Here is a 144179-nt window from a genome sequence, read left to right as displayed (position 1 = left end):
GGTCAGGGCAAGGCTAGAGTAACACTGCTGTCTGGTCAGGCCAGGTCAGGTCTAGAGTAACACTGCTGTCTGGCCAGGTCAGGTCAAGGCTAGAGTAACACTGCTGTCTGGTCAGGTCAGGTCTAGAGTAACACTGCTGTCTGGCCAGGTCAGGCCAGGGCTGGAGTAACACGGCTGTCTGACCAGGTCAGGGCTGGAGTAACACTGCTGTCTGGCCAGGTCAGGTCAAGGCTAGAGTAACACTGCTGTCTGGCCAGGTCAGGTCTAGAGTAACACTGCTGTCTGGCCAGGTCAGGTCAGGGCTGGAGTAACACTGCTCTCTGGCCAGGTCAGGTCAGGGCTGGAGTAACACTGCTGTCTGGCCAGGTCAGGCCAGGGCTGGAGTAACACGGCTGTCTGACCAGGCCAGGGCTGGAGTAACACGGCTGTCTGACCAGGTCAGGGCTGGAGTAACACTGCTGTCTGGCCAGGTCAGGGCTGGAGTAACACTGCTGTCTGGCCAGGTCAGGTCAGCGCTGGAGGAACACTGCTGATTGGCCAGGCCAAGTCAGGGCTGGAGTAACACTGTTGTCTGGCCAGGTCAGGGCTGGAGTAACACTGCTGTCTGGCCAGGTCAGGTCAAGGCTCGAGTAACACTGATGTCTGGTCAGGCCAGGTCAGGTCAGGTCTAGAGTAACACTGCTGTCTGGTCAGGCTAGGTCAGGTCAGGGCTGGAGTAACACTGCTGTCTGGCCAGGTCAGGTCAGGGCTGGAGTAACACTGCTGTCTGGCCAGGTCAGGTCAAGGCTAGAGTAACATTGCTTTCTGGTCAGGTCAGGTCTAGAGTAACACTGTTGTCTGGCCAGGTCAGGGCAAGGCTAGAGTAACACTGCTGTCTGGTCAGGCCAGGTCAGGTCAGGTCTAGAGTAACACTGCTGTCTGGCCAGGTCAGGTCAAGGCTAGAGTAACACTGCTGTCTGGTCAGGTCAGGTCTAGAGTAACACTGCTGTCTGGCCAGGTCAGGTCAAGGCTAGAGTAACACTGCTGTCTGGTCAGGCCAGGTCAGGGCTGGAGTAACACTGCTGTCTGGCCAGGTCAGGGCTGGAGTAACACTGCTGTCTGGCCAGGTCAGGTCAGCGCTGGAGTAACACTGCTGATTGGCCAGGCCAAGTCAGGGCTGGAGTAACACTGCTGTCTGGCCAGGTCAGGGCTGGAGTAACACTGTTGTCTGGCCAGGTCAGGTCAAGGCTGGAGTAACACTGCTGTCTGGTCAGGCCAGGTCAGGTCTAGAGTAACACTGCTGTCTGGTCAGGCTAGGTCAGGTCAGGGCTGGAGTAACACTGCTGTCTGGCCAGGTCAGGGCTGGAGTAACACTGCTGTCTGGCCAGGTCAGGTCAGGGCTGGAGTAACACTGCTGTCTGGCCAGGTCAGGCCAGGGCTGGAGTAACAGGGCTCTCTGGCCAGGTCAGGGTTGGAGTAACACTGCTGTCTGGCCAGGTCAGGGCTGGAGTAACACTGCTGTCTGGCCAGGTCAGGTCAGGGCTGGAGTAACACTGCTGTCTGGCCAGGTAAGGTCAGGGCTGGAGTAACACTGCTGTCTGGCCAGGTCAGGTCAAGGCTAGAGTAACACTGCTGTCTGGCCAGGTCAGGTCAGGGCTGGAGTAACACTGCTGTCTGGCCAGGTCAGGGCTGGAGTAACACTGCTGTCTGGCCAGGGCTGGAGTAACACTGCTGTCTGGCCAGGTCAGGACTCGAGTAACACTGCTGTCTGGCCAGGTCAGGGCTAGAGTAACACTGCTGTCTGGCCAGGTCAGGGCTGGAGTAACATTGCTGTCTGGCCAGGTCAGGGCTGGAGTAATACTGCTGTCTGGCCAGGTCAGGGCTGAAGTAACACTGCTGTCTGGCCAGGTCAGGGCTGGAGTAACACTGCTGTCTGGCCAGGTCAGGGCTGGAGTAAAACTGCTGTCTAGCCAGGTCAGGGCTGGAGTAACACTGCGGTCTGGCCAGGTCAGGTCAAGGCTAGAGTAACACTGCTGTCTGGCCAGGTCGGGTCAGGGCTGGAGTAACACTGCTGTCTGGCCAGGTCAGGTCAGGGCTGGAGTAACACTGCTGTCTGGCCAGGTCAGGTCAGGGCTGGAGTAACACTGCTGTCTGGCCAGGTCAGGCCAGGGCTGGAGTAATACGGCTGTCTGGCCAGGTCAGGTCAGGGCTGGAGTAACACTGCTGTCTGGCCAGGTCAGGGCTGGAGTAACACTGCTGTCTGGCCAGGTCAGGTCAGGGCTGGAGTAACACTGCTGTCTGGCCAGGTCAGGGCTGGAGTAACACTGCTGTCTGGCCAGGTCAGGCCAGGGCTGGAGTAACATGGCTGTCTGGCCAGGTCAGGTCAGGGCTGGAGTAACACTGCTGTCTGGCCAGGTCAGGGCTGGAGTAACACTGCTGTCTGGCCAGGTCAGGGCTGGAGTAACACTGCTGTCTGGCCAGGTCAGGGCTGGAGTAACACTGCTATCTGGCCAGGTCAGGTCAGCGCTGGAGTAACACTGCTGATTGGCCAGCCAAGTCAGGGCTGGAGTAACACTGCTGTCTGGCCAGGTCAGGGCTGGAGTAACACTGCTGTCTGGCCAGGTCAGGGCTGGAGTAACACTGCTGTCTTGCCAGGTCAGGTCAGTGCTGGAGTAACACTGCTGATTGGCCAGGCCAAGTCAGGGCTGGAGTAACACTGCTGTCTGGCCAGGTCAGGGCTGGAGTAACACTGCTGTCTGGCCAGGTCAGGGCTGGAGTAACACTGCTGTCTGGCCAGGTCAGGTCAAGGCTAGAGTAACACTGCTGTCTGGCCAGGTCAGGGCTGGAGTAACACTGCTATCTGGCCAGGTCAGGTCAGCGCTGGAGTAACACTGCTGATTGGCCAGCCAAGTCAGGGCTGGAGTAACACTGCTGTCTGGCCAGGTCAGGGCTGGAGTAACACTGCTGTCTGGCCAGGTCAGGGCTGGAGTAACACTGCTGTCTTGCCAGGTCAGGTCAGTGCTGGAGTAACACTGCTGATTGGCCAGGCCAAGTCAGGGCTGGAGTAACACTGCTGTCTGGCCAGGTCAGGGCTGGAGTAACACTGCTGTCTGGCCAGGTCAGGGCTGGAGTAACACTGCTGTCTGGCCAGGTCAGGTCAAGGCTAGAGTAACACTGCTGTCTGGTCAGGTCAGGTCTAGAGTAACACTGCTGTCTGGCCAGGTCAGGTCAAGGCTAGAGTAACACTGCTTTCTGGTCAGGTCAGGTCTAGAGTAACACTGTTGTCTGGCCAGGTCAGGGCAAGGCTAGAGTAACACTGCTGTCTGGTCAGGCCAGGTCAGGTCAGGTCTAGAGTAACACTGCTGTCTGGCCAGGTCAGGTCAAGGCTAGAGTAACACTGCTGTCTGGTCAGGTCAGGTCTAGAGTAACACTGCTGTCTGGCCAGGTCAGGTCAAGGCTAGAGTAACACTGCTGTCTGGCCAGGTCAGGTCTAGAGTAACACTGCTGTCTGGCCAGGTCAGGTCAAGGCTGGAGTAACACTGCTGTCTGGCCAGGTTAGGCCAGGGCTGGAGTAACATGGCTGTCTGGCCAGGTCAGGTCAGGGCTGGAGTAACACTGCTGTCTGGCCAGGTCAGGGCTGGAGTAACACTGCTGTCTGGCCAGGTCAGGTCAAGGCTAGAGTAACACTGCTGTCTGGTCAGGTCAGGTCTAGAGTAACACTGCTGTCTGGCCAGGTCAGGGCAAGGCTAGAGTAACACTGCTGTCTGGTCAGGCCAGGTCAGGTCTAGAGTAACACTGCTGTCTGGCCAGGTCAGGTCAAGGCTAGAGTAACACTGCTGTCTGGTCAGGTCAGGTCTAGAGTAACACTGCTGTCTGGCCAGGTCAGGCCAGGGCTGGAGTAACACGGCTGTCTGACCAGGTCAGGGCTGGAGTAACACTGCTGTCTGGCCAGGTCAGGTCAAGGCTAGAGTAACACTGCTGTCTGGCCAGGTCAGGTCTAGAGTAACACTGCTGTCTGGCCAGGTCAGGTCAGGGCTGGAGTAACACTGCTGTCTGGCCAGGTCAGGTCAGGGCTGGAGTAACACTGCTGTCTGGCCAGGTCAGGCCAGGGCTGGAGTAACACGGCTGTCTGACCAGGTCAGGGCTGGAGTAACACTGCTGTCTGGCCAGGTCAGGTCAAGGCTAGAGTAACACTGCTGTCTGGCCAGGTCAGGTCTAGAGTAACACTGCTGTCTGGCCAGGTCAGGTCAAGGCTAGAGTAACACTGCTGTCTGGCCAGGTCAGGCCAGGGCTGGAGTAACACGGCTGTCTGACCAGGTCAGGGCTGGAGTAACACTGCTGTCTGGCCAGGTCAGGGCTGGAGTAACACTGCTGTCTGGCCAGGTCAGGTCAGCGCTGGAGGAACACTGCTGATTGGCCAGGCCAAGTCAGGGCTGGAGTAACACTGTTGTCTGGCCAGGTCAGGGCTGGAGTAACACTGCTGTCTGGCCAGGTCAGGTCAAGGCTCGAGTAACACTGATGTCTGGTCAGGCCAGGTCAGGTCAGGTCTAGAGTAACACTGCTGTCTGGTCAGGCTAGGTCAGGTCAGGGCTGGAGTAACACTGCTGTCTGGCCAGGTCAGGTCAGGGCTGGAGTAACACTGCTGTCTGGCCAGGTCAGGTCAAGGCTAGAGTAACACTGCTTTCTGGTCAGGTCAGGTCTAGAGTAACACTGTTGTCTGGCCAGGTCAGGGCAAGGCTAGAGTAACACTGCTGTCTGGTCAGGCCAGGTCAGGTCAGGTCTAGAGTAACACTGCTGTCTGGCCAGGTCAGGTCAAGGCTAGAGTAACACTGCTGTCTGGTCAGGTCAGGTCTAGAGTAACACTGCTGTCTGGCCAGGTCAGGTCAAGGCTAGAGTAACACTGCTGTCTGGCCAGGTCAGGTCTAGAGTAACACTGCTGTCTGGCCAGGTCAGGTCAAGGCTAGAGTAACACTGCTGTCTGGCCAGGTCACTTCAGGGCTGGAGTAACACTGCTGTCTGGCCAGGTCAGGTCAGGGCTGGAGTAACACTGCTGTCTGGCCAGGTCAGGCCAGGGCTGGAGTAACACGGCTGTCTGACCAGGTCAGGGCTAGAGTAACACGGCTGTCTGGCCAGGTCAGGTCAGGGCTGGAGTAACACTGCTGTCTGGCCAGGTCAGGCCAGGGCTGGAGTAACACGGCTGTCTGACCAAGTCAGGGCTGGAGTAACACTGCTGTCTGGCCAGGTCAGGTCAAGGCTCGAGTAACACTGATGTCTGGTCAGGCCAGGTCAGGTCAGGTCTAGAGTAACACTGCTGTCTGGTCAGGCTAGGTCAGGTTTGGGCTGGAGTAACACTGCTGTCTGGCCAGGTCAGGTCAGGGCTGGAGTAACACTGCTGTCTGGCCAGGTTAGGCCAGGGCTGGAGTAACATGGCTGTCTGGTCAGGTCAGGTCAGGGCTGGAGTAACACTGCTGTCTGGCCAGGTCAGGGCTGGAGTAACACTGCTCTCTGGCCAGGTCAGGTCAAGGCTAGAGTAACACTGCTGTCTGGTCAGGTCAGGTCTAGAGTAACACTGCTGTCTGGCCAGGTCAGGTCAAGGCTAGAGTAACACTGCTGTCTGGTCAGGTCAGGTCTAGAGTAACACTGCTGTCTGGCCAGGTCAGGGCAAGGCTAGAGTAACACTGCTGTCTGGTCAGGCCAGGTCAGGTCTAGAGTAACACTGCTGTCTGGCCAGGTCAGGTCAAGGCTAGAGTAACACTGCTGTCTGGTCAGGTCAGGTCTAGAGTAACACTGCTGTCTGGCCAGGTCAGGCCAGGGCTGGAGTAACACGGCTGTCTGACCAGGTCAGGGCTGGAGTAACACTGCTGTCTGGCCAGGTCAGGTCAAGGCTAGAGTAACACTGCTGTCTGGCCAGGTCAGGTCTAGAGTAACACTGCTGTCTGGCCAGGTCAGGTCAGGGCTGGAGTAACACTGCTGTCTGGTCAGGTCAGGTCAGGGCTAGAGTAACACTGCTGTCTGGCCAGGTCAGGTCTAGAGTAACACTGCTGTCTGGCCAGGTCAGGTCAAGGCTAGAGTAACACTGCTGTCTGGCCAGGTCAGGCCAGGGCTGGAGTAACGCGGCTGTCTGAACAGGTCAGGGCTGGAGTAACACTGCTGTCTGGCCAGGTCAGGGCTGGAGTAACACTGCTGTCTGGCCAGGTCAGGTCAGCGCTGGAGGAACACTGCTGATTGGCCAGGCCAAGTCAGGGCTGGAGTAACACTGTTGTCTGGCCAGGTCAGGGCTGGAGTAACACTGCTGTCTGGCCAGGTCAGGTCAAGGCTCGAGTAACACTGATGTCTGGTCAGGCCAGGTCAGGTCAGGTCTAGAGTAACACTGCTGTCTGGTCAGGCTAGGTCAGGTCAGGGCTGGAGTAACACTGCTGTCTGGCCAGGTCAGGTCAGGGCTGGAGTAACACTGCTGTCTGGCCAGGTCAGGTCAAGGCTAGAGTAACACTGCTTTCTGGTCAGGTCAGGTCTAGAGTAACACTGTTGTCTGGCCAGGTCAGGGCAAGGCTAGAGTAACACTGCTGTCTGGTCAGGCCAGGTCAGGTCAGGTCTAGAGTAACACTGCTGTCTGGCCAGGTCAGGTCAAGGCTAGAGTAACACTGCTGTCTGGTCAGGTCAGGTCTAGAGTAACACTGCTGTCTGGCCAGGTCAGGTCAAGGCTAGAGTAACACTGCTGTCTGGCCAGGTCAGGTCTAGAGTAACACTGCTGTCTGGCCAGGTCAGGTCAAGGCTAGAGTAACACTGCTGTCTGGCCAGGTCAGTTCAGGGCTGGAGTAACACTGCTGTCTGGCCAGGTCAGGTCAGGGCTGGAGTAACACTGCTGTCTGGCCAGGTCAGGCCAGGGCTGGAGTAACACGGCTGTCTGACCAGGTCAGGGCTAGAGTAACACGGCTGTCTGGCCAGGTCAGGTCAGGGCTGGAGTAACACTGCTGTCTGGCCAGGTCAGGCCAGGGCTGGAGTAACACGGCTGTCTGACCAAGTCAGGGCTGGAGTAACACTGTTGTCTGGCCAGGTCAGGGCTGGAGTAACACTGCTGTCTGGCCAGGTCAGGTCAAGGCTCGAGTAACACTGATGTCTGGTCAGGCCAGGTCAGGTCAGGTCTAGAGTAACACTGCTGTCTGGTCAGGCTAGGTCAGGTTTGGGCTGGAGTAACACTGCTATCTGGCCAGGTCAGGTCAGGGCTGGAGTAACACTGCTGTCTGGCCAGGTTAGGCCAGGGCTGGAGTAACATGGCTGTCTGGCCAGGTCAGGTCAGGGCTGGAGTAACACTGCTGTCTGGCCAGGTCAGGGCTGGAGTAACACTGCTGTCTGGCCAGGTCAGGGCTGGAGTAACACTGCTGTCTGGCCAGGTCAGGGCTGGAGTAACAGTGCTGTCTGGCCAGGTCAGGTCAAGGCTAGAGTAACACTGCTGTCTGGTCAGGTCAGGTCTAGAGTAACACTGCTGTCTGGCCAGGTCAGGTCAAGGCTAGAGTAACACTGCTGTCTGGTCAGGTCAGGTCTAGAGTAACACTGCTGTCTGGCCAGGTCAGGGCAAGGCTAGAGTAACACTGCTGTCTGGTCAGGTCAGGTCTAGAGTAACACTGTTGTCTGGCCAGGTCAGGGCAAGGCTAGAGTAACACTGCTGTCTGGTCAGGCCAGGTCAGGTCTAGAGTAACACTGCTGTCTGGCCAGGTCAGGTCAAGGCTGGAGTAACACTGCTGTCTGGCCAGGTCAGGTCAGGGCTGGAGTAACACTGCTGTCTGGCCAGGTCAGGTCAAGGCTAGAGTAACACTGCTGTCTGGCCAGGTCAGGTCTAGAGTAACACTGCTGTCTGGCCAGGTCAGGTCAGGGCTGGAGTAACACTGCTGTCTGGCCAGGTCAGGTCAAGGCTAGAGTAACACTGCTGTCTGGCCAGGTCAGGTCTAGAGTAACAATGCTGTCTGGCCAGGTCAGGTCAGGGCTGGAGTAACACTGCTGTCTGGCCAGGTCAGGTCAGGGCTGGAGTAACACTGCTGTCTGGCCAGGTCAGGCCAGGGCTGGAGTAACACGGCTGTCTGACCAGGTCAGGCCTGGAGTAACACTGCTGTCTGGCCAGGTCAGGTCAAGGCTAGAGTAACACTGCTGTCTGGCCAGGTCAGGTCTAGAGTAACACTGCTGTCTGGCCAGGTCAGGTCAAGGCTAGAGTAACACTGCTGTCTGGCCAGGTCAGGTCAGGGCTGGAGTAACACTGCTTTCTGGCCAGGTCACGTCAGGGCTGGAGTAACTCTGCTGTCTGGCCAGGTCAGGCCAGGGCTGGAGTAACACGGCTGTCTGACCAGGTCAGGGCTGGAGTAACACTGCTGTCTGGCCAGGTCAGGGCTGGAGTAACACTGCTGTCTGGCCAGGTCAGGTCAGCGCTGGAGTAACACTGCTGATTGGCCAGGCCAAGTCAGGGCTGGAGTAACACTGTTGTCTGGCCAGGTCAGGGCTGGAGTAACACTGCTGTCTGGCCAGGTCAGGTCAAGGCTCGAGTAACACTGATGTCTGGTCAGGTCAGGTCTAGAGTAACACTGCTGTCTGGTCAGGCTAGGTCAGGTCAGGGCTGGAGTAACACTGCTGTCTGGCCAGGTCAGGTCAGGGCTGGAGTAACACTGCTGTCTGGCCAGGTTAGGCCAGGGCTGGAGTAACACGGCTGTCTGGCCAGGTCAGGTCAGGGCTGGAGTTACACTGCTGTCTGGCCAGGTCAGGGCTGGAGTAACACTGCTGTCTGGCCAGGTCAGGGCTGGAGTAACACTGCTGTCTGGCCAGGTCAGGGCTGGACTAACACTGCTGTCTGGCCAGGTCAGGTCAAGGCTAGAGTAACACTGCTGTCTGGTCAGGTCAGGTCTAGAGTAACACTGCTGTCTGGCCAGGTCAGGTCAAGGCTAGAGTAACACTGCTGTCTGGTCAGGTCAGGTCTAGAGTAACACTGCTGTCTGGCCAGGTCAGGGCAAGGCTAGAGTAACACTGCTGTCTGGTCAGGTCAGGTCTAGAGTAACACTGCTGTCTGTCCAGGTCAGGCCAGGGCTGGAGTAACACGGCTGTCTGACCAGGTCAGGGCTGGAGTAACACTGCTGTCTGGCCAGGTCAGGTCAAGGCTAGAGTAACACTGCTGTCTGGCCAGGTCAGGTCTAGAGTAACACTGCTGTCTGGCCAGGTCAGGTCAAGGCTAGAGTAACACTGCTGTCTGGCCAGGTCAGGTCAGGGCTGGAGTAACACTGCTGTCTGGCCAGGATAGGTCAGGGCTGGAGTAACACTGCTGTCTGGCCAGGTCAGGCCAGGGCTGGAGTAACACGGCTGTCTGACCAGGTCCGGGCTGGAGTAACACTGCTGTCTGGCCAGGTCAGGGCTGGAGTAACACTGCTGATTGGCCAGGCCAAGTCAGGGCTGGAGTAACACTGTTGTCTGGCCAGGTCAGGGTTGGAGTAACACTGCTGTCTGGCCAGGTCAGGTCAGGTCTAGAGTAACACTGCTGTCTGGTCAGGCTAGGTCAGGTCAGGGCTGGAGTAACACTGCTGTCTGGCCAGGTCAGGTCAGGGCTGGAGTAACACTGCTCTCTGGCCAGGTTAGGCCAGGGCTGGAGTAACACGGCTGTCTGGCCAGGTCAGGTCAGGGCTGGCGTAACACTGCTGTCTGGCCAGGTCAGGGCTTGAGTAACACTGCTGTCTGGTCAGGTCAGGTCTAGAGTAACACTGCTGTCTGGCCAGGTCAGGTCAAGGCTAGGGTAACACTGCTGTCTGGTCAGGCCAGGTCAGGTCAGGTCTAGAGGAACACTGCTGTCAGGCCAGGTCAGGTCAAGGCTAGAGTAACACTGCTGTCTGGTCAGGTCAGGTCTAGAGTAACACTGCTGTCTGGCCAGGTCAGGTCAAGGCTAGAGTAACACTGCTGTCTGGCCAGGTCACGTCTAGAGTAACACTGCTGTCTGGCCAGGTCAGGTCAAGGCTAGAGTAACACTGCTGTCTGGCCAGGTCAGGGCTGGAGTAACACTGCTGTCTGGCCAGGTCAGGTCAGGGCTGGAGTAACACTGCTGTCTGGCCAGGTTAGGCCAGGGCTGGAGTAATACGGCTGTCTGGCCAGGTCAGGTCAGGGCTGGCGTAACACTGCTGTCTGGCCAGGTCAGGGCTGGAGTAACACTGCTGTCTGGTCAGGTCAGGTCTAGAGTAACACTGCTGTCTGGCCAGGTCAGGTCAAGGCTAGGGTAACACTGCTGTCTGGTCAGGCCAGGTCAGGTCAGGTCTAGAGGAACACTGCTGTCAGGCCAGGTCAGGTCAAGGCTAGAGTAACACTGCTGTCTGGTCAGGTCAGGTCTAGAGTAACACTGCTGTCTGGCCAGGTCAGGTCAAGGCTAGGGTAACACTGCTGTCTGGTCAGGCCAGGTCAGGTCAGGTCTAGAGGAACACTGCTGTCAGGCCAGGTCAGGTCAAGGCTAGAGTAACACTGCTGTCTGGTCAGGTCAGGTCTAGAGTAACACTGCTGTCTGGCCAGGTCAGGTCAAGGCTAGAGTAACACTGCTGTCTGGCCAGGTCACGTCTAGAGTAACACTGCTGTCTGGCCAGGTCAGGTCAAGGCTAGAGTAACACTGCTGTCTGGCCAGGTCAGGGCTGGAGTAACACTGCTGTCTGGCCAGGTCAGGTCAGCGCTGGAGTAACACTGCTGATTGGCCAGGCCAATTCAGGGCTGGAGTAACACTGCTGTCTGGCCAGGTCAGGGCTGGAGTAACACTGCTGTCTGGCCAGGTCAGGTCAAGGCTAGACTAACACTGCTGTCTGGTCAGGCCATGTCAGGTCAGGGCTGGAGTAACACTGCTGTCTGGCCAGGTCAGGGCTGGAGTAACACTGCTGTCTGGCCAGGTCAGGTCAGAGCTCGTCATCTTCTATGGACCAGCCCTTCAGGCTACTTATTCACAGACAACAGCAGTTTAATCTGGAGAGAGCAAGAACAGAAACACAGAGCTAACAACATCCAGCATGACTCAATGTCACTCCAGACACCACTACACACAGTAAAAAATATATTGAGATCCCAATTGGATAACCTGAATAAAAGAAAGTTGATTAAATACACTTGTAAAAAGACCTTGAGATCCAACAGCCATCCCCAGTGCGAGAGTGATGAACCTTGTAATACCATGCCCTTGGTTCTGATTTTGTAGTGTAGCCAGTACAAGACTTGCCTGTTCCATAGAAGAGCAAGCGATGATCTGAAGGTCCTCTCCACTGTATCCCTCCTGAATCACGGTGTGCAGTCTCTGAAACCCCTGCTGGATGTTGTTCTGTTGGAGAAAACAGCACGCTAGCCAGAGAGCTGCTGGAGAGAAATTACACCCCAACCAGTCCCCTTTGTATCCTAGTTGCCATGTCAACGCCATTGTTGTGCACTTAGATTCACTTAGATTAGCACTTAGCCGTACACAAAGAGCCACAATAATTACTGAACAATGATTTCTCTTTAACAAGCCAGATCGAGGCTGAAAATGGTAACTGAGCATTGCTCAGCCTCAGCGACCTGCTGAAAACGTCTATTTGTTTTGTAGGAGTGTACCAAAACCATCATGAGATCCCGAACAGGGTTAGCCTGGCTCCAAATCTGTTTGTGCTGTATTGTCATTTTTTTGTCAGGAAAGCACAAACCGATTTGGGACCAGGCTAGTACAGGGTTGTTAAAAGGAGAATGAGAGTTTCAATTCCTCCAGCGTGTAACAGACACCCACCCGAACAGGCTTGAAGAGGATAAACTCTGTGTCTCCGTTGGCCCGGTACAAGGACATGCTTTGTAACATGCTTGGCAGCTTGCTCTTCATCACTCGGAAGGTAGGCATTACTATGTCGTTGATCTTGGCTAAAAGGGGAGGCACAGAAAGTCATTTTCCAGTTCCATACCTTCCTTCCACCACATGATTTAGAGGTTCCACTGAAATATGATGCTACTGTTTCTTACCTGGCTGTTATCCAAGGCTGTTGAGAGAGGTTGTGGGTGGGACCTCCTTGGATCACCATGGTTTTCAGAGTGGACACCTGAAACAACACAAAGTCCATCACCCTCACACAAGGACAACATGAGTAATCTCACACCTGCCAACCTTGAAGAATTTTGATGAGTACCACTTCAGTGCGGCGGTGGAACCCCAGGCCCCCCACATTGCTCAAATCATAGGGAAATGCACATTTGTTGCCTAATAAGGATGTTGGCAGAAGGCTGCCAGGGTAGGAATGGTAGGGTATAGACTGTTAGGAGTACTTGGTAATTGGCTGCTCTTCATTCGCTAACTAGAAATGTGTTTAAATGTACAATCAGGGCTGTCCGTAGGAGTTTCTAACAAGGTGATGCTGATGTATGCCTAAGGCTGGGTAGGGGGATGTCTGGAGGGGTGTCAGCCAACTCCCCCTCAGAATGTAACTATTTGTTTTTTAAAACCTATAACTGCTGTTTCCTGAAACCTACTGCAGATGTAAAAGTGAGTAGCCAACACAGAAGTCAGGTGTTTGATCGTTAATAAAATTGAGGTTGTCTCAATGACACTTTTGCATTTTTCTAGGTGAAATTTGGAGAGGGGGGGGGGGTAATGATCATTGTAATTAATAGGTGTCTTTATGTGGATAGTCTAGTGAAAATGTAAACTGTTTTAATTGTATAGTAGTCTAGCATACTGTGAACTGTTTGGAATATGAAACAAGTGAACTAGGTCTATATGAGTTTGTATCAGATCACCATCCTTCACCTCATCCATCAAGTTAGGTCTGACTACTAGGCTACCAATCAATAAACATGCCTTGTTTTCATTGGTGAACTGCCTTATGACAGCATGAGCAACCTACTGTTAATTAACATACAGTACAGCTTACAGTGCCTTCAGAAAGTACATACATCCCTCGACTTGACTTTTCCACATTGTATTGCTTCACAGTGTGGAATTAAAATTGTATTTAATTGTCATGTTTGTCAACAAGCTGCACAAAATACTTGAATGTCAAAGTGGAAGAAAAATTCAAAAAATGAATGTATTAATGGAAAATAAAACATATCTTTTGATTACATAAGTATTAAACCCCCTGAGTTAATACATGTTAGAATTACAGATGTGAGTCTTTCTGGGTATGTCTCTATGAACCACGCAAACCTGGATTGTACAATATTAGCCCATTATTCTTTTACTATTTCTCAAAGCTCTGTCAAGTTGATCATTGCTAGACAGCCATTTTCAAGTCTTGCTATAGAGTTACAAGACGATTTAGGTTATTGCGTTTTGGGTTATTGTCCTGCTGAAAGGTGGATTTGTCTCCCAGTGTCTGGTGGAAAGCAGACTGAACCAGGTTTTCCTCTATAATTTTGCCTTTGCTTGGCTCTATTCAATTTATTTTTATTTTTTAAAAACTCCCTAGTCCTTGACAATGAAAGGCATACCCATAACATGATGCAGCCACCACCATGCTTGAAAACATGAGGAGTGGTACTCAGTGATGAGCTGTGTTGGATTTGCCTTTAAAAACATAACGCTTTGTATTCAGGACAAAAAGATAATTTCTTAGCCACATTTTTTGCAGTTTTACTTTAGTGCCTAATAGCAAATAGGATGCATGTTTTGGAATATTTTTATTATGTAAAGGCTTCATTCTTTTGACTCAGTCATTTAGGTCAGTGCTCAGACAATCCCTCCATCAGTGCTCAGACTGTCCGCAATAGGCTGAGAGAGGTTGGACTGAGGGCTTGTAGGCCTGTTGTAAGGCAGGCCTGTTTGTAAGGCAGGTCCTCACCAGACATCACCGGCAACAACGTCATCTATGGGCACAAACCCACCGTCGCTGGACCAGACAGGACTGGCAAAAAGTGCTCTTCATTGACGAGTCGCGGTTTTGTCTCACTAGCGGTGAGTCGGATTCACGTTTTTCTTCTAAGGAATGAGCGTTACACCGAGGCCTGTACTCTGAAGTGGGATCGATTTGGAGGTGGAGGGTCCGTCATGGTCTGGGGTGGTGTGTCACAGCATCATCGGACTGACCTTGTAGTCATTGCAGGCAATCTCAAAGCTGTGCATTACAGGGAAGATATCCTCCTCCCTCATGTGGTACCCTTCCTGCAGGCTCATCCTGACATGACCCTCCAGCATGACAATGCCACCAGCCATACTGCTTGTTCTGTGCGTGATTTCCTGCAAGACAGGAATGTCAGTGTTCTGTCTTGGCCAACGAAGAGCCCGGATCTCAATCCCATTGAGCACGTCTGGGACCTGTTGGATCGGAGGGTGAGGGCTAGGGCCATTCCCCCCAGAAATGTCCAGGAACTTGCAGATGCCTTGATGGAAGATTGGGGTAACATCTCACAGCAAGAACTGGCAAATCTGGTGCAGTCCATGAGGAAGAGATGCACTGCAGTACTTAATGCAGCTGGTGGCCACACCAGATACTGACTGTTACTCTTGAACCCCCTTTGTTCAGGGACACACATTATTCCATTTCTGTTAGTCACATGTCTGTGGAACTTGTTCAGTTTGTCTCAGTTGTTGAATCTTATGTTCATACAAATATTTACACATGTGAGAGGACGTTTCTTTTTTTGCAGAGTTTACAATGTAGTTGATCACAAGATGCACTGTGCAGAAATGCATAACCCAAAATATTGTATTTTCAGCTAGTGTACAAAACCGAAAGTAAAAGATGCAAAAACTAAACTTAAGGCCGGGAAGCATAGAAATTGCGCACATAGAACAGATCTACTGATTCTTAGACTTGCTTTCAACGGGAATGACAATCTACATTTCTATGTGGATTTGGTCGGGTCGCCCAAAATGTGACATATTGCAGCTTTAACTCTAAGTGTTTTAAAGTCACCACTGGCCTCATGGTGAAATCCCCAAGTATTTTCCTTCCTCTCCGGCAACTGAGTTAGGAGGATGCCTGTATCTTTGTAGTGACTGGTTGTATTAATACACCATCCAAAGTGTACAGTGCATTCAGAAAGTATTCAGACCCCTTGACTATTACCAAATTGTATTACTTTACAGCCTTATTCTAAAATTGATTAAATTAAAACAATCCTCAATCTACACACAATACCCCATAATGACAAAGCGAGAACAGGTTTAGAAATTTTTGCAAATTTATAAATTTTTAAAAAACAGAAATACCTTATTTACATAAACATTCAGACCAACTGCTATGAGACTCGAAATTGAGTGCAGGTGTATCCTGTTTCCATTGATCATCCTTGAGATGTTTCTACAACTTCATTGGAGTTCACCTGTGATAAATTCAATTGATGACATAATTTGGAAAGACCAGTCTGTATAAGGTCCCACAGTTGACAACGCATGTCAGAGCAAAAAACTCTCAGACCATGAGAAACAAGATTCTCTGGTCTGATGAAACCAAGATTGAACTCTTTAGCTTGAATGCCAAGCGTCACGTCTGGAGGAAACCTGGCACCATCCTTACGGTGAAGCATGGTGGTGGCAGCATCATGCTGTGGGGATGTTTTTCAGCGGCAGGGACTGGGAGACTAGTCAAGATTAAGGCAAGATGAATGGAGCAATGTACAGAGTGATCCTTGATGAAAACCTGCTCCAGAGCGCTCAGGATCTCAGACTGGGGCAAAGGTTCTCCTTCCAACAGGACAACGACCCTAAGTACACATCCAAGACAACGCAGGAGTGGCTTGTCCTTGAATGTCCTTGAGTGGCACAGCCAGAGTCCGGACTTGAACCCAATCGAACATCTCTGGAGAGACCTGAAAAACATACCTGACAGAGCTTGAGAGAATCTGCGGAGAAGAATAGAAGAAACTCCCCAAATACAAGTGCCAAGCTTGTAGTGTCATACCCATAAAGACTCGAGGCTGTAAAGCTTCAACAAAGTATTGAGTAAAGGGTCTGAATAATTAAGTAAATGTGATATATTTTTATAAATTAGCAAAACATTCTTAAAACCTGTTTTTGCTTTGTCATTATGGGGTATTGTGTGAAGATTGATGAGGGAAAATAACAATTTCATCTATTTTAGAATAAGGCTGTAACATAACAAAATGTGGAAAAAGTCAAGGGGTCTGAAGACCATGCTCAAAGGGATATATATATATATATATATATATATATATATATCAAATCAAAAACTGAAAAATTGGGCGTGCAAAATTATTCAGCCCCTTTACTTTCAGTGCAGCAAACTCTCTCCAGAAGTTCAGTGAGGATCTCTGAATGATCCAATGTTGACCTAAATGACTAATGATGATAAATACAATCCACCTGTGTGTAATCAAGTCTCCATATAAATGCACCTGCACTGTGATAGTCTCAGAGGTCCGTTAAAAGCGCAGAGAGCATCATGAAGAACAAGGAACACACCAGGCAGGTCCGAGATACTGTTGTGAAGAAGTTTAAAGCTGGATTTGGATACAAAAAGATTTCCCAAGCTTTAAACATCCCAAGGAGCACTGTGCAAGCGATAATATTGAAATGGAAGGAGTATCAGACCACTGCAAATCTACCAAGACCTGCCGTCCCTCTAAACTTTCAGCTCATACAAGGAGAAGACTGATCAGAGATGCAGCCAAGAGGTCCATGATCACTCTGGATGAACTGCAGAGATCTACAGCTGAGGTGGGAGACTCTGTCCATAGGACAACAATCAGTCGTATATTGCACAAATCTGGCCTTTATGGAAGAGTGGCAAGAAGAAAGCCATTTCTTAAAGATATCCATAAAAAGTGTCGTTTAAAGTTTGCCACAAGCCACCTGGGAGACACACCAAACATGTGGAAGAAGGTGCTCTGGTCAGATGAAACCAAAATTGAACTTTTTGGCAACAATGCAAAACGTTATGTTTGGCGTAAAAGCAACACAGCTCATCACCCTGAACACACCATCCCCACTGTCAAACATGGTGGTGGCAGCATCATGGTTTGGGCCTGCTTTTCTTCAGCAGGGACAGGGAAGATGGTTAAAATTGATGGGAAGATGGATGGAGCCAAATACAGGACCATTCTGGAAGAAAACCTGATGGAGTCTGCAAAAGACCTGAGACTGGGACGGAGATTTGTCTTCCAACAAGACAATGATCCAAAACATAAAGCAAAATCTACAATGGAATGGTTCAAAAATAAACATATCCAGGTGTTAGAATGGCCAAGTCAAAGTCCAGACCTGAATCCAATCGAGAATCTGTGGAAAGAACTGAAAACTGCTGTTCACAAATGCTCTCCATCCAACCTCACTGAGCTCGAGCTGTTTTGCAAGGAGGAATGGGAAAACATTTCAGTCTCTCGATGTGCAAAACTGATAGAGACATACCCCAAGCGACTTACAGCTGTAATCGCAGCAAAAAGTGGCGCTACAAAGTATTAACTTAAGGGGGCTGAATAATTTTGCACGCCCAATTTTTCAGTTTTTGATTTGTTAAAAAAGTTTGAAATATCCAATAAATGTCGTTCCACTTCATGATTGTGTCCCACTTGTTGTTGATTCTTCACAAAAAAATACAGTTTTATATCTTTATGTTTGAAGCCTGAAATGTGGCAAAAGGTCGCAAAGTTCAAGGGGGCCGAATACTTTCGCAAGGCACTGTATATTATTTAATCTACCAATAGTTGCCTTTCTTTGTGAGGCATTGAAAAACATCCCTGGTCTTTGTCATTGAATATGTGCTTGAAATTCACTGCTTGAATGAGGGACCTAACAGACAATTCTACGTGTGGGGTCGTCATTCAACAATCATGTTCAACACTATTATTTCAAACAGAGTTAGTCCATGCAGATTATCTGACTTGTTAAGCACATTCTTACTGCTGAAGTTATTTAGGCTTGCAATAACAGAGGGATTGAATACTTGACTCAAGACATTTCAGCTTTTCATTTTTTATTAACTTCTAGAAACATAATTCCACTTTGACATTATGGGGTATTGTGTGTAGGCAAGTGACACAAAATCTAAATCTAATCAATTTTAAATTCACGCTGTGTGAATACTTTATGAAGGCACTTTCTTTCAAGAGGACAGATCAAGAAGTGATGAATTAACATAATCCTACTAATATTTTAACAGTCTAAAGCATGAAACACACAGAGAATCTCACTGCTGATAGACTGGTACTCATCACAGCGTGTGGCCCTTCCTTCTCTTGCTAGAACAAAAAGTGGTACTTGCTGCGTACCAACCCGATAGCGACGATCGCAATGCTCATCATTGGCCAACAACTTGACTTTGAGCCAATCAGAGAGTACGAACCCTCCCGTGTGAGAGGCAAAGACATTTAATAAATGAGGGCATTTTCTCCATACATCCGCAGATGAGCCAGTCACACTTCATATGCATTGGTAGCTAGCTAAGTGTGCAAACGCAAACACAACACTAAATACTTCCTCCAAACTAGCTAACCAGTGACCTTTCCCCTACACCCAAAATAGTAATTAAAACAGTAGTGGATGGCAGAGAACATGTCTACCGTTCACCCTCACTTCCTGGACAGAACAGAACCTGAGATATACAGTTTTCCCTCACTTCCTGGACAGAACAGAGCCTGAGATATACAGTTCACCCTCACTTCCTGGACAGAACAGAGCCTGAGATATACAGTTTACCCTCACTTCCTGGACATAACAGAGCCTGAGATATACAGTTTACCCTCACTTCCTGGACAGAACAGAGCCTGAGATATACAGTTTACCCTCACTTCCTGGACATAACAGAGCCTGAGATATACAGTTTACCCTCACTTCCTGGACAGAACAGAGCCTGAGATATACTGTTTACCCTCACTTCCTGGACAGAACAGAGCCTGAGATATACAGTTTATCCTCACTTCCTGGACAGAACAGAGCCTGAGATATACAGTTTACCCTCACTTCCTGGACAGAACAGAGCCTGAGATATACAGTTTACCCTCACTTCCTGGACAGAACAGAGCCTGAGATATACAGTTTATCCTCACTTCCTGGACAGAACAGAGCCTGAGATATACCGTTTACCCTCACTTCCTGGACAGAACAGAGCCTGAGATATACCGTTTACCCTCACTTCCTGGACAGAACAGAGCCTGAGATATACAGTTTACCCTCACTTCCTGGACAGAACAGAGACTGAGATATACAGTTTACCCTCACTTCCTGGACAGAACAGAGCCTGAGATATACAGTTTACCCTCACTTCCTGGACAGAACAGAGCCTGAGATTTCCAGTTTTAGAAACTTCATCCTGTCAGCATTATATGGCAACACAGGACTATTTATAAAGCACAGGGCTGCGGGCCAGAAGGTTGTGGGTTCATAAACCACCCTGGACAGGAGTAGGGGTGGAAAGATCTCCTTTATAGTAAAAGCATAGCATGAATCTATCATCGTGTTTGCAGTTCTAAAAAAAAATAAAGGCCTTTTATAAAAATGTCATGCAATTCTTCGTAATTTTACACATTAGTAGAATCTTTTTTAATAATACCACACAAATTCCAGGCTAAGAATGGACAGAGAGATAGGCCTATGTGTTTATCTGTCAGGCTAAGAATGGACAGAGAGATAGGCCTATGTGTTTATCTGTCAGGCTAAGAATGGACAGAGAGATAGGCCTATGTGTTTATCTGTCAGGCTAAGAATGGACAGAGAGATAGGCCTATGTGTTTATCTGTCAGGCTAAGAATGGACAGAGAGATAGGCCTATGTGTTTATCTGTCAGGCTAAGAATGGACAGAGAGATAGGCCTATGTGTTCATCTGACAGGCTAAGAATGGACAGAGAGACAGGCCTATGTTCATCTTATCCTATTTCTCCAATGCCAAATCAGTGCATCTTGTTTGCAAATAATTTAATAATTAGGAATCGGAGCATGGTACTTTCAAAAGTTAGGTCTACCTGTCCACCACAGACACAGAAGGCCTACTGACACAGGCAAATGTGAGCTTTAACTGCTGGTTATTCTTGGTCCGTGGTTTAACCCAACGAGAGAAGGTCACAAGGTTTCCCTCAAAGCTGTCTGGGTTTAAACATCTTCTATTGTACAGAAAGTGAATAGCTTAACCAATTGACAGTGACAGAATTAGATTTCCACGCAAAGGACATTTTTTGGTCTACCTTGGCTATAGAAGGTTGTAGCTCAGCCTCTTCATGTCAAAGAAACTAAAACAATGCTGTTCCCATAATGCATCAGTCACGTTTTTCCCAGGTATTTTACAGCTTGTTTCTAGCATAAAGCATCACAGACCAAAACGCTATTATAGATCACTTTATATAATTGGATCCGTAAGCTAACAAATCAAATGTATTTATAAAGCCCTTCTTACATCAGCTGATATCTCAAAGTGCTGTACAGAAACCCAGCCTAAAACCCCAAACAGCAAGCAATGCAGGTATAGAAGCATGGTGGCTAGGAAAAACTCCCTAGAAAGGCTGGAACCTAGAAAGAAACCTAGAGAGGAACCAGGCTCTGAGGGGTGACCAGTCCTCTTCTGGCTGTGCCGGGTGGGAGATTATAAGAGTACACGGCCATTAAGGCCAGATTGTTCTTCAAGATGTTCAAACGTTCATAGATGACCAACAGGGTGAAATAATAAATCACAGTGGATATACAGTAGCTGGTTTGTAGCATAATGCATCACCGATCAAAGCGCTGTTATAAATTACTTGATATCATTCAAATCGGTTTTATTTTCTTCAAAATCTTGCTAACAAAAGGGTAGACCTGCATCTTTTTTTTAAACATTTTCTTTAATAAAATGAAGGCCTAAGGCCTCTCTCAATTCAAGTCTTGGTTTTAACATAACAGTCCTTCACTGACACGGAGGGAGGCTATTTAAAGAGTGCATGGTGAGAGGAGGAATTGACTGACACATCTATGGATATAGCAGTCTATAGCCTAATATAGTCTGTCAAACAGAAATTGGCTCCAACACAAAGCCCCTTTTGGTGTTAGTAAAGTCTAATTAAAATGAAGACGGTTCAAATGAATGTCTTCTGGAATTTGCCTACTTTCAGCACCATGTACTGTCCATTTCTGATTGGTTGTGCCCCGGCTACTGCTTCAAGTAAATCACTAGACTCTGGCTTATTCACAATAATATCAATAACTCTGATAAATACATCATGGGAAAGAAACACATCGTTTGTATTAAAATCAAATCATAGCAAGCTATCAAAGTTGACCTCCAGTCCTCCTTCTCAAACTGAACAGAACATAGGCTATACGCTAATCTACGCAGAAGACACAGAATTTGGGGGTATAGACCTAATGCATTTTTTCTTTGACTCCTGAACCGCCAACGTACAGTAGGCCTACACAGCACAGCCATTGGTTAGTCAGCACACAACGTTTTTGATCGGCAAGAGCAGAGCAGGCCGGCGCTCAGGTTTGGAATATCCATTGCAGTGTGTAATGCAGCCTAGTTTTATTTACACCATCCATCTTAGAAATATAACTTTGCTCTGTGCTTCTCCAATCACGCGCTTCGTAGCCTATAGCCTATAAATCATTTGATTGATACCACACTAAATAGCCAAAGGCGCACTTGATATTTCGTGCCCAGCAGAGAATCAGAGATGGGGCGGCATCGATATACACTGAGTGTACAATTATTATTATAGTTTGTAAAAGAAAATGAACCTTCATTTAACTAGGCAGGTCAGTTAACAACAAATTAGTATTTACAATGACGGCCTACCCCAGCCACACCTGGACGATGCTGGGCCAATCGTGCGCCGCCCTATGGGACTCCCAATCACGGCCGGATGTGATACAGCCTGGATTCCAACCTCTTGCACTGAACTGCACTGCCTTATACCGCAGCGCCACTCGGGAGCGCAACTGCTCTTTCCATGACATAGACTGACCAGGTGAATCCAGGTGAAAGCTATGAGCCCTTATTAATGTCACTTGTTAAATCCACTTCAAATCAGTGTAGATGAACGGGAGGAGACGAAGGATTTTTAAGCCGTGAGACAATTGAGACATGTATTATATATGTGTGCCATTCAGAGGGTGAATGGGCAAGACAAAATATTGAAGTGCCTTTGAACGGGGTATGGTACTGTAGTAGGTGCCAGGGGCACCGGTTTGTGTCGAAAACTACAACACTGCTGGGTGTCAAGCTTAACAGTTTCGTGTGTGTATCAAGAATGGTCCACCACCTAAAGGACATCCAGCCAACTTGACACAACTGTGGGAATATCGGCCAGCATCCCTGTGGAACACTTTCGACACCTTGTAGAGTCCAGTTGTCTGTAACAATTGTTTCAGAAAATGATGTCATGGCTTTAGAAGCTTCTGATAGGCTAATTGACATAATTTGAGTCAATTGGAGGTGTACCTGTGGATGTATTTCAAGGCCTACCTTCAAACTTAGTGTTCTTTGCTTGACATCATGGGAACATCAAAAGAAATCAGCCAAGACCGCAGAATTTTTTTTTTGTAGACCTCCACAAGTCTGGTTCAACGCCCGAAGGTACCACGTCCATCTGTACAAACACTAGTACGCAAGTGTAAACACCATGGGACCACGCAGTCGTCATACCGCTCAGGAAGGAGACGCGTTCTGTCTCCTAGAGATGATCATACTTTTGTGTGAAAAGTGCAAATCAATCCAAGAACAACAGCAAAGGACCTTGTGAAGATGCTGGAGGAAACAGGTACAAAAGTATCTATATCCACAGTAAAACGAGTCCTATATCGACATAAAGGCCACTCAGCAAGGAAGACGCCACTGCTCCAAAACCGCCATAAAAAAGCCAGACTACGGTTTGCAAGTGCACATGGGGACAAAGATCGTACTTTTTGGAGAAATGTCCTCTGGTCTGATAAAACAAAAATAGAACTGTTTGGCCATAATGACCATCGTTATGTTTGGAGGAAAAGGGGGATGCTTGGCAGGCCGAAGAACACCATCCCAACCGTGAAGCACGGGGGTGGAAGCATCATGTTGTGCAGTCAGAGCCCCAGGCTACGTCTGCCTGTCCTCTCCTCGGTCCGACTTACACGTTACCTTGGTGGGGGTCTACGTCCTTCTCCCAGTCAATGTAGTGTTCTTTTATCTCAGGTGATCCCTAAGGTCCAACAGAGACAGAGAGACAGAGTTTAGTTACTAGTACAGGGCATTGGCCGATTAATTGGGGCCGATTTCAAGTTTTCATAACAATCGGTAATCAGCATTTTTGGCCGCCGATTATGGCGCTCCATTGCACTCCACGAGGAGACTGCGTGGCAGGCTGACCACCTGTTACGCGAGTGCAGCAAGGAGCCAAGATAAGTTGCTAGCTAGCATTAAACTTATCCAGCAACTTATCTTATAAAAAACAATCAAACTACACATGGTTGATGATATTACTAGTTTAACTAGCTTGTCCTGCGTTGCAAATAATCAACGTGGTGCCTTTTATTTTATCATCGAATCACAGCCTACTTCGCCAAACGGGTGATGATTTAACAAGCGCATTCGCAAAAAAAACACTGTCGTTGCACCAATGCACCGAACCATAAACATCAATGCCTTTCTTAAAATCAATACACAAGTATATTTTTTAAACCTGCATATTTAGCCCGTAAGCAATATTAACTAGGGAAATTGTGTCACTTCTTTTGCGTTCTGTGCAAACAGAGCCAGGGTATATGCAGCAGTTTGGGCCACCTGGCTTGTTGAAAACAATGTAAAGACCATTTCTTCCTAACAAAGACCGTAATTAATTTGCCAGAATTTTACATAATTATGACATAACATTGAAGGTTGTGCAATGTAACAGCAATATTTTCACTTATGGATGCCACCTGCTCAAAAAAATACGGAACGGTTCCGTATTTCACTAAACGTTTTGTTTTCGAAATGATAGTTCCCAGCAGCTCTTCGCAATGCTTGAAGCACAGCGCTGTTTATGACTTCAAGCCTATCAACTCCAGAGATTAAGCTGGCAATACTATAGTGCCTATAAGAACTTCCTATAGTCAAAGGAAAAATGAAATACAACTGGTAAAGAGAGAAATAGTCCAAATAATTCCTATAATAACTACAACTGGGAATATAGAAGACTCATGTTAAAGGGAACCTCCAGCTTTCATATGTTCTTATGTTCTGAACAAGGAACTGAAACGTTAGCTTTCGTACATGGCACATATTGCACTTTTACTTTCTTCTCCAACACTGTGTTTTTGCATTACTTAAACCAAATTGAACATGTTTCATTATTTATTTGAGACCAAATAGATTTTTATTTATGTATTATATTATTAAAAGTTAGTTAGTTACTAGTAACTGGTATTGCAGATGAGGTCCAACAGAGATAGGTTAGTTAGTTTAGTAACTAACCTATCTCTGTACATAGTACATAGTAATATAGTAATATAGATGAGGTCCAGAGAGAGGTTAGTTAGTTACTAGTACTGTAGATGAGGTCCAAAGAGAGGTTAGTTACTAGTACATGGTACTGTAGATGAGGTCCAGAGAGAGGTTAGTTAGTTACTAGTACATAGTACTGTAGATGAGGTCCAAAGAGAGGTTAGTTACTAGTACATAGTACTGTTAGATGAGGTCCAGAGAGAGGTTAGTTTCTAGTACATAGTACTATAGATTAGGTCCAGAGAGAGGTTAGTTAGTTACTACTACTGTAGATGAGGTCTAGAGAGAGGTTAGTTACTAGTACATAGTACTATAGATTCGGTCCAGAGAGAGGTTAGTTAGTTAGTTACTAGTACATAGACTGTAGATTAGGTCCAGAGAGAGGTTAGTTAGTTACTAGTACACAGCAATGTAGATTAGGTCCAGAGAGAGGTTAGTTAGTTACTAGTGCACAGCAATGTAGATTAGGTCCAGAGAGAGGTTAGTTAGTTACTAGTACATAGTACTGTAGATTAGGTCCAGAGAGAGGTTAGTTAGTTACTAGTACATAGTACTGTAGATGAGGTCCAGAGAGAGGTTATTTACTAGTACATAGTACTGCAGATTAGGTCCAGAGAGAGGTTAGTTAGTTACTAGTACATAGTACTGTAGATTAGGTCCAGAGAGAGATTAGTTACTACTACTGTAGATTAGGTCCAGAAAGAGGTTAGTTAGTTACTAGTACATAGTACTGTAGATTAGGTCCAGAGAGAGATTAGTTACTACTACTGTAGATTAGGTCCAGAAAGAGGTTAGTTAGTTACTAGTAGATAGCACTGTAGATTAGGTTCAGAGAGAGGTTAGTTAGCTACTAGTACATAGTACTGTAGATTAGGTCCAGAGAGAGATTAGTTAGTTACTAGTACATAGTACTGTAGATTAGGTCCAGAGAGAGGTTAGTTAGTTAGTTACTAGTACATAGTACTGTAGATTAGGTCCAGAGAGGGGTTAGTTAGTTACTACTACTGTAGATGACGTCTAGAGAGGTTAGTTAGTTACTAGTACTGTAGATTAGGTCTAGAGAGAGGTTAGTTAGTTATTAGTACATAGTACTGTAGATTAGGTCCAGAGAGTGGTTATTACTAGTAACTGGTATTGTAGATTAGGTCCAGAGAGAGGTTAGTTACTAGTATATAGTATTGTAGATTAGGTCCAGAGAGTGGTTAGTTACTAGTAACTGGTATTGTAGATTAGGTCCAGAGAGTGGTTAGTTACTAGTAACTGGTACTGTAGATTAGGTCCAGAGAGAGATTAGTTACTAGTACCTGGTATTGTAGATTAGGTCCAGAGAGTGGTTAGTTACTAGTAACTGGTACTGTAGATTAGGTCCAGAGAGAGATTAGTTACTAGTAACTGGTATTGTAGATGAGGGATCTCCCAAATGACATATATGAGGTTTTCTGACACAGAAACTCCTGGTCCTATATGTGTAGGATATATTTCAACTAAATCTAAAGAACCTCTAAGAGACATTCTAGGATGGCATTGGGGCTGTAGAGTCTGAAGAAACTAGGTACAGATTTGGGGTTCATCATTTTGAAGGCATCATCTGATTTGAAACAGGAAAATAAAAGATGGATCTTGCTGAAGAAGGATTAGAGTGCTCTCTAGTGTTACAAATGAAATCCGCCCTTGGAAGTACCAGAACAGGAGCAATTCTACCGACGGCTAGATAAGGCTATACAGTAACTCACGTTACAATGTTATAATAATAGCCATGTGCATTTGGACACAACAGTCATCCCTGACTGATTATGCTAATGTGATGACATGTTTTAAAGGAACCTCTTCTGCCCCTCCTCACCATCTCACCTCTGGTTCTCTTCAGGTCCAGAGAGATCTCCTTGATGGCAAGTCTGTGTGGAATGTTCTCTCATGATAAACAGGTGTTTGATCAGAAACAGCTGACCGTCTACTTGTGTCCGAACAAGATTAGGTAGTAGTTTTGGAATTGTTAGCTAGATTACTCGTTGGTTATTACTGCATTGTCGGAACTAGAAGCACAAGCATTTCGCTACACTCGTATTAACATCTGCTAACCATGTGTATGTGACAAATAAAATTTGATTTGATTTGATTTGATAGATTAAACCATACCAGTAACTTTAACATCAGAATATTTCAAATGTTAACCTTTCCCCCCCCAAAAAGAAAACCAGTATCGATCCATTTAAGAAGGAAAAAGGTGAAGATGTTTTGGAAGGACACCCTTTACAGTCAGAAATGTACACCCCAGAGGCCAGTTTATTAGGTATAACTATCTAGTACCGGGTCAGACCGTCCTTTGCCTCCAGAACAGTCTTAATTCTTTGGGGGTGTGGAAACATTGCTCAATTGGCATCAAGGGACCTAACATGTGCCAGGAAAACAATCCCCACACCATCACACCACCGCCACCAGCCTGTACCGTTGACACCAGACAGGATGGGGCCATGGACTCATACTGCTCACACCAAATCCTAACTCTGCCATCAACATGACGAAACAGGAAACCGGTATTCGACGGACCAGGCAATGTTTTTCCACTTCTCAATCGTCCAGTGTTCGTGGTCATGTGTCCAGTGGAGCCACTTCTTGTTTGTAGCTGAGATGTCGTTCTGCGCGCCACTGCTGTACTGCTCTGTTAATTGTCTGTTTGTCTGCCCGTCTGTTAGCTTGCACGATTCTTGCCATTCTCCTTCGATCTCTCTCATCAACGAGCAGTTTTTGACCACAGGACTGCCACTGACCACGTGGTTTTTGTTTGTTGCACTGTTCTCTGTAAACCCCAGGAGGACATTTCTGAGATACTGGAACTGGCACCGACGATCATACCTCGCTCAAAGTTGCTTAGGGCACTCGTTTGGCCCATTCAAACATTAAAATGGAACAATAGTAACTGAATGCCCGTCTGCCTGCTTTACACAGCAAGCCATGGCCACATGACTCACTGTGTGTAGGAGAGAACCATTTTGGTGTATCTAATAAACTGGCCACTGGATGTATAACGTGATGCATTACGTGCATCGCATGGTCCTTGTGCCTGAAATAAATCTACAGCAATCTTGTTCTTGAGGATGACATCAGAGGCTTTGAGCAGGGATGCAGGCAGATAAGGCCTCTTGAGATAAGCCCAGGAAGGCTGCTCTCTGGAGGGACAACAAATCCCACGCATCAACAGGGTGGACAGCATCAACACAGGGACAACATGGTGGACGGCATCAACACAGGGACAACAGGGTGGACAACAGGGTGGACAGCATCAACACAGGGACAACAGGGTGGACAGCATCAACACAGGAACAACAGGGTGGACAGCACATCTATACACCTGTAGAGCTCGGATAAGCAGACCAGCGTCCGTCTGACTGTAGGGTACCGCTGACCACAGCTGAAAGCGGGATGAGTCTATACTACCTGTACGCAAGGACCAGAGAGAGAGAAAGTACAACAGTAAGACCATTCATAACGTATATAGAGAAGACTCCTGTGTTCCAGTGGCACGTTGTGTTAGCTAATCCAAGTTGATCATTTTAAAAGGCTAATTGATCATTAGAAAACCCTTTTGCAATTATGTTAGCACAGCTGAAAACTGTTGCTCTGATTAAAGAAGCGATAAAACTGGCCTTTTTTAGACTAGTTGAGTATCTGGAGCATCAGCATTTGTGTGTTCGATTACAGGCTCAAAATGGCTAGAAAAAAATATTTTTTTTCTGAAACTCGTCAGTCTATTCTTGTTCTGAGAAATGAAGGCTATTCCATGAGAGAAATTGCCAAGAAAGTGAAGATCTCGTACAACGCTGTGTACTACTCCCTCCATAGAACAACACAAACGGGCTCTAACCAGAATAGAAAGAGGAGTGGGAGGCCCCGGTGCACAACTGAGCAAGAGGACAAGTACATTAGTGTCTAGTTTAAGAAACAGACGCCTCACAAGTCCTCAACTGGAAGCTTCATTAAATAGTACCTGCAAAACACCAGTCTCAACGTCAACACAAGAGAGGAACCAACTATGAGGGGTGGCCAGTCCTCTTCTGGCTGTGCCGGGTGGAGATTATAACAGAACATGGCCAAGATGTTCAAATGTTCATAAATGACCAGCATGGTCAAATAATAGGTCTGGGACAGGTAGCACGTCTGGTGAACAGGTCAGGATTCCATAGCCGCAGGCAGAACAGTTGAAACTGGAGGCGCAGCATGGCCAGGTGGACTGGGGACAGCAAGGAGTCATCATGCCAGGTAGTCCTGAGGCATGGTCCTAGGTCCTCCGAGAGAGAGAAAGAAAGAGAGAAAGAGAGAATTAGAGAGAGCATACTTACATTCACACAGGACACCGGATAAGACAGGAGAAGTACTCCAGATATAACAAACTGACCCTAGCCCCCGACACATAAACTACTGCAGCCTAAATACTGGAGGCTGAGACAGGAGGGGTCAGGAGACACTGTGGCCCCATCCGATGATACCCCCGGACAGGGCCAAACAGGAAGGATATAACCCCACCCACTTTGCCAAAGCACAGCCCCCACACCACTAGAGGGATATCTTCAACCACCAACTTACCATCCTGAGACAAGGCCGAGTATAGCCCACAAAGATCTCCGCCACGGCACAACCTCGGGGGGGGGGGCGCCAACCCGGACAGGAAGATCACATCAGTGACTCAACCCACTCAGTGACGCACCCCTCCTAGGGACGGCATGAAAGAGCACCAGTAAGCAGCAGTAAGCACCAGTAAGCATCAGTAAGCAGCAGTAAGCACCAGTAAGCAGCAGTAAGCAGCAGTAAGCAGCAGTAAGCAGAAGTAAGCACCAGTAAGCAGCAGTAAGCAGCAGTAAGCACCAGTAAGCAGCAGTAAGCACCAGTAAGCACCAGTAAGCACCAGTAAGCAGCAGTAAGCACCAGTAAGCAGCAGTAAGCACCAGTAAGCACCAGTAAGCAGCAGTAAGCACCAGTAAGCACCAGTAAGCAGCAGTAAGCACCAGTAAGCAGCACTAAGCACCACTAAGCACCAGTAAGCACCAGTAAGCAGCACTAAGCACCACTAAGCACCAGTAAGCACCAGTAAGCAGCACTAAGCACCACTAAGCACCAGTAAGCAGCAGTAAGCACCAGTAAGCACCAGTAAGCAGCAGTAAGCACCAGTAAGCAGCAGTAAGCAGCAGTAAGCACCAGTAAGCAGCAGTAAGCACCAGTAAGCACCAGTAAGCAGCAGTAAGCACCAGTAAGCAGCACTAAGCACCACTAAGCACCAGTAAGCACCAGTAAGCACCAGTAAGCAGCACTAAGCACCACTAAGCACCAGTAAGCAGCAGTAAGCAGCAGTAAGCACCAGTAAGCACCAGTAAGCAGCAGTAAGCACCAGTAAGCAGCAGTAAGCACCAGTAAGCAGCAGTAAGCACCAGTAAGCAGCAGTAAGCACCAGTAAGCACCAGTAAGCACCAGTAAGCAGCAGTAAGCACCAGTAAGCACCAGTAAGCAGCAGTAAGCACCAGTAAGCACCAGTAAGCAGCAGTAAGCAGCAGTAAGCAGCAGTAAGCACCAGTAAGCACCATTAAGCACCAGTTATTACCAGTAAGCAGCAGTAAGCACCAGTAAGCACCAGTAAGCACCAGTAAGCACCAGTAAGCAGCAGTAAGCACCAGTAAGCAGCAGTAAGCACCAGTAAGCACCAGTAAGCACCAGTAAGCAGCAGTAAGCACCAGTAAGCACCAGTAAGCAGCAGTAATCAGCAGTAAGCACCAGTAAGCACCACTAAGCAGCAGTAAGCACCAGTAAGCACCAGTAAGCACCAGTAAGCAGCAGTAAGCACCAGTAAGCAGCAGTAAGCACCGGTAAGCACCAGTAAGCACCAGTAAGCAGCAGTAAGCAGCAGTAAGCACCAGTAAGCACCAGTAAGCAGCAGTAAGCACCAGTAAGCACCAGTAAGCAGCAGTAAGCACCAGTAAGCACCAGTAAGCACCAGTAAGCAGCAGTAAGCACCAGTAAGCACCAGTAAGCACCAGTAAGCACCAGTAAGCAGCAGTAAGCAGCAGTAAGCACCAGTAAGCAGCAGTAAGCAGCAGTAAGCACCAGTAAGCAGCAGTAAGCACCAGTAAGCAGCAGTAAGCAGCAGTAAGCACCAGTAAGCAGCAGTAAGCACCAGTAAGCAGCAGTAAGCATCAGTAAGCACCAGTAAGCAGCAGTAAGCACCAGTAAGCAGCAGTAAGCAGCAGTAAGCAGCAGTAAGCAGCAGTAAGCAGCAGTAAGCACCAGTAAGCAGCAGTAAGCACCAGTAAGCAGCAGTAAGCAGCAGTAAGCAGCAGTAAGCAGCAGTAAGCACCAGTAAGCAGCAGTAAGCACCAGTAAGCAGCAGTAAGCATCAGTAAGCACCAGTAAGCAGCAGTAAGCAGCAGTAAGCCTCATTCAAGGGTTTTTCTTTTGCTGTCATCAAGGAAAAATTGTTTAATACTTTTTTGGTTACTACATGATTCCATGATGTGTTATTTCATAGTTTTGATGTCTTCACAATTATTCACAATGTAACGAGTGGCTGTGTACAAACGTTTGCCTGGTACTATATGTATGCATGTATACACAGTATATAAATAATTTGTCAATAAAATAGCAAGTGCAATTTATGATTTATTCATTGAAACATTAATATCAACTGGTTATATTATATGGTGGACCAACAACCTTCAAAAAGGCAGTAACCTCAGTAGTGGTGTTTGTAGAAGCCTATGAAATAGCCTCGTTTTTGGAAAATTTAACAGACAAGACGCTCTTACTTCCCAAGCCCCTTTATCACAATCAAGACACACTTTTTTTATTTTTTGTTTTTTAAGTAAACAAAAACATGTATTATAAAAACAGAATAACAATAGAACAGAATATTTTTCCAAATGAAAACAGTTGCCAGTGCGAAATTATTAAATATTTAATTAATTATGACCAAATTATGCATATCTCGAAGAGTTAGTCTGAAAGGGAGATCATTTGAAACGGGGCTCAAATTGAAATCATTTTTTTCAGGGTTACAAAACAAAAATCGGTCTTCGTTTTCAAGATACAGATGTTCAATATAGTTTATTCTGCCTGTTATTTTGAATTTTCTTAAATGGATGAACAATTCCACATTGAAAAATGCATGGTGATGATTTCCATACATCTGTTTCCTGATTAAGCATATGCTTAATGATTCTGATGGAGATACGCTGTCTTTATCCAGTTTTTCTGTGCATATTTTACGATTTTTACATGATAAAAACTACGATCACTTGGCAAGGACTGTAGCTTGTATATCCCATCGGTTAGATACATTTCTATAGGCATTTATTTCTGTAGGCCTAACAGGAGTTAGTGTGCACACTCAGGACGTGTCTGTGTGTGTATATAGAGAGGTCGAAACGCAATTGAATGAATGAGACACAGAGGGAATTTAGGGAGAAGGGTGTGATGCTTAGCTTCTTTTTTTGTTGTGCCCTGCAAATGCACATGTACACATGGAACACTAGAGTCAAAGCAAATTAACGTTGTCTTTATTAAGACAAAATGTCACTTGCCCATTCGGGCAGACACCAAATAGTTTTACAGTATTCAATCAAAAAAAATGAAATCTCTGGTTAATGATCAAGCTTTGACGTCTGTTGGATTACTCATGGATTACTCATGGATTACTCATGGATTACTCATGGATTACTCATGGATTACTCATGGATTACTCATGCCCGGACGTAGTTTATTACAAGTTGAACAGGGAATTCAACACAGAAAACATCTAACAGGCCTCTTGGAGACAGGCTCTTTCTATTCTACTCAGACAGCAGCAAGTGTACTGTAAACATCTGTAGTGTAAAACGCCAAGACCTTGTAGAAGTCAAAACAAAGGGCAGTGACTGTCAGCTGCTACAGAATCAATAATAAATCTGTGTCAATCACTATCAGTGGCACAGCGGTCTAAGGAACTTCATCTCAGGGCTTGAGGCGTCACTACAGACACCCTGGTTCGATTCCGGGCTGTATCACAAACGGCCATGATTGAGAGTCCCGTAGGCCGTCATTGTAAATACGAATTGGTTCTTAACTGACTTGCCTAGTTAAATTAAGGTTAAAAAACATTTAAAAAACACAGAATTAACCTTAGATTAGTATATAGGGGCAAATTCCTCCCACTGACTTAAGACAGGCAGTCAGTCAAACCCACCTCTCCAGTTTCTCAGGATAGGCCAGGTCCCCGGGGGAGGGGTTGTATCCGATGATGTCAGTCTGGATGTAGATGTGCGTCCTGTAGACCAGCCTCTCCTGGACATCCTCCAGCATCTGCTTCACCACCGCCTCAAACACCCCCAGCTGACCAGCTACACACACCATAACGTCATACACTCCTACTCAGCCTGGTTACACACCCTTGCTTATCGAAAGAAACACCATGTCCTAGAGATGTTTTATCTGTTGACATGTAATTACACTGCTCTCTGAAAATACGTTACGGTGTAAACATGTAACATACTGTAGCCTGACGGTAAGAGTAACCAATCCTTTGTATTGCGAGTGACAGTACCGTTTTTGTTGTGGACGTGGTCTTGTAGCATCTCATTATTTAGGATGCCACAGAGTTCTGACATGGTCTCCAAGTGGATACCGTGGATGATGAGCAGTCGCAGGACGTCGTACAGCGACAGACACAGCTTCTCCAGCAGTTCACTGGAGGGGGGGGGTTAAACTCCTCCACTTTCCCACCAGTGAGCAAAAGGTCACATTTGAGTTGTCCTCTGGGAAATGACAGTATGTTGAAAATTAATTTCTTCTACAAGAGAGAAACACTAGCTAGTATCTGATCAGTTTAGATACATGTTTCATCTCACTGTGTAGAATGTTACAGCTGCCAGTTAATTCAACAGTAAAGTCAGCAGCTGTAGAAAGAGAAGACAGACAGGACAGACTGGACAGACAGGACAGACAGGACAGACTGGACAGACAGGACAGACAGGACAGACAGGACAGACAGGACAGACAGGACAGACAGACAGGACAGACAGGACAGACAGGACAGACAGGACAGACAGACAGACAGGACAGACAGGACAGACAGGACAGACAGACAGGACAGACAGACAGGACAGACAGGACAGACTGGACAGACTGGACAGACAGGACAGACTGGACAGACAGGACAGACAGGACAGACAGGACAGACAGGACAGACTGGACAGACTGGACAGACAGGACAGACAGACAGGACAGACAGGACAGACAGGACAGACAGACAGACAGGACAGACAGGACAGACAGGACAGACAGGACAGACAGACAGGACAGACAGGACAGACAGGACAGACAGACAGGACAGACAGGACAGACAGGACAGACAGGACAGACTGGACAGACAGGACAGACAGGACAGACTGGACAGACAGGACAGACAGGACAGACAGGACAGACAGGACAGACAGACAGACTGGACAGACAGGACAGACAGGACAGACAGGACAGACAGGACAGACAGGACAGACAGGACAGACTGAAAATAAATGAAAGAAAAAGAAAGAAAGGAGAATACTAACAGGGAAATATGAATTGATGTGAGCCTTTACGTCAAGACAAACATATTCTGTACAGAGCTCTGAGTTTCAGTGAGCATTAGCATTAAAGGAAGGTGCTACAAAAAAACTCAATGTGTGGGTTTGGAGACAGTACTTCCTCTAGTCTAGGTGTGGGTACAGTACTTCCTCTAGTCTAGGTGTGGGTTTGGAGACAGTACTTCCTCTAGTCTAGGTGTGGGTACAGTACTTCCTCTAGTCTAGGTGTGGGTTTGGAGACAGTACTTCCTCTAGTCTAGGTGTGGGTACAGTACTTCCTCTAGTCTGGGTGTGGGTTTGGAGACAGTACTTCCTCTAGTCTAGATGTGGGTTTGGAGACAGTACTTCCTCTAGTCTAGGGGTGGGTACAGTACTTCCTCTAGTCTAGGTGTGGGTACAGTACTTCCTCTAGTCTAGGGGTGGGTACAGTACTTCCTCTAGTCTAGGGGTGGGTAGAGTACTTCCTCTAGTCTAGGTGTAGGTACAGTACTTCCTCTAGTCTAGGGGTGGGTAGAGTACTTCCTCTAGTCTAGGGGTGGGTAGAGTACTTCCTCTAGTCTAGGGGTGGGTTTGGAGACAGTACTTCCTCTAGTCTAGGGGTGGGTAGAGTACTTCCTCTAGTCTAGGGGTGGGTTTGGAGACAGTACTTCCTCTAGTCTAGGTGTGGGTACAGTACTTCCTCTAGTCTAGGTGTAGGTACAGTACTTCCTCTAGTCTAGGGGTGGGTTTGGAGACAGTACTTCCTCTAGTCTGGGTGTGGGTTTGGAGACAGTACTTCCTCTAGTCTAGGGGTGGGTTTGGAGACAGTACTTCCTCTAGTCTAGGGGTGGGTTTGGAGACAGTACTTCCTCTAGTCTAGGTGTGGGTTTGGAGACAGTACTTCCTCTAGTCTAGGGGTGGGTTTGGAGACAGTACTTCCTCTAGTCTAGGGGTGGGTTTGGAGACAGTACTTCCTCTAGTCTAGGTGTGGGTTTGGAGACAGTACTTCCTCTAGTCTAGGTGTGGGTTTGGAGACAGTACTTCCTCTAGTCTAGGTGTGGGTTTGGAGACAGTACTTCCTCTAGTCTAGGTGTGGGTACAGTACTTCCTCTAGTCTAGGTGTGGGTTTGGAGACAGTACTTCCTCTAGTCTAGGTGTGGGTACAGTACTTCCTCTAGTCTAGGGGTGGGTTTGGAGACAGTACTTCCTCTAGTCTAGGTGTGGGTTTGGAGACAGTACTTCCTCTAGTCTAGGTGTGGGTACAGTACTTCCTCTAGTCTAGGTGTGGGTTTGGAGACAGTACTTCCTCTAGTCTAGGTGTGGGTACAGTACTTCCTCTAGTCTAGGGGTGGGTTTGGAGACAGTACTTCCTCTAGTCTAGGTGTGGGTTTGGAGACAGTACTTCCTCTAGTCTAGGTGTGGGTACAGTACTTCCTCTAGTCTAGATGTGGGTTTGGAGACAGTACTTCCTCTAGTCTAGGTGTGGGTACAGTACTTCCTCTAGTCTAGGGGTGGGTTTGGAGACAGTACTTCCTCTAGTCTAGGGGTGGGTTTGGAGACAGTACTTCCTCTAGTCTAGGTGTGGGTTTGGAGACAGTACTTCCTCTAGTCTAGGTGTGGGTACAGTACTTCCTCTAGTCTAGGTGTGGGTACAGTACTTCCTCTAGTCTAGGGGTGGGTTTGACAGTACTTCCTCTAGTCTAGGTGTGGGTTTGGAGACAGTACTTCCTCTAGTCTAGGGGTGGGTTTGGAGACAGTACTTCCTCTAGTCTAGGTGTGGGTACAGTACTTCCTCTAGTCTAGGGGTGGGTTTGGAGACAGTACTTCCTCTAGTCTAGGTGTGGGTACAGTACTTCCTCTAGTCTAGGGGTGGGTTTGGAGACAGTACTTCCTCTAGTCTAGGGGTGGGTTTGGAGACAGTACTTCCTCTAGTCTAGGTGTGGGTACAGTACTTCCTCTAGTCTAGGGGTGGGTTTGGAGACAGTACTTCCTCTAGTCTAGGGGTGGGTTTGGAGACAGTACTTCCTCTAGTCTAGGGGTGGGTTTGGAGACAGTACTTCCTCTAGTCTAGGTGTGGGTACAGTACTTCCTCTAGTCTAGGGGTGGGTTTGGAGACAGTACTTCCTCTAGTCTAGGGGTGGGTTTGGAGACAGTACTTCCTCTAGTCTAGGGGTGGGTTTGGAGACAGTACTTCCTCTAGTCTAGGGGTGGGTTTGGAGACAGTACTTCCTCTAGTCTAGGGGGTGGGTTTGGAGACAGTACTTCCTCTAGTCTAGGGGTGGGTTTGGAGACAGTACTTCCTCTAGTCTAGGTGTGGGTTTGGAGACAGTACTTCCTCTAGTCTAGGTGTGGGTACAGTACTTCCTCTAGTCTAGGTGTGGGTACAGTACTTCCTCTAGTCTAGGTGTGGGTACAGTACTTCCTCTAGTCTAGGTGTGGGTACAGTACTTCCTCTAGTCTAGGTGTGGGTACAGTACTTCCTCTAGTCTAGGTGTGGGTACAGTACTTCCTCTAGTCTAGGTGTGGGTACAGTACTTCCTCTAGTCTAGGTGTGGGTACAGTACTTCCTCTAGTCTAGGTGTGGGTTTGGAGACAGTACTTCCTCTAGTCTAGGTGTGGGTTTGGAGACAGTACTTCCTCTAGTCTAGGGGTGGGTTTGGAGACAGTACTTCCTCTAGTCTAGGTGTGGGTACAGTACTTCCTCTAGTCTAGGGGTGGGTTTGGAGACAGTACTTCCTCTAGTCTAGGTGTGGGTTTGGAGACAGTACTTCCTCTAGTCTAGGGGTGGGTTTGGAGACAGTACTTCCTCTAGTCTAGGTGTGGGTTTGGAGACAGTACTTCCTCTAGTCTAGGGGTGGGTTTGGAGACAGTACTTCCTCTAGTCTAGGGGTGGGTTTGGAGACAGTACTTCCTCTAGTCTAGGTGTGGGTTTGGAGACAGTACTTCCTCTAGTCTAGGTGTGGGTTTGGAGACAGTACTTCCTCTAGTCTAGGGGTGGGTTTGGAGACAGTACTTCCTCTAGTCTAGGTGTGGGTACAGTACTTCCTCTAGTCTAGGTGTGGGTTTGGAGACAGTACTTCCTCTAGTCTAGGTGTGGGTTTGGAGACAGTACTTCCTCTAGTCTAGGGGTGGGTTTGGAGACAGTACTTCCTCTAGTCTAGGTGTGGGTACAGTACTTCCTCTAGTCTAGGGGTGGGTTTGGAGACAGTACTTCCTCTAGTCTAGGTGTGGGTTTGGAGACAGTACTTCCTCTAGTCTAGGGGTGGGTTTGGAGACAGTACTTCCTCTAGTCTAGGTGTGGGTTTGGAGACAGTACTTCCTCTAGTCTAGGGGTGGGTTTGGAGACAGTACTTCCTCTAGTCTAGGGGTGGGTTTGGAGACAGTACTTCCTCTAGTCTAGGGGTGGGTTTGGAGACAGTACTTCCTCTAGTCTAGGTGTGGGTTTGGAGACAGTACTTCCTCTAGTCTAGGGGTGGGTTTGGAGACAGTACTTCCTCTAGTCTAGGTGTGGGTAGAGTACTTCCTCTAGTCTAGGGGTGGGTTTGGAGACAGTACTTCCTCTAGTCTAGGGGTGGGTTTGGAAAAGAAGTCAGTGTAGAGCTGGTGCTCATCCTGACAGACGTGAAACATGAAGGCAAAGCCACAACGCACCTGGGAAGAGAACACAGAACAGACAGACAACATCAGCGCTGGCAAAACATGTTGAAGGCTTCTCAGATAATATAATTTCAGTAATGTGTTTGTACAGTATCTATTCAACTGTATCTGACAAATAAAATAAAACCAATCAGAAGTAAATGGATCTTAGTAAAATACTGTGATCTTACTAATGCACTGCGGTCCTTGCTGTTTATAACGGTGTAGACCTTACAGTGAAATGATTACTTATGAGCCCTTAAACAAAAATGCAGTTAAGAAAAAATCTATTTAAAATAAATAAGACTACAATAAAAAAATAAGAGCAACAAATAAAATAACACGAGGTTACAGTGAGGGAACAAAGTATTTGATCCCCTGCTGATTTTGTACTTTTGCCCACTGACAAAGAAATGATCAGTCTATAATTGTAATGGTAGGTTTATTTGAACAGTGAGAAACAGAATAACAATTTAAAAAATCCATAAAAACGCATGTCAAAAATGGTATGAATTGATTTGCGTTTTAATGAGGGAAATAAGTATTTGACTCCCTCTCAATCAGAAATATTTCTGGCTCCCAGATGTCTTTTATACAGGTAACGAGCTGAGATTAGGAGCACACTCTGAAAGGGAGGGGGTAGCAGTACCGAATAAATGTGTAAATGTTCAGGGGTACAGGTTAGTCATGGTAATTGAGGTAATATGTAAATGTGTGTAGGGGTTAAGTGACTATGCATAGATGACAAACATTGAGTAGCAGCAGCATAAATGCAAATAACCATTTAATTAGCTGTTCAGCAGTCTTATGGCTTGTGGGAAAAAGCTGTTCAGAAGCCTCTTGGACCTAGACTTGACGCTCTGGTACCGCTTGCCGTGCGATAGCAGAGAGAACAGTCTATGACTGGGGTGGCTGGAGTCTTTGACAGTTTTTAGGGCCTTCCTCTGACACCGCCTGGTAGAGGTCCGGGATGGCAGGAAGCTTGTAGCGCCTTGCGGTTGGAGGCTGAGCAGTTGCCATACCAGGCGGTGATGCAACCAGTCAGGATGCTCTCGATGGTGTAGCTGTAGAACTTTTTGAGGATGTGGGGACCCATGACATCTTTTCAGTCTCTTGAGGGGGAATAGGCGTTGTCGTGACCTCTTCACGACTGTCTTGGTGTATTTGAACCATGATAGTTTGTTGGTGATGTGGACACTAAGGAACTTGAAGCTCTCAACCTGCTCCACTACAGCCCTGTCGATGAGCATGGGGGCGCGCTCAGCCCACCTTTTCCTGTAGTCCACAATAATTTCCTTTGTCTTGATCACATTGAGGGAGAAGTTGTTGCCTTGGCACCACACTTCCAGGTTTCTGACCTCCTCCCTATAGGCTGTCTTATCGTTGTTTGTGATCAGGCCTACCACAATGTCATCAATGCACTTATTGATGAAGCCGGTGACTGATGTGGTATACACCTCAATGCCATTGGATGAGTCGCAGAACATATTCCAGTCTGTGCTAGTTGAACAGTCCTGTAGCTTAGCAGCTGCGTCATCTAACCACTTCCATATTGAGCGAGTCACTGGTACTTCCTGCTTTAGTTTTTGATTGTAAGCAGGAGGAGAGCATTATGGTCAGATTTGCCAAATGGAGGGCGAGCTTTGTAAGTGTCTCTGTGTGGAGTAAAAGTGGTGTCAAGTTTTTTTCCTCCTCTTGTTGCACATGTAACATGCTGGTAGAAATTACGGAAAAACAGATTTAAATTTCCCTGCATTAAAGTCCCAGGCCACTAGGAGCGCCGCCTCTGGATGAGCATTTTCTTGTTTGCTTATGGCTTTATACTGCTCGTTGAGTACGGTCTTAGTGCCAGCATCGGTTTGTGGTGGTAAATAGACAGCTACGAAAAATATAGATTAACTCTTGATGAATAGTGTGGTCTACAGCTTATCATGAGATACTCTACCTCAGGCAAACAAAACCTTGAGACTTCCATAATATTTGATTTCACGCACCAGCTGTTATTAACAAATAGACACAGACCGCCACCCCTTGTTATCCATGTCGTCGCTCAGTCGCTCAGTTATTTCTCCACACGGAGAAACATAAGATATCACAGTTTAATGTCCCATTGGTAGGATAGTCTTGACAGGAGTTCATCCAGTTTATTCTTCAATGATTGCACATTGGCCAATAGGATGGATGATAGAGGCGGGTTACCCACTCGCCGACAAGGCACCCGGACCTGCGTCCCCTGTATCTGTGTCCTCTCTTCGGGTGAAGGACAGGGATATGGGCCTTGTCCAGTGTCTGAAGTAAATCCTTTGCGTCCGACTCGTTAAAGAAAATAATCTTTGTCCAGTACGAGGTGAGTGATCACTGTTCTGATATCCCGAAGCTCTTTTCGGTCATAATATGTACAAAATAAGTTACAAACAACGCAAAAAACCCCCACATTCAATAATAGCACAATTGATTAGGGGCCCATTACTAATGCATAGTGGTATTTATTGTTTTGGCTGGTCAAGTCTGAGATTGTGGCTGTGATGATGAGGCTGAGGAGCTGCTCTCTCTGGTCCAGGTAGCACTGGTGGATCTCCTCCGACAGCTGATGGTACCTGCGGATGACTGAACACAGGTAGGCATTACACATAGGTGACAGAACACGGGTCGGCATTACACATAGATGACAGAACACGGGTCGGCATTACACATAGGTGACAGAACACGGGTCGGCATTACACATAGATGACAGAACACGGGTCGGCATTACACATAGATGACAGAACACGGGTCGGCATTACACATAGATGACAGAACACGGGTCGGCATTACACATAGATGACAGAACACGGGTCGGCATTACACATAGATGACAGAACACGGGTCGGCATTACACATAGATGATAGAACACGGGTCGGCATTACACATAGATGACAGAACACGGGGAGGCATTACACATAGGTGACAGAACACGGGTCGGCATTACACATAGGTGACAGAACACTGGGAGGCATTACACATAGGTGACAGAACACGGGTCGGCATTACACATAGGTGACAGCACACGGGAGGCATTACACATAGATGACAGAACACGGGGAGGCATTACACATAGGTGACAGAACACTGGGAGGCATTACACATAGATGACAGAACACGGGTCGGCATTACACATAGGTGACAGCACACGGGGAGGCATTACACATAGATGACAGAACACGGGAGGCATTACACATAGATGACAGAACACGGGGAGGCATTACACATCGATGACAGAACACGGGGAGGCATTACACATAGATGACAGAACACGGGGAGGCATTACACATAGATGACAGAACACGGGGAGGCATTACACATAGATGACAGAACACGGGGAGGCATTACACATAGATCACAGAACACGGGTAGGTTTTACACATAGATGACAGAACACGGGGAGGCATTACACATAGATGACAGAACACGGGTAGGTTTTACACATAGATGACAGAACACGGGTCGGCATTACACATAGACGACAGAACACGGGTAGGTTTTACACATAGATACTGTAACAGAACATGTTTAGGAATTAGGAAATAAATGTAAATAATAATGGCACCCGGAGGGGATGGCAGCCATTTTATTGGCTCTTAACCAACCGTGCGGAAGGAGATCGGGGTGCCTTGTAAGGATCCGGCAGTGAGTAGCTAATCTGGATGTGGCAGGGCTTGCAAACTATTACATACTACAAAGGGAAGAACAGCAGTGAGCTGCCCAGTGAGACAAGCCTACCAGATGAGCTAAATTACTTCTATGCTTGCTTCGAGGCAAGTAACACTGAAACATGCATGAGAGCAGCAGCTGTTGCGGACGATTGTGTGATCACACTCTCTGTAGCCGATGTGACTAAGAGCTTTAAACAGGTCAACATTCACAAGGCCGCTGGGCCAGATGGATTACCAGGACATGTACTCCAAGCTTGCACTGACCAACTGGCAAGTGTCTTCACTGACATTTTCAACCTCCCCCTGTCTGGGTTTGTATTACAAACATATTTCAAGCAGACCACCATAGGCCCTGTGCCCAAGAACACTAAGGTAACCTACCTAAATGACTACCGACCTGTAGCACTCACTTCTGTAGCCATGAAGGCTGGTCATGGCTCACAAAACAATTTTCCCAGAAACCCTAGACCCACTCCAATTCGCATAGCGCCCCAACAGATCCACAGATGATACAATCTCTATTGCACTCCACACTGCCCTTTCATGCCTGGACAAAAGGAACACCTATGTGAGAATGCTACTCATTGACTACAGCTCAGTGTTCAACACCATCGTGTCCTCAAAGCTCATCACTAAGCTGAGAACCCTGGGACTAAACACTTCCCTTTGCAACTGGATACTGGACTTCCTGATGGGCCGCCCCCAGGTGGTAAGGGTAGGTAACAGCACATCCGCCACGCTGATCCTCAAGACAGGGGCCCCTCAGGGGTGCGTGCTCAGTCCCTTCCTTTACTCCCTGTTCACTCATGACTGCATGGCCAGGCACGACTCCAACACCATCATTAAGTTTGCCGACAACACAATGGTGGTATGCCTGATCACCAACCACGATGAGACAGCCTATAGTGAGGAGATCAGAGACCTGGCCGTGTGGTGCTAAGACAACAACCTCTCCCTCAACATGACCAAGGAGATGATTGTGGACTACAGGAAAAGGAGGACCAAGCACCCCCACATTCTCAACGATGGGGTTGCAGTGGAGCAGGTTGAGGGTTTCAAGTTCCTTGGTGTCCACATCACCAACAAACTAACATGGTCCAAGCACACCAAGACAGTCGTGAAGAGGGCATGACAAAACCTATTCCCCCTCATGTCCTCAAATCCTCAAATGGTTCTACAGCTGCACCATCGAGAGCATCCTGGTTGCATCCCTGCTAGGTATGGCAATTGCTCGGCCTCTGACCGCAAGGCACTACAGAGGGTAGTGCGTACGGCCCAGTAAATCACCGATGCCAAACTTCCTGCCATCTAGGACCTCTATACCAGGCGGTGTCAGAGGAAGGCCCTAAGAATTGTCAGACTCCAGCCACCCTAGTCATAGACTGTTCTCTCTGCTACCACATGGCAAGCAGTACCGGAGCACCAAGTCTAAGTCTAAAAGGCTTCTAAACAGCTTCTACCCCCAAGCCATAAGACTCCTGAACATCTAAGCAGTGGCTACCCAGAATATTTGCGTTGTCCCCCCCTTATGTTGCTGCTACTCTGTTCATTATCTATGCATAGTCACTTTAATAACTCTACCTTCATATACATATTACCTCAACTACCTCGAATAACCGGGACCCCCCACACATTGACTCTGTACCGGTACCCCCTGTATATAGCCTCCACATTGACTCTGTACCGGTACCCCCTGTATATAGCCTAGCTATTGTTATTTTACTGCTGCTCTTTAATTATTTGTTACTTTTATTTCTTAAGGTATTTTTCTATAAACTGCATTGTTGGTTAAGGGCTTGTAAGTAAGAATTTCACTGTAAAAGTCTACACCTGTTGTATTTGGCGCATGTGACAAATAAAAGTTGATTTGAATGACATAAAGATAATAGAACACACCACAGTAGGCGAGGCGATCCTGATAAGACATGATCATACAGTACATGAACCCAATACTCACTCAAGTATTCTCTCTGACCTCTGTTCCATTTGTTCAATCAGCATCTGAAAGAACAATCACTATTATTCATCTCTACAAACACAACAGAGTTTTTCAACCAAAAGGATGGCTTAGCAATTCGATGTTTAATTCCAACAGAATAAATAAATAATTCTACTCACTCTGACTTTGGGTGCAACTGCTCTGAACTTGACATAGTGTGAAGGCATCGTCTGGGTCCATTAGACCCAACGGATCCTGAAAGAAAAATACATTTTAAATCAGACAACTCAAGACAGAAGACTTGTGTACCAGTACCAAGTCAAAATCCATGATAAAAAAGCGTCCGAGGACTCCTTCCTACCCTTTTTGTTAACTGGCTGGTGAGATTCTGCATAGTGTTCCCAGTGTGAGTCTTCATGTGAAAGGCTTTAGACAGACATTGTTGGAACTTGGTCAGATACACTGGGTGATCCTTAAAGTTTGCCTGAAAAAAAAAGGAAGTACATCATCCAATATGAAGACACAGCTCTACAATAGAATACACACTTTCCTATGTGGGATGAAAATATAATTACATGGGAAGAAACATACTCTATACAGTCATCCAATTTCAAAAGCATTGGTATAAATCCTTCACTGTTTACAGACCGTGTGGGCGGGTTTAATTTCTGCAGAGACAGGGCGAGAATGAACTTTTGCAAGGCTCGAGTCAGGAAAAAGATTAACCAATGACATTTGCTAAAGGATTTAAAATGCCACAGAAAGGAGGATGGGTACAGGGTTTAATACATTTTTTTTTAAAGACAGCTAACCGTGTTGATGTTCTCCAACTTGTTGTTGTAAGAATGCTTTTGCTGTACGTTCTCAGTCAGAGCCACCAGTTCTGACTGTTTAAGAGAAAACTATCTGTTGACAGGGAACTAGGATTTTGATAACAGGCTGACATTTAAATGTCTGATGTTTTATTCCATTACAAATGGAAACAGGTCCATACTACTTTGTTCTGTTGGTACTTTTTGTGCCTCTGACACAGTCACCAAAATGTAGGCTACGTGACTGTGTCAGAGAACCTACATCTACAGTGATTTCTCCACTAAATGTTTTGCGATTATGCTGTGGGATTTAAAGGTCATTTGTGGTTTAGTACGGTACCCTGCGACACCACTTCATTGTTCCAGACCACCACAAGGGGGAGTTAGAGCACTGATTATGATTTTATTAGGCGTCCAAAACTCCGATATTACTGTTAGGCCATATCACCCAGGGCGACTATCAAATGCTTCTCAAAGATGCCCTCTGGTGATCAAATTAGCACTAACCAGCATTAATAGTCCCAGTGCTTCACACTTAAATAAAGTGCCATTGAATTCTGCGGCACCATGCAAGCTGCACTGCAGTACGCTGCAATTTTTAAAGGACGAACCACTGTAGCCTAAGTTGGTTCTCTGACAAAGTCACATAGTCTACGTGTTGGTTCTGACTGTCACATAGTCTACGTGTTGGTCCTCAGCGCGGTCGTCGCTATTTACCACAGCCACAAAGTCATGAACTCCTCTTATTTCTACAATTTACCTTTTTAAAATTCCATTTGAAACTTAATCCTAACCTTAACCACACTGCTAACCCTATGCCTTAACCTTAAATGAAGGCCAACGATACATGTTTTGTTTTCATAAATTTTTACGGTACAGGTATGCCAATCTTACTTTGTGGCTGTGATATCTAGTGGGAACCCATCAGTAGCAGACGAGGTCCTGTTCCGGGAAAAGGGGCGGAGTTCCAAAAAGGGGGAGGACTGTGACTACAGCTTCCAATAGTATGACTATTTTCAGAACACATGTAGACTTCATTGGTTAAAACGTTGAAAGGCTTCAAAAGTTGCACACGGAAATTAAGATGATAAATGAAGGTTTATGCTCAGGTGGAATTTAGTGAACAGTGTTGTTCCAATGCAGTTGCAAGTCTGTAACATCAAATCAAACTTTATTTGTCACATGCGCCGAATAAAAGTGTAGACCTTACCATGAAATGCTTACTTACAAGCCCTTAACCAACAGTGCAGTTCAAGAAGAGTTAAGAAAATATTTACCAAATAAACTAAAGTAAAAAATAATAAAAAGTAACACAATAACATAACAATAAACAAGGCTATATACAGGGGGTACCGCGGGGGTACAGGTTAGAGGTCATTTGTACATGTAAGTATGGATGAAGTGACTATGCATAGATAATAAACAGCCAGTAGCAGCAGTGTAAAAACAAATGGGGGGAGGGGGTCAATGTAATAGTCCGGTGGTCATTTGATTAATTGTTCAGCGGTCTTATGGCTTGGGGGGTAGAAGGGAGGACAGAGCCTTTTGGTCCCAGACTGGTACTGCTTTTTATTTTTTATTTCACCTTTATTCATCCAGGTAGGCCAGTTGAGAACACCTTTATTTATCCAGGTAGGCCAGTTGAGAACACCTTTATTTAACCAGGTAGGCCAGTTGAGAACACCTTTATTTATCCAGGTAGGCTAGTTGAGAACACCTTTATTTATCCAGGTAGGCCAGTTGAGAACACCTTTATTTATCCAGGTAGGCCAGTTAAGAACACCTTTATTTATCCAGGTAGGCTAGTTGAGAACACCTTTATTTATCCAGGTAGGCTAGTTGAGAACACCTTTATTTATCCAGGTAGGCTAGTTGAGAACACCTTTATTTATCCAGGTAGGCCAGTTGAGAACACCTTTATTTATCCAGGTAGGCTAGTTGAGAACACCTTTATTTATCCAGGTAGGCTAGTTGAGAACACACACCTTTATTTATCCAGGTAGGCCAGTTGAGAACACCTTTATTTATCCAGGTAGGCTAGTTGAGAACACCTTTATTTATCCAGGTAGGCTAGTTGAGAACACCTTTATTTATCCAGGTAGGCTAGTTGAGAACACCTTTATTTATCCAGGTAGGCCAGTTGAGAACACCTTTATTTATCCAGGTAGGCCAGTTGAGAACACCTTTATTTAACCAGGTAGGCCAGTTGAGAACACCTTTATTTAACCAGGTAGGCCAGTTGAGAGCACCTTTATTTATCCAGGTAGGCCAGTTGAGAACAAGTTCTCATTTACAACTGCGACCTGGCCAAGAGAAAGCATAGCAGTGTGAACAGACAACAACACAGAGTTACACATGGAGTAAACAATAAACAAGTCAATAACACAATAACACTCTGCAGAAGCAAGGAAAACAGTCTTTGACTTGGGTGACTGGAGTCTCTGACAATTTTATGGGCTTTCCTCTGACAACGCCTATTATATAGATCCTGGATTGCAGGAATCTTGGCCCCAGTGATGTACTGGGCCGTACGCACTACCCTCTGTAGCGCCTTACGGTCAGATGCCGAGCAGTTGCCATACCAGGCGGTGATGCAACCGGTCAGGATGCTCTTGATGGTGCAGCTGTAGAACTTTTTGAGGATCTGGGGACCCATGCCAAATCCTTTCAGCCTTCTGAGGGGAAAAGGTTTTGTCATGCCCTCTTCACGACTGTCTTGGTGTGTTTGGACAACGATAAGAACGTTGGTGATGTGGACACCAAGGAAATTGAAACTCTTGACCCGCTCCACTCTAGCCCAGTTGATGTTAAAGGGGGCCTGTTCGGCCCGCCTTTTCCTGTAGTCCACCATCAGCTCCTTTGTCTTGCTCACATTGAGGAAGAGGTTGTTGTCCTGGCACCACCACTGCCAGGTCTCTGACCTCCTCTCTATAGACTGTCTCATCGTTGTCGGTGATCAGGTCAACAACTGTTGTGTCGTCAGCAACTTAATGATGGTGTTGGAGTCGTGTTTTGGCCACGCAGTCGTGGCTGAACAGGGAGTAGAGGAGGGGACTAAGTACACACCCCTGAGGGGCCCCAGTGTTGAGGATCAACACTGGGGCAGACGTGTTGTTTTAGCTTGTAAGCAGGAATCAGGAGGATAGAATTACAGTCAGATTTTCCAAATGGAGAGCGGGGGAGAGCTTTGTATGCATCTCTTTGTGTTGGGTAAAGGTGGTCTAGAGATGTTTTTCCTCTGGTTGCACATGTGACATTCTTCGGGTAAAAGTTTTGTAAAACTGATTTAAGTTTGCCTTGCATTAAAATCACTGGCCACTAGGAGCGCCACTTCTGGGTGAGCATTTTCTTGTTTGCTTTTGGCCTTATAGATTTGGTTGAGCGCGGTCTTAGTGCCAGCATCGGTCTGTGGTGGTAAATAGACGGCTACGAATAATACAGATGAGAACTCTCTTGGTAGATAGTGTGGTCTACAGCATATCATAAGGTACTCTACCTCAGGCGAGCAATATCTCGAGACTTCTTTAATATTAGACATCGCGCAACAGCTGTTATTAACAAAAAGACGCACACACCCCAAAAAAGCACACGCCCCCATTGAGGACACTCTTTGACATTGTGTCACTAAACAGAGGAATGACATAACCCAAAGCATCAATTTGCATGACAGCATAGAAGCACTCACTCCTGTTGCCCATCGCTCCTAGAATTAGATTAATAAGAATGTCCTTTTGGTGTCTGCTACCTGGGTGGAGTTGAGTTGAAAATTCTTGGCTAGGTAACAGACTCTGTTAGTATGTGTAATGTGTAGGTAGATTGTAAATGTGTGTGTTCTACCTGCTACCATACAGACATCGTGACATTTACCACCAGGTGGAGCCCTGGATGAGATTTGACATCCAATAAGTGATTTTTCCACAATCTAAGGACATAACTAGGCATACGGAACACTTCTGTATGCCTCTCAGAATTACAATAATATCAGACAAAACCATGTCAAACTGTACTGGTTTGTAAATCAACATACATTGTTCTGAATGTATTTTTAAAAGAGACACATACAAAGAGCAATCCCAAAAATACTGTCTATGGAATGTTTGTGAAAGCAAGAACCCTTGAACCAGACTGACAGACTCATAGACGGCCATGTACTGCATCTATTCAACCACTTTATTATGAAGGGGTATGAGACAGTTTCTGCCCCCAGCATGCAGTCTGTCTAGACGTGGATCGATAAGTCCCAAGAAAGGTCAGAGATCTGCATCTAGTAATGACACAAATATTAGGCCTACATATATATCACGAGTTTCGTCTGTGTTTCCTTCTCTGTTGTTTTTTTCCCACTGTTTTCAACCAAACAATCTGCTTTCATCTATGTGAAATGTTTATCTTCATAAGGGGCTCCTGAGTGGCGCAGCGGTCTAAGCCACTGCGTGTCAGTGCTAGAGGCGTCACTACAGACTTTGGTTCCATTCCAGGTTGTATCACAACCGACCGTGATTGGGAGTCCCAAAGGACGGCGTATAATTGGCCCAGTGTCATCCGGGTTAGGTCATTGTAAATAAGAATTTGTTCTTAACTGACTTGCCTAGTTAAATAAAGAATAAATATATATATAAAAGAGTGGGGGAATAAAGGAGAAAATGTGATTACATAGTTAATGTTCTTCTCACAGGAGGTTCTTTTTTTGTTGTGGTAGAAAAACAACCAATTTACCTTCAGTTAAAATATAATTTTCTTGCCCAACGTTGATACTTTCCATGTTTCTTTGCCATTCCTTGGAAAAATGGTGAATGTACTGTACAGTATATCCAAGACATATAATCCACATCCGAATATAAGTTTCAAATAATAATTTGATGTTAAAAATCACCTGATATTGTTGCTTAATAAGTCTTTCCAATATGTGTTATTTATTAATACAGTTTGTTAAAAAATATAGTGTTTGAGACTACAGCTTTAGAATGTTCATCAGTCATCAAACAGTACACCGTATTGATTACACTGTATTGATTACACCATATTGATTACACCGTATAGATTACTCTGTATTGATTACACCGTATAGATTACACCGTATAGATTACACTGTATTGATTACACCGTATTGATTACACCGTATTGATTACACCGTATTGATTACACCGTAAAGCAAGTACACCGTATTGATTACACCGTATTGATTACATCGTATAGATTACACCGTATTGATTACACTGTATTGATTACACTGTATTGATTACACTGTATTGATTACACTGTATAGATTACACCGTATTGATTACACTGTATTGATTACACTGTATTGATTACACTGTATAGATTACACCGTATTGATTACACTGTATTGATTACACTGTATTGATTACACTGTATAGATTACACCGTATTGATTACACTGTATTGATTACACTGTATAGATTACACCGTATTGATTACACTGATTACACTGTATTGATTACACTGTATAGATTACACCGTATTGATTACACTGTATTGATTACACCGTATTGATTACATCGTATTGATTACACCATATAGCAAGTACACCGTATTGATTACACCGTATTGATTACACCATATAGCAAGTACACCGTATTGATTACACCGTATTGATTACACCGTATTGATTACACCGTATAGCAAGTACACCGTATAGATTACACCGTATTGATTACACCATATTGATTACACCGTATTGATTACACCGTATTGATTACACCATATTGATTACACCGTATTGATTACACCGTATTGATTACACTGTATTGATTACACTGTATTGATTACACCGTATTGATTACACCATATTGATTACACCATATAGCAAGTACACCGTATTGATTACACCGTATAGCAAGTACACCGTATAGATTACACCGTATTGATTACACCGTATTGATTACACCGTATTGATTACACCATATTGATTACACCGTATTGATTACACCGTATTGATTACACCATATTGATTACACCGTATTGATTACACCGTATAGCAAGTACACCGTATAGCAATTGATGTGTTTCCTTCTTTTGAAAAGCATCTTACTGTATGACTATTTGAACACCATCGTTGCTTCATAATGGCCTCAGGGCGTTCCGACGGCTGATAACCCCATTCTGTGTCAGATTGCGTGCAAATCCACGGTTCTCTCAATGCCCTGAAATGACTGAATGTTCATGCAATAAAATAAATAGGATTTCTTGAACCGTTTTTTCAGTGACTTAGATAACTTCTTAATCAGTCGACATGGTTAGAATCTCTTTCTATTCCTCTCTATTGGGATTGTCTCTGGTACCGTATCACCGAAACAACCGCCAACCTCGGTGAAGCCACAAGCCAATACTTTGTCCAAGATTAAAGGCCAGATTTAATATATTCCATCCTGCCTTAGCTGTCTTTATGCATTAGTTTTGAATACACAGCTACAGTCCAACATAGAAACATCTTATTCTGAAAACTAGGTAGGCCTAACTACTGCACCTGCTATTTCACCCTGTGTACTTGTATTTAAACAAATAAGGTATTGTACTGTGTAAATACCTCGTTTTTCAGCTTGTATAATGTTATTTAAACAAATAAGTGTATGTTAAGCTACTGTGTAAATACCACAAATGCACATTTGATCAAATTGACCAGCAAAACCTTTTCACAGTCTTTAAATATATATATATATTTGTAAATAAATGATTTACAAACGTCTCCAATCAACATCATTCTAGCTGGACTGTGTTCGTGCACTCGGGCTCTGTCATGATCCATGTCACGAGGGTGTCTGACGGTGAGGTCACAGTGAGTTCAGATATTTTTTTTAGTCTATTACTAGTTGAAAGGATCGGGGTCATGTGGGGTCTTACTGGAGGATAAAGAGAGATGTCAGAAGGAATCTCATCACAGCTTCATCGTTGTTGTACGGTGCTGAAGTGGTCTGTAGATTAATAGTGATACACAGCCACCTAACACTTCACGACACCTTATAATCGGTGAAATGAATCTAAGCCACAAAATATCAAGTGGTTTTCTTTTGTTTTGCCTACAGAGTGTGTGTCTGACTCAAATGAAAATGAGTTAAGATTAGGTAACAGACAAATAAAAAGCATTATCATTACAATTCACACTTTATTTATGTAATTTTATTACATTTTTTAACAAGGAATGTGTGACAATAATGATGCATCAAAAAAAGTCAAATTGCTCAAATACGAAATGTACCGGCATATGAACATACCGAGCCAATAGGTGAGAAGAAAACAGTAAGGTATTTACAGAGATTGCACATGTTGTTTCTAATTACAATTAAGACATTATTTCTGTATTGAAATGTCACTTAAAATGGCTTTTCTTTAGAAGTGTACATTTTCAACATGAATCAACGTTTTTAACATCGCAGTGCTTCTTTTTTGACAAACAGATGAAGAATTGTGTCTTTGTGAGTTTGTCAATTATAGTCAAGTTGTCAGTGCATTAGAAGTGCTGTGATTTTAGAATTGTAAAAGTGGCAGATTAACTATTAAAAATAACTCTTAACATGTTTATTTTCACAAACATCATCCTAATACATAAGAAAAATCATGGAGAGGTTCTTGTATGAAACAGAAGATTGTAGATGAATACTCCTGTTATAACTGCTCTGTGATCAGAGGAACGGATGTCATGATGACATGTCAAGATAAACAGGGTTACACGTAAAAATTTAGCAACATGCTGCTAACGACTGATACATGGACAAAGGTCAACAATCTACTGTATGTGTAATACTGTATGAAATAAACTCATCTCAGGGCTTTTCATTTTGTTTTATTTAACTAGGCAATGACGGCCTGCCCGGGGAACAGCGGATTAACTGCCTTGTTCAGAGGCAGAACAACAGGAAGACGTATTACCTTGTCAGCTCAGGGATTCGAACTAGCAACCTTTTGGTTACTGGCCCAACGCTCTAACCACTGCCTGCTTAGAAATACAGTAATTATGACTGAATTTGAAAATGTTATCCCCACCTTCCTCTCTAAGCGCATCCCAAAACCTTCCTCTCTAAGCGCATCCCAAAACCTTCCTCTCTAAGCGCATCCCAAAACCTTCCTCTCTAAGCGCATCCAAAACCTTCCTCTCTAAGCGCATCCCAAAACTTTCCTCTCTAAGCGCATCCCAAAACCTTCCTCTCTAAGCGCATCCAAAACCTTCCTCTCTCCCAAAAAGCGCATCCCAAAACCTTCCTCTCTAAGCGCATCCCAAAACCTTCCTCTCTAAGCGCATCCCAAAACCAACAAGCATAAATATAGCAGTGAATATTAATGTGTTAAAGCAAGAAATAAAATCTACAATATTTTTTTTTAACCCAATAAATGGTTTCCATAAATAATTTTTTAAAAACAATGTATTTGCTTCTATAAGAGAATGATTGGAGACTGATCTGGCACCATGGCTTTGTTCTGCTTTATACAGCATGGATGGTGTGACACAAAGGCAGCCAGGTGAGGCTGAAGTGGGTCTGTTTTTACTCCCTTTGTGTTGCATTAGCTGGTCTGTTAATCCCGGCAGTCTGTCCCCTCGAGGTGGTCTGGGATGGGCAGCCCCGTGAGAACAGTCAGACACTTGTTCCACACGTTGAACACAGGACACACTGGCTGAGCGAAGGTGATGTCGAACGTGTACAGGTGCTGTGAGCCGGCGCCATCGTAGAAGGCCAGGGAACCGGCGTCGTAGTCCAACAACACCCCCACGCGACGCAGGTGGGGGGACGGCTCGATGGGCATCTCCTTGCTGTTGTGACGTACTACCCAGGAGTTGTTGCATCGAGATAATACCCACGAGGCCGAGTTCTTGCCGATCCACTCGTGTTTCGGTGCTGACTTGTAAGCAACACCCACAGCAAACCTGATGAAGATAGAAAAATAGCATGTTAATGGCTCATTCTCTAGTTGAGGTCAAATAGCACCTGTGGGAAATGACAGGACTCCTAGCGTCCTAGAGATTTTTAGATTTCAAGATTCTAGTGTAACAGAGACTGTGATTGGATTTCCCAATGTGAATCTCACACACCTTTGTCTCGCCATATGTTCTGGTCTGAGGTATCTGAGGCACGACTGATCCATATTCTTACCATGTGCTCCCTCCTATCAAGGCCTCCCAGTAGTGGCGCCCGCTATCGATGTACACATTCCCAGTGACGCCGTAGCTGCCCTGGCTGGTGAAGCGGTCCTGATTGTGGCTCTTCTTGGACGACGTCTCGTCTCGCTCCACCGTCAGGTTGTCGTGGGAGACCTTCAGCTTCTTGTGAGCAGACTTTGGGTCCAACTTGAACGGCTGACCTGTAAATGGACCATAGATTAATTAAAAAATAATACCTGGGGGGGGGGGTGTGATATATGGTCAATATACCACGGCTAAAGGCTGATCTTAAGCACGACGCAACGCGGAGTGCCTGGACACAGACCTTAGCCGTGGTATATTGGCCATATACCACAAACCCCCGAGGTCCCTTATTGCTATTATAAACTGGTTACCAACGTAATTAGAGCAGTAAAAAAATACATGTTTTGTCATACCCGTGGTATACGATCTGATATACCACGGCTTTCAGCCAATCAGCATTCAGGGCTCGAACCACCCAGTTTATAATTTAACAGTAAACAATAGTAAATATGCTAGTAAATATCTCCATATGTCAATATCTCCTAAGGAGGTTTAATGACATCAACACGGTACAGCTATTGGAAACTCTGACATACTGTTGGTCTTGAGCTTCCCAGGTACACTGCTGCGACTCCCTGCCTGGTTGATAGCTTTGACCATAAAGATGTACTTGGTGCCACACTGGAGTCCATGCACTGTGTAGTGGTTCTGCTTGATGTTGGGCACAATCATCCAACTGTCAGCTGAGTTACACAAACCTAGACCACAGACAAAGTCAGTTAAATAACAGGAGCTACAACCACTGGATTGTAACAAAACACACAAATGTAACAGACATTCGTTGACATAACAACACCTTCAATTAATACTTTGTTGTCGTCAAATCAAGATTGTGGTAATTCTAGCATCTGTATTGTCATAACCTCTCACGGCTGTTATTTCTCTGCGTGACCTGTCGTACACAATAACATTGTCCGCTCACTGTAGTATGAACAGGCCCTGGGGCAGAAGAGGGACAATTTCTTGCAACCCTTGCTAGGGTGATCTGTTCCAACAGTCTGCCACTTACATGAGCCGCAGGGAAACACAAATCTCCATCTGGATTGGAATCCAGTCTGACTCAGCCTATATACTCTGGCCTGGATCAGTCTCTAGCAGAGATACACAGCAGAGATCTCTGATATCTTATTATTGTCTTATTATCCAATGAAAGGAAAGCATGGTTGTTGCCGCCGTTCTGAAATTAAAAAGTGCTTTATTTGATCGGTGTAATGTAATGACCCCCCCCAAAGCTATTCACAGCAGGAGCCACTCAGATAGTCGGATAGCCACTCAGATAGTCAGATAGCCACTCAGATAGTCAGATAGCCACTCAGATAGTCAGATAGCCACTCAGATAGTCAGATAGCCACTCAGATAGTCAGATAGCCACTCAGATAGTCAGATAGCCACTCAGATAGTCAGATAGCCAGTCAGATCAGATAGTCAGATGGTCACTCAGATAGTCAGATAGCCACTCAGATAGTCAGATGGCCACTCAGATAGTCAGATGGTCACTCAGATAGTCAGATAGCCACTCAGATAGTCAGATAGCCACTCAGATAGTCAGATAGCCACAGATAGTCAGATAGCCACTCAGATAGTCAGATAGCAACTCAGATAGTCAGATAGCCACTCAGATAGTCAGATAGCCACTCAGATAGTCAGATAGCCACTCAGATAGTCAGATAGCCACTCAGATAGTCAGATAGCCACTCAGATAGTCAGATAGCCACTCAGACCTTTCATGATTGAACAGTTTATACCACAACAGGCATGCTGTACAGTCACACAGCGAACTGTACTGAGGAGATCTAGGACATGCGTACGTACTGACGACATTGGCTTGTCCAGTGAAGATGGCATACTGCAGCTCATAGGAGACCACACAGAACTCGTCATCTGATGTCCAGTGAGCAGTGATGGTGTCATACGATGCTGTACATAATTCCTCCCGGATTATTGGGGGATTTGGTGCTGAAAATAGAAACATTTAGTTGTTTTTCTTCACGTCTGTGGTGTTTGTCATTTATTTAGGACAACAATGATGAACAGTAGACATACTCACTACAGTAAAAAAAACACTATTCTTTTTGGACCAAAAGGGGTTGGATATTTGGGTTGGTAGATAAATTCTAGTCCACTCTTGCAAGGGGCTGTGACTTCATTGGCCAGTTCGAAGTTGTAAATGAGAACTTGTTTTCAACTGGCCTACCTGGTTAAATAAAGGTGATTTTTTGTTTTTTTTATAAATAAAAATTGTGCCGTGTGATTCATTTGGTTAAGTTACTGGACGTAGAGTTCAATGTAGTACAGAAGACATCCTGTGGAGAATTCCCTAAAAGCCAGAACAATTTAAATCCAATTAATTCAACTGTAAACGAACCCCGAACTGTTACTTTACACCTGTAGTTTGCAAAGCATGTGACAAAAAACAATTTGAGAAGCTACAGTGTAGCTTGTTTTTATATTTGACTGCTGGAGAAAATAGATAAACAGAGAAATTGCACTGTACCAGAATGGTTCATTTCAGATAGACCTGAGTTATAGATATGTTCTCAATATATTTTCTGACTGAAAAGATGGGAAAAGATGACAGGTTGAAGTATGTTCACCTGTGAGGTAATCCAAGCCTTCCAGCATTTTCTTTTCTCTTGTAAAGTCCAACGCAAACGTATCAAAGGTGTCATTCAGGTTGATCTCTGGTATCAGGATCTGAGAGGATGCTGTCGCCATGGACACTCTAAAAACACAACGCTATAGAGTTCACATGACATTTCTCTCCTTACAACCTGGGACTGTTTGAAGCATTATCACAACAACCAGTTGACTTGATAGCTCACCTCTCGCAGATGCTTTTTGCTGTCTGCAGGAAGCGGGCGTGGTCTCCCTCCCTCAGGGTGTGATCTGCCTGAGTGATGAGGGATGACGATCTCTCGATGATCTGCTTGCAGGTGGCGATCTGCTGGGCTAGCTTTCGCAGACGGATAGCCTGAGAGGAAACAATGGATTATAGAATACCCCGGTGCAGGGACAGACCAATAGACTGCTGCTACTGCGGCTTCAGAAACGTCTGTACTACAGCAGGTTCAATTGAGTTGACAGTTCTTTATTCAAAAGGTCACAATCGAGAGGTCATTCAATTATACATAATCATGTCACCATTTTTCTCTAATTCAAAAAACATGCTTTGCGTGTTTTTATCGAATCAATTTTTCTTCGACCATCATGATTAGCCAAGCAGCCAAGTGATCAACTTTGAGGATGGAATGAGGAGTATATACATTATCCAAAACATCACCATGGTAACGGAACGTGCCTGCTTACCCCCTCTGTCCATTGTCAGGGAGCAGAGAGGAGAGAGGGGAGAGCAGAGAGGGTGGAGCAGAGAGGGGAGAGCAGGAAGCAGAGAGCAGAGAGGGGATAGGTGAGAGGAGAGAGGAGAGGAGATGAGAGAGGGGAGAGCAGAGAGCAGAGAGGGGATAGGTGAGAGGAGAGAGGAGAGGAGATGAGAGAGGGGAGAGCAGGAAGCAGAGAAGAGAGAGCAGGGAGCAGAGAGGAGAGAGGAGAGGAGATGAGAGAGGGGAGAGGAGAGAGCAGGCAGCAGAGAGGAGAGAGCAGGAAGCCGAGAGGAGAGAGCAGGAAGCAGATAGGAGAGAGGAGAGAGGAGAGGAGAGAGGGGAGATGAGAGAGCAGGCAGCAGAGAGGAGAGAGCAGGAAGCAGAGAGGAGAGAGCAGAGGAGAGAGCAGGGAGCAGAGAGGGGAGAGCAGAGGAGAGAGCAGAGGAGAGAGCAGAGAGGGGAGAGCAGAGGAGAGAGCAGAGGAGAGAGCAGGGAGCAGAGAGGGGGGTGCAGAGAGGAGGGGAGAGCAGGGGAGAGCAGGGGAGAGCAGAGGAGATGAGAGAGGAGAGAGGAGAGGAGAGAGGAGAGAGGGGAGACGAGACAGCAGGCAGCAGAGAGGAGAGAGCAGGAAGCAGAGAGGAGAGAGCAGAGGAGAGAGCAGCGAGCAGAGGAGCGAGCAGGGGAGAGAGCAGAGAGGGGAGAGCAGAGGAGAGAGCAGGGAGCAGAGAGGGGAGAGCAGAGAGGAGAGAGCAGAGAGGAGAGAGCAGAGAGGAGAGAGCAGAGAGCAGAGAGGGGAGAGCAGAGGAGAGAGCAAGGAGCAGAGAGGGGAGAGCAGAGGAGAGAGCAGGGGAGAGCAGGGGAGAGCAGAGGAGAGAGCAGGGAGCAGAGGAGAGAGCAGAGAGGAGAGAGCAGGAAGGAGAGAGCAGAGAGGGGAGAGCAGAGGAAGGCAGGGAGCAGGAAGGAGAGAGGAGAGAGAGGGAGAGAGAGAGGGGAGAGAGAGGCAGGCAGCAGAGAGGAGAGAGCAGAGGAGAGAGCATGGAGCAGAGAGGGGAGAGCAGAGGAGAGAGCAGAGGGAGAGCAGAGAGGTGAGAGCAGAGAGAGAGAGGAGAGAGCAGAGGGGAGCAGAGCATGAGAGCAGGGAGCAGAGGGAGAGCAGAGAGGAGAGAGCAGAGAGGGAGAGAGCAGAGAGCAGAGAGGGGAGAGCAGATGAGAGAGCAGGGGAGAGAGCAGGGGAGAGAGCAGAGGAGAGAGCAGAGGAGAGAGCAGAGGAGAGAACAGAGGAGAGATCAGGGAAAAGAGAGGAGAGAGCAGAAAGGAGAGAGCAGGAAGGAGAGAGCAGAGAGGAGAGAGCAAAGAGGAGAGAGCAGAGAGGAGAGAGCAAAGAGGAGAGAACAGGGAAAAGAGTGGGGAGAGCAGAAAGGAGAGAGCAGGAAGGAGAGAGCAGAGAGGAGAGAGCAGAGGAGAGAGCAGAGAGGAGAGAGTAAAGAGGAGAGAGCAGAGAGGGGAGAACAGAGAGCAGGGAGCAGAGAGCAGAGAGCAGCCTCCTGACTTTGAAACGAGGCACGGGGCGAGGAAGGAAGCAGTGTTCCTCAGAGGGGCCAGATCACAGGAAACAGGTCTGATGTGGCTCTGACACTGAACATGGTACAGCATGCCAGCGGCATCCCCCCCCCCAGAGCACTCTCTAATGACACTTAATGGGGGGAAAGGAAGGGAAACCACTCAAGGAGCAGAGTGGATTTGTTTCAGATGCATAAATACTGTGCAATGTCTCCTCCATTACTACCAGTGAGCTGGGATACTACAGAATACAATACTGTATAGTACACACAAAACAAAGCTCCTCTAGTTAGAGCAGTCACATAGCGATGACCTGACAACACTGATTTTCATCAAATAGGAATTCCAGAGTAAATTATGTTTGTCATACATTCCATTAAAGAAGCAAGCAGACTCTTGCTTATGTTTGCCTCTTGTGGTACACTGCAGTGGCACTGGGGCTCCCGAGTGGCGCAGCGGTCTGAGGCACTGCATCTCACTGCTAGAGGGCGTCACTACAGACCCTGGTTCCATTCCAGGCTGTATCACAACCGACTGTGATTGGGAGTCCCATAGGGCGGCGAGCAATTGGCCCAGCGTCGTCCGGGTTAGGGTTGGGACGGGGTAGGTAGTCCATTGTAAATTGTTCTTAACTGATTTGACTCATTAAATAAAAGGCTAAGTAAAAGGGTAAATAAAATAACACAGTCAGTGAAAGCTGTCCATGTCTAGCAGAGACGGACGGCACGGTAACAACATTCCTCCTCAGCCTTTACAGAGGGTTAGTAACCAAAAGGTTGCTGGATCGAATCCCCCAAGCTGATAAGGTAAAAATCTGTCCTTCTGCAGTTAACCCAAGACGTGGATGTCGGTTAAGGCATCAGTCACAACAAGGTGGAATCAGAACGTTGCCATCAATCACAACAAGGTGGAATCAGAACATTGCCATCAATCACAACAAGGTGGAATCAGAACGTTGCCATCAATCACAACAAGGTGGAATCAGAACATTGCCATCAATCACAACAAGGTGGAATCAGAACATTGCCATCAATCACAACAAGGTGGAATCAGAACATTGCCATCAATCACAACAAGGTGGAATCAGAACGTTGCCATCAATCACAACAAGGTGGAATCAGAACGTTGCCATCAATCACAACAAGGTGGAATCAGAACGTTGCCATCAATCACAACAAGGTGGAATCAGAACGTTGCCATCCGTCACAACAAGGTGGAATCAGAACGTTGCCTTGTGACTGATTACCTTGACACTGTAATGTAGTGAGGTGTTTTTGCCATAAGGGCTGCAATGTCTACTTGCAAGTTTTGACCTGTAGCTGTTGTTGATAGTTGCAAACGTCTACAGGGGAGGAAGAGGGCAGTATGGAGTATTACCTTGCCCTCGTTTATCTTGGTGGCTATGATCTGTCTTCTCTGCTGTACCACGTCCATCAGGAGGTCACACTCTTCCAGGAGCTTGTTCTCTTGTCTGGATGCATTCCCCTTGGAAACAGATCAGAACAGGGATATCAATCTAATACGTTATGTTTGGCATTGACAGGATAAAACATAGCATTTTACAGACATTTGTATTTTTTAAAAATGTATTTGTATTTTTTTTAATATAACCTTTATTTAACTAGGCAAGTCAGTTAAGAACAAATTCTTATTTGCAATGACGGCCTATCCTGGCCTAACCCGGGCGACGCTGGGCCAATTGTGCTCCGCCCTATGGGACTCCCAGTCACTGCCGGTTGTGATACAGACAGGAATTGTTGTAGCCCTTTCCTGCAGTCAAATTACCACAATGCACTCTGGTGGCTTCATGGGTAGAATGTCATGAAACCTTTTTTTTTTCTCCCATAAAATCTGGTGTTTCTATGTCAAATGTTTTTTTCTTATTTTAGAAGTATTCTGTGATGTATATAAAGTGTAATATTGGGATACAAACTCAACATGTAAAACATTTCAACTCTATATCTGACATGGTACAGGTCTCTTCTTTTCTGAAGTCCATAACCAGGTGTGTGAGATGTTGACTTTTGTTTCAAAGTAGATTTGTTTAAGACTACCAAGAAACACCTTGGGTGACCCTGAGTTAGGCCACAGGAGTACAATTTATAAGATAATTCTCATAGACTGTAACAAAGCCCCCCCGGCTCATATATAACCTGAGGCAGTAGGCTATCTAGTATTTCCCAGGATAGATCTACACAGCCATAGAGATCCTATTAAATGACATTTCTAGTATGTCATTCTATGTACAAACCGCTGTCACCATACACAGGGTAGCATAGTGCCACAGGTGAGAGTCAGCTGAGCCTAGTCATTGCAACAATTGTTTTTGCTTTCCCACATACAGCCAGAGCTGCTGCTGGCCCACGCTCTCCTACATCTCTCTCCTACATCTCTCTCTCCTACATCTCTCTCTCCTACATCTCTCTCTCCTACATCTCTCTCTCCTTCATCTCTCTCCTCTCTCTCTCCTACATCTCTCTCTCCTACATCTCTCCCTCCTACATCTCTCTCCTACATCTTTCTCCTACATCTCTCTCCTACATCTCTCAACTACATCTCTCTCCTACATCTCTCTCTCCTACATCTCTCTCTCCTACATCTCTCTCCTACATCTCTCTCCTACATCTCTCAACTACATCTCTCTCCTACATCTCTCTCCTTCATCTCTCTCCTACATCTCTCTCCTAAATCTCTCTCCTAAATCTCTCTCCTTCATCTCTCTCCTACATCTCTCTCCTACATCTCTCTCCTAAATCTCTCTCCTTCATCTCTCTCCTACATCTCTCTCCTACATCTCTTTCCTACACCCCAAAGATTTTTTGAGCAAAATATTTTTTTTAACCAAAGATGTTTTCAACCAAAGATTTTTTAACCGAAAACTTTTTTAAACCCCAAAGATTTTGTAAACCAAATATTTTTCTATCTACTGTATGTCAGCAACCACTGTAAAATGTGTCTTATCTGACACCTAATATTTGCAATACAAGTAAGAAATCAGAAAAGCTTAACCTGTCAAACAATAGAAATGCCACTGAAACTGAGAGCTGTATCAAATAGCCTAATATGGAAACAGATAAACAACCTTACTTACCTCCACATGTTGGCAGATCTGGATCAACTTGCCCATCAGAGTTTCCAACTCATTGTTCCTCTTAATCAGATTGCTGAGGTTGGAGTCCAAGGTTTGCTGTGGGGGAAAAAAAGAATAGAACAAATATGAACAACAGAAAGAGTCTGTAGCTGAAAATAATCCTCTAGCAAAATGTCACCGTTTAACTAAATGTGGAAAGAAGGGGAGGAAAAATCATAATCACAATCATGGCTGTGCACTGGAAAAGGACGATACACTAACAGACAGTCCCTTCATAGGGTCTGGTTGTGTCCCATTTGGTGTGTCTGTCAGTCAGTCAGTCATTCAGTCAGTCAGTCAGTCAGTCATTCAGTCAGTCAGTCAGTCAGTCAGTCAGTCAGTCAGTCAGTCAGTCAGTCAGTCAGTCAGTCAGTCTGTCTGTCTGTCTGTCTGTCTGTCTGTCTGTCTGTCTGTCTGTCAGTCTGTCAGTCATTCAGTCAGTCAGTCAGTCAGTCAGTCAGTCAGTCAGTCAGTCAGTCAGTCTGTCTGTCTGTCAGTCAGTCTGTCTGTCAGTCAGTCAGTCAGTCAGTCAATCAGTCAGTCAGTCAGTCTGTCAGTCTGTCTGTCAGTCAGTCTGTCTGTCAGTCTGTCAGACAGACAGACTGAATGAATGAATGAATGAATGACTGTCAGTCAGTCATTCAGTCAGTCAGTCAGTCAGTCAGTCAGTCTGTCTGTCAGTCTGTCAGTCATTCATTCATTCATTCATTCAGTCAGTCAGTCAGTCAGTCAGTCAGTCAGTCAGTCATTCATTCAGTCAGTCAGTCTGTCAGTCTGTCTGTCTGTCTGTCAGTCTGTCTGTCTGTCAGTCATTCATTCAGTCAGTCAGTCAGTCAGTCAGTCAGTCAGTCAGTCAGTCAGTCAGTCAGTCAGTCACCTCTGAGCTAGCCCCAGTGCCAGAGCTCCCATCATCCAGCCTGCTCACTGAGCTGCCAAAGCTGAGAGGGACAAGCAGAGCGTTTGCCAGAGATGTATCTTAGGGCTCAATTATTTCTTGGTATTTTATTACAGATCCCCATTAGCGGCTGCCAAGCCAGCATCTACTGTTCCTGGGGTCCAGAAGAAGATTTAGGCAATTACATACAAAACATAACAGAGACATTATTACACCACGACTCTACCACTATATATCTACAATACAATACATTATTACACCACTACTCTACCACTATATATCTACAATACATTATTACACCACTATATATCTACAATACAATACATTATTACACCACTATATATCTACAATACATTATTACACCACTATATATCTACAATACAATACATTATTACACCACTATATATCTACAATACAACACATTATTACACCATGACTCTCCCACTATATATCTACAATACAATACATTATTACACCACGACTCTACCACTATATATCTACAATACAATACATTATTACACCACGACTCTACCACTATATATCTACAATACAATACATTATTACACCACTATATATCTACAATACATTATTACACCACTATATATCTACAATACAATACATTATTACACCACGACTCTACCACTATATATCTACAATACATTATTACACCACTACTCTACCACTATATATCTACAATACATTATTACACCACTACTCTACCACTATATATCTACAATACAACACATTATTACACCACGACTCTACCACTATATATCTACAATCCACACATTATTACACCACTACATATCTACAATACAACATATTATTACACCACTACTCTACCACTACATATCTACAATGCATTATTACACCACTACTCTACCACTATATATCTACAATACAACACATTATTACACCACTACTCTACCACTATATATCTACAATACAACACATTATTACACCACTACTCTACCACTATATATCTACAACACAAAATACACAATGCAGCAATATAGCAATTTTACAATGTACGTGTGTGTAGTTTGTGTGTGTTAGGAGATGTGTCCATGTGTGTGGTGTGCCTTTGTGTGTAAATTAAATTCTTAACACTGAAGACCTGCTCTACAGCACGATATACATTTAAATGCAATGTTCCGACGTTAGTGGAGACTGCATGTTCCGGCCCAATCGGTAATGATCTTTCAATTTCAAGCGTAGTATAGCGGTGAACATTGGCGATATGTATTTTATCGAGCTCCAGGCAACTAAACCATTCATGCATTAATCACCCAATGGTGACTCAGATCCAACTCTCTCAAAACGTGACTAATTATGGCATTGCTGCATGGTACATCCATGGCTATAGTCTATAGAAGCGGTTCCCAACCTTTCACTGTATGTTCAGGCACCCCTCATTCACCGTCAAACGTTGTTGAGGTCCACCATTATAAAACTGTTATTTAAATAACAATATTTAAATAACAATGAAATGACATTTTCATTAAAACGTTATTTTGATAAGTCAAATTCATACATTTACATTTTTACACCAGAAAATCTGGTTGTTAGTTATTTTGGTCTTTAATTATTTTTGCACAGTTGCTATGCAAAAAGACTGGTCACCCATTCTAAACAAAATGGTTGCTATGCAGGCTGGATAACTTTCTTGTAGCTAGCTATCTCGCTAGCCTAACTCAAGCCACGTCAAACATTGAACCTGGAATGACAGTAGACTAGCTGCATTTCCATTTTTTCATGTTTTTTTATTTATAGCATTTTTGCTATTGGCATTTACTTGGATATGTCCATGATAATGCTTGATTTCGACTGGCTCAGGAAAAGTGGTCTCGTCTGGGCACCGTTCACTATATGTATGGTACTACAGAGATCGACATTCAAGAGTGAAACATTGTTTCCGAGGTTGGACAGGCAGACCCGTGAGGCTTATATTAAACCCCCACTGTACCAAACTAAAAGCTAGGCTTATATTAAACCCCCACTGTACCAAACTTAAAACTAGGCTTATATTAAACCCCCACTGTACCAAAATAAGCTAGGCTTATATTAAACCCCCACTGTACCAAACTAAGCTAGGCTTATATTAAACCCCCACTGTACCAAACCTAAAGCTAGGCTGGAAGCAAAGGGAATTAATGTGCGAATTGAGATAAATACAAGAGATGATACTGACAGCAACATGAACATGATATTCCGTTGGAGGTGCATAGATCATTTTCAGATGGAACTTTTTATTTTATTTTTTATTTTATATATATTTTTTAATATTATTATTTTTATTTTTAGCAGGCATAAGTGTGTCTGTGATGGACATTACAGAGCAGCTTGGAACACTGCTCATCCAATCAGTATCCAGGATCCAAACAACCAGTTATTAATGCTCCCAATTGTTATTATTTTTTGAAGAAAACAAATCTTAAAGGCCCAATGATGCTGTTTTTATATCAATTTCAAATAGTTTCTGGGTAACATTTAAGTACCTTACTGTAATAGATTTCCATAAAAAAAATGTTTTTTAACGATTTACATGTTAGCTTTCTTACATGGCACATATTGCACTTTTACTTTCTTCTCCAACACTTTGTTTTTGCATTATTTAAACCAAATTGAACACGTTTCATTATTTATTTGAGGCTAAATTGATTTTATTGATGTATTATATTAAGTTAAAATAAGTGTTCATTCAGTATTGTTGTAATTGTCATTATTACAAATACATTTTTTGGGGGTCCTCCAATAATCAGTATCGGTATCGGCGTTGAAAAATCATAATCAGTCCAGCTCTAGTTTGAATTTGAATATTGAAACAATGTTACAAATGTGAAACAATGTTACAAATGTGAAACAATGTTACAAATGTGAAACAATGTTACAAATACTAAATGTTAGTCTAAAATAAATGTAAGATAATGTCTGGATGCTTTTGGAACAGAGTAAAAATGCATTTTAACATCATCAATTTAGCCGGTGGTAACTTTTGGAATAGACACTGGCTGGAATTCAGTTTTAACCAATCAGCATTCAGGATTAGACCCACCTGTTGTATTAAACCACATATCACAGTCATAGCAAGTACATTTTATGTTGTATGATTGTCTTGCACAACAATTTAGTATTAACAGCTAGTTATATCTTTGCTCCAAGGATGACTTGGTGTTTCCACAAGGGGTGGCAGGGTAGCCTAGTGGTTAGAGCGTTGGACTTGTAACTGGAAGGTTGCAAGTTCAAATCCCTGAGCTGACAAGGTACAAATCTGTCGTTCTGCCCCTGAACAGGCAGTTAACCCACTGTTCATAGGCTGTCATTGAAAATAAGAATTTGTTCTTAACTGACTTGCCTAGTAAAATAATTTTTTAAAAAGGGTTATGCAGTGAGGCATGAGGAGAATACAAGGACATTGGTTTGATGTCTGAAAGGGTTATTCGTTTATGGTTATATAATCCTGGATGGACTTAATATTGGGATTACGCTCCAGAAGAATTGTTCCATGTATGGGTCTATTGATAGCATCATGGGCTTACTTCCCTGAATGGACTGTTAATGCCAGAACACTTTGCTCAACAAAACAAAGAATTTAAATCAACTGCTTGTTCAAATCCTTAGGCCTATATGTTGAAGTAATTTTTCCCCTTGGTTTTATCATATTAAGTACAAGCCCTTCGTGTTGCAACGGCATAAAGTAATTGTGACACGTACAGTGCATTCGGAAAGTATTCAGACCCCTTCCCTTTTTCCACATTTTGTTACTTTACAGCCTTATTCTAAAATTGATGAAATAAAAACAATTCCTCATCAATATACACACACAATACCACATAATGACATCACAATACCACATAATGACATCACAATACCACATAATGACATCACAATACCACATAATGACATCACAATACCACATAATGACATCACAATACCACATAATGACATCACAATACCACATAATGACATCACAATACCACATAATGACAAAGTGAAAACAGGCTTTAGAAAAAAAAATACAGAAATACCTTATTTGGAACAGTAGAACAGTAGTGGAGAGGGTAGCAAGTTTTAAGTTCCTCGGCATACACATCACAGACAAACTGAATTGGTCCACTCACACAGACAGCATCGTGAAGAAGGCGCAACAGCGCCTCTTCAACCTCAGGAGGCTGAAGAAATTCGGCTTGTCACCAAAAGCACTCACAAACTTCTACAGATGCACAATCGAGAGCATCCTGGCGGGCTGCATCACTGCCTGGTAAGGCAACTGCTCCGCCCACAACCGTAAGGCTCTCCAGAGGGTAGTGAGGTCTGCACAACGCATCACCGGGGGCAAACTACCTGCCCTCCAGGACACCTACACCACCCGATGTTACAGGAAGGCCATAAAGATGATCAAGGACAACAACCACCCGAGCCACTGCCTGTTCACCCCGCTATCATCCAGAAGGCGAGGTCAATACAGGTGCATCAAAGCTGGGACCGAGAGACTGAAAAACTGTTTCTATCTCAAGGCCATCAGACTGTTAAGCAGCCACCACTAACATTGAGTGGCTGCTGCCAACACACTGACACTGACACTGACTCAACTCCAGCCACTTTAATAATGGGAATTGATGAGAAATGATGTAAAATATATCACTAGCCACTTTAAACAATGCTACCTAATATAATGTTACATACCCTACATTATTCATCTCATATGCATACTTATATACTGTACTCTAGATCATCTACTGCATCCTTATGTAATACATGTATCACTAGCCACTTTAACTATGCCACTTTGTTTACATTCTCATCTCATATGTATATACTGTACTCGATACCATCTACTGTATCTTGCCTATGCTGCTCTGTATCATCACTCATTCATATATCTTTATGTACATATTCTTTATCCCCTTACACTGTGTAAAAGACAGTAGTTTTGGAATTGTTAGTTAGATTACTTGTTGGTTATTACTGCATTGTCGGAACTAGAAGCACAAGCATTTCGCTACACTCGCATTAACATCTGCTAACCATGTGTATGTGACAAATAAAATTGGATTTGATTTTGATTTATTTACATAAATATTGAGACCCTTTGCTATGAGACTCGAAATTGACCTCAGACGCATTCCTATTTCCATTGATCATCCTTGAGATGTTTCTACAACTTGATTAGAGTCCACCTGTTGTAAATTCAATTGATTGGACATGTTTTAGAAATGCACACTACCTTTCTATATAAGGTCCCACAGTTGACAGTGCATGTCAGAGCAAAAATCAAGCCATGAGGTCGAAGGAATTGTCAGTAGAGCTCTGAGACAGGATTGTATCGAGGCACAAATCTGGAGAATTGTACCAAAATATTTCTGCAGCGTTGAAGGTCCCCAAGAACACAGTGGCCTCCGTCATTCTTAAATGGAAGAAGTTTGGAACCACCATGACTCTTCCTAAAGCTGGCCGTCCGGCCAATCTGGTCAATCAGGGTAGAAGGGCCTTGGTCTGGGAGATGGGAGAACCTTCCAGAAGGACAACCATCTGAAGCACTCCACCAATCTGGCCTTTATAGTAGATTGGCCAGACGGAAGCCACTCCTCAGTAAAAGGCACATGACAGCCCACTTGGAGTTTGCCAAAAGGCACCTAAAGGACTCTCAGACCATGAGAAAATACATTCTCTGGTCTGGTGAAACCAAGACTGAACTCTTTGGCCTGAATGACAAGCGTCACATCTAAAGGAAACCTGGCACCATCCCTACGGTGAAGCATGGTGGTGGCAGCATCATGCTGTGGGGATGTTTTTCAGCGGCAGGAACTGGGAGTCTAGTCATAATCAAGGGAAAGATGAACAGAGCGATGAACCTGCTCCAGAGCGCTTAAGATCTCAGACTGGGGCGACCTTCCAACAGGACAATGACCCTAAGCACACAGCCAAGACAACGCAGGAGTGGCTTCGGGACAAGTCTCTAAATGTCCTTGAGTGGCCCATCCAGAGCCCGGACATGTACCTGATCGAACATCTCTGGAGAGACCTGGAAATAGCTATGTAGCGACGCTCCCCATCCAACCTTACAGACGTTGAAAGGATCTGCAGAGAGGAATGGGAGAAACTCCACAAATACAGGTGTGTCAAGCTTATAGCGTCATACCCAAGAAGACTCAAGGCTGTAATCGCTGACAAAGGTGCCTCAACAAAGTACTGAGTAAAGGGTCTGAATACTTATGTAAATGTAATATTTCAGTTTTTTATTGTTTGTACATTTGTACACATTTCTAAAAACCTCGTTTTTGCTTTTTCATTATGGGATATTGTGTTTAGATTGATGAGGAAAAAAATATATTTAATCCATTTTAGAATATGGTTGTAACGTAATAAAATGTGGAAAAAGTCAAGGGGTCTGAATGCTTTCCGAATACACTGTACAGTACAGTATGATGAAAAAAATGGAAGAATTTAGTAAACAGAGAACTTTGGAGAACTGAACGTCTCTGTGAAGTCACTGTTTAGCTAAAGTTGGGAAGCTCTCTCAGGTCGGCCTTTTCACATTGCCATTTCATTAGGCTCTGTGCGTCAGCGTGCACACAAATAGCCTTTTTGTTATTTATTTTTATTAAACTGCTCTCACCAAAATTATTTATTCATTTCCAAGCAGAGGTGATGAAAGCAATTATAATAGCTTTGTGCTGCCTGCCGTGGATGGATGGATGGAAGGTGCCTGGAGATCCATAGAGCCCTGGCTGGAGAACAGCTGATGCAGCCGCACAGAAACAACCAATAACTCCATGATAAACGCTGCAATGCAGTTCATTAAGTTTAAATGGACTCATTATGATCATTTAATCGGCTGAAAAATACATTTATTTTATACAGCAGTATGTCTAGTAGTATGTTTGCACGTCAAGTTGTATAATGCACTTTAAATAATTGACTTGGTGAAGAAAACGGAATGTGATGACATAAGGAGTCATAAAGGGAATAGTTATGGTTGGTTAATACTGTTGCCAGGTCAAAATAACATTGCTTTTCTGTAAAAAGGGTATCTACCCATCTAGCCTGTCTCTCTTCCATAAACGTTTGACAGTTAGGGTGGCATGCCAGTTGGCATTTCAACTCCCAACAGGAGATAAAGCATCCACTTCCTCTCAGAGATGATTTTGTCCAGTGCCATTCATTTGAAAGTGTTTGGATCCCTGAAGAACCTCCCTGCCCAACACTGAAAGACAGACGGCAGGCCCAGACTATATAACCCGCTCTGCCAAGAACCTCCCTGTCCAACACTGAAAGACAGACGGCAGGCCCCAGAACCTCCCTGTCCAACACTGAAAGACAGACGACAGGCCCAGGCCCAGAACCTCCCTGTCCAACACTGAAAGACAGACAGCAGGCCCAGACTATATAACCCACTCTGCCAAGAACCTCCCTGTCTACACTGAAAGACAGACCGCAGGCCCAGACTATATAACCCACTCGGCCAAGAACCTCCCTGTCCAACACTGAAAGACAGACCGCAGGCCCAGACTATATAACCCGCTCTACCAAGAACCTCCCTGTCCAACACTGAAAGACAGACCGCAGGCCCAGACTATATAACCCGCTTGGCCAAGAACCTCCCTGTCCAACACTGAAAGACAGACGACAGGCCCAGACTATATAACCCGCTCTGCCAAGAACCTCCCTGTCCAACACTGAAAGACAGACCGCAGGCCCAGACTATATAACCCGCTTGGCCAAGAACCTCCCTGTCCAACACTGAAAGACAGACAGCAGGCCCAGACTATATAACCCACTCTGCCAAGAACCTCCCTGTCCAACACTGAAAGACAGACCGCAGGCCCAGACTATATAACCCACTCTGCCAAGAACCTCCCTGTCCAACACTGAAAGACAGACAGCAGGCCCAGACTATATAACCCACTCTGCCAAGAACCTCCCTGTCCAACACTGAAAGACAGACGACAGGCCCAGACTATATAACCCGCTCTGCCAAGAACCTCCCTGTCCAACACTGAAAGACAGACCGCAGGCCCAGACTATATAACCCGCTCTGCCAAGAACCTCCCTGTCCAACACTGAAAGACAGACCGCAGGCCCAGACTATATAACCCGCTCTGCCAAGAACCTCCCTGTCCAACACTGAAAGACAGACCGCAGGCCCAGACTATATAACCCGCTTGGCCAAGAACCTCCCTGTCCAACACTGAAAGACAGACAGCAGGCCCAGACTATATAACCCACTCTGCCAAGAACCTCCCTGTCCAACACTGAAAGACAGACCGCAGGCCCAGACTATATAACCCACTCTGCCAAGAACCTCCCTGTCCAACACTGAAAGACAGACAGCAGGCCCAGACTATATAACCCACTCTGCCAAGAACCTCCCTGTCCAACACTGAAAGACAGACCGCAGGCCCAGACTATATAACCCGCTCTGCCAAGAACCTCCCTGTCCAACACTGAAAGACAGACCGCAGGCCCAGACTATATAACCCGCTCTGCCAAGAACCTCCCTGTCCAACACTGAAAGACAGACCGCAGGCCCAGACTATATAACCCGCTCTGCCAAGAACCTCCCTGTCCAACACTGAAAGACAGACGGCAGGCCCCAGAACCTCCCTGTCCAACACTGAAAGACAGACGACAGGCCCAGACTATATAACCCGCTCTGGCCAAGAACCTCCCTGTCCAACACTGAAAGACAGACAGCAGGCCCAGACTATATAACCCACTCTGCCAAGAAGTCTAACCCACTGAAAGACAGACCGCAGGCCCAGACTATATAACCCACTCTGCCAAGAACCTCCCTGTCCAACACTGAAAGACAGACCGCAGGCCCAGACTATATAACCCGCTCTGCCAAGAACCTCCCTGTCCAACACTGAAAGACAGAAGGCCCAGACTATATAACCCGCTTGGCCAAGAACCTCCCTGTCCAACACTGAAAGACAGACGACAGGCCCAGACTATATAACCCGCTCTGCCAAGAACCTCCCTGTCCAACACTGAAAGACAGACCGCAGGCCCAGACTATATAACCCGCTCCTGGCCAAGAACCTCCCTGTCCAACACGAAAGACAGACAGCAGGCCCAGACTATATAACCCAACTCAGACCCAAGAACCTCCCTGTCCAACACTGAAAGACAGACAGCACCCGCTCTGCCAAGGCCCAGACTATATAACCCGCTCTGCCAAGAACCTCCCTGTCCAACACTGAAAGACAGACCGCAGGCCCAGACTATATAACCCGCTCTGCCAAGAACCTCCCTGTCCAACACTGAAGGCCCAGACTATATAACCCGCTCTGCCAAGAACCTCCCTGTCCAACACTGAAAGACAGACCGACAGGCCCAGACTATATAACCCGCTCTGCCAAGAACCTCCCTGCCCAACACTGAAAGACAGACAGACAGCAGGCCCAGACTATATAACCCCGCTCTGCCAAGAACCTCCCTGTCCAACACTGAAAGACAGACCGCAGGCCCAGACTATATAACCCACTCTGCCAAGAACCTCCCTGTCCAACACTGAAAGACAGACAGCAGGCCCAGACTATATAACCCACTCTGCCAAGAACCTCCCTGTCCAACACTGAAAGACAGACCGCAGGCCCAGACTATATAACCCGCTCTGCCAAGAACCTCCCTGTCCAACACTGAAAGACAGACCGCAGGCCCAGACTATATAACCCGCTCTGCCAAGAACCTCCCTGTCCAACACTGAAAGACAGACCGCAGGCCCAGACTATATAACCCACTCGGCCAACTCCATTTCTCTGTTACTTCCTTCAGCCTTTTGAGGGTTGATGCACTGTAATCGTTGTCACTGGCAAGTCATATAAATTGTGAATTTCATTGTTTTGCATGTGAATGTAAGGTGTGACACTCTTTCTGAGAAATGCTCTCTTTTGTCATATATTTACAGAGTTCTGCTTTGTTTCTTACATCTGTAAATAGTGGACTGCTGTTATCATATGCCAGGCTTTCATCTGCCTTTTTACAATCAGGACAGTCAGTACTAACACTGTCCTGATATCAGGTGGTAAAATGACAGAAAAGTTGTCAGAACAGTTTCGAAACACAGACATTGACCTGACCGGTCAGGTTTTTGTCAGGAAGGAAGAGAGACTGAGCAAGCCATAACCAAAGGTATGGGACCAAAAGCATTCCTCATCCAGAGGAAGCAGCTATTCCTTCCTCTCATCATGTCTGAATTGATTTAGGAAAATAGAAATCCATCGCAGGGAACTGTCCAAACAAGAGAGAGCATTTCAATGTACTATAGTTCAGGCACACAGTTGTATAATTTATCATTATAGTATAGAGGAAATTAACTTGAAAAATATATCATGAAGATGAAAACATGTCAGATGAATGTGAGGAAACAATGTAGAACCTTTGGAACTTGAACCATAACACAATGTTCCTTTTAACTCTAGAACCAATAATGATCCTTTTAACTCTAGAACTAATATTCATAATTTAACTTGAAACAATAATGAACATTTTAACTCTAGAACCAATAATGATCCTTCTTACTCTAGAACCAATAATTATGCGTCTAACTCAAGAACCAATAATTATCATTCTGACACTAGAACCAATAATTATCCTTCTAACTCTAGAACCAATAATGATCCTTCTAACTCTAGAACCAATAATGATCCTTCTAACTCTAGAACCAATAATGATCCTTCTTACTCTAGAACCAATAATTATCCTTCTAACTCTAGAACCAATAATGATCCTTCTAACTCTAGAACCAATAATGATCCTTCTAACTCTAGAACCAATAATGATCCTTCTAACTCTAGAACCAATAATGATCCTTCTAACTCAAGAACCAATAATGATCCTTCTAACTCTAGAACCAATAATTATCCTTCTAAATCAAGAACCAATAATGATCCTTCTAACTCTAGAACCAATAATTATCATTCTGACACTAGAACCCATAATGATCCTTCTAACTCTAGAACCAATAATGATCCTTCTAACTCTAGAACCAATAATGATCCTTCTAACTCAAGAACCAATAATGATCCTTCTAACTCTAGAACCAATAATGATCCTTCTAACTAGAACCAATAATGATCCTCCTAACTCTAGAACAAATAATGATCCTTCTAACTCTAGAACCAATAATGATCCTTCTAACTCTAGAACCAGCACCATCGAGAGCATCCTGACTGGTTGCTTCACTTCTTGGTATGACAACTGCTCGGCCTCCGACCGCAAGGCACTATAGAGGGTAGTACATAACTGGGACCAAGCTTCCTGCCATCCAGATCCTCTATTTCAGGAGGTGTCAGAGGAAGGCCCTAAGAATGGTCAAAAACTCCAGCCACCCAAGTCAGAGAGTGTTATCTCTGGTACAGCACGGCAAGCGGTACTGGAGCGCCAAGTCTAGGTCCAAAAGGCTTCATAACAGCTTCTACCCCCCCCCAAAAAAAACAAAAAACGTATCTAGTTTTTTACTTACCACTTATTTGTATTTATTTTCTTAACTTCTTAAAGCATTGTTGGATAAGGGCTTGTGACAAATACAATACAATTTGATTTGATTTGATCCTTCAAACTCTAGAATCATTAAAATTAGAAATATTTTTACCCCCTCCCCTCTCTTTCTCACTTTTCTTTTGCCTAACATAAGAAATTTCAGACATGTACAGGTGTCTAAATACTTCTGTTACGTCTATGATTTACGTCCCCTCTACATTAGCCAGTTCCTTCTGGGTTGTAAATGAATAGGGCTAGGATGTGGCTTCGCAGTGGGTAACATCGGCATACTCTAGTCCAGCTTGTCAAGACTGCAATTCAGAAGTGCAATTCATTTACCAACGCTACCTTTTTGCAGTGAGGTCTATGGCTGCATCTCCACATAAATTAAATATCTTTGTCTTTTCATAAAGTCTCTGTTAACATTATTTATTTAGGTTATTTTGTACTTTGGCTGTTGTATATTTTATACGCTTAAATTCAAAAAGGTGAAGCAGGGTGACTAGTCATTTATGTAAAAGATAAAGCCTCTTAAAAAAATATATATTTTTAAAAATCAAGACAATAGCCCCATGTGAAAGATGCATGAGGGAGCACAAAGGAAAATGTTGCAACCACAAAAATGAATCCTTGTAGACTAAAACAAACAACCCCTAAAACATGGTCCTTCTAGTGCTATAGACTGACTCAGGGACACAGTATGACAATACCTTGGCACAGAGGTCAGTGGGGAATGACAAACAGACAGAGAGTAATCCCACACAAGACAAGGGTATTGACAGCGGGATAAAGAGTAATGAGCACCAGTTCTGGGTTTGTTGGTTAGTTCTGACATTTACTGTCATGCTCAGAATAACTTCATTCATTTGTATCTGAAGAATGAAAGAGTTGACATGGCCACGGACGTTGTAATCAGATATAATGTAGGATTTGTCCTGAAAAAAAACGTGACCAACTAGTAGGTAGAGTATCTTACAACTGGCAAGAAATGTCAGAAATGCAGAGCTCAAGTTTGACCACAACTACAGTAAGTCTGCCACTTTTCCTTTAACCTATTTAACTAAGCAAGTCAGTTAAGAACAAATTCATATTTTACAATCTCCCTGGGGGGTTATGTAAAACCTGATGGTAAACTATGTTCCAGAGTACATATATTATCTTTATAATGTATATATACTGTATGGCATTACTCGTTACGCAAAAAAGCAGATATCACATAGAGGTTGTGAAGCCACCCATAGTGGTGGTCTATATTCTACGGGTCAGGTTTACAGAGCATTTGCACCTGTGCAAAATATTCTCCTGTTATTTTCAGAGGGGAATAAAAGAGTCCAACATGTATTTTATTTTATTTTACCTTGATATAACTTATTGGTATTATTTCGTCTGCAGGTTTTATTCCCCGTTGAAAATAACAGCTGTTAACTCTTAGTAGACCTGTCCCTGAATATGGAGTTGGATTAATACTGTAGATACCGTAGATATCTCCTGGTCTGCTTCCTCCTGTTCGCTCCTCTCACTGAGATAGCAGTCTGGAGTTCTCTGCACAATGACAGCATGATCAAACAAAGGAAACACTGGTTACCGCTGATGCTCTGACCTCGATCGCCATAGTGTTGCAATCTAAGATTACCGCATCTCAGTTTCACTGGGATTCTGGGACCAAGCTTGGCATTCTCTTTGTTTTTGGTGAAAGGTCAAGCAAAAAAAGTAGTCCGTGTGTACTATGTAATGCAAAATCCCTGTTGGTGACTCATGCATAAATAGTGTAACATTTGTATTTATTTGAGGTCTTTTCAAAGTCATGCAATGGTATCCATGTGGTCCCTAGAAAGCCTTCATCTAGACACGTTATTACATTATTACACTGACTTCTCCTTTACTAAAGGCATTGACTAAACACTGCCTCCTTCAAATAAAACATCAATTGGCTATCAATCAACTGTAAAAAAAAAACAACAACAAAAAAAACGATAATAGATATTGCTATTGTAAATTTCAAAAAAAGAAAAAAAAGAATTTACTGATAAAATACATGTGGTTCAACAGAATCTATAGGGGTTAAGGTCTACTGACATCACATCCCTATTTGCCGTGTCTCTTGATAGAGCTTGTCAGATGTGAGGGTATATTTCCATGTGAAAGGCTAACTATAATACACAGCCGCATGGTTCTGCCTGGTAATAAAGCCTTAATCGCTCCCATGAGGTTTCTGGAGCCATGATCGAGTCCCATGGCGCGTAGGCGAAATGCTAGCCCACAAAGCCCAAACGTCAATGCTTTTGACAGGAGCTCATTCAAGTCTTAAGTGCAAGGAATGCGTGGCCACCTTTTTGTGTGTGTTCCAGCTAAGAGCCTCTCGTGATACCATATTAATATGGACACATGGCGGGAAAGAGGTTAGTTGAACTTAACCTGAAACCCTTGGAAGCAATCTTTATTTATTGGTTGTGATTTCGTGTCAAAATGTTATATTTAAGCCGCTAAAAGAAAGTGTCATGGTGTGTGATCACTCCTTGTTCCCAAAGCTCTTTGCTCTTTCAAATATTAACAGACCTCATATGAGTTTACTGTAGCTGCATTAGTGGGGAAGTCTGACTGAATGTGGAATTCCATTTGCCATGTTTCTAATACTGTAAGCTTTGTGTTGACGTTTCGTAAGCCAAGAGGGCCAGTAGATACAGTATAACACATAGCGTATAGCTGTGTGTTTACCTGATTGTATAGTTCTCTTGTGCAACACTGTTTCCAACCACAATAACTCCTGATTTACCCATGAGTCTGAGGAAACATTCCTCGTTGGTTAGCAGAGGATATTAATAGGAGACTTATTTTATTGAAATATTGGATCCTACTTCAATTTTAAATCTTAAAATGCCCTTGTGAATTGTGTAACAACAGGTTTTTTTCACGCTGCAGTATGTCACATGGGTTTTTAGGATGAGGCAACACTTGGAAAACAACACAATTAGCAATCACTTTATTTATTTGCATCTCTGAAAATGTGTGTGGTGAATCTCAACAAAACTAAAAAAGAATAGTCAGATATTGAATCTGACGTGTCAGGTATTTCAGGCACAATATTGTTTATTTAATATACCCAAATGTTTTTACTTGATTTGAATCAAATATGATTTTTAATCTCACCATTTATTCCACTCAGTGGACACAAATTATTGCACATAGTGAGCTTTTCACAGTCAATCATTAACTTCCCATACTCCCCAGATATTCCTGAAGGTGTGTACAGTATAGCATAGTACAGCACAGAGCATCTCTTACCTTGAGTTTCTCATAGCGGTCGCTGAGGGCGGCTACTTGGTGGTCCCGATGCCGACCGACCAGTTTGCACAAGGCACAGATCAACTGTTCATCTGTGACACAGTACATGTTCACCTTCTCGTCCTCGTGCTCCAGACACATGAGTCCCCTGATGTGGCAGTCAGGCATGGGCTCGATCAGACGGTGGCTGGTAAAGGGCTTCTTATTGGGGTGGGTGGCCTTCAGGCATTCGTCACAGTAGGACACCTCACAGGTGACACAGGTCTTGACGGCGTCCTGGGGAGGGTCTTGCTCACAGAACTGACACTGCACCCTCTCGCTGGGGGAGGTCATGGCCGTGCCGTCCGGGGCGACCCGCTCACGGCGAGTCTCGCTGGGGGAGTTGGGCCCGCTCACGGAAGCCTTCTGGAAGCGGTCGATGATGTTCTGCAAAGTGACGTTACGCTTCAGTCCCTCTAGGCCCCTCTGGTTGAGGGTGATGGCATAGCGACAGGTTGGGCACTGGAAGGCGCTGATGGACTGCACAGGCTCGTTGGGGCTGCAGTGGGAGATCAGGATGCGGTGGGCACAGTTGAAACACAGGCTGTGAGCGCAGGGCAAGAGCAAGGGGTCTTCGAAGAGCTCCAGACAGATTGGGCAGGTCAGCTCCGACTCCAGTGTTTCCATCTTCACACGCAACAAAGCGATGTCGTCAGCGAAATCCAGGGAAGCTGATCAGCTATCTGTAGGGATGACATGGACTTCATCATTAGAGAATGGGAGAATGGGAGAGATAGAGAGAGAGAAAGAGAGAGAAGCAAGGGGTTCAAAAGGGTTAAACAGTAGGGGGTTGTCAACTTTCCCAGAATAGAAATTAATGAGTAGTCTGACCACATTCCTAATCTAAAGAAAACTGGAGATTACTTGGTGTGGTAGAAGAATAAATAGCAGGTATTGGATAACACATCTCTGGTATCTTCATCAGGGGGTATTGCATGAAATGCAGACACTTCTAAATTGAGTTTCAGTGTATTCTAAACCCCTTACAGAAATATAAATTAAAGCTGAATCGAAATGAAACTGGTTTGGTAAGAAGTAAAGAAATCCATCTTGAGTTCTCTAGAACTAATTCCTACATATTTTTTAGGGAGGCACATCTGACCGTATTTCCTGCGATGCAACAGCCAAACGAAGAAGACCGAAATTGGGAAAAACAAACAAACGCTGCATATTTTATAAGAGCTTTGAGTTGTTTTGATGATATAACTCTGGAAACACCATAAATGAGTCATTTTCGTCAAGTGGCCCTTGTCTATGGAGAGGCTTGGCTAGGCTAGCTAGCCCAGGGCAGTGAAGCCAGACAGATCACTGAAGCAGAAGTCCCTGCCTGTTCACGGCTGGAACTCCTTACTGTGACTGGCCTGACGGACACAGAGCCTTTGTTCCAGGCCAGTCAGACACCCCAGCTGCGAGTGGATACGCTGTGCCCGTCGCGTCTCCCTGTGTGAACTCTACCTCCACTCATTATGTGTGAAAGAAGGCAAAAGCTCATTATCAGGCCAGCCGGGCACAAGTGGTCTTTGAAGTTGAGGACACAGAAACTCGCAGAGCTAAGGACGGGTTTGTTCCCTTCCCCTATTCTTGTTCAAATCCACCGAGACACTCAGTTAACCTACTGGAAGATACAACTGTTACGCTCGTCTCACATGTCTGTGATGTAGACAATATGAATTCATCTGTGGGGCTTTGTTGTGCTACTGTTGGTGCTTTGTCCCAGACATGGAGTTTGTTTCAACAGAAACCTTCTCTCTGTTATCCAAGTTGATGAGCCAAGTCAAGCTAAGGAGGGTAGAATTAGCGTGTCCAATGTTCAAACGTGACGTCAGTACGAAGAAAACATACGGTATAGGTTACTGTATAGCAGTTGCCAGAAATACACTCAAATATTATTATGGTTTATGGTTTCCTCCACAAAAAATAGAGTCTATTCTTAATGCAATGTTAAATGATCCATTTTAAAATGCACAGTGCACACAATATAACATGTTGACTGTTTGTACACTGAAGTAAATTAATCTGGTGAAATGGAAGTTATACCATTTCAACAGTAAGATTACTTACAAAGTAGATTAGTGCTCATGTCTACTAAGAATAGTAGCAGAATTAGAAGTGTCTACTTAATCCACACAAGATCACTGTCCTGAAATGTCTGTCTGTCATCCTTTTTTAAAAATCTTATTTTATTTAACCTTTATTTAACCAGGCAAGTGTTGAGAAGAAATTGTTATTTACAATGACTGCCTACCCCCGGCCAAACCCGGAAGACGCTGGGCAGATTGTGCACCGCCCTATGGGACTCCCAATCACGGCCAGTTGTGATACAGCCTGGAATGGAACCAGGGTCTGTAGTGACGCCTCCGCTGTGCCACTTATAGTGTGGGTAAGTATTCCACAAAACAAACACAACTCGACTGACAAGTACACTCTTAGAAAGAAAAGGTGCTACAGTATATCTAGAACAAAATACACAAAAATATTCAGATAAAAAGGGTTCTGTGCCCGCATAGGAGAACCCTTTGAAGAACCCCTCTTGGTTCCAGATAAAAACCCTTTTGGGTTCCATGTGGAACCCTTTCCACAGAGGGTTCTACATGGAACCCAAAACAGTTCTACCTGGAATCAAAAAGGGTTCTACTGTGGGGACAGCCTCAGAACCCTTTCCACAGAGGGTTCTACATGGAACCCAAAACAGTTCTACCTGGAATCAAAAAGGGTTCTACTGTGGGGACAGCCTCAGAACCCTTTCCACAGAGGGTTCTACATGGAACCCAAAACAGTTCTACCTGGAATCAAAAAGGGTTCTACTGTGGGGACAGCCTCAGAACCCTTTCCACAGAGGGTTCTACTGTGGGGACAGCCTCAGAACCCTTTCCACAGAGGGTTCTACTGTGGGGACAGCCTCAGAACCCTTTCCACAGAGGGTTCTACTGTGGGGACAGCCTCAGAACCCTTTCCACAGAGGATTCTACTGTGGGGACAGCCTCAGAACCCTTTCCACAGAGGGTTCTACTGTGGGGACAGCCTCAGAACCCTTTTCAAACCCTTTTTTCTAAGAGTGTACGTCTGAATATTTTTGTATATTTCCTCAAAACAAATTACAATACAACAGTAGCATGCAAATAAACTTCCACCCGTGAGTGAACATCCCCGGCAAATGATTAAGTCTCCGTTCAGTGAAGACAAATAACAGTTCATAAATATTGAAAAAGAATCAAAAGAGCTTTTGCGTGAAGTGCAAATACTGTACATAAAGACAAAATGTCCCTGCCAATGATGTCATCATACAATCTTACAAAAGCCCGAGATACACTGAACCCCTGTCAAAGTACACTGTGGCAGAAAGCCAGAGGAGAGTGATTCACATCAACTACACCTTTACTCCACTCCCTTTGAAAGTTTTCCATTCACACGCAGTTTACTTTACCCACCGGTGGATTTCGTTCCGCTTTGCACTGCAGAGACATTTCGGTTGAGGGGAAAACTTCTGACCAAAATCATGAAAACATATTAAAGGACATCAAAGGAACCCCCCCCCCCCGCGTAACGAGGAGGTGGTCGGTATGCAGTACCAGATGACAAAAGTCTTCGTAAGGCAGTAATCCTGCTGTACCGGAGCACGGCTGTTACTAACCAGGAACCAGAGACAGAGAGCAAAAGATAACCAGCACAACAGGAAGACCTTCCCCACAACTCCAGGACAGACAGCTCCACCTACAGTAGGAGAGCTGGCCAGCAATCACTGGAAATACAGGCAGAGAGAGAGAGAGAGAGAGAGAGAGAGAGAGAGAGAGAGACAGCGAGACAGAGGGGCAGAGAGAGAGAGAGGGGCAGAGAGAGAAAGAGAGAGAGAGAGAGGCAGGACATAAGCAGAGATGGAGTTCTCCAGAACCCCAGGGGTAGACCTAGTCAGTGTAACTCTGGCCCTCACACAGGACAGGCAGGTCAGTGTCCTCTGATCCCTGCCTTCTGAGCTGTAAACTAAAGAGGAGACAGAGAGGAGAGAGTCAGGATCAGTTTCCTTCTGTGAGCGTCTCCTCTGCCTCTCTAGCGGCACAATGCTGCCCTGTGTGGTGGAACTGTTCTTAGCTCTGTCACCAGGGATTAAAAACAGAGAAAGGCTGACGATACACATGCACACAAATACACACGCACACACGCACACGCACGCACACACACACACACACACACACACACACACACACACACACACACACACACACACACACACACACACACACACACACACACACGCACACGCACACATGTGCACACACACACACACACACACACACACACACACACACACACACGCACACACGCACACGCACGCACGCACGAACGCAGGCACGCACACGCACACGCACACGCATGTGCACACGCACACACACACACACACACACACACACACACACACGCACACACACACACACACACACACACACACACACACACACACACACACACACACACACACACACACACACACACACACACACACACACACACACACACACACACACACACACACACGGGATGGGTAGGGATTGGAGCAGGGACAGGGGTCTCTGATTCCCTCTGCTCCCAAACAACAAGCTGACCTGGAACACAGGGATCACATCCCAATCTGAACTCTTTCTCCCTGCTCAAAACGTCAGTGTTTCTCAAATGTGTCACTGGGTTGAGGCAGTAAGCATACAAAGTTTCACAAATTCATCATTCGATTACAAAAGAGAATGAGAAAGGTAAGAATTACTGTTTCAAAGATTAGTAAAATCTGTAAAACTTCCCAGTGTGTTCATGATAAACCCTGTGTTAATCTGTTCCAGTGTGTTCATGATGAACCCTGTGTTAATCTATTCCGGTGTGTTCATGATGAACCCTGTGTTAATCTGTTCCAGTGTGTTCATGATAAACCCTGTGTTAATCTGTGTGTTCACATCACTCAAGTTTTATAAAGTGGGGATGGGATCACTTTAAATTAAGGAGGGTACCATCTACCATCTGCTCTCCATGTGCCTCCCCTCCCACCCTCCCTCGCTACCTCGCTCGCTCCCACCCTCCCTCCCTCCCTTGCTCTCTCAATCCCCTCCCTGACAGACAGATCCATATTGTTGACATTCTAGACGTCTTGGTGAACACAAAGCGGTGGGTGTGAGAGTGAGTAACATATGGTGTTGGAGATGGAATGTCAATGGCTTTCCCCTGTCTGATTTCCTGTGGAGTCTCCAGCTGGGCAGCAATACCTGCTGTACTGTAGGCTAGTATGTAGTGTACTGTAGTGTAGTGTACTGTAGGCTAGTATGTAGTGTACTGTAGGCTAGTATGTAGTGTACTGTAGTGTAGTGTACTGTCGTGTATTGCAGTGTAATGTAGTGTAGTGTGCTGTACTGTACTGTACGGTAGTGTACTGTTAGGTAGTGTACTGTACTGTACTGTACTGTACTGTTAGGTAGTGTACTGTACTGTATTGTATGGTAGTGTACTGTTAGGTAGTGTACTGTACTGTACTGTACTGTACTGTTAGGTAGTGTACTGTACTGTATTGTATGGTAGTGTACTGTTAGGTACTGTACTGTACTGTACTGTACTGTACTGGTACTGTACTGTACTGTACTGTACTGTTAGGTAGTGTACTGTACTGTAGTGTACTGTAGTGTAGTGTAGTGTACTGTTAGGTAGTGTACTGTACTGTACTGTACGGTAGTGTACTGTTAGGTAGTGTACTGTACTGTACTGTACTGTACTGTTAGGTAGTGTACTGTACTGTATTGTATGGTAGTGTACTGTTAGGTACTGTACTGTACTGTACTGTTAGGTAGTGTACTGTACTGTAGTGTACTGTACTGTTAGGTAGTGTACTGTAGTGTACTGTACTGTTAGGTAGTGTACTGTAGTGTACTGTAGTGTACTGTACTGTAGTGTACTGTAGTGTAGTGTAGTGTACTGTACTGTTAGGTAGTGTACTGTAGTGTATTGTACGGTAGTGTACTGTACTGTAGTGTACTGTAGTGTAGTGTAGTGTACTGTAGTGTTCTGTACTGTAGTGTACTGTAGTGTAGTGTAGTGTAGTGTACTGTTAGGTAGTGTACTGTTAGGTCGTGTACTGTAGTGTATTGTACGGTAGTGTACTGTACTGTAGTGTACTGTAGTGTAGTGTAGTGTAGTGTACTGTACTGTTAGGTAGTGTACTGTAGTGTACTGTAGTGTACTGTACTGTAGTGTACTGTAGTGTAGTGTAGTGTACTGTACTGTACTGTTAGGTAGTGCACTGTTAGGTCGTGTACTGTAGTGTATTGTACGGTAGTGTACTGTTAGGTACTGTACTGTACTGTACTGTACTGTACTGTTAGGTAGTGTACTGTAGTGTACTGTACTGGTGCATTTTAGTGTCAGTGTGTTTCAGTGGAGAAGAGTGAGGCTCATCTTCACACACCCGTGACCCAGAGGTTCCTAAAAACATGGTACTAGTTCCTTTCTCTACCTATAGTAGCCTAACACATGCCTGCTATTTAAAAAATAATGTTTTTATATACTGTTTTGATATACACAAAGTCCTTGGGCAGCAGGGTAGCCTAGTGGTTAGAGTGTTGGACTAGTAACTGGAAGGTTGCAAGTTCAAATCCCTGAGGTACAATTCTGTTGTTCTGCCCCTGAACAGGCAGTTAACCCACTGTTCCTAGGCTGTCATTGTAAATAATAATTTGTTCTTAACTGACTTGCCTGGTTAAATAACAGTAAAAACACATTTTAAAAAAGGAATAGTTTCATATGTGTGTTTTGCAACATTCATGCATAATACAAAATAAATTGATGGCATGCTCCAGAGTGGTGCAGCGGTCTAAGGGACTGCATCTCAGTGTAAGAGATGTCACAACAGTCCCTGGTTCGATTCCAGGCTGTATCACATTTGGCCGTGATTGGGAGTCCCATTAGGCGGCACACAATTGGCCCAGTGTCATCTGGGTTAGGTTTTGGCCGGGGTGTGCCGTCATTGTAAATAACAATTTGTTCTTTAACTGACTTGCCTAGTTAAATTGAAAAAAAAAAAAATTGTTCAAACTGTGCTTATCTATAAGGAATGTAACACTGAGTCAGCAGTGTTATCATACACAAAAATTATGCTGCATTAACTTGGATTAGTAAATGCATGGGTGGATCTGAATGATCAATTGCCTTGAAGCCAGCCCCCTGTCTGCCCACTGCCAGCAATGGAAAAATGTGAACTTTACAATGGGGCTGGGACAGGCTCTTACAACCAACCCGGGGGTGTTGGCACCTACAGTCATTGGTTGGCACAAGACTCACAATCAATAGCCAATAGGACTGTGCATTCACGTGTCCTGAGATATAGAGACAGACCACTTTTAAAAAGCCAACTAACACTGTCTAATGAGTAACCACATCTAGACACTACCAGCCTAAAAAGAGACCCACAGAGCTGTTGTCATAAAGGTTGTTAAATCCCCGACATCTAGTGCCAGCAGACCGGGCAAGATTAACTGCAGGAAAGCCGATAATATAACCTTAATAATGGGATGAAGTGTAAATTGTTTATCCCCAGGGCCCAGGCATGTATGGCAGTGTAACAGCTGAACTACCAGAGAAACAGTCGACAGGGATAAGGTTCTCTGCATGTGGGCACTGACAGGTTTTCCATTTGGGATATATGCACGAATCAAGCATTAGTACTCTACTAAGCAATACGGTGCTTCCGTGAAACTGAATATTAGAGCTTCTATTTGAGCTCACAGATGTAGGACTTTAATTTGAGTCAGTTTGCTACAGCAGTAAAATTACAAAACTTTAGAAACCCTTTTAAAACCTTGAATACACTTCAACTTTGCAATTCCTGCTATGCATGAAAATGCTCAGCAACAGAAGAGTGATCAAATTAAGATCCTACATCTGTATAACTAAATAGATTTTTTAAAATTAAACGAGTCATACTTGGATTGTTTTTTCTCTCAATTCAAGCTCTTTCTAATCAGCTTTGCCACGCTATTTGATCATCTCTAATGATGGCCTTTATCCTTGTATTCATCATTAGAGATAGAGAGAGAGAGAGCGAGAGAACTTGCTCTTTTTCCCGGGGCAGATACCTAACATGTTTATCTGTAATCCTGTTTTTGTGGCGTATCTGTGACCAATGTGTGACCTGGCTCTGCCTCCTAAAGCAGCCGGTTCAATAGAGCGGTCCAACAGCCCACTCCTGTCAAGGTCGACGTCAAGTCTGACATTTCAAAGTGAAATCTCAAACTTTAGAGTGCTTTTTTTAAACCTTGAATACACTACAAGTTTGCATATCCTGCTGAGCAGGACATTTTTTCAGCAGAAAAAGAGTGATCAAATTAAGATTCTACATATGTATTGATTATGACATGACAATAGGTATTTCATTTGTTTAGTGTTGATGTCTCGATGAGGGATATTGATTACAATGTGTGCCAATAAACAATAGCCTACAGTAAGGAATGTAAGTGTAAAAATACAATAGTACAGTTATGAAATGCAACCAGCTGAAGAAGATACACTGCAAAGGAGTTTGTGTGCAGTTGAGAGAGACAATCCAATGTAGATTTGACCACAGATAAGAAATTGGAAACAGAGGCCATTAGTTGGATTGATTCATTGCCAGTTAGCCTTTAGCCAGCCAAGCAGTCAAGCAGCATTAGAACAGAGGGTCTGTTAGCTACGCCTGCTGTTGGCAGGGTCGGTCTTTCTGTAGGTCATCCTGGTCAGTTATCAGAACAGCCAAACTCTCCCATTTCCTCTCTGCGGCTTGGCAGGTGGCATCAGCAGGAAAATAGTGTTTTCTTTCCATGGCCACGTGAACTTTCACTGAATCCCCCTCAGACTCATTATTTTCCAGCAAAGCCCTGGCCCAGCATAGATTTCATGATAACAGAATTTGGTCGCAGTTGGATTGCACTAATCTCTTATAAAATATAATCTAACGTTCTCCCTTGATCCCAAAATACTGTACAAAGTACTCACTGGATTAAATTGAGGGTTTATTATTCATCATTGAAATTACTTGAAAAAATGTATAGGTTAACAAAGTACATATTTTGTTATTCTTGTACGTAAAGTGTACTGTTTATATTGCTGCATAGTGATTTCAGATTACCACATATAAATTGATGGGCAATTTAGCCACTACAAAACAGAGGTAAAAGAGGGACACCTAGTGGCTGACATGTAAACCGCATGACAATGACAATCCCTGACAAATTGACTATTTAAACTGATGATAAATCATGCACTATGCACACACACACTGCTATAATACTAATCTATATTAGTACCAAACAAAACGTTACCGATGTAGACTGCCAAAGTCGATACTCACTATCCCGCCTGTACATTTCCTTGTTGACCTCTTTCAACATCTAGGCTACAATCAACGTAAACAAATCATTCACACACTGACAAGGTTTCCATGGGGATACAAGTGATCTAAGAGTGGTTCCAGAGAAAAGTCAGGCATTTCTCTGTTCCCCCGGGAGATAGTTAGTTACTAATTAATCAAGAAAACCCCAGGCTCCAACAAGTCTCCATTTTACATTTATAAAATAATCAAGTAATAAGGAAGTACACAGATCTAAAACTACAGGCAATGTTTTGTTACAGTAGTACTGCTTTGAAGCTAGACAGGCAACTCAGATTGCAAACACTGCTATATTTCACTTGTGTTTATCTTATCTTAAGTAGTAAAAGACATTTGGTGGGGCATTGGGACACCGGGATATTCTCATTCCCCTGTTAGCACTGGTATAACTCTCATACTGTGGAACAAACTGAGAATGTTATTGGTAATACACTTTTGAAAAAGAGGAGCTTCACTCAACACAAAAATAGCTTTCATTGAAATGTGTGAGAGCCAGACATGAATTCTACGAACTGAAAAACAATAAATCCTGATTTTCCAACTGCATTCTGCAAATGGAATGTTTGATCAAAAAGGCAACACTTCTTAGGATTGATCTAACTCATAAATAATGTTTTCTTAACAATCAAGGTGGTCAAACCTTGGTATTTGGTATCAGCCCTGAAGTTGACACACCAGCTTTCCTAAATCACAACATCCGCAGCTTCACACTGAGACCCGTCCAAAGAATGAGGATCACAGACAATCCATTCAGCACATGATCACAACATTTTGCCGTGTCGTTTCACTCACTGCCTCCCTCAACCACTGTGTTATTCTGCACACTGTGATGTCACACTTTCATAATTCAACCATAATGGAATTTTCTGAGTGCAGAACAGCAGAGTGACATCAGCTTTTGAACTACGCCCTTTTGCTCCCAAACATGTCAACACACAGACACCGAAACACATACAGCACACAGACACCACTTGTTTCTGTGTAAGAAAATATGCAAACCTGAAGATAAAGAAAGCAGTAACCTCTTTTTTTTTTACCTGCCACATGGTTAAAATCCCATTATCCACAAACAGGGGGAAAATAAGAAATGTCTCACAGTTGACGAGTCTGGTAACTCTACACTATAATAGGCCAATCCAATGCAACGCTCTGCAATAACAGGCTGACTCATCTGTTTTTACCTCCAGTACCAGTTTTGACTCGTCTGTTTTTTACCTCCAGTACCAGTATTGACTCTTCTGTGAGTTTCTGGCCCTCTAGGAGGGTTGAAACTGTCTGCCGTGGGCTGCAATCTAACCAATCACACAGAGGGGGAGGGACCTCTGAGATGGTGGGTGTGTCTGCTCAGGGATTGTGAGCTGAGAAGCTTTGCTGTGTTCAGAAAGAATTTCCATAAAACGGCACATATGGTGTTACTGGAGAATGTTTATATAATCCAATAACCATCAATCATAATGTATGTGGATGCAGTGACTAGTCGTTGGCATATAGAAACACAGCAGGAAGAGCCACACTATCAATCCAGTATATCACACAATGATTAGTATACACCACAACACACCAATGCTGATGAAAAACACATAACACTGTCACAATGTGAGGTGGGGGGGTCTTATCCCAGTCCAATGTGAGGTGGGGGGGTCTTATCCCAGTCCAATGTGAGGTCCCAGTCCAATGGGGGGGTCTTATCCCAGTCCAATGTGAGGTGGGGGGGTCTTATCCCAGTCCAATGTGAGGTGGGGGGTCTTATCCCAGTCCAATGTGAGGTGGGGGGTCTTATCCCAGTCCAATGTGAGGTGGGGGGTCTTATCCCAGCCCAATGTGAGGTGGGGGGTCTTATCCCAGTCCAATGTGAGGAGGGGTCTCATCCCAGTCCAATGGGGGTCTCATCCCAGTCCAATGTGAGGTGGGGGGTCTCATCCCAGTCCAATGTGAGGTGGGGGGTCTCATCCCAGTCCAATGTGAGGTGGGGGGTCTTATCCCAGTCCAATGTGAGGTGGGGGGGTCTTATCCCAGTCCAATGTGAGGTGGGGGGTCTTATCCCAGTCCAATGTGAGGTGGGGGGTCTCATCCCAGTCCAATGTGAGGTGGGGGGTCTTATCCCAGTCCAATGTGAGGTGGGGGGTCTCATCCCAGTCCAATGTGAGTCCAATGTGAGGGGGGGTCTTATCCCAGTCCAATGTGAGGTGGGGGGTCTTATCCCAGTCCAATGTGAGAGGGGGGGGTCTTATCCCAGTCCAATGTGAGGTGGGGGGGTCTCATCCCAGTCCAATGTGAGGTGTGGGGGGTCTCATCCCAGTCCAATGGGATGGGGGGGTCTCATCCCAGTCCAATGTGAGGTGGGTGGGGGTCTCATCCCAGTCCAATGTGAGGTGGGTGGGGGTCTCATCCCAGTCCAATGTGAGGTGGGGGGGGCAAGTCTCATCCCAGTCCAATGTGAGGTGGGGGAGTCTCATCCCAGTCCAATGTGAGGTGGGGGGGGGGGGTCTCATCCCAGTCCAATGTGAGGTGGGGGGTCTCATCTCAGTCCAATGTGAGATGGGGGGTCTCATCCCAGTCCAATATGAGGTGGGGGGGGTCTCATCCCAGTCCAATGTGAGAGTGGGGGGTCTCATCCCAGTCCAATGTGAGGTGAGGGGGGGTCTCATCCCAGTCCAATGTGAGGTGGGGGGGTCTCATCCCAGTCCAATGTGAGGTGGGGGGGGGGTCTCATCCCAGTCCAATGTGGGGGGGGGATCTCATCCCAGTCCAATGTGAGGTGGGGGATTTCATCCCAGTCCAATGTGAGGGGGGGGGTCTCATCCCAGTCCAATGTGAGGTGGGGGGTCTCATCCCAGTCCAATGTGAGGTGTGGGGGTCTCATCCCAGTCCAATGTGAGTGTGGGGGTCTCATCCCAGTCCAATGTGAGGTGTGGGGGTCTCATCCCAGTCCAATGTGAGGTGTCTCATCCCAGTCCAATGTGAGTGGGGGGTCTCATCCCAGTCCAATGTGAGGTGGGGGTCTTATCACAGTCCAATGTGAGGTGGGGGGTCTTATCCCAGTCCCATATGTGGTGGGGGGTCTTATCACAGTCCAATGTGAGGTGGGGGGTCTTATCCCAGTCCCATATGAGGTGGGGAGTCTCATCCCAGTCCAATGTGAGGTGGGGGGGGTCTTATCCCAGTCCAATGTGAGGTGGGGGGTCTCATCCCAGTCCAATGTGAGGTGAGGGGGGGTCTCATCCCAGTCCAATGTGAGGTGGGTGGGGGTCTCCCAGTCCAATGTGAGGTGGGGGCAAGTCTCATCCCAGTCCAATGTGAGGTGGGGGAGTCTCATCCCAGTCCAATGTGAGGTGGGGGGTCTCATCCCAGTCCAATGTGAGGTGAGGGGGGGTCACATCCCAGTCCAATGTGAGGTGGGGAGTCTCATCCAGTCCAATGTGAGGTGGGGGGTCTCATCCCAGTCCAATGTGAGGGGGGGGGGGGTCTCATCCCAGTCCAATGTGAGGTGGGGGGTATCATCCCAGTCCAATGTGAGGTGGGGGGTCTCATCACAGTCCAATGTGAGATGGGGGTTCTCATCCCAGTCCAATATGCGTGGGGTGGTCTCATGCCAGTCCAATGTGAGTGGGGGGGGTCTCATCCCAGTCCAATGTGAGGTGGGGGGTCTCATCCCAGTCCAATGTGAGGTGGGGGGGGGTGTCTCATCCCAGTCCAATGTGAGGTGGGGGGATCTCATCCCAGTCCAATGTGAGGTGGGGGGGATTTCATCCCAGTCCAATGTGAGGTGGGGGTCTCGTCCCAGTCCAATGTGAGGGGGGGGTCTCATCCCAGTCCAATGAGGTGAGGTGGGGGGTCTCATCCCAGTCCAATGTGAGGTGGGGGGTCTTATCACAGTCCAATGTGAGATGGGGGGTCTTATCCCAGTCCCATATGTGGTGTGGGGGGTCTTATCACAGTCCAATGTGAGGGGTCTCATCCCAGTCCAATGGGGGGTCTTATCCCAGTCCCAATATGAGGTGAGGTGGGGGTCTCATCCCAGTCCAATGTGAGGTGAGGGGGGGGTCTTATCCCAGTCCAATGTGAGGTGGGGGGTCTCATCCCAGTCCAATGTGAGGTGGGGGGTCTCATCCCAGTCCAATGTGAGGAGGGTGGGGTCTCATCCCAGTCCAATGTGAGGGGGGGGGCAAGTCTCATCCCAGTCCAATGTGAGGTGGGGGGCAAGTCTCATCCCAGTCCAATGTGAGGTGGGGGGGGTCTAATCCCAGTCCAATGTGAGGTGGGGGGGGTCTCATCCCAGTCCAATGTGAGGTGGGGGTCTCATCCCAGGGGGGTCTCATCCCAGTCCAATGTGAGGTGGGGGGGGGAGTCTCATCCCAGTCCAATGTGAGGTGGGGGGTCTTATCCCAGTCCAATGTGAGGTGGGGGGTCTCATCACAGTCCAATGTGAGATGGGGGGGGATCTCATCCCAGTCCAATATGAGGTGGGGTGATCTCATGCCAGTCCAATGTGAGGGGGGGTCTCATCCCAGTCCAATGTGAGGTGGGGGGGATCTCATCCCAGTCCAATGTGAGGTGGGGGGTCTCATCCCAGTCCAATGTGAGGTGGGGGGGGTCTCATCCCAGTCCAATGTGAGGTGGGGGGTCTCATCCCAGTCCAATGTGAGGGGGGATCTCATCCCAGTCCAATGTGAGGTGGGGGGTTTTTCCCAGTCCAATGTGAGGTGGGGGGTCTCGTCCCAGTCCAATGTGAGGTCTCATCCCAGGGGGGTCTCATCCCAGTCCAATGTGAGGTGGGGGGTCCCAGGGGGGTCTCATCCCAGTCCAATGTGAGGTGTGGGGGTCTCATCCCAGTCCAATGTGAGGTGTGGGGTGTCTCATCCCAGTCCAATGTGAGGTGTGGGGGTCTCATCCCAGTCCAATGTGAGGTGTGGGGGTCTCATCCCAGTCCAATGTGAGGATGGGGGGTCTTATCACAGTCCAATGTGAGGTGGGGGGTCTTATCCCAGTCCCATATGTGCTGGGGGGTCTTATCACAGTCCAATGTGAGGTGGGGGGTCTTATCCCAGTCCAATGTGAGGTGGGGGGTCTCATCCCAGTCCAATGTGAGGTGGGGGGGTATCATCCCAGTCCAATGTGAGGTGGGTGGGTGTCTCATCCCAGTCCAATGTGAGGTGGGGGGGGCAAGTCTCATCCCAGTCCAATGTGAGGTGAGGGGGGAGTCTCATCCCAGTCCAATGTGAGGAGGGGGGGGTCTCATCCCAGTCCAATGTGAGGTGGGGGGGGTCTCATCCCAGTCCAATGTGAGGTGGGGGAGTCTCATCCCAGTCCAATGTGAGGTGGGGGGTCTCATCCCAGTCCAATGTGAGGTGGGGGGTATCATCCCAGTCCAATGTGAGGTGGGGGGGGGTCTCATCCCAGTCCAATGTGAGGTCCCAGGGGGGGGTCTTATCCCAGTCCAATGTGAGGTGGGGGGGGTCTTATCATCCCAGTCCAATGTGAGGTGGGGGTCTTATCCCAGTCCCATATGAGGTGGGGGAGTCTCATCCCAGTCCAATGTGAGGTGGGGGGGGTCTTATCCCAGTCCAATGTGAGGTGGGGGGTCTCATCCCAGTCCAATGTGAGGTGGGGGGGGTCTCATCCCAGTCCAATGTGAGGTGGGTGAGGGGGGGTCTCATCCCAGTCCAATGTGAGGTGGGGGAGTCTCATCCCAGTCCAATGTGAGGTGGGGGTGGGGGGGTCTCATCCCAGTCCAATGTGAGGTGGGGGGTCTCATCCCAGTCCAATGTGAGATGGGGGGGGTCTCATCCCAGTCCAATATGAGGTGGGGGGTCTCATCCCAGTCCAATGTGAGGTGTGGGGGTCTCATCCCAGTCCAATGTGAGGGGGGTCTCATCTCAGTCCAATGTGAGGTGGGGGGGGTCTCATCCCAGTCCAATGTGAGGTGTGGGGGTCTCATCCCAGTCCAATGTGAGGTGTTGGGGGTCTCATCCCAGTCCAATGTGAGGTGGGGGAGTCTCATCCCAGTCCAATGTGAGGTGGGGGGTCTCATCCCAGTCCAATGTGAGGTGGGGGGTCTCATCCCAGTCCAATGTGAGGGGGGGGGGTCTCATCCCAGTCCAATGTGAGGTGGGGGTCTCATCCCAGTCCAATGTGAGGTGGGGGTCCATCCCAGTCCAATGTGAGTGGGGGGTCTCATCCCAGGGGGTCTTATCACAGTCCAATGTGAGGTGGGTGGGGTCTTATCCCAGGCCCATATGAGGTGGGGAGTCTCATCCCAGTCCAATGTGAGGTGGGGGGTCTTATCCCAGTCCAATGGTAGGTGGGGGTCTCATCCCAGTCCAATGTGAGGTGGGGGGGTCTCATCCCAGTCCAATGTGAGGTGGGTGGGGGTCTCATCCCAGTCCAATGTGAGGTGGGGGGGGGGCAAGTCTCATCCCAGTCCAATGTGAGGTGGGGGAGTCTCATCCCAGTCCAATGTGAGGTGGGGGTCTCATCCCAGTCCAATGTGAGGTGGGGGCAAGTCTCATCCCAGTCCAATGTGAGGTGGGGGGTCTCATCCCAGTCCAATGTGAGGTGGGGGGTCTCATCCCAGTCCAATGTGAGGTGGGTGGGGGTCTCATCCCAGTCCAATGTGAGGTGGGGGGATTTCATCCCAGTCCAATGTGAGGTGAGGGGGGGTCTCGTCCCAGTCCAATGTGAGAGGGGGGTCTCATTCCAGTCCAATGTGAGGTGGGGGGGGTCTCATCCCAGTCCAATGTGAGGTGGGGGGGGTCTCATCCCAGTCCAATGTGAGGTGGGGGGTCTCATCCCAGTCCAATGTGAGGTGGGGGGTCTCATCCCAGTCCAATGTGAGGTGAGGGGGGGTCTCATCCCAGTCCAATGTGAGGTGGGGGGGGTCTCATCCCAGTCCAATGTGAGGTGGGGGTCTAATCCCAGTCCAATGTGAGGTGGGGGGTCTCTTCCCAGTCCAATGTGGGTCTCATCCCAGTCCAATGTGAGGTGGGGGGTCTTATCCCAGTCCAATGTGTCTCATCCCAGTGTGAGGGGGGGTCTCATCCCAGTCCAATGTGAGGTGGGGGGTCTCATCCCAGTCCAATGTGAGGTGTGGGGGTCTCATCCCAGTCCAATGTGAGGTGGGGGGTCTCATCCCAGTCCAATGTGAGGTGCAGGTGGGGGGTCTCATCCCAGTCCAATGTGAGATGGGGGGTCTCATCCCAGCTCCAATGTGAGTGGGGGGAGGTCTCATCCCAGCTCCAATGTGAGGTGGTGGGGTCTCGTCCCAGTCCAATGTGAGTTCCCAGTCCAATGGGGGGGTCTCATCCCAGTCCAATGTGAGGTGGGGGGTCTCATCCCAGTCCAATATGAGGTGAGGTGGGGGTTCTCATCCCAGTCCAATGTTAGGTGGGGGGGGGTCTCATCCCAGCTCCAACGTGAGGTGGGGGGGTCTCAGGGAAACACTATACAGCCCAGTGACAAATAGCCAAACTAAACAATGAATGATGTCACCATGCATCATTACACCTGTACAGAATGAGACCACTGGACTAACAGAGCAGAAACACCCACAGTGGAACGAAAGCTAGACTTCCATGGTAAAGAGTTATCAGGATCGTATTGGCTGTGCTGTTTACCACAGTGAAGACATTAGCTTCTGCATGAAAATGGTGTGTTCACAGTCACAACAACAAACATTCCATCATCCTCAATCCCAGTCCAATGTGAGGTGGGGGGTCTCATCCCAGTCCAATGTGAGGTGGGGAGTCTCATCCCAGTCCAATGTGAGGTGGGGGGGTCTCATCCCAGTCCAATGTGAGGTGAGGCGGTCTCGTCCCAGTCCAATGTCAGGTGGGGGTCTCGTCCCAGTCTAATGTGAGGTGGGGGGTCTCATCCCAGTCCAATGTGAGGTGGGGGTCTCATCCCAGTCCAATGTGAGGTGGGGGGTCTCGTCCCAGTCCAATGTGAGGTGGGCGGTCTCGTCCCAGTCCAATGTGAGGTGAGGCGGTCTCGTCCCAGTCCAATGTGAGGTGGGGGGTCTCGTCCCAGTCCAATGGCATCATGATCATAATGCTGAGGCGATGGTAAAGAGTAAACACTGGGAAGCTTTATCTTGACTTTCATTGAACTTCACAAGCCACGTGTCAGTTTCTCGCACTGAACACACCCTCATTCCATCTTCCCATGTAAACACACTGAGTGGACATGGGGACACAGCAGAATGTCTCTGCCGTTGAAACAGTTGACTGAGACGGTGTTGAAAGTCTCCTCAGTTTGTTGGCACCAGTTCCACCGCTCTCTCTGTGGTCATGTGGAAAAATGCACCCTCTTCTAAACATCTGCAGCTACTAGATGTGTTTGGCAGCCGCCCGCTGATGCAATCACATTGTATAACATCTGATCAATGCTAAACCCTGGCCTCCATCCCACCTCCATAGCCAAAGGGCTGATGTATATCCCGTAGCTCAGCTCACACGTTCCACTACCTCGGATGACCTTTTATCAATGGATCACTGAGATTCTCTCCCAAAATGGCACTCTATTCCCTATTTAGTGCACTACTTTTCACCAAGGGCCCATAGAGCTCTGGTCAAAAGTAGTGCACTTTATAGGGAATAGAGTGCCATTTGAGATGCAAAATATGACTATTGATATCTCGTAATAAGTTAGTTTACAGCACTAAGGCCCCAGAACAGCATGCTGGCTACAGAGCTCTGGCAGTAATCCATTCAGATTGGTCATTACCCACAGCAGAACCCCTGCCACGAGAACGCTTATGTTCATGTTTTCTTTTTCACTTCAGAAAGCTATGAAAATGTAATCCAGTTTTCTATGGGTTGAGAAAAGATTGATTAATGAATAAAAGTACTTCAGTGGCCCATTGCACTACACTAGAGCAACTACCCACTGGGCACCCTCTGATTGAATCACTGTTGTTTCCATGTCATTTCAATTCAATTACGTTGAACCAACTTGGAAAAGATGATGAATTGACCTCTGCCCAGTCAGTAGGGTTACGATGGTGACATTACATTTATTTTTTGAAGTAGGGGCATGGATCAGAAAGTCAGTCAGTGTATGGTGTGCCCACCATTTGCCTCATGCAGCTTGACACATTTCCTTCGCATAGAGTTGATCAGGCTGTTGATTGTGGCCTGTGGAATGTTGTCCAATTAATTTTTTACTGGCTGTGCTAAGTTGCTGGATATTGGCGGGAACTGGAACATGCTGTTGTAAACGTCGATCCAGAGCATCCCAAACATGCTCAACGGGTGACATGTCTGGTGAGTATGCAGGCCATGGAAGTATTGGGACATTTTCAGCTTTCAGGAATTGTGTACAGATCCTTGCGTCATAGGGCCGTGCATTATCATGCTGAAACATGAGGTGATGGCAGTGGATGATGAATAGCACAACAATGGGCCTCAGGATCTCATCAAGGAATCTCTGTGCCTTCAAGATAAAATGATATTTCTTGTTCTATCCGTAGCTTCTGCCTGCTCATACTATACACACCACCACGTTGGGGCACTCTGTTCACAATGTTGACATCAGCAAACCGCTCGCCCACACAACACCATACACATTGTCTGCCATCTGCCCGGTACAGTTGAAACCGGGATTCATCCGTGAAGAGCACACTTCTCCATCGTGCCAGTGACCATCGAAGGTGAGCATTTGCCCACTGAAGTCGGTTACGACGCCGAAGTCAGGTCAAGACCCTGGTGAGGATGATGAGCACGCAGATGAGCTTCCATGAGACGGTTTCTGACAGTTTGTGCAGAAGTACTTTGATTGTGTAAACCCACAAATTCATCAGCTGTCTGGGTGGCTCGTCTCGGACCATCCTGCAGGTGAAGAAGCCGGATGTGGAAGTCCTGGGCTGGCGTGATCACATGTGGTCTGCGGTTGTGAGGCCGGTTGGACGTACTGACAAATTCTCTAAAACGACATTGGAGGCGGCTTATGGTACAGAAATTAACATTAAAGTATCTAGCAACAGTTCTGGTGGAAATTCCTGCTGTCAGTGTGCCAATTGCACGCTCCCTCAAAACTTGAGACATCTGTGACATTGTGTTGTGTGACAAAACTGCACATTTTAGAGTGGCCTTTTATTGTCCCCTGCACAAGGTGCACCTGTGTAATGATAATGCTGTTTTATCAGCTTCTTGATATACCACATCTGTCAGATGGATGGATTCTCACTAACAGGGATGTAAACAAATTTGTGCACACAATTTGAAAGAAATAAGCTTTCTGTGAAAATTTTGTGTCATTTAAGGTGATGACGATTATCAATTAACTATGTTTAATGATTATGATGATTAAATTAATCCTGTAACAATGAACTCATTAGCAATCATGGGGCACCACGGAAAAAGTTTATTTAACGAGTTACCGTTTTCTGAATTAACTCTTAAAGATATAAAGATGACTTACATTTCAGTCATAAATCAGTCATTAATTAATTTACCTTTAGTCTCATTCTGGATGTTGCAAATTCCTTGCATATCTGCACAACCCCAGCATAAGTGATGAATCAGTGATATACACATTGGCTTAATGTTTTATTTACTAACTAACTAAATAATCACACAGAATTACATAAACGCACAAATAGAATAGCTTACACATTGATTACTACAAAATGCAATGAAAAGTCCCTAGTGGACGAAACCGATATGACGGCTTGTTACACAAAATGGCAGATTCAAAAGAGAGGGAAAGGGAGGGGCATGTAAGAAAGAGCTGGAGAAAAAGGGAAAGGAGTTCACTAACGTACATACAGCCGAGAACTATGCTCAGGGAAATGTGAATACTTTGCACATGAACGGCCGCTCATTCGAAAGAATTGCAATCAACACATTTACGTGTGTATGTCTTTGTTGTCTCTCTGTTGAAATCGCCGGTCCGTCTGGGGAGTAATTTGACTGAAAGTCTCTGGTTTGTTCACCAGGGATCAAAGTCTTTCGTAGTTGTAGCTCTATTATTATGTATACATCAGATGTACCAATGGTCGTTTGATAGGGAAATGTTCTATATGATTGATCTTTCAGAGTACCACCCGGTGGTTCACGGTTGCATTTACTAGACTAAAGTACTTAAACAGCTGCATATGGAATGTTCCTGTACAGTCTTCATCTTTCTCACTCAAGAAAGTTTTAGAGTTTCTAACCATTTTGTACCTTTCATCTAATGCTGTCTATGTACTGGTCTTGTAGAGTCTTCACACCGTCCGTCCGCCTGCTTGCTATTTAGTTTTAAACCATTTCTCAGCCATGTAGCCACTGCTTTATGTTATCTGGTCTATAGAGATTTTCTTCTTCTCTGTTGAAAGTTTTCAGAGCATTTCGTACCTTCCACCTCACGCTGTCGGTCCCATTGGTCTGATGTAAATTTCATCACAGGTCATTTTATGCACTCTGAAATAAAGGGGCGTTCCCTGATGATGACATAATGCCTCTGCTCACGGGGGTGTGGTCACGGACTGGTTAAGACTTCATATGAAAAACAATTCTCTCATTTAGAAGGCTAACACCACATTACATCTTCTCACAAATAGTTTCATATTTAATCGTATAAGTTCCACAACATCTAGATGTGAATCTGATCACTGGGAAATATACACATTCAGAGATACAGTTATGTTGTTCTCTGTCCTTAGTTACATCACAAATTAGTAATGAATTCAACATGATTGTTCTTTAAGTACCCTTTCAACCATATGGATTACGGAAATATTGTTTCATTATCCAACCTTGGATGTCACAAACCTCTCTCTGTTGCAACAAAGGGATTTTTTAAACTTCCCTTTCATTGTGTGAGAGAGAGTTCCTGCAGCAATTTAGACCATCATCAAACGTCCAACTTCACCCCTCTCTCCCACTGTGGGAGAGAGAGAGAGAGAGAGAGAGAGTGAGATCTGGTGCCTATGATCATCACCCAATAGGGCAAGTCATGTCAGAATGGAACATTTCTGCGATTTTTATTTCAGCTCATGGAACATGGGACCAACACTTTACATGTTGCATTCATATTTTTGTTCAGTGTAGTTGATTTTGCGAACTCATAAAAACAGAAGCTTCCCAGATAAATAGTGGGTGAGTGGATAGTGCACTGCAACTGCATGGCATCTGTCATGGAAATCTGCCTCAATATGATGTTGATGGCCTACAGTAATCCTCTTAAACGTTAAGTACACTATTTGGGTGACTTTGAGCGCTTCTGGACCAGTTCTGACCAACATTTTTCTGTACAGAGCGCTCTGTGAATTGTTCTGTGACATCTCTGGTTGTCCTGCTCCGCTCTCATCTGAGACACAGGTTGCGTTCCTCTGCCCAGATCTTACCATGCCAGGATAGGTATTTTCCGCATCATCTAACCACTTCATATGTTACAGCAATCTGTCAGCCGATGACACAGTCGATGACGTGGCACGCAACCATTGGTTGATGCACGCAATGTCTGAGCAGGGGAACCCGACCGCAGTATGTGAAATCTGACATCTCATTTGAGTAGGTAGTGACATGTCACATTTTCTGGCCTATCCAGACAAAGGATGTAACTCCATTGGCTGTGAACCTCACAGATCCATTTACAATATGGCATACGAAGTGTGAGACTCTAGAGCAGGGGTACTCAACTCTTACCCTACGAGGTCTGGAGCCTGCTGGTTTTCTGTGCTACCCTATAATTAATCGCACACACCTGGTGTCCCAGGTTCTAAATCAGTTCCTGATTAGATTGGAACATTGAAAAAATGCAGTGGAACTGGCTTCGAGGTCCAGAGTTGAGTTTGAGGGCTCTAGCAGTTACAGCAAACATCATCTCGCTGTGATGTTCTCAGATGGATTTAGAATTGAAACAAGACTACTTTCTCTTGGTCACAGAGGGCCAAAATCAATGTGTGCTTAAAGCTGAAGTTGTAACGAGCCAGCAGGCATTTGAATGGTTCCAATTGTATATTGTCATTAAGTAAGCGCTGACAGACATGGCAGCTCTACTTCTAGCTCCATGGCAACTTTGCTGTATTTAGGTTTTTTTGTGTGTTATTTGTTACATTATTAGCTCAGAACGTTTTTTGTGTTATTACATACAGCCGGGGCACAACTTTTGGATATCAGAGAGGCGGTAACTCACCAGCATTACGATCAGGAATACGACTTTCCAGAATTGAACTGAAGTTCCAGAGGCTGCTCCAAGATGCCGTCGGGGTAGAAGAGGTATTTGGAGTGGAGTTCTAGTCCGGCTGAGGAGGCATGCACACCATCCACCATCCGCTTACGAGTATATTACTCGCTCTTGTTCAGTCGCTGGACAATAAAGTAGACGAGCTCAGGGCAAGGTTCTCCTTCCAGAGAGACATCAGGGATTGTAGCCCTAGGACCATGCCCCAGGACTACCTGACATGATGACTCCTTGCTGTCCCCAGTCCACCTGGCCATGCTGCTGCTCCAGTTTCAACTGTTCTGCCTTACTATTATTTGACCATGCTGGTCTGGAACATCTTGGCCATTCCACCCGGCACATGAACATTTGAACATCTTGCATGATGTTCTGTCCATACTGTGCTGCTGCTCCAGTTTCAACTGTTCTGCCACGACCATGCTGCCACATTTGAACAGCCATGTTCTGTTATAACTGGCCAGCCCCACATAGCCTGGTTCCTCTCTAGGTTTTTTCCTAGGTTTTGGCCTTTCTAGGGAGTTTTTCCTAGCCACCGTGCTTCTACACCTGCATTGCTTGCTGTTTGGGGTTTTAGGCTGGGTTTCTGTACAGCACTTTGAGATATCAGCTGATGTACGAAGGGCTATATAAATACATTTGATTTGATTTGATTTGTAACATACTCTGTTTCACAGAAACATGGCTCTCTCGGGATATACTGTCCCCGTCCATACAGCCAGCTGGGTTCTCAGTTCATCGCACAGACAGGAATAAAAACTCTCGGTGAAGAAGAAAGGCAGGGGGGTGTATGTTTCATGACTAACTACTCATGGTGTGATTGTGATAACATAGTCCTTTTGCTCACCCGATCTAGAATACCTCACAATCAAATGCCAAACATATTACCTCCAAAGAGAATTCTCTTCGGCTATAGTCACAGCCCTCAAACCGATACCACGACAGCCCTCAAGTAACTACACTGGACTTTATGCAAACTGGAAACCACATATCCTGAGGTCGCCTTTATTGTAGCTGGGTATTTTAACTAAGCAAATTTGAGGAAAACTCTATCGAAGTTCTGTAAAAACACTCAACTACTGAAAATTCCCCTTTCGAGATGCCTACAAGCCATCCCCCGCACTCCCTTCGGCAAATCAGATCACGACTCCATCTTCTTCTTCAGTGGGGTTTCTCTGCGGTTGGCATCCAATGTCATGGTGCATTACCATTCTGGAGTGTGGGCCAGAGACAGGGAGAATCTAAATCCTACCTGCCAGCCCAGTTGCTCTTTAAAAAGATAACAAAATATTTGAGACTATGTCTAATGACGTTCTACTCAATATGCTCTTTAAACAAATTTCCTGAATCCCCTTCTCCCTCATACTAGATCTCAGCCTCTTTCTTTCCCTCTGATACTGCCCACACTGTAGCTATACATGCTCAATTGTCTCGGTTTCCTGGCAATAATAACACAGTCCTGTTGGATGCTTTCCTATCACACTTAAGGTTTTGGAGTTTGGTCCAACGGTAGCTATTCCTGTAAATCCACCATGGCTACTCCCGCCTCCAGTAGTTAATCTAGAAATGTTGGAGACACTACAGAAAGATAGGGAGGGTGTTAATCTGATTTGATTTGCTTGATAGATGTCTGGATATTGTGGCCATTTATTGTGGACATTTACATAGATTCAAGAGATCCAAGGACAGGATGTACTGGGTCAACATTTGTAGAGCAGGAATGTGGGGTGAGAGTCAGGAAAAGTATTACAGATCATCTGGATATATGGCGGAGCTGATGGCCATACTGTTGGCCTTGTAGTGGGTGGAGGAAGTCAAGCCAGACAGAGTAGTTATTTGCTCTGATTCACGTGCAGTGTTGATGAGTCTCTTGTACTTTAGCTCACATAGCAAACAAGACATGTTTTATGAGGTGCTACAAACCCATTGCAGGATTAGAGTAATGAGTATACAGATAAGATTTACTTAGGTCCCAGCCCATGTGGGGGTGGAGGGGAAGGAGCCAGTTGATGTATTGGCTAAACAAGCACTTAGTACTGGGGATGTTAAGGTTGTAGTTTTCATGAACAAGGCAGAGGCAAAAAGCCTGATATGAACAGTAGTGGTGCAGAGATGGTAGATGCAATGGAATAGAGATACTAAGGGCAGGCATATGTTTCAAGTACAGAGGAATGTCAGGGAGACGATGACAGCAGGGAGGGACAAGATTAAGGGTGGGACAGTTGAACCTTCCATACAGTCCCATCTCCTTCGCCTGGGTATTATCCACCCACCCAAAGCTTGTGTTCTGTCTTCGCTCATGTTCCAAGCATACCTGTAAAATTCCCTTTGAAGGATGAGTCTCTGTAGGTTGACCCAATAATTAATTGCCAGTTGCTGTCTCCTAATCTGCAATGGCATTTCCCTCATCTCCACCTGTAGTGCAGCCACTGGGGAGGTCAGAAACGCCCCACTACATAGTCCTTGTCCTTGTCCCTGTATGACATCTAGCCTTTCCAATAAGGTCCAGGCTGCAGAACCGTACGCTATACTGCCATAGTCAATTACAGATCAGATCAATGCAACATACATGGTCCTCAATGAGGAATGCCCAGACCCCCACTCCTTCCCCGTCAGACCGGATCAATGCAACATACATGTTCCTCAATGAGGAATGCCCAGTCCCCTACTCCTTCCCCGTCAGACCGGATCAATGCAACATACATGGTCATCAATGAGGAATGCCCTGGCCCCCACTCCTTCCCCGTCAGACAGCGGATCACGTTTAGCAGCTTCTTGCACTTTCCCACCACTCTCTCAATGTGTTCTGCCCAGGCCATTCTAGTGTCAAAGTATACCCCAAGGAACCTGAAGGCCCCCCACCCTCTCCAAGCTTCTCCCATATAACCTCAAGCATACCTCATCTCCCACCTTCCTCCTGGTAAAGAACAGTCTGAGTTCTCTACAGAGAACCTGAATCCCCACATTAATGCCCATCGCTCTTCCTCATCAATTGCTTCCAGTACCTTCATGACTATGTATGGCACATTTCTTCCCCTCTTCCATAAGGCCCCATCATCTGCAAATAACAACCTCCCAATATCCGGCCACACCTGAGAGTAAACATCATTGATCATTAATTCACAACTTCACTTTGCTCCTCACTTCCTATAGGCAGAAACTCAAACAGGAAATGCCAGTGCTAAGGTCTATTCAACGCTGGTCTGACCAATCAGAATCCATGCTCCAAGATTGTTTTGATCACGCAGACTGGGATCTGTTCCGGATAGCCTCTAAGAATAACACTGACGTATACACGGACACGGTAACTGAGTTCATCAGAAAGGGTATAGGGGATGTTGTTCCCACTGTGACTATTGAAACCTAAACAAACCAGAAACTGTGGATAGATGGCAGCATTAGTGCAAAACTGAAAGCGCGAACGACATTATTTTACCATGGCAAGGTGACTGGGAATATGGTTGAATATAAACAGTGTAGTTTTTCCCTCTGTAAGTCACAATTCAACGGCTGAGACATGAGACGTCTGTGGCAGACAATCACAGATTACAAAGGGAAAACCAGCCACGTCATGGACACGGACAAGCTAAACACCTTCTTCGCCCACTTTGAGGATAACATAGTGCCATCGACACGGCTCGCTCCCAAGGACTGTGGGCTCTCATTCTCAGTGGCCGACGTGTGTAAGACATTTAAGCGTGCTAACCCTCGCAAGCCTGCCGGCCCAGACGGCATCCCTAGATGTGTCCTCAGAGCATGCTCAGACCAGATGGCTGGACATATTCAATCTCTCCCATTCCCAGTCTGCTGTCCCCACTTGCTTCAAGATGTCCTCCATTGTTCCTGCACCCTAGAAAGCAAAGGTAACTGATCTACATGACTATCGCCCAGTAGCAGTCACTTCTGTCATTATGAAGTGCTTTGAGAGGCTAGTGAAGGATCATTTCACCTCTACCTTACCTGACACCCTAGACCCACTTCAATTCACTCTGCACACTGCCCTATCGCATCTGTGCAAGAGGAATACCTTTGTAAGAATGCTGTTCATTGACTATAGCTCAGCCTTCAACACCATAGTATCCTCCAAGCTCATCATTAAGCTCGGGGTTCTGGGTCTGAACCCACATTGTGCAACTGGGTCCTGGAATTCCTGACGGGCCGCCCCCAGGTGGTGAAGGTAGGAAACAACACCTCCACCTCACTGATCCTCAACACAGGGGCCCCACAAGGGTGTGTACTCAGCCCCCTCCTGTACTCCCTGTTCACCCATGACTGGGTTTGCAGACGACAAAACAGTAGTAGGCCTGATTACCAACAATGATGAGACAGCCTACATGGAGGAGGTGAGGGCCCTGGTGCACGTCCCTATCCACATCGACGGGACCACATTGGAGAAGGTGAAAAGGTTCAAGTTCCTCTGCGTACACATCACTGACAATTTGAATTGGTCCACCCACACAGAGGTGCAAAAGCGCCTCTTCAACCTCAGGAGGCTGAAGAAATTCAGCTTGGCCCCTAAGACCCTCACAAACTTTTACTGATGCACAATTGAGAGCATCCTCTCCAGAGGGTGGTGGGGTCTGTACAACGCATCACTGGTAGGCCTACTACTGTTGTGTCGACTGCAAACCCAGTCATGGGTGAACGGGGAGTACAGGAGGGGGCTGAGTACACACCCTTGTAGGGCCCCTGTGTTGAGGATCAGCGAGGTGGTGTTGTTTTCTATCTCAAGGCCATCAGACTGTTAAATAGCCATCACTAGCTGGCTACCACCCGGTTACTAAACCCTGCACCTTTGATGCTGCTGCTCTATATACATAGACATGGAATCCCCAGCCATTTTAATAATTGAACACTAGTCACTTTAATAATGTTTACATAGTGCTTTAATCATCTCATATTTATATACTGTATTCTATTTATTGCATTTTAATCAATGTCAATCCTAATATTTATATATCTCTTTTATATATATAAATAAATATATATATATATATATCTGTTAATGTCATTATTTTACTTTTAGATGTGTGTATTGTTGTGAATTGTTAGATACTACTGCACTTTTGGAGCTAGGAACACAAGCATTTCACTACACCCACAACAACATCTGTCAAATATGTTGTATGTGACCAATAACATTTGATTTGTTGATATGTATTTTACAGTTATAAGAAAGGTTGTTTATAATTTGATTCTTACTGTATTTAGAAATCATTTAGATTATTTCAAGCCCCCACTTTAGTTGTATAGGAAACAATTATATGAGACGAGTTTTACCAGAAAGGTGATTATATCATCTTCATAGCAGTATAAGCATTATTAGTTATTGTTTATGGTCCTCTCATGATAAATAATTACTTTTGAGATTGTCCATCTACTGTAGTCGGGAAATCTACATTTAACAGGATCAAACTGTTCTGCTTCCTAATCAACACTGGCATGTCAGGCCCTCTGATGCCACAACAACAACAGTGGAGCTGTATTCGTCTCAGTTCTAGTTTTTGATTTATTCCCAGCTGCATACAAATACTGGCACTATCAATCGATAGTGACTTAATGCATACTTCCCCATCATGTTCCAGCGGATAAAACATACAGATGAACAATGCAAACAAAGCCAGAGGGAAATAACAAATTATTGATTGAATATTTCACATATACACACACACACACACACACACAACCACACACAAACACACACAACCACACACACGTGCGCGCACACGCACACACACACACACACACACACACACACACACACACAACACACACACACACACACACACACACACACACACACACACACACACACACACACACACAACCACCACACACACAACCACACACAACCACACACACCACACGCGCACGCACGCACACACACACACACACACAACCACACACACACACACACACACAACCACACAACACGCACACACACACACACACACACACACACACAACCACACACACACACACCACACACGCACGCACGCACGCACACACACACACACACAACCACACACACAACCACACACACACACACATAACCACACACGCGCGCACGCACACACAAAAGAAAGTGACTGCTGCCAAACGTATTGAATTTGACCTTAGTATACAGTTACTTAGCTTTATTTTGCATAAAGTAGCCAAAAATAAATACAAAATGTGATATCTTGTATTTGTTAATAAAACCCCAAAACATTGCCATTGTCCGTGACCAGTCACTTCTCCACACACAGCCTGGGTGACAGATGAACACAGCACTGTCACAGACACCTTGAAGAGTGGCAAAGTGCTGAGAACATCAGTTTTCTTACTTCGGGAGACTCTTTCTCTCTCTCAGCCTTGGTTGGTCTCCCTGCTTCATCTGCATTTGCCACTATTTGTGAAATTCTCCTCACACACGCACACACACACACACACACACACACACACACACACACACACACACACACACACACACACACACACACACACACACACACACACACACACACGCACGCACGCACACACACAACACACACAACACACAACACACACAACACACAATCGTTTCTCTCTCTTCTCTAATCCCCCTCAAAAAGAAGCAGAGTGTGCTTCAAATATCTCCAGCAGGCAGAAGTGACTTCTCAGGCTTTTCCTCTATGTGTTGTGTTGTTGGCTGGGATCATTAACTTCCTCTTTGTGTTGTGTTGTTGGCTGGGATCGTTAACTTAGTCCCTGGAGACTTTAGGAGGTAAATAATCCCCCTCCTGTGGTGGGAGGCTGTCAATCAAACCTGGTGGCGGGGACAGGGGAGTCTGGCTTCCAAGGAGACATCCCTGGTTGGTAATTAGGGTACAGCAGTGCCCTGCATGGAGATATATGCGACATGGGCATAGGGACATGGGAGTGGGGATGGGGATATGGGGATGGGGATATGGGGATGGGGATAGGGGGGGATGGGGATAAGGGGATATGGGGATGGGGATAAGGATATGGGGATGAGGGGATAAGGTGATGGGGATAAGGGGATAAGGATAAGGGGATGGGGATATGGGGATGGGGATAAGGTGATGGGGGGATATGGGGATGGGGATAAGGGGATATGGGGATGGGGATATGGTGATGGGTATATGGGGATGGGATAAGGGGATATGGGGATGATGATAAGGGGATAAGGTGATGGGGATAAGGGGATATGGGGATGGGGATAAGGGGATATGGGGATGGGGATAAGGGGATATGGGGATGATGATAAGGGGATAAGGTGATGGGGATAAGGGGATATGGGGATGGGAATAAGGGGATATGGGGATGGGGATAGGGGGATATGGGGGTGAGGATAAGGGGATATGGGGATGGGGATATGGTGATGGGCATAAGGTGATGGGGATAAGGGGATATGGGGATGGGGATAAGGGGATAAGGGGATATGGGGATGGGGATAGGGGGATATGGGGGTGAGGATAAGGGGATATGGGGATGGGGATATGGTGATGGGTATATGAGGATGGGTATATGAGGATGGGGATAGGGTGATGGGGATAAGGTGATGGGGATAAGGGGATATGGGGATGATGATAAGGGGATATGGGGATGGGGATAAGGGGATATGGGGATGGGGATAAGGGGATATGGGGATGGGTATATGGGGATGGGGATATGGTGATGGGTATATGGGGATGGGGATATGGTGATGGGTATATGGTGATGGGTATATGGGGATGGGTATATGGGGATGGGGATAAGGGGATATGGGGATGATGATAAGGGGATATGGGGATGGGGATGGGGATGTGGTGATGGGTATATGGTGATGGGTATATGGGGATGGGGATATGGTGATGGGGATATGGTGATGGGTATATGGGGATGGGGATAAGGGGATATGGGGATGGGGATATGGGGATGATGATAAGGGGATAAGGTGATGGGGATGATGATAAGGGGATATGGGGATGGGGATAAGGGGATATGGGGATGGGGATAGGGGGATATGGGGGTGAGGATAAGGGGATATGGGGATGGGGATATGGTGATGGGTATATGAGGATGGGTATATGAGGATGGGGATAGGGTGATGGGGATAAGGTGATGGGGATAAGGGGATATGGGGATGGGGATAAGGGGATATGGGGATGGGGATAAGGGGATATGGGGGTGAGGATAAGGGGATGGGGATAAGGGGATATGGGGATGGGGATAAGGGGATATGGGGGTGAGGATAAGGGGATATGGGGATGGGGATATGGTGATGGGTATATGGGGATGGGGATAAGGGGATATGGGGATGATGATAAGGGGATATGGTGATGATGATAAGGGGATATGGGGATGGGGATAGGGGATATGGGGATATGGGGATAAGGGGATGTGGGGATGGGATGGGGATGGGGATATGGGATGGGTATATGGGGATGGGTATATGGGGATGGGGATAAGGGGATATGGGGATGATGATAAGGGGATATGGGGATGGGGATATGGTGATGGGTATATGGTGATGGGTATATGGGGATGGGGATATGGGGATGGGTATATGGTGATGGGGATAAGGGGATATGGGGATGGGGATAAGGGGATATGGTGATGGGTATATGGGGATGGGGATATGGGGATGGGGATAAGGGGATATGGTGATGGGTATATGGGGATGGGGATATGGTGATGGGTATATATGGGTATATGGGGATGGGGATATGGTGATGGGTATATGGTGATGGGTATATGGGGATGGGGATATGGTGATGGGTATATGGGGATGGGGATATGGGGATGGGGATAAGATAAGGTGATGGGAATATGGTGATGGGGATATGTGTATATGGGGATGGTGATATGGGGATAAGGGATATGTGGATGGGGATATGGGGATGGTGATATGGTGATACAATATGGGGGTGAGGATATGGGGATATGGGGATGGTGATATGGGATATGGGGGTGAGGATATGGGGATATGGGGATGGTGATATGGGATATGGGGGTGAGGATATGGGGATATGGGGATGGTGATATGGGATATGGGGATGGTGATATGGTGATACAATATGGTGATGGTGATATGGGATATGGGGGTGAGGATATGGTGATACAATATGGGGATGGTGATATGGTGATGGTGATATGGGATATGGGGGTGAGGATATGGTGATAAGCGATGGGGATATGGGGATTTTGGGATAGGGAGTTGGGACAGCAGAGCTGGCCTGTATATTGATAATGGAGATAGATGACTCCTATTATTTTGCAATAAGAGACTTGACACGTGTAATATATGTGTACTTAGCTATGTACTGTAGATGCATTATAGTTCACCGTACGATTTCACAGCTCATATGCTACAGCTACAAGCGAGTACAGTACGAAAAAGTATTCAACCCATACAGTAAGATCCTTTTTAATTGCATGACAAGGGACGGCATTGAGGAGAGTTGGCAGGGGGTGTAAGGCTTTGGTTGCCATGGTGGTGTGCAAGAGATCCACAGTGCATCTTGATTCTTGTGCCAAACAGCACTCTAATCTTTTCATGGAAAGTCCTCCAGCTCAGCTCTCTCGCTCCATCTCAGATGAAAGCCTGCTTGTCTCCGAGTCAGGCCCATGGCTGCCAGTCACTCCTGCTCTCCTTCTCTCCACCCCCTACTGTGAAGACTGGTAGAATGTTTTCAAAAGGCAAAGCAATTTGTTTACAAAGGCTTTCTCTGCACAATGGGACTGGACGTGTGAAGGGTCTTTCTGTTCCCACTGACCCCAAATATTCTCTTAAACTGATTGTTTGACATGGAGAGGCTTGAGGAATGGTACAGATGGAAGGTTTGTACAAAAGATTCCCAACAGAAGTGGTCAAGTTGGTGTCTAGTATACCTGTGTCAACTGACCCTCTCTTCACATCGACGCTTGAGAGGAGCTTCCGATAAAATAGGTCAAACGCAGTGTGATAATTGTGAAATATGAAATCCATACATCATTATGAAAAAATGTCCCTCGTTTCTAAAGATAAGACAAAAAAGATGTACCAAATGACTCAATAACTACTTGGCAAATGCTGTATACACGCCATGTTTGATTATTCTCATTTCACTTGACAGAAGTATGCCCCCCCCCCTTATTACAGCACGTGAAAACAACTCCACAAGCTAACTCTGACACACACTGTATACGTTCGACACACAATTGAAATTCCAGCAGTGTAGGAATCCTCCTGGAAGGCTTGTATTGAAATAGCTCTTATTCTATTCCATTTGTATAGTTTCCAGGTAAAGCTCCAGAGTAAACAGGATTGCTCCATAATAGCATTTCCACTCAGCTTTTTTTTAGAAATGCCATTATGACAGATGCTGCAGTGTCATTGCCTCAGCAGTCCAGGTTATTTGGGGACAATACTTTTTTTTTTTACTGGTAACAACTAGTTTACCAGCAGAAGGTCAAGTACAATATCACACCCATTTGAAGCTGAAATAAGGCTTGAGTTGCTTTGAACCACTCCAAAAGGACATGTCTTGACTGCGGCTTAGCAACTGTCTCCACGTCGCCCACATGAAATCCAACTTGATCCTGAATCCAGGCTGGCAAACAAAGCTGCATTTATTGATTTTCTGAGAGAAAAGAGTCAGGAAACCAAAAGCTTTAAGGTTTTTAACTATAACTCACTTCTAAACAAACTTCCCTCAACAACATAATCATACCGATAACAATGAACTTCTGGTACATAATTGTGTAAGCCACATCTGACAGTGTTATAGTTAACTGAGGCATTACATAAGAGTACAAACTGAGACGGCGAGGTTTTAGATGAACATTAAGACAGGCAGCAAATACAGCTTCAAACGGAGACTGTGAGATTTTAGAGGCTAATCAGACAGGCAGCAAATACAGCTTCAAACGGAGACTGTGAGATTTTAGAGGCTAATTAGACAGGCAGCAAATACAGCTTCAAACTGAGACTGTGAGATTTTAGAGGCTAATTAGACAGGCAGCAGATACAGCTTCAAACTGAGACAGTGAGATTTTAGAGGCTAATTAGACAGGCAGCAAATACAGCTTCAAACTGAGACAGTGAGATTTTAGAGGCTAATTAGACAGGCAGCAAATACAGCTTCAAACTGAGACAGTGAGATTTTAGAGGCTAATTAGACAGGCAGCAAATACAGCTTCAAACTGAGACTGTGAGATTTTAGAGGCTAATTAGACAGGCAGCAAATATAGCTTCATCCAATCCAGAAGGCTTTGAATATTCATTAATGAACTAAAAGTGGCTATTTTGTTTCATATATTTACACAGCAGCTACAATAGTCATTTACAACATTGACCATATCTATACGGTATTTCTGATCAATTTGATGTTATTTTAAGAGCCAAAAAAGCTGCATTTCTTTCAAAAACAAGGACATTTCTAAGTGACCCCAAACTTTTGAACGGTAGTGTGTATATATATTGTTGCAAATTAGTATTATTTTTTATCTCTGTCAGTGTGTTCTTTGGCCCATCTTAATCTTTTTATTGGCCAGTCTGGGATATGGCTTTTTCTTTGCAACTCTGCTTAGAAGGCCAGCATCCCGGAGTCGCCTCTTCACTGTTGATGTTGAGACTGGTGTTTTGTGGGTACTATTTATTGAAGCTGCCAGTTGAGGACTTGTGAGGTGTCTGTTTCTCAAATTAGACACTCTAATGTACTTGTGCTCTTGCTCAGTTGTGCACCGGGGTCACCCACTCTCTTTCTATTCTGGTTAGGGCCACTTTGCACTGTTCTGTGAAGGGAGTAGTACACATTGTTGTGCGAGATCTTCAGTTTCTTGGCAATTTCTCACATGGAATAGCCTTCATTTCTCAGAACAAGAATAGACTGACGGGTTTCTGGCCATTTTAAGCCTGTAATCGAACCCACAAATGCTGATGCTCCAGATGCTCAACTAGTCTAAAGAAGGCCAGTATTATTGTTCTTTAATCAGGACAACAGTTTTCAGCTGTGCTAACATAATTGCTAAACGGTTTTCTAATGATAAATTAGCCTTTTAAAATGATAAACTAGGATTAGCTAACACAATGTGCCATTGGATCACAGGAGTGATGGTTGCTGATAATGGGCCTCTGTACGCCTACGTAGATATTCCATAAAAAATCTGTCGTTTCCAGCTACAGTAGTCATTTACAACATTAACAATGTCTACACTGTATTTCTGATACATTTCATGTTATTTTAATGGACAAAAAGTTGCTTTTCTTTGAAAAAGATGGATATTTCTAAGTGACCCCAAACTTTTGAACGGTAGTATATATATATATATATATATATAAAGCATCTACTGTTTGCTCTGACGACTACCATAATATAGAATAAATATTCCAAGCAGATGAATATTAATCCGTCAGGAGCTCTTTCCTTGTTGGAGCTTAAGACGACCAATAGCAGATATTGCCGGTTGGAAAACCTTCCTTGAAGGACAAGATAAGGGACGGAATAGAGAAAGCGCTGAGGCCTAATGGTTCGAAGAGTCGAAAGCACATGGGTGAGTCAAATGTAGGATGTGTCATATTATGGACTGGGTTCACACCATCCATCCAAAAATTAATCTACTTCTCCCAGTACTCTTGGTTTAGTCTGGTTATTGAAGAATTTAACTAGTCCATATGATCGCAACTAAACAGATTCATACATGAAGTTTTCTGAACATAATACACTTCTCAAATGTATAAAGGTTTCAGGTACAGGTGTATGAAAACTAGCCACATTATTCCCCATCATCAAACAATAGTTTATTTAGGTTCATAAATATACTAAATAAGAGGGTAATGCTCCACAAAAGTAATGTGATATCCTTCAAACAAAAAATCGAAAGGATTCCTGTAACTCATTTACAAGTAAAAGTATACTGTTGATATCATGAATCAGCATGTAAAGAATCTCAAGATGCTACCGCTCTCTATGACATCATAATAAATAGCTACACTCATACATTACAACAACTTTCCACAATATACAGCCTTCACAGCGTAAGCAGTACTCACATAATACGTTCCAGGGTGGTCTTATCCAACAGAGAGGAATGATGCAACTCCCACTGAATGGTTATTAAACCCTCTACTGCATGTCACTGGCACATTGGATGAAACTCTGCCTCCAAACATAACACAGCCACCTAGTTACTGTGGTGCCTTCCCTCCCTCTGCCTCAGCCCCAGCCCTGGCTGTATGCTCACGGAAGCGTGTAACATGCTGGGGAAGCGTAATTTCCACTGGGTTATTTCAAGGACGCTGTCTCCATTAAGGGCTAGGGCTCTCTTTTCCCCATCTATCCCTTCTCCACGTCATGAGACAAAAGGTAAGCCAATGTGAAGACAAAGGCTGGGGAGCAGGGGGAACCTTGGGGACTCTATTGTGATGAGGCTGGGGATGGGGCTGGAACTCACTCTAGAACATAACCAGGCTGAAGCCAGATGGGGTCAGCCTCCAAGGCTCGGCTGCTTCGCTGCATCCCGTCCACACACCCATTCATCATCACAATAGATAGACAACACTGCTCAATGAAAGCTACTCATGAGATCAAGAATGGTCAAATAAATGTTAAATTCCAAGACCACAAGATCTAGGGTGGAAGGGCGACGTCTTCATTGATGTCTCCAATGTTAGCATGGTCAGCTGTGAGAACAGAGATGTAATGCAAGTGAATGCGAGCATGTTTTAGCGATAAATGTTTCACAGATTTATTATGAGGCTGTATTGAATATTTCTATATTCAACCACCCAGGAGACTTAACATTAAATTGAGGGATAAATCCAGTATGAACGACACTTTACTGAACTAAATCTGCATCATTCTATAAGAACCCTATCATTGTTTTATTCTACCTTATTGTCCCCCACAGACAGTTCTATTGGCAATGTAAATTAGCATCTGATGAGGATGTACCCACGGTAACCATGGCAAAGGTTCAAGATTTTAATTACTCTGCTGCCCCATCAGTAAGAGGATCTCCCCCGAGGCTCACTTCTGAAAAACACAAGGCTAATGAATCAAATAAGTAAGGGATAAACGCACACGTTCTGTACATTACCTTGGAAGTAATGGACGACGCAGCAGGACGAGGCTGAGTCCGTTGGTGGAGTTCCTTTTCCCCCCCAGGTAATGTACAGAACGGAGGAATGATCCCGCTTATACCACAGCTGCCAAAGAAAACAATACTCAACATTTATCCGTTACAACATTTTTTGTTGTTGTTGATATTTTCATTATAAGCGAATTCGTACTTTATTATCTTTTGGTTGTATATTTATGGACGTGACCCAGTTGGATGAAAGAAGTGCAGGACCTGTCTTTTTCTAAGTCAGTCCATTAGACTATGTTCACGGAAATTCCCAAACGACAGTATGCTATAGAGACCTCTGATTATTCATACACATTTTGACAGATGGAATTTCAATGACTTTTCCATGACTTCTCCATGACTTTTTTTTTAATGATAAATAATTGGTAGCGTCTCTATATTGTCTACATTAAAAAGTCTTCATACATGTGGTATTGACACTAGAAGGCTGCTGGTTTTTGATCCCATGTAGACCTACTATTTCCTGCCATTGTGCACTCAAATCAATCAAGGCACTTCACCCTCCACAAAGTAGAATAACTGCATTGTTAGGCTACTGTATAAAACACATGTGGTCAACCCTGCACCTGGAGAGGTACTGGGCCGCAGGCTTTTGATCTAGCCCTGAAACACACCCGAGTCTGCTTATCAAGGTCCTGTTGAGAAGCTGGTGTTTAGGCTATATCAAATCAAATTTTATTGGTCACATACACATGTTTAGCAGATGTTTTTGCTGGTGTAGTGAAATGCTTGTAACTTCTAGCTCCAACAGTGCAGTAATATCTAACCAGTAATATCTAAAAATATCACAACAATACACACAAATCTAAAGTAAAGGAATTGAATTAAGAATTTATAAACATACTGTTGTGCGTTAGAGCAGGGCTCCAATCAAAAGCCAGCACACCCAGTATACTTAATCCTCCTGGAGGACGGCTGGCAACCCTTTACAGAAAAGGTTGCAACATTACAACCAAATAGTTTTCTGTCTTTATACAATTATTCCCTCATTCAATGAATCAGGGATTAAATGGATAAGGTAGGCAACTTCAAAGCAAATTAGCTAATACATGTTTATCTATAACCTTGAAAAGGCTAAAATATTCATGTTTCAGGGGAGATCTATGCACACAGCATGGAAGTTATTTGTCAATTAGGCTATTCTTTGAATATTTTGTAACATTGTCTGGATTACATAGTCTACTATTTAATAGAGGGGAATCCCAGCTTTCAAATAACAATGTCAGATGTATTTCTCAACAGTGCTGGTGCCAAAAATCTCCCCCCCTGCCAGAATTCTCCCCCCTTCACGTTCTTCATTGCTGCGACTTGCTTGCTAGTTGAAATATCTGCTCTTCACTCAGTTTTCGGTTTAGCTATTTGTTTCAAGTGTATGTGGTGGTTCAAGCTTGTGTGGCGCCCTTGGCGAACCCCCACTTCAGCGCCCGCGCCCACCCCCTCCCGTACCCTGGGGCGCCCATGTCCACCCCCGGCAAGAAGCCGCCCTGGGCGGCTGCCCATGTCGCCCGTACCTAAATCCGCTACTGATTTGTATTAGTCTATAAATAAATCTCTTTGCCAAAATTCGTCATCTCTCCCATGTCTTATTCAACTAGTAGTTTTGAAAGTGTAAGGATAGTAATTCAGCCGTAGTTATTCTGAAATGTTTATTGTTTGCCAACATTTTACTCCTTCTTCTGTGTTTAATATAACACACATACATTAATTATTCATTTTGCTTGCCGATCCTGACGTGAAGTGTGTTCTATAGGAAGTATTTGACTCTAGCCACAATATTAAGGAAATTATTATGAGGGGGGTCTGGCAGGGGGAGATTTTTGGCACAACACCTGTGGAAAGGTAAAACGAGTCAAAGACATTAATGCTTAAACCAGAGCCAATTCCCCGTACTCACCGTGGGGAGCATGTGAACGGGCAGGCACCATGTTTTGCGGTGATATGTACTGTGTCTCCAGTGCGCATCCACAGCCCGGTGCGTGCTGTGCCAGCTCCCCGCACTTGCCGTGCGAAAGGGGGCATCTGTCCAGGACGGGTGGTGCCGGCTCAGCGCGCCCGGTCTCCAGCGCCTGGCCTCTTCCGTCCAGGATATCCTGCGACGGCTCTACGCGCTGTATCACCGGTGCGCCTTCACAGCCCAGTGCATCCTGTTCCAGCTCCCCGCACTTACCATGCTAAGGTGGTTCTTTGTCCAGGACGCACTGTGCCAGCTCTACGCTCCAGACCTCCAGTGTGCCTCCACGGCCCAGTATATCCTGCCCCGGCCATACTGTGACGACCCTCCCACTCTGTCTGCCGTATTCTCTCTTTGTTCTTGTTTCCTTATTAGGATGCCGGTGGGCGGAGTTGGGAGGGTCGTCAGCTACATGGGAAACACCTGGGCCCGGTGTGTTCCAGGATAAATAGACCTCTTCCACATTCATGGAGGAGACTCTCTCCATGCAGACACCTTTATAGATTTTGTTGTGTTTCTTGGTGGTATTTGGCTGTTTGCTTTAGCATCTTTCAACACCCTGCATTATCACATTCATACATGCAAAACACCCACTTACACTACTGATTACTGATTACACACACCATTGTATATTATACTTAGTTACTTATTTAATAAATATATATTTTGTTACTTCTTATCTCCACGTTGTCTCCCTTTTGTTATGGGCTTTGAGCCGGTTCGTGACAAGAGGTACTGTGTCTCCAGTGCGCCTTCACAGCCCAGTGCGTCCTGTGCCAGCTCCCCGCACTTGCCATGCGAAGGTGGTCCTTTGTCCAGGACGCGTTGTGCCAGCTCTACGCTCCAGACCTCCAGTGCGCCTCCACGGTCCAGTATATCCTGTGCCAGCTCCATGCACCCGGCATCCTGTGCCTGCTCCATGCACGAAGCCTCCAGTGATGATCCATGGCACGAAGCCTCCAGTGATGATCCATGGCCCAGAGCCTCCAGCGACGGTCGGCAGTCCAGAGCCTCCAGAGACGATCCAAGGTCCGGAGTCTCCAGCGACGGTCTGCAGTCCAGAGCCTCCAGCGACGGTCTGCAGTCCAGAGCCTCCAGCGAGGGTTCCCGGTCCAGAGCCTCCAGCGAGGGTTCCCAGTCCTGAACCTCCAGCGACAGTTCCCAGTCCGGAGCCCCCAGCGACGATCTACGGTCCAGAGTCCCCGGCGACGATCCACGGTCCGGAGTCCCCGGCGATGATCCACGGTCTGATTCCACCGGCGATGATTCAAGGTCCGGAGCTTCCGGCGATGATCCCCGCACCAGAGGCGCCACCAAAGTTGGCAGAGCGGGGTCTGCGCCCCGCACCGGAGTCGCCACCGAGGGTAGATGCCCACCCGGACCCTCCCCTATAGGTTCAGGTTTGCGGCCGGAATCCGCACCTTTGGGGGGGAGGGGTACTGTCACGCCCTGACCGTAGAGATCCTTTTAATTCTCTATTTGATTAGGTCAGGGTGTGACTAGGGTGGGCAATCTGTTTCTATTTCTTTGTTGGCCAGGTATGGTTCCCAATCAGAGGCAGCTGTCTATAATTGTCTCTGATTGGGGATCATACTTAGGCAGCCTTTTTCCACCTGTAGTTTGTGGGATCTTGCTTTTGGTACTGTGCTGCTTAGCTCTACTCAACGTTACATTTAGTTTAAATTAAAATGTACGCCTACCACGTTGCACCTTGGTCCGATCCTTCCAACAACGAGCGTAACAATTTAATTATTTTGATTGGCTAGCTACTTCTGAAATGTGTCTCTCTCTTCGGGCAACGGCACGGCACACTCACACAGATGATGCACATCACACTGTGTGTGCTGGCCTAATTCTGATCATGTCTGATATGTCGACTTTTAAGTGAGTGATGATATATTTAGGAAAGAGGAAAACACTATATTAAAATTCCATGACTTTTCCAAGATTTTCAAGACCATAAGAACCCTCGTTTGGCAACTTGGAACACCGTATCCTGCCCATTCAATCTGGCACATTCTCAATCTGTGCATTCTGAAGCTGGCACCATATACTGTAGACTGGCACGCATACACCGGATTCACAGACTAGCAGCAAATAAACTTAAACAAAGCGAAATAAGGACATGAATTCTCACACTCCGTTGCTATTCAATGCCGCTCCTGCCTTCATTCCGCTTTGTTCAAACTTTTTGTGTGAATCCAGGCCGGTGATCGGACATTTTGTCTTATGGAGGAGCTGAAACGCAGTTGGAGGTGCTGGTACGACCCTCCAGACCGCTCCGACCCAAGATAAGCACTGGTTGTTTGTTTTATATGTTTCACTGCCATGCTCGCTGGCAACGTTCTTGTCCCATGCTTGCTAGCTAGCCAACTAACTATGGCTAACTAACTATAGCCAACTAACTATGGCTAACTAACTAACTAACTATGGCTAACTAACTATAGCCAACTAACTATGGCTAACTAACTATAGCCAACTGACTATGGCTAACACAGTCACGACCTCTGCGGTCAGAATAAAAGCAAAGTAGCTGCATTAGCATTCGTTTAAGCTGTTTTCTATTGACATTCATTTGGGTACATCCAAATTAAAGACGATGCCTAAGTTTGCCTGGCAAAGCTAGAAAATGTTGGCTTCTCGTCAAGACACTCAACACTGTACATTACGAGGAAAGCGCATTACATATCAAACTCTAGGCTAGAAGCTAGCTACCTTAGTTAAATAGTTTGTTGCTAGGAAACCTGCCAAGACCTGCCAAGATTACAACAGATGGTCAAACTAGAAACATGGGAGGATTTGACAACATAGAGCCACTTGTGTCATGACTGCAACAGTAGAGACCAGAGAAAACCATGGTCAGCACTCACCACGTAAGGTCATCAGATGCTCCCAATAAATAGATGTCTGCAAAAACAAATCAATGCTGGAAGTTTTTCCTCCTTGAACCTGTATTTACAATGTATCCAATTTCGGGTTTGTGTGGTTGTTGGTTTAGCTTTCTGTAACTATGTAGCATATACAGTTGTGTACATATTGCGTCATGATTTCAAGGTGTCCGGAATATCTATTCGAACAGAGTCCCGATATCTTTTCCAACTGTAAGTTATCTGGTTTTAATACCCATTTGAGAATTCCCTTCTAGCCAATCAAAAACGAGTATTCAGCAACACTGTGGTATAAATCACTATAGAAATTCCTACAAATCAATATAGAAATTCACAGAGTCCTACAATAACTAATGAACATACTTTTAACTCTTATCAAAAATATGACTTATAGAATAGCAATAGAATAGCAATGCCGATGCCTAGTATCCTCGTAACCTTTGTTTGTTGTTTTCAGTTTGAGAAGCTGTGGTTAAGTGTCTAGCGAGTGGAACTAGAAAGCCAAATGTATATATGCCACAGCAAGAGATCCACTGAATGTAAACAACCGTTGAACTGCTTTCTGATTAGCCCGGATAACATATAGTTGTCTATGAGGGGCTATAGGAGTCATTGACCTGGAAGTGATGCTTTTCCTCTGGGTGTAGGCTGCTACGGTACACTACAGCGTGATTGGCTCCATGGCTACGGCCCTGCCTGCCAGCCCTGTGGTATCAGATGCCATGCAGTTCTCTCTCTCACACAAGCTGTAGCCAACCAACAGCAGCCATGATCTGAACTGACACAGTGTAGGACGTTATCAGGAGCATAGAAAAAGTATTGGAGGATCTGTATGCTGTTTAACAGTGCAATATAAGGATGTCTAAATCTCCCATGTTGCTTGGGTGGGGCATTCCTAGTCGATATTATTCTGTAGATATTACTACTGATACGCTGTAGACACTTAAAATATCACAACAGTGCTGGTATGTGTATCAAACAACACTTGTACCATGATTAAGACTACAAAATAACTTTGGAGTTTCACCTCTGGTGGTCCACTGTGTTCCTGATACCTGGCTCCTCAAAAGGTCAGAGGTCATGTAATCTCCTTTCAAAGACAAATGTCAGGATTAGACTGTTTACGATGAGGCAGGTTATGACTAGCTAGCCTGGCTCACTCTACAAACCCACAACTTGGACACAAAGCCTGCAGACAATGTATGACTCAAATGTCCAGCACAGATAAATCCCTCAGAAAAGAACAGCAGGGATGAGTTATGATCTGTGGTTAAGAGCAGCACAATGTGACGCTGAATATCTGTCGTTTTCCCAGTTAAACAGGGAGTAACTTATGGGAAAATAAGATCATGTGTTGTGTTTAGTTCCACAGAATAGCCCATTGCCAAAGACTGTTTGCTTAATTTTTTCTTGAAAAATGTATCATTCTTTTGTAGGACTGTGGTGAAAGCCAGGCCACATTCTTTACTGCTTGGAGAGCCCTATAATTGCTTCCAGCAGGTCCTGAGGGTTTTCTGAGACTCTGTTAGACTATGAGATGTCTTCATTAAGCATCATCACAACTTAAAGGGGCAATTTGCAGGGCTTCTGAATGAATGAAATGTAACCATTGATATTTGAAGAATATAACTCAGAAACAACTCAGGAGCTCAGTTCAACTGTCTCCATGAGAACCAAAAATATAAGCTTGTTTTACTCCAATGTTTGTAAACAAAGCAAAATGTTGACAAACACTATATAAGGTAGCCTCAAAACATGGTTAAAACTACAATTTTTTGATATCATGGATGGTCAGTCCTTGCATCCATAGTTCTCTCTAGGAATTTGTCCAGCCCTATCCCTCAGATTTTTAAAGAAACAGGGGTGGGGATTTGGCTTTGTAATTGTTTCAACTGCTGATTGACACTTTAAAGCAGTTTTTCTCAATTCAGATGAGAAATGTCCAGGTCATACATTTACACAGCTAACAATACCCCTGATCAAATCATCATCTTCAACTTTAATACAGACCCTATTGTACTGTGCCTTGTATCCTCCCACAAACAGACAGTCTTAAAAAACTGAACAAAGTGGAGACTAGACTACTACTATCTAGACTACTGTGACCTATTCTGGGACAGGCTGAGCACTGCGGGAGCCCAGCTGTTAGAGACCTATGTCGGAGCTCTGAGTCTGGACTCTGGGTCTAGGTCTGGGTCTGGGTCTGGGTCGGAGCTCTGGGTCTGGGTCTGGGTCCGAGCTCTGGGTCTGGGCTCTGGGTCTAGGTCAGAGCTCTGGGTCTGGGCTCTGGGTCTAGGTCTGAGCTCTGGGTCTAGGTCTGGGTCTAGGACTGAGCTCTGGGTCTGAGCTCTGGGTCTAGGTCTGGGTCTGAGCTCTGGGTCTGAGCTCTGGGTGTGGCTGGGTGCATTCCATCCTAACTAGACTACTGGCTCTGAGGGATCATCAAAACACTAACACTACTTTATTCCCTCACTGCGAATGGCCACATGCTGGGTTGTTGGATGGCAGAATAGCTTATCACAGTGGATATAAGTTAGCTATCACTTGTTGGAATATATCATTGTTGTGCTACATGATAATTGAGAAGGTTCTGGTTAGGTTGGTGTTAAGTAGTCTATCAGTTTACTGACAAAGCTGAAAGCTTCATTGCTTTGACCTACTTGAGGAATGCAGAATATCATTATTTCACTCCTTCTCCATATGTATCTCACATGCTTTAAAGTATTTGCAGGACACATTCCCCAAACTTGGCTCGTACAATAGACTCCCATTTCAAAATGGGTTAAACAGTCGCCTCATCCCTTGAGCTCAGATTGTCTTCTCTGAGAACGGGAGCTTGTGCTCCAGCCTACAACAGCGGAGGAGTATCCAACCACACGTTGTGGTGACTGACACACAGACTCAACATCTCTCTTTCCACAGTCACTACTATGGCACAACACTGGGGCTCACATCAACACAGAGTCGTGTTCCTTCACAACACCCAGGTCTGGGGAACTCACACTCCCTGATGGCCTTGCCTCTCTTGATCTATGATGTACTGCATGGGTTTACTGTATTTCTCATTAAGGAGAACAGTAATTGAGGCTGAAGTGGAATTTAAGAGGTGATAAAGGGAGAGAAACAAAAATTAAACGTAAATACAAAAATCACAAGAAATCCACATTATTCATGAGATATTAGTGACAAAAAGGATCTGGGTAAGTAATTCAGTCCAGAAGTGAGAGAAAGGTTCCGTTTGGCTCAGTTGTTAGAGCATGGTGCTTGCAATAGCAGGGTTCTGGGTTCAATTCCCATGGGGCACAAGTAGGAAAATGTATGCATTCACTACATTAAATTGTTCTGGATAAGAGCATCTGCTAAAATGTAAAGACACTAGAGATTAATGAAGAGAGAAAATACTACTCATTCAGTCCCTTTAATATGGAGTCTCTGGAGTGTTCAAACACCACCAGATGCTTCTTTGAGGAAACCAAATTAATATACCAGATTCCCACTTTTACAAGTGTTGGCACAGTTATATGTACTTTATCCTTTCCTAAAATAACATGGCATTGGTGTCATTTTAACCTAAAAGCTTTAGGTTAAGATCTATGCCATAAGGTTTATTTCAAAATGATAAGCTTTATAGTGTAAAGTTACATGGAATGGAAACCCTCTGTACTTAAGTACAGTAGCCGCCTGACAGTTAAATGTTTGCCTGAACAATAAGTATTCAATTCACAGGGGGCTTCTGAGAACGGCTCATAATAATGGCATCAAATACCTGGAAACCATGTGTTTCATGCATTTGATACCATTCCACTATTCTGCCCCAGTCATTTCCACGAGCCCGTTCTCCCCAATTAAGATGCCACCAGCCCCCTGTAGAACGCATTCCTTTTTCTGTTTAATAAGCCAACGACAGACCGGTTTCCTCTTAGTGGTACCTGGTAACTCACTGGACCTGTCAGACCGGTTTCCTCTTAGTGGTACCTGGTAACTCACTGGACCTGTCAGACCGGTTTCCTCTTAGTGGTACCTGGTAACTCACTGGACCTGTCAGACCGGTTTCCTCTTAGTGGTACCTGGTAACTCACTGGACCTGTCAGACCGGTTTCCTCTTAGTGGTACCTGGTAACTCACTGGACCTGTCAGACCGGTTTCCTCTTAGTGGTACCTGGTAACTCACTGGACCTGTCAGACCGGTTTCCTCTTAGTGGTACCTGGTAACTCACTGGACCTGTCAGACCGGTTTCCTCTTAGTGGTACCTGGTAACTCACTGGACCTGTCAGACCGGTTTCCTCTTAGTGGTACCTGGTAACTCACTGGACCTGTCAGACCGGTTTCCTCTTAGTGGTACCTGGTAACTCACTGGACCTGTAACTCAGACCGGTTTCCTCTTAGTGGTACCTGGTAACTCACTGGACCTGTCAGACCGGTTTCCTCTTAGTGGTACCTGGTAACTCACTGGACCTGTCAGACCGGTTTCCTCTTAGTGGTACCTGGTAACTCACTGGACCTGTCAGACCGGTTTCCTCTTAGTGGTACCTGGTAACTCACTGGACCTGTCAGACCGGTTTCCTCTTAGTGGTACCTGGTAACTCACTGGACCTGACAGACCGGTTTCCTCTTAGTGGTACCTGGTAACTCACTGGACCTGTCAGACCGGTTTCCTCTTAGTGGTACCTGGTAACTCACTGGACCTGTCAGACCGGTTTCCTCTTAGTGGTACCTGGTAACTCACTGGACCTGTCAGACCGGTTTCCTCTTAGTGGTACCTGGTAACTCACTGGACCTGTCAGACCGGTTTCCTCTTAGTGGTACCTGGTAACTCACTGGACCTGTCAGACCGGTTTCCTCTTAGTGGTACCTGGTAACTCACTGGACCTGTCAGACCGGTTTCCTCTTAGTGGTACCTGGTAACTCACTGGACCTGTCAGACCGGTTTCCTCTTAGTGGTACCTGGTAACTCACTGGACCTGTCAGACCGGTTTCCTCTTAGTGGTACCTGGTAACTCACTGGACCTGTCAGACCGGTTTCCTCTTAGTGGTACCTGGTAACTCACTGGACCTGTCAGACCGGTTTCCTCTTACTCTGGTAACTCACTGGACCTGTCAGACCGGTTTCCTCTTAGACCTGGTAACTCACTGGACCTGTCAGACCGGTTCCTCTTTGTGGTACCTGGTAACTCACTGGACCTGTCAGACCGGTTTCCTCTTAGTGGTACCTGGTAACTCACTGGACCTGTCAGACCTTAGTGGTTTCACTCTTAGTGGTACCTGGTAACTCACTGGACCTGTCAGACCGGTTTCCTCTGGTAGTGGTACCTGGTAACTCACTGGACCTGTCAGACCGGTTCCTCTTAGTGGTACCTGGTAACTCACTGGACCTGTCAGACCGGTTTCCTCTTAGTGGTACCTGGTAACTCACTGGACCTGTCAGACCGGTTTCCTCTTAGTGGTACCTGGTAACTCACTGGACCTGTCAGACCGGTTTCCTCTTTGTGGTACCTGGTAACTCACTGGACCTGTCAGACCTGGGACCTTTCCTCTTGTGGTTGTGGTCTTAGTGGTACCTGGTAACCTGGTAACTCACTGGACCTGTCAGACCGGTTTCCTCTTAGTGGTACCTGGTAACTCACTGGACCTGTCAGACCGGTTTCCTCTTAGTGGTACCTGGTAACTCACTGGACCTGTCAGACCGGTTTCCTCTTAGTGGTACCTGGTAACTCACTGGACCTGTCAGACCGGTTTCTCTTTGTGGTACCTGGTAACTCACTGGACCTGTCAGACCGGTTTCCTCTTAGTGGTACCTGGTAACTCACTGGACCTGTCAGACCGGTTTCCTCTTAGTGGTACCTGGTAACTCACTGGACCTGTCAGATCGGTTTCTCTTTGTGGTACCTGGTAACTCACTGGACCTGTCAGACCGGTTTCCTCTTAGTGGTACCTGGTAACTCACTGGACCTGTCAGACCAGTTTCCTCTTTGTGGTACCTGGTAACTCACTGGACCTGACAGACCGGTTCCTCTTTGTGGTACCTGGTAACTCACTGGACCTGACAGACCGGTTTCCTCTTAGTGGTACCTGGTAACTCACTGGACCTGTCAGACCGGTTCCTCTTTGTGGTACCTGGTAACTCACTGGACCTGTCAGACCTTAGTGGTACCTGGTAACTCACTGGGTCAGACCGGTCTTAGTGGTCTCTTTGTGGTACCTGGTAACTCACTGGACCTGGTCAGACCGGTTCCTCTTTGTGGTACCTGGTAACTCACTGGACCTGTCAGACCGGTTTCCTCTTTGTCTCAGATGGTATGATTCATTTTCACACCAGTCTTAACTTACTCTACCTCAGCAATTCCTGCTCCTCCTTAATCTGAACACACACTTCCTCTCTCACACACACACGCACACACACACACACACACACACACACACACACACACACACACACACACACACACACACACACACACACACACACACACACACACACACACACACACACACAGACCAGTCACAGTAATTCACTTACAGCCCATTGCTATTCTGCTGTTTATCAGAGTGGAAGAAAAATCCAAACAACGTTGGGCTCTGAGTCTCATGAATATTCATTTAAAAGAGATTGATGAAGTCTTTTTATAGTCCTTCTAAGGCAATACTGAGGATGTGTTATCCTAATCACTCTGCAATCCCTAATCAAATCACATTATCTGCCTCGCGCACAATGTGCAGGGGAGACAACAATGTTGAGTCAGCAACAATTTAGAAGCTGAGAGACGCAAGTGAAAGTCATGGAGAAAGTTATGCAAAAACTCAATCATGAACACAATTCACAGTTTCATCACACATTGTTGTCATTTGTCCTTACATATGTAGGATCTTAATTTGGACCAGTTTGCTACATCAGAAAAATAATCCTGTAGCAAAAGGAAATGTCAATTATTATGTGGATTATAATGAATGGACATTTTTGTAGGGATTGATACATTCTTTCTTAAGGGAACATTTCAAAATGGAAATTACAAACTTCAGAAGCCATTTAAAACCTCAAATACACTACAAGTTTAACATTTTCAGGAAAGATCTCTTCCAACCGGGTGATCAAATTAGGATACTACATCTGTAGACCTCTATAGCAGGGTTCCCCAACTGGTGGTGCCAGTTATATACAGTGCCTTGCGAAAGTATTCGGCCCCCTTGAACTTTGCGACCTTTTGCCACATTTCAGGCTTCAAACATAAAGATATAAAACTGTTTTTTTTTGTGAAGAATCAACAACAAGTGGTACACAATCATGAAGTGGAACGACATTTATTGGATATTTCAAACTTTTTTAACAAATCAAAAACTGAAAAATTGGACGTGCAAAATTATTCAGCCCCCTTAAGTTAATACTTTGTAGCGCCACCTTTTGCTGCGATTACAGCTGTAAGTCGCTTGGGGTATGTCTCTATCAGTTTTGCACATAGGGTCATTGTCCATTTGGAAGGCCCATTTGCGACCAAGCTTTAACTTCCTGACTGATGTCTTGAGATGTTGCTTCAATATATCCACATAATTGGACTGGTGTGAAGTAGACCAGTCCCTCCTGCAGCAAAGCAACCCCACAACATGATGCTGCCACCCCGTGCTTCACGGTTGGGATGGTGTTCTTCGGCTTGCAAGCCTCCCCTTTTTCCTCCGAACATTACGATGGTCATTATGGCCAAACAGTTCTATTTTTGTTTCATCAGACCAGAGGACATTTCTCCAAAAAGTACGATCTTTGTCCCCATGTGCAGTTGCAAACCATAGTCTGGCTTTTTTATGGCAGTTTTGTAGCAGTGGCTTCTTCCTTGCTGAGCGGCATTTCAGGTCAGGTTGATATAGGACTGGTTTTACTGTGGATACAGATACTTTTGTACCTGTTTCCTCCAGCCTCTTCACACGGTCCTTTGCTGTTGTTCTGGGATTGATTTGCACTTCTCACACCAAAGTACGTTCATCTCTAGGAGACGGAACACGTCTCCTTCCTGACCGTCATGAAGGCTGCGTGGTTCCATGGTGTTTATACTTGCACACTATTGTTTGTACAGATGAACGTGGTACCTTCAGGTGTTGAACCAGACTTCTTATAATCTACAATTTTTTTTTTAGCTCTTGGCTGATTTCTTTTGATTTTCCCATGATGTCAAGCAAAGAACACTAAGTTTGAAGGTAGGCCTTGAAATACATCCACAGGTACCTCCAATTGACTCAAATGATGTCAATTAGCCTATCAGAAGCTTCTAAAGCCATGACATCATTTTCTGGAATTTTGTTTAAAGGCTGTTTAAAGGCACAGTCAACTTAGTGTATGTAAACTTCTGACCCACTAGAATTGTGATACAGTGAATTAAGTGAAATAATCTGTCTGTAAACAATTTTGGGAAAAATTACTTGTGTCATGCACAAAGTAGATGTCCTAACCGACTTGCCAAATCTATCATTTTTGGAATGGTTGAAAAATGAGTTTTAATGACTCCAACCTAAGTGTATGTAAACTTCCAACTTCAACTGTATATATATAGACATAAATACACATACATACACATACATACATACATACATACATACATACATACATACATACATACATACATACATACATACATGCATACATACATACATACATACATACATACATATATTCACATGTATATATATTGTTGAACATTAAAGATTGTAGAAACACCAAAGCATTTCCACTCCTAATAGAGTTATATGTTATATGATCGTATTCAAATGTAAGCAAGATTTGAAATTATTATGTTTTAGTCAAATATTATTATAATTTTGGAAATATGTTCCAAAGTATTCCCATACATAACAGAGAGATACTATGCGATCGTATACAAATGTAAACAAGGTTTGCAATTATGTTTCAGCCCCCTGACCATCCGCTCAAGAAAAAGGTAGGCCCACGGCTGAATTTAGTCGATGATCCCTGCTGTACAGTGTGCATCTTACCTGGCTCCCCATGGCTGCCAATCCTGCCATGTTTGAGACTGTCTCTCCCAGCTGAATAATGTCAGAAAAGTAGAACCAGACAGAATGTCTCCGTGAGACAGCAGTCAGCCAGTAGAGGATTCCTCTGGTGAAAACAGACAGAAGACAGGATGTTGGAAGTTATTCTGTCTCACTGCTGTACCCACCTCTTCATCAGGGTGGGTACACACACACATAGTTTATTGACTCACACTCTGCTTCTCATCTGCCTTACAAGTTTACACAGGAGCACAGAGAGCTGGGCCCTCTGCCCCCAGGGTAGCTGAATTACGGTAACGCCTTTACCTTTACAGTTCTTTCCACAAACACAGTGTACAACTATTTCCCTATAAATTCACCTTCGTAATACTCTGAAAATACTCTCAAATATCCATCCCCCGACCCACCCATATGGTGGGAGAACGTCTCGGTTCGACACCTAATAGGCTGTAACTTTGGAACTTGTAAAAGCCAAATGAAAAATCGAAATAGGAGGAAAGTCACTGTGTTTGCTAGGACCAACTGTGTTAGCTGTCAGTGTTTTTGCTAGGACCAGCTGTGTTAGCTGTCAGTGTGTTTACTAGGACCAGCTGTGTTAGTTGTCAGTGTGTTTACTAGGACCAGCTGTGTTAGCTGTCAGTGTGTTTACTAGGACTAGCTGTGTTAGTTGTCAGTGTGTTTACTAGGACCAGCAGTGTTAGCTGTCAGTGTGTTTACTAGGACTAGCTGTGTTAGTATCTGTCAGTGTGTTTACTAGGACCAGCTGTGTTAGCTGTCAGTGTGTTTACTAGGACCAGCTGTGTTAGTTGTCAGTGTGTTTACTAGGACCAGCTGTGTTAGCTGTCAGTGTGTTTACTAGGACTAGCTGTGTTAGTTGTCAGTGTGTTTACTAGGACCAGCAGTGTTAGCTGTCAGTGTGTTTACTAGGACTAGCTGTGTTAGTATCTGTCAGTGTGTTTATTAGGACCAGCTGTGTTAGCTGTCAGTGTTTTTACTATGACTAGCTGTGTTAGCTGTCAGTGTGTTTTGTAGGACCAGTTGTGTTAGCTGTCAGTGTTTTTACTATGACTAGCTGTGTTAGCTGTCAGTGTGTTTTGTAGGACCAGCTGTGTTAGCTGTCAGTGTGTTTACTATGACTAGCTGTGTTAGTATCTGTCAGTGTGTTTATTAGGACCAGCTGTGTTAGCTGTCAGTGTGTTTACTAGGACTAGCTGTGTTAGCTGTCAGTGTGTTTACTAGGACTAGCTGTGTTAGCTGTCAGTGTGTTTACTAGGACCAGCTGTGTTAGCTGTCAGTGTGTTTCCTAGGACTAACTGTGTTAGCTGTCAGTGTATTTACTAGGACCAGCTGTGTTAGTAGCTGTCAGTGTATTTACTAGGACCAGCTGTGTTAGCTGTCAGTGTGTTTCCCAGGACTAGCAAATGTTAGCTGTGAGTGTGTTTCCCAGGACTAACTGTGTTAGCTGTCAGTGTATTTACTAGGACCAGCTGTGTTAGCTGTCAGTGTGTTTCCCAGGACTATCAAATGTTAGCTGTCAGTGTGTTTCCCAGGACTAACTGTGTTAGCTGTGAGTGGAAAATCAGTTCCTGATTATGAGGATAAGTGTTCTTTCATCCTAACAGTTTATTCCTCAGAGACTCTGGAAAATAAAGACATCTGGAACAGAATGGATCATCTTCCTATTCGTCATCCTACGCCGACAGGCAACAAACCCATTGTTATTAGAAAAAAGCCAAATTGGATTTCTCAGCTAATTACTTTAAACCCTGCAGGATTCATTGCGATGTTTGAAAAGGAATGATTTCATCATCACAAGGGGGAGATCATATGGGTGTGGAGCGAACAGGAATCTCCCAACCTCCCTAAAGACAAGTCATCTGTATGCTAACTGGACTTTGAAAAACCTTGAAGAAATTACCTCAGTTTCACTGACTCCAATAAATTACAATGGCTGCTTATTATCAAGTCCTATCTTCTGCTTAATTGCTGCTTGCTTTCACTTGATGTTTCTTTGAGGCATAAAACACATGATTATATGGTTGGAAACTAGATTTATCACTGTCTACTACTTTAGTCTGATCACCAATGTTTGCCGCAATCTATCTAGTCAGCAGTATAATTGAATTAAAGGTATGCCTTGAAATGTTAGCTAACATAGCCTTCACAACGTTGTCTCCAGTGAATACTGGTAATTACCTTTGGGGAATATAGATCAAGAACCAGTGGGGTGTTTCTGATGATTTACATTCTGGGATCTTTTTTAGTTTTATTCCCCCCTGTGTTGAAATTCTTTATCTTGAAATCCCCCCAAACTATCCTAAGAGGGACAAGAAAATGACATACACTCAACATTTGTGATGATTGGCCAGCCTGTCATTGCAAATAAGACTTTGTTCTCATCTGGGTGAATAAAGTTGATAATGCTTCTTCTATTGCAGTCTCACCTGAAACAACACAGATCCATGGTCTGTAATATCAGTTGCAGAAATCAACATGCACACACTTGACAATATTTCCCAACACTACATTCATATTTTGTTGATGACTCCAGTAGCATTACAAAGCAAGAATAGTATGGAGAAGAAACAAGAGCTGTGGAGCGATATTTCAGATTCTATCTATTTTACAGTCACTTCTGAGAAGGCACATAATAATTAAAAAAACATCTGTTTACAAGATCAGGTTTTTTCAAATAATTTGTTAACAAGCAGATGACTGCTCTGGACTGTCTGCATGACAACATCTGGATACATAATATCTATAGCTATGAGGAGAGGAGAGCTGCTCCTTGTTGCAGTTCAGTTGAACAATTCTCTGATTGTTTGAAAGTTGGATGGCAACACAGTTTCTGTATTAGGAACGCCCTTTTGGTGAATATGATGAAGTAGAGTGATAACACATTTTTATAAAACAACAATTGTTTAGAATCGAGTGCCAGAACAGGAACATATTGAGGTTGGCCCAAAATGTATTTCAAGTTCCAACATGTCCATAGCATCTGTATCCCAATTGTGCTAAAGTATCCTGTCATGCAGATGATCTAAGCCAATAAATAGAAACATGATCTCTCTCCTTGGGGATACCAATATTTGAAATGTTTTTCAAGGCACACACACACACATTTATTTTAATTTCTTACGACACTACAAGTATATAGTGAGAATTAAATAACACTAGTTAGCTCAACTACAAAAAGTAGACTCTTTATACTTCCTTTTTTGATCATTAACATGTCATTTAAATAACACACATTCCCTTGGTTTCACATGGAGTGGAAGCTGAACAGAGTTCTAGAAGACTGAATACCGAGCTGCCAATTGAGAATAAAACAAAGCAGATCCTTCCAGTGGTCTGTCAGTCATAGTGGGAGCAAGAATGTTTCCCATTAAACGACTCGCATTAAGAAGGAAGGCTGTAATTATATTTTCCGACTGAAACATTGCATACAGGATCAGGGACTACACTGAGCTAAAAGTAGTAATGTAGAAGATTAAACAGTCCTAGACCAATGCTAATGTAGCAAGTTGTATTTATTTGTATGGGGACACATATAACTCATCAGGGTTTGTGTCAGTTGAAAGCTATTTTCTTATCTAAATATGAATCCAGCAGTTGTCCCCTGCTATTTAAATATATTCTCTTATCTCAGTAAACCAGTTTCCTATTATAGATCAAATGTTTTCTTACGCGTTTCAAATAAAAAGGTCTTGCTCAGAATCAGAAGTTTGACAACAAAGTGCACACAATAACTTTAGCCAATCTTTTTTTTAACCTTTAAAAGCCTTGGTAATAATCTGAAGTTAAGAAGAGGAAAAAAATCCCTTTAAGAAGATGATGATTTAGTCTGGGTTTAGAGGCTTAATGCAATCAGTGTTAATCCTTTAATCTGAAAGGAAATGATCTCCAACATAAAGTTCATAACCCTAACCAATAATGTGTAGGCCATCATTGTAAATAAGAATTTGTTCTTAACTGACTTGCCTAGTTAAATAAAGGTTACATTATTTTTTATATACTTTTTGAAATAATGGGTGTTTCATTGGTAATTAGTGTTTTAGTAATTAATAATAATAGTAATATTGCAGCCGTAAAGCTTGAACATAATTTCAGGGTTGTTCAAAGTCTCCATTGGAAGTTGTCACTCATATTCAATAATATGCATTGAAACAGCTCAGCAGTTGATCGTATCTTTAATAAAACATTTGACAGGTCTACAGAGTTTGCGTGTGGAGTGCAGACATAACCTCACGCTCTTCAAGGAGTTCTAAAGGATGTTCTGTTGTTCCTGGTGTTCTGTGGAACCATGTCCACCCACTGTCTCAGCTAGAACCTCCCTCTGTCCTCCCTACAGCTGCTGCTACCAGTAGACCCAGACAGGATGGACCCCCTGTAGACAAATCAGACCCCCCTGCCGTCCCCTCCTCCCCAACCCAACTCTGCTCTCTTCCTTCCCCGTCCACATGATGTGGTGGTTTTAGAGAAAGTGTTGATGATGGAGGAGGTGGGGGTGGTGGTGGAGGTGTATGTGGTGGAGGAGGAGGTGGTGGTTGCGGTGGACGAAGTGGTGGTGGTAGAGGAATTGGTGGTGGAGGAGGAGGTGGTGGAGGAAGTAGTGGTGTTAGAGGAAGTGGTGGTGGATGTGGATGAGGTGGTGGTGGAGGAAGTGGTGTTGGAAGTTTTGGTGGGGGTGGAGTAGGAAGTGGTGGAGGAGGAGGTGAAGGAAGTGGTGGTGGTGGAGGTGGTGGGGAAGGTGGTGGTTGAGAAGGTGGTGGAGGCAATGGTGGTGGAGAAGGTGGTGGAGAAAGTGGTGACGAAGGAGATGGTGGTGGAGTAAGTGGTGGTGGAGGAAGTGGTGGTGTTAAAGGAATTTGTGGTGGAGGTGGTGGAGGTGGAGGTGGTGGATGTGGTGGTGGAAATGGTTTAGGGGGAAGTGGTGGTGGAGGAAGTGGTGAGGAAGGTAGTGGTTGAGAAGGTGGTGGAGGAGGTGGTGGTGGAGAAAGTGGTGACGGAGGAGATGGTGGTGGAGGAAGTGGTGGTGGAGGTGGAGGAGGTGGTGGTGGAGGAGGTGGTGAAGGAAGTGGTGGTGGTGGTGGAGGAAGTGGTTGTGGAGGAAGTGGTGGTGATGGTAGAGAAAGTGGTGGAGGAGGTGGTGGATGGGGTGGTTGAGGTGGCAGAGGAAGTGGTGGAAAAAGAGAAAGTGGTGGTTTTAGAGAAAGTGTTGATGATGGAGGAGGTGGGGGTGGTGGTGGAGGTGTATGTGGTGGAGGAAGAGGTGGTGGTTGCGGTGGACGAAGTGGTGGTGGTAGAGGAATTGGTGGTGGAGGAGGAGGTGGTGGAGGAAGTAGTGGTGTTAGAGGAAGTGGTGGTGGAGGAGGAGGTGGTGGAGTATGTGGTGGTGGAGGAAGTGGTGGAGGTAGAGGAAGTGGTGGTGGAGGTGGATGAGGTGGTGGAGGTGGTGGAGGAAGTGGTGTTGGAAGTGGTGGTGGGGGTGGAGTAGGAAGTGGTGGAGGAGGAGGTGGTGGGGAAGGTGGTGGTTGAGAAGGTGGTGGAGGCAATGGTGGTGGAGAAGGTGGTGGAGAAAGTGGTGTCGAAGGAGATGGTGGTGGAGTAAGTGGTGGTGGAGGAAGTGGTGGTTTTAAAGGAATTGGTGGTGGAGGTGGTGGAGGTGGAGGAGGTGGTGGAGGTGGAGGAGGTAGTGGTGGAAGAGGTGGTGGAGGGAGAAGTGGTGGTGGAGAACGTGGTGGAGGTGGAGGTGGTGGAGAACGTGGTGGAGGTGGAGGAGGTGGAGGAGGTAGTGGTGGAAGAGGTGGTGGAGGGAGAAGTGGAGATGGTGGAGAAATTGGTGGAGGTGGAGGAGTTGGTGGAGGAGGTGGTGGTGGTGGTGGAGGTGGAGGAGATGGTGGAGGGATTAGAGGTGGTGAAGGTGGAGGATGATGTGGTGGTGGAGGTGGAGGTGGAGGAGGTGGAGGAGGGGTGGAGGGAGAAGTGGTGGTGGAGGTGGTGGAGGTGGAGATGGTGGAGAAAGTGGTGGAGGTGTTAGAGGAGGTGTTGGAGGAGGTGTTGGAGTTGGAGGAGGAGGTAGTGCTGGAAGAGGTGGTGGAGGGAGAAGTGGTGGTGGTGGAGGAGGTGGTGGTGGTGTTGGAGGTGGTGGAGGGAGTGATGGTGGAGGTGGAGGAAGTGGTGGTAGAGGAAGTGGTGGGTGAGCAGGAGGTGGTGGTCGAAGAAGTGGTGGTGGTGTAGGTAGTGGAGGTGGAAGTGGAGGTAAAAGTGGAGTAGGAGGTGGTGGAGGAAGTGGTGGTGTTAGAGGGAGTGGTGGTGTTAGAGGAAGTGGTGGTGGAGGTGGAGGAGGAGGTGGTGGAGGAGGGGATGGTGGAGGAAGTAGTGGAGTTGGAGGAGGTGGTGGTGGTGGAGGAAGTGGTGGAGGTGGAGGAAGTGGTGGAGGATGTGGTGGAGGAGGGGATGGTGGAGGAAGTAGTGGTGTTGGAGGAGGTGGTGGAGTTGGAGGAGGTGGTGGTGGTGGAGGAAGTGGTGGAGGTGGAGGAAGTGGTGGTGGAGGTGGAGGAGGTGGTGGTGGTGGAGGAAGTGTGGAGGTGGAGGAAGTGGTGGAGGTGGTGGTGGGAGAGGTTGGTGTTGGTGGATGTGGTGTTGGAAATGGTGTAGGGGGAAGTGTTGGTGGAGGAAGTGGTGGAGGAAGTGGTGGTGGAGGTGGAGGAGGTGGTGGAGGATGTGGTGGTGGAGGAGGGGATGGTGGAGGAAGTAGTTGTGTTAGAGGAAGTGGTGGTGGAGGTGGATGAGGTGGTGGTGGAGGAAGTGGTGTTGGAAGGGGTGGTGGGGGTGGAGTAGGAAGTGGTGGAGGAGGAGGTGAAGGAAGTGGTGGTGGTGGAGGTGGTGGGGAAGGTGGTGGTTGAGAAGGTGGTGGAGGCAATGGTGGTGGAGAAAGTGGTGTCGAAGGAGATGGTGGTGGAGTAAGTGGTGGTGGAGGAAGTGGTGGTGTTAAAGGAATTGGTGGTGGAGGTGGTGGAGGTGGAGGTGGTGGATGTGGTGGTGGAAATGGTTTAGGGGGAAGTGGTGGTGGAGGAAGTGGTGAGGAAGGTAGTGGTTGAGAAGGTGGTGGAGGAGGTGGTGGTGGAGAAAGTGGTGACGGAGGAGATGGTGGTGGAGGAAGTGGTGGTGGAGGAGGAGGAGGTGGTGGAGGAGGTGGTGAAGGAAGTGGTGGTGGTGGAGGAAGTGGTTGTGGAGGAAGTGGTGGTGATGGTAGAGAAAGTGGTGGTGGAGGCGGTGGATGAGGTGGTTGAGGTGGCAGAGGAAGTGGTGGAAAAAGAGAAAGTGGTGGTTTTAGAGAAAGTGTTGATGATGGAGGAGGTGGGGGTGGTGGTGGAGGTGTATGTGGTGGAGGAGGAGGTGGTGGTTGTGGTGGATGAAGTGGTGGTGGTAGAGGAATTGGTGGTGGAGGAGGAGGTGGTGGAGGAAGTAGTGGTGTTAGAGGAAGTGGTGGTGGAGGTGGAGGAGGTGGTGGAGTATGTGGTGGTGGAGGAGGGGATGGTGGAGGAAGTAGTTGTGTTAGAGGAAGTGGTGGAGGTGGAGGAAGTGGTGGTGGAGGTGGATGAGGTGGTGGGGGTGGTGGTGGAGGAAGTGGTGGTGGAGGTGGAGGAGGAGGAGGTGGTGGAGGAAGTGGTGAAGGAAGTGGTGGTGGTGTAGGAAGTGGTGGTGGAGGAAGTGGTGTTGGAGGTGGTGGAGGTGGAGGAGGTGGTGGAGGAGGAGGTGAAGGAAGTGGTGGTGGAGGTGGTGGAGGAAGTGGTTGTGGAGGAAGGGGTGGTGATAGTTGAGAAAGTGGTGGTGGAGGTGGTGGATGAGGTCGTTGAGGTGGCAGAGGAAGTGGTGGAAAAAGAGAAAGTGGTGGTTTTAGAGAAAGTGTTGATGATGGAGGAGGTGGGGGTGGTGGTGGAGGTGTATGTGGTGGAGGAGGAGGTGGTGGTTGTGGTGGACGAAGTGGTGGTGGTAGAGGAATTGGTGGTGGAGGAGGATGTGGTGGAGGAAGTGGTGGTGGAGGTGGAGGAGGTGGTGGAGTATGTGGTGGTGGAGGAGGGGATGGTGGAGGAAGTAGTTGTGTTAGAGGAAGTGGTGGATGTGGAGGAAGTGGTGGAGGTAGAGGAAGTGGTGGTTGAGGTGGATGAGGTGGATGAGGTGGTGGAGGAGGTGGAGGAGGAAGTGGTGGAGGTGGAGGAAGTAGTGGTGGAGGAGATGGTGGTGGGGGAAGTGGTGGTGGTGAAGGAGGTGGAGGTGGTGGTGGTGGTGGAGGTGAAGGAGGTGGAGGAGGAAATTGTGGTGGAGGAGGTGGAGGAGGTAAAAATTGTGGTGGAGGAAGTGGTGGTGGAGGAAGAGGAGGTGTTGGAGGGAATGGTGGTGGAAGTGGTAGAGGATGTGGTGGGGGAAGTGGTGGAGAATGTGGTGGTATAGGAGGTGGTGGAGGAGGTGATGGAGGAAAGAGTGGAGTTGGTGGTGGTGGTGGTGGTGGAGGTTGAAGTGGTGGTGGTGGGGGTTGTGGAGGAAGTCATGGTTGTGGTATAAGTAGTGGAGGAGGTGGTGGAGGTGGTGGAAGAAGTGTTGGTGGAAGTGGTGGAAGGAGTTATTGTGGAGGAAGTTGTGGAGGTGGTGGTGGTGTTAGAAGTGGTAGTAGTAGTGATTGTGGAGGAAGTGGTGGTGATGGGGGTGGAGGAGGTGGTGATGTTGGAGGTGATGGTGGTAGTGGTGAATCCAGACATCCTGTTCTGTCTCTCTGGCTTGGTAGGAGAGTGTGTGACATGCTCTATTGTGGTCAGAATGGAACAGCACAACAGCCTTAACACAGCTGGCGAGGCAGATGTGGCCCACAAAGTTTAACCACATTTCTTAGTGTTGAGAAAATCCCCTGGCTTTGCATAACAAGGAGTAGACTGCATTATTATGACAACCGAAAGCTAGATGTCCTATTTGTTCCAACGAATAGTAGAGTGGTGACTGGACATGACGTTTAGCAGCACTTTGTTTTTCGAGTGACTTGCTGAGTTTGATCACTACACCGTCTATGTTGAGAGACTGAGCTAAGACACATTCTGTAAATATTTATTTTTTAACATCAAAATGGATATAACCATTTTTATGGATATTCAGCAAGATAACATACAGTGACTTCAGAAAGTATTCACACCCCTTGACTTATTCCATATTTTGTGTTACAGCCTGAATTCAAAATGGATAAAGTATTTAAAATGATCAATACCCCAAAATGACAAAGTGAAAATATGTTTTTTTTTTTTTAAATGTTAGCACATTTATTGAAAATAAAACACTGAAATATCTCATTTACATACTGTAAGTATTCACACCCCTGAGTCAACACTTTGTAGAAGCACCTTTGGCAGTGATTACAGCTTTGAGTCGTCTTGGTTATGTCTGTATCAGCTATGCACATCTGGATTTGGGGATCTATTTTCATTCTTGCTGTCAGATTTTCTCGAGCTATGTTAAGTTAGATGGGGAGTGGCAGTGAATAGGATACAAGTCTGGGCTTTGGCTGGCCCACTCAAGGATTTTTCACATTCTTGTTCTGAAGTCATTCCAGCATTGCTTTGGCTGCATGCTTGGGGTCAATGAGCTTAGACTGGGGCCCCCACTTATTCACTCTGAAGAAGGTTCCTGTATTTGGCTCCATCCATTGTTCCCTATATCCTTAACAGTCTCCTAGTCCCTGCCGCTGAATAGCATCCCCATAGCATGATGCTGCCACCACCATGCTTCACGGCAGGGAGTATACCACGTCTGTCACCGGCTTCATTAATTGTATTTGTATTTTTTTTTTAAATTTCACCTTTATTTAACCAGGTAGGCTAGTTGAGAACAAGCTCTCATTTACAACTGCGACCTGGCCAAGATAAAGCACAGCAGTGCGACACAAACAGCATCACAGAGTTACACATGGAATAAACAAACATAGTCAATAATACAATAGATAAAAAGTTTATATACAGTGTGTGCAAATGAGGTAGGATAAGGGAGGTAAGGCAATGAATAGGCCATAGTGGAAAAATAATTACAATATAGCAATTAAACACTGGAGTGATAGATGTGCAGAAGATGAATGTGCAAGGAGAGATACTGAGGTGCAAAGGAGCAAAATATATAAATAACAGTATGGGGATGAGGTAGTTGAGGCTATTTACAAATGTGTACCGGTGCAGTGATCTGTGAGCTGCTCTGACAGCTGGTGCTTAAAGTTAGTGAGGGAGATATGTCTCCAGCTTCAGTGATTTTTGCAGTTCATTCCAGTCATTGGCAGCTGAGAACTGGAAGGACGGGCAGCCAAAGGAGGAATTGGCCTTGGGGAGACCAGTGAAATATACTTACTGGAGTGCATGCTACGGGTGGGTGCTGCTATGGCGACCAGTGAGCTGAAATAAGGCGGGGCTTTACCTAGCAAAGACTTATAGATGATCTTGCAACGAATCTGAAGCGAGGACCAGCCAACGAGAGCATACAGGTCGCAGTGGTGGGTAGTATATGGGGCTTTGGTGACAAAACGGATGGCACTGTGATAGACTGCATCCAATTTGCTGAGTAGAGTGTTGAGGCTATTTTGTAAACTACATCACCGAAGTCAAGGACCGGTAGGATAGTCAGTTTCACCAGGGTATGTTTGGCAGCATGAGTGAAGGATGCTTCGTTGCGAAATAGGAAGCCAATTATAGATTTAATTTTGGATTGGAGATGCTTAATTAATGTGAGTCTGGAAGGAGAGTTTACAGTCTAACCAGACACCTAGGTATTTGTAATAGTTCACATGTTCTAAGTCAGAGCCGTCCAGAGTAGTGATGCTGGACGGGCGGGCAGGTGCGGGCAGCAAATCGGTTGAAGAGCATGCATTTAGTTTTACCTGCATTTAAATTAAGAGCAGTTGGAGGCCACGGAAGGAGAGTTGTATGTCATTGAAGCTTGTCTGGAGGTTAGTTAAAACAGTGTCCAAAGAAGGGCCAGAAATATACAGAATGGTGTCATCTGCGTAGTGGATCAGAGAATCACCAGCCGCAAGAGCGACATCATTGATGTATACCGAGAAGAGAGTCGGCCCCATAGAGACTGCCAGAGGTCCGGACAATAGGCCCTCCGATTTGACACACTGAACTCTGTATGAGAAGTAGTTGGTGAACCAGGCGAGTCAGTCATTTGAGAAACCAAAGCTGTGTAGTCTGCTGATTAGAATGTGGTGATTGACAGAGTCGAAAGCCTTGGCCAGGTCGATGAATACAGCTGCACAGTAATGTCTCTTATCGATGGCAGTCATGATATCGCTTAGAATACTACTACACCGGCTCGAATAATACTACACCGGCTCTGATGCTCGTCGCATGTGACAGGGCTTGCAAACTATCACGGATTACAAAGGGATACCAAGCTGCAAGCTGCACAGTGACGCGGGTCTACCAGATGAGCTAAATGCCTTCTATGCTCGCTACTAGGCATTCAACACTGAACCATGCATGAGAACACCAGCTGTTCCATACGACTGTGTGATCACGCTCTCCATAGCCGATGTGAGTAAGGCCTTTATTTTTGTAATTATCTTTAATTATAATTTTAACAGGGGTTTATTAAATAAACAACCAAACAAAGTGCACCACACAGACTAAGTACAATAAAATGAATATGGATACAGCAAAATATTATACAAACATCACAGAAATAACATGGGGCATTTATGGGAGGTTTTCTACATAGGACCACAATGGAGACCAAATTTTACAATATGTGTCAGACTTCTTGAGTAAATCAAAGGTAAGTTTCTCTAGGGGTAGAATAGCAGAAGCTTGAGAAAGCCACATTCTCGCAGATGGTATTTTAGCTGTAGACCATAATAACAAAATAAATGTTTTTGCTAAGTAAACAAGGGTATTGAACAGACGTTCAGAGTCAGGGTCAAACACATTGTTACAATCAAAGTAGAGCAAACAGAAATTTGGTGAAAAGGCAAATTGTCTACCCAAGATCCTTCTGGGTGTGTAAATGAATATAATTCCAATAAGCCTGGATTCTGCTACAGCACCAAAAAACATGCATGAAATCAAAAAAGGAAAAAAATCAAGGTGCCAGTATCCTGTTTACATCTGAAACTTTAAGGGCAATCGGATTAAGAGCAATCGGTTGACAAGCAGAGGGATTTAAGGTCCGGAATCTGCAAGTACCCGATAAGGCCAGGATCTTTTCAAAGCTATTAATAAATGATAAGGAAGCTATGGCTCTTGGTTGACATGCTATTGATTCCATCCCAACCCAAAGTAAGTGGCATCTGTTTAGGCACCAACTAAACATGTGCTTGATCTGAGCAGACCAGTAATATAGTTGCAAATTTGGCAAAAAAGACCCCTCTTAAATCCTTAGGCTTAAAATTTGTTTGGTAAATTTGGTTCTAGGTTTCTTATTGTTCCATATATATTTAGAGATATTGGCCTTCATTTTCGTTAAAAAAGGACTGAGATAGTTGTCAGGGGATATTTTGGAATAGATCATTTAGCCGAGGAAGGATATTCATCCTGACGACATAAATCCTCCCCCCAAAAAAGTTTGGCACGGTAGACCAGTTAACCAAGCCCTGTTTAATCTTTGTGCCCAAAGGCATGTAATTTGAAGTGAACAGGTCTTTAAGATTTGGAGTAACATAGATGCTCAAGTATTTTAAGTTTCAGGCAATTAGACTGGAGATATAGTTTCTAAGTTGATTGTAGCGGGGATATTCAAATCTAAAGCCATGGATTTATCCACGTTAATTTTGTACCCTGACAGGTTACCATATTCAGATATGATGTTCATTACTGCAGTGACAGAGGTATCTGGTCTGGATTAAAGCACATCATCAGTAAATCATGGAATTCTATGCTCTTCGTCACCAATAGAGACGTCCCTGATGTTATTATTATAACTTATTGCCTCAGCCAGTGGTTCTATGATGAACGAGAACAGAGTAGGAGATAAAGGACAGCCTTGACAACAGCCCCTACTGTTAGGAAATCTTTCTGATAATTTACCATTTGTTTTACCTGCCGCTGATAGTCAGAATGAAGTAATTGTACTAAATTAATAAAATGGTTATCCAGATGAACTTTTTCTAATACAGCAAAGAATAATTTCCACTCAACTCTATCGTAGGCGTTTTCTGCATCGGGAAAGATGGCGTCCTCACATTGTCCTTTCCAAATCTGGATTTGACAAAGCCAGTCTAATCAGGTTTAATGAAGTCTGGAAGTAGGACCTCCATCCTGAAAGCAAGTGTCTTAAAGACTATTTTAACATGAACTCCTAGCAAACTGATAGGTCTAAACGAAGAGGAGTTTAATGCGTTTTTGTCCTTTTATAGTATCAGGCTAATGGATGCAGTTTTTCAGGACTCTGGAATGATGTCTCTTTCGAACATATCATTTAGAGCAGGCATGAAGATAGGGCATATATCAGGTCAAAGCTTGTAGAACTGCCCGGAAAGCAGTCTAGGCCGGGTGCCTTGCCAGAAGGCATTGCCTTAATTGTTTCCCAAACCTCTTCAGGAGTAAAGATAGCATTTAGTTTATTTGTTATGCTTATCTGATATAGTGGGCAAGATGATCTTATTCAGATATTTTGTTGTTTTGTTTTACCATCTTGTACATTGTGAAGTATAAAGAGATTTTTTAGAAATCACAAAACATTATTGATAAGCAATGGATCATAAGAAGTGAAGCCATCTGCCATCCTTATAGACTTAATACATCTTTCATTCTGTTATTTTTTAAAACCTCTTAGTGATAGGCGGGACGCAAATGTCTCAACTGGCCAATTGCCAGGGGAAATGCAGAGCGCCAGATTCAAATAAAATGCTATAAAATTCTAACTTTCATTAAATCACACATGTAAGATACTCAATTAAAGCTACACTCGTTGTGAATCCAGCCAACATGTCAGATTTTAAAAATGCTTTTCGGCGAAAGCATAAGAAGCTATTATCTGATAGCCTGCACCATCTGCACCAGCAGTGAACAAAGGAGCTAGCATATTACAACCCTGCAGGCGATACACAAAACGCTGAAATAAAATATAAAACATGCATTACCTTTGACAAACTTCTTTTGTTGGCACTCCAATATGTCCCATAAACATCACAATTGGTCCTTTTGTTCGATTAATTCCGTCCATATATATCCAACATGTCCATTTATAAAGCGTGTTTGATCCAGAAAAAAACAGCTTACAAAAACGCAAAGTCACTACAAAATATTTCAAAAGTTGCCTATAAACTTTGGCAAAATATTTCAAACTACTTTTGTAATCCAACGATAGGTATTTTAAAACGTTAATAATCGATCAAATTGTAGACAGGGCAATCTGTATTCAATACAGGAAAGAAAGGCTGCTTTTTACGTCTTGCGCAACTCACAAAAGTGTCCCCAGTTCCGTGTTGGCCTACTTCTTCATTGCACAAAGGGATAACCTCAACCAAATTCCAAAGACTGGCGACATCCAGTGGAAGCGGTAGGAACTGAAAATATAGGTTCTTATGAAATACCCCATGGCAAAGAAAATACAGGGAACAGAGAGGAAAAAAAATCTGAACAGTTAGACCTCGGGGTTTTGCCTGCAACATAAGTTCTGTTATACTCACAGACATGATTCAAACAGTTTTAGAAACTTCAGAGTGTTTTCTATAACAAATATATGAAAAATATGCATATCTTATATTCTTGGCATGAGTAGCAGGAAGTTGAAATTGGGCACGCTATTTATCCAAAAGTGAAAATTCTGCCCCCTAGCTTCAAGAGGGTATTACCTAACGTTGTATTACAACAGTAGTTTGAAATATTTGGTGTTCAAGTGTACAAGTAGATGGCTCGGACTGTTACCAAACTCAAAATATTTTTGCTCAGTAAAAAACTTTTTTTTTTACATGCTTTGTATGATCTAAATAGAGTTTGGCCTTAGCACAAACTAGTGACTTCCTGTTTGCCTGGGTTGGTTGTTGTTTATGAAAAAGTTCTACAGGCTTTACTTCTGCCTCCAATTTTTTCCCTATTTTCCATTCTAAGCTTCTTGATCAGAAAGGCTTGGGAAATGATATAACCCTTTATGGTTGCTTTAGCAGCACCCCAGATAGTTGTAGCTGAGACAGGAGAGAGTTGATTGCCGCTAGGGTGCAATGCGCTGTGTCGATGACTGGGGGGCCTGTCAAACGTCTCTCCGCCGAGGAAGTCTTGCAGGAAAGAGGCCATGAACTGGGTAGGATTGTGCCCTTCCGGCCCTTCTGAGATTCCGGTCACACGTATGTTCTGTCTCCGGGAATGCTTTTCCTGTTCTTCTAGACTAACATTCAGCTTCACATTCTCTGAGGTAAGCTCGTCGTTTTTGGTTGAAATCGCACCCCTTCGAGTAAAAACCTTAAACAGGTTAACATTTACAAGGCCACAGGGCCAGACGGATTACCAGGAAGCGTACTCAGAGCAAGCACTGACCAGCTGGCATGTGACTTCACTGACATTTTCAAACTCTCCCTGACCCAGTCTGTAATACCTACATGTTTCAAGCAGACCACCATAGTCCCTGTGCCCAAGAACTCCAAGTAACCTGCCTTAATAATGACTAAACCCCGTAGCACTCAAATCTGTAGCCAGGAAGTTATTTGAAAGGCTGGTCATGGCTCACATCAACACCATCGTCCCAGAAACCCTAGACCCATGCCATACCGCCCCAACAGATCCACAGATGACGCAATCTCTATTGCACTCAACACTGCCCTTTCCCACCTTGACAAAAGGAACACCTATGTGAAAATGCTGCTTATTCACTACAGTGCAGCACTCAATACCATAGTGCCCTCCAAGCTCATCACTAAGCTAAAGACCCTGGAACTGAACACCTCCCTCTGCAACTGGATCCTGGACTTCAAGACGGACCGCCCCCAGATGGTGAGAGTAGGCAACAACACATCCACCACACTGACCCTCAACACAGGGGTCCCTCAGGGGTGCGTGCTTAGTCCCCTCTTGTACTCCCTGTTCACCCACGACTGCGTTGCCATGTACAACTCCAACATCATCAAGTTTTACAACGACACGACGGTGGTAGGCCTGATCACTGACGATGAGACAACCTATAGGGAGGAGGTCAGAGACCTGGCAGTGTGGTGCCAGGAAAAACAACTGCTCCCTCGATGTGAGCAAGACAAAGAAGCTGATCATGGACTACAGTAAAAGGAGGGTCAAGCACGCCCCCATTCACATCGACAGGGCTGCAAGGGATCGGGTTGAGAGGTTACATTTCCTTGGTGTGCACATCACCAAGGACCTATCATGGTCCAAACACACCAAGACAGTCCAGAATGACAATGCTTATGACAATGCTTATTTCCCCTCAGGAGGCTGAAAAGATTTGGCATGGGTCCTCAGATCCTCAAAAGGTTCTACAGCTGCACCATCGAGAGCATCCTGGCTGGTGGCATCGCCGCCTGGTATGGCAACTGCTCGGCATCTGACCGCAAGTTGCTATATTGGGTAGTGTGTACCAGTGGCGGTCAGTGTCGTTTAAGATGAGGGAGGACAAAAAATATTTTTATGCACATGGCCTTATTTCTATTACAGCATATTGGATATTCCATTCTCCCAGTTCAATGTAACAGCGAAAGTTTTAGGCTACTACACGGTAGTCATTATTTTCCTATACCGATCATGAGGTTGCTATAATCTAGCCTATGAATGAACGTTTACAATGTACAGTACCAGTCAAAGGTTTGGACACATCGACTCATTCAAGGGTTTTTCTTTATTTTTACTATTTTCTACATTATACAATAATAGTGAAGA

At 45.4% G+C, this 144179-nt stretch overlaps 2 protein-coding genes and 2 pseudogenes across 7 annotated transcripts; all 4 read right to left on the bottom strand.

Annotated features, from left to right (window-relative positions):
* Positions 1–10936: 10936 nt before the first annotated feature.
* LOC112224787 lies at positions 10937–44304 on the bottom strand (annotated as a pseudogene).
* Positions 44305–51055: 6751 nt separating this feature from the next.
* LOC112243139 (E3 ubiquitin-protein ligase Midline-1) lies at positions 51056–127502 on the bottom strand. 6 transcript variants are annotated; one of them, XM_042319984.1, is made up of 11 exons: positions 127312–127502; positions 76817–77538; positions 75011–75076; positions 61114–61209; positions 59400–59507; positions 55965–56113; positions 55737–55864; positions 54955–55098; positions 53679–53840; positions 53051–53258; positions 51056–52824 (listed from the first exon to the last, which is right to left on the bottom strand). In XM_042319984.1, exons 2-11 carry the CDS (start codon positions 77480–77482, stop codon positions 52476–52478), a joined length of 2076 nt encoding a protein of 691 aa, XP_042175918.1. In that variant the 5' UTR covers positions 77483–77538; positions 127312–127502; the 3' UTR covers positions 51056–52475. The 6 variants fall into 6 exon arrangements, with proteins under 6 accessions (XP_042175918.1, XP_042175917.1, XP_042175919.1 ...); XM_042319983.1 differs by lacking the exon at positions 127312–127502 and adding an exon at positions 87281–87486; XM_042319985.1 differs by lacking the exon at positions 127312–127502 and adding an exon at positions 86884–86906.
* A 4146-nt stretch (positions 127503–131648) lies between these two features.
* LOC121846241 lies at positions 131649–133507 on the bottom strand (annotated as a pseudogene).
* A 156-nt stretch (positions 133508–133663) lies between these two features.
* LOC121846240 (basic proline-rich protein-like) lies at positions 133664–135871 on the bottom strand (the record flags this gene model as incomplete). Its single annotated transcript, XM_042320103.1, has 5 exons — positions 133664–133910; positions 134013–134555; positions 134685–135122; positions 135252–135420; positions 135511–135871. Coding segments are annotated over 5 exons (1758 nt in total), but the record flags the coding sequence as incomplete, so codon positions are not given.
* Between the last annotated feature and the right edge of the window lie 8308 nt (positions 135872–144179).

Source organism: Oncorhynchus tshawytscha, linkage group LG03 (genome assembly GCF_018296145.1).
Source record: "Oncorhynchus tshawytscha isolate Ot180627B linkage group LG03, Otsh_v2.0, whole genome shotgun sequence".
NCBI classification, from domain to species: Eukaryota; Metazoa; Chordata; class Actinopteri; order Salmoniformes; family Salmonidae; genus Oncorhynchus; species Oncorhynchus tshawytscha.
This window is presented reverse-complemented; position numbering and strand designations above follow the sequence as displayed.

Bases quoted from the DNA above. Each gene is read 5' to 3' on its own strand.
- LOC112243139 (XM_042319984.1), bottom strand. From the start codon at position 77,482: ATGGAAACACTGGAGTCGGAGCTGACCTGCCCAATCTGTCTGGAGCTC. The intron at 75,077-76,816 runs GTAAGAGATGCT...GTCATTGTGCAG, and splicing joins ACCGCTATGAGAAACTCAAG to AGAACTCCAGACTGCTATCT. The intron at 59,508-61,113 runs GTAAGTAAGGTT...TCTGTTTCCAAG, and splicing joins AGATCTGCCAACATGTGGAG to GGGAATGCATCCAGACAAGA.